The following is a 144,179-nucleotide window of genomic DNA, read 5'->3' on the forward strand; positions in this document are numbered from 1 at the left end:
AAATTGTGAACTAAGACAACCTAAAACTCCTTCGTTCGTTTACGAAGTAAAATATAAGACGACAATCCGTTTCAACCAATAAAACCAACCAACTAGTTACTATAACCCTGAAAATCGACGAGTTTCCAGTGCCGTACTCACAAATTTCTCTAGCGAAATAGATGGTATTTCATCTTGTGCTCTCTTAAGTTTGACTGCAAGTTTTACTACCTTTTCGAGTAAAACGTTTCTAATACAAAGTTCCAAAAATAGTAAGCCCTGTAGATTGTTGCAGGAAAATTAACAGACCATGTGGTCAAAAGCGTGAGATCAAGATGGAATCTTAATGCTAATTTTAAAACAGCTCCTTGCAGCACCTCACATACCTTTCGCTAGCCACCCATACTTTTGCCGAAGCCAGGAAAATGAGTTGGATGGTACCGCTACTGAAGCCAGACAAGGATGCCACTTACGCTTTCTTCGCTAGTAGCAAACTCTTGAGTTTCGCCATCATTAGACAATAACATAGTACGCAGGCTATATCAACATTCATTTGTAGAGAATTCAACCAGATCGAACTATACCATAGCACAGTGTTGGTGGCTCTTTATATATCAAAGGCTTTTGATACAGTCAACAACAAGAAAGTTGAAAGAAAGTCAGACCAAGTTTGAAACGTTAGATAATTAACTACATGTGTGGATGACAGTCGTACGTGGAATTCCGAAACAAGAAGTCCAACCTTATACCATAACCAGGGAGACTTTCAAGGTGGAGTGCTATTTCAGAAACTGTTTAAGCTCTACCTATGCGCCCTCAAGACGACGAAGAAAAAAAGAAAAGAAATCCTTATTTATGTGGCTGAGTCAACGATTATGGCGTCGGATACAATAGTTTACGACATATGCCTTGACTAGAACTCCTGTCTCACAGACTTTGCCAGAGATGAGAAAGCAGCTGAATGTACTAGTTCCGGAGTGCTATTTCCGGAACTGTTTAAGCTCTACCTGTACGAAGAAATCCTTATTTATGTGGCTGAGTGAACGATTATGGCGTCGGATCTAATCGTTTACGACATATGTCTTGACTTGTACTCCTGCCTCACAGACTTTGCCACCTTGTTCCAAGAGAGGAATACGAAAATGTTCTCAACAAAATCACTCTTTACCACATGGTCTTCAGAGATGAGAAAGCAGCTAAATGTGCTAGTCAAGGCTGGAAAAACCAGCTACTCCAAGCCCTAAAAAAAGAGAGAAAAAGAGCCATATCCAAAGAAGCAAGGGACAAAAATTCATACAGAAGCGTAATATCACCTACAGTAGACCAACTTATCAGAATGAACCCTAAACATGAGAGTAATTATCCACAGACAACTTTGAGGGAAGTCCGGTATTCATATGCGGCATACAATGGAAAGTCTTTTCACATCGGAAATGCATGAGAAATGTGGAAGTGTTTTAATCATGCTAGCCTCCCAACGACTTTCGATAGGATAGGAACAGAGCTATTTTTCCTCTGGAGGCTGGCCAAGTACGAATATTGGCTAGATCGGTACTTGACTTGCGTAACGAGTACCACTCCTAGGGCACCCTATATAGATCCACATCTTAGTAAAACCCCTACATATCGGTATATCCTAATATCCTCAATTTTGACATAAATCAATAGAATTTTCCTAAATTTGGTATTAAAACCCGTTAATAGGTACCTATCCCTCTGACAAAATAAAATTATATGACGATTTAGCCCTGACCGTCCGTCCGTCTACTGTAATCACGCTAGGTACAGAACGAATAAAATAGGATTAGCTAAAATTTTGCACAGATCGAAGATGGGCTATATCGGTCCACGATATCGTGTAGCCCCATATAACAGTATCCACAATTATTCGGAATTTTTATGACTTTAGCCACATTTTTCAATGTAAGTGTCTGAAAATCCACACAAGGAGTTCCTTCTGAGTACTTTAACCCCTGGAAGAGAATTGTCTATATAGGTCTACGATATCGTATAGCCCCCATAGCCCCCACGACACAGCGACATTTTTTACCTTAATTTTTTCAAATTTCGTATTTAAAGTTCGTAATGGGTCATACAGCCTCAGATAAAATTACTAATGCAGAACCACGTCTTCGTATAGCCACTATACAACGATTTTCCCTTAAGCGGTATTTTTCGACGGAATTTTTTTGACAATTTTTTTAAGTTCCTTCTGAGTGGTGGAGGGTATTAAAACACTTGCCCGAAACTTAACCCATTCTAAAAATTAAAAACAATTTATCATTAAAATAATTCGTTACAGCGCTCCTGCCATTGACTTAAAATTTCCAAATAATATATAAAATTGACAGTTCCAGCTCAAAATAAACCACATGAGTTATCATAAACATTAGGCACTATTTTTTTGTCTCGAAATTTTTACAATATAGGTTTGAATACTTTTATATGTCATCAATAATTCCAAATACAATTTATTTTTCTTAACTTCTAACCTTATAACCATACCAAACTTAACAATAAAATCCAACATTACACACAACAAGAACCACAAAGACAAAACAAGAATTTTTGGCTAAAAAATATTGAATCCACCACTATTTGGTTCATTTTTTTTATATTTTCGCATTAAACCAAAACATTGAGTTAACCTTGCGGTGTGAAAACGTGCCATGCATATTTGGCGGTGTGTAATTATGGTGGCACCCATGGACCTACGACAACCTCAAGCGCAAGTGACAAACAAACAAACATTAATTTTTAACTATTCTGTAAATCAAGTACAGGGAAGTCCGCTGTTTTTGGTGTAAATGTCATCGAATTGAAATTCAATTCACATTTCTTAATTGTCATTCGTTAAAAAGAGTGAAAAAGGTTATGCGATGCAGACAAGGGTCATGTGGATTTGTTTATTCGCCAATTCTTAGTTTAGTTTGCCAAATATGGAAGCGATTTTATAATGGTTATGGACATTTATTTTATAGCCAATCAATTTGGCAGTCAAAATGAAAGAATAATAAAGAAGCATTTTAGTGTTGCTTTTCGAGAAAATTCGATGAATTTTTAAATGAAAAATGTTTTGGTATAAACAAAAGTTTTATGCACTTCAACGATTTTCGAAAAATCAAATGTGATTTCTAATCGAAGTATCTGTTGGTAAAGGTTCTAAGATTTAAAACATTTAAAATATACTCTTTTGACTCTATTTTCTTTATGTTACGGAGTAAGTTCTTGCACTTTTTGGAATTTTAAATTCAAATATTGAATTTGATTTTCAATATTTGCCGAATGGAATATTGCGATATGTTCAGCTCACGAGCTATTTTTAAGTAACTGCGACGCGGGTTAAGATAAAGTCGTTTCTTTACTTTTCGAACCATTTCTGCTGATGTTGCTGTTTTCTTCCGTCCACTTCCTTGACGTCAGGCTACGCTACCAGTATCATGGTAAAGAGAGATGCTACGAGACAAAAAAAATTAACGAATAATCTTTTTTCTGAAAAATTCTCAACAGCTGTCAGACGAGTGGCAATATGAAGTTGGTTGAAGTTTTTTCATCTCACCCTGTATATCGAAGCCGACCTCAATAAAATTTGGCAGAGGTATTTTCATGCATGGCAGAGGTAGATGCCCGGTATGAAATATCATTGTTGTGGAGTGCATATTACGGATGTGAGGGATATTAACACCAAATCAGGTGAAACATATATATGGGAGCTATGGCTATATCTGAACCGGTTTTCATCAAAATTTGAAGCACTTGCTTTTAGACAAAATTCAGGCCATTTGGTGCACAAAAAAACTGAAATCAGTAAAAGATATATATGGGAGCTATATCCTAATCTTGACAAAATGTTAAACACTTATTTCTGAGCTGTATCTGATATATGGTACCAAAGATCATTCTTGTGGAGTGCATATGTCAGGTACTTAAAACCCCTCATCGGACGAAACATATATCCATATATATGTTATAGCTGAACAGAAATTTGATGTGCATGCTTTTAGACTACATTCAGTCGGATGTGCAAAAATGCAGTCCATTTGGACTGATATTGGCCATTTGGTGCACAAATAAACCGAAATCGGTTGGGAGCTATATCTAAATTTAAACAGGTTCCCACCAATTTCAATTGCCAGATCATTGTGGGAAGCGCCTTAAAATATGTTATCCAAATGCTTAACGTAAATGTTGAAAATGTAGCTTTACATATGACTTTAACATTATGTGTATACTAGCCTTTAGCAGAAATTATATATGCTGTTGCACTTTTTAGTACGTATTTTCAAAATCCACAACTTTGTCTGAACTCTTCAGACCTACAATTATTCTATGGTACAATAAGGAGTTAGAACAGCTTCGTAAAACTACAGAAATACAGCCCTGAGGCTATGCCCGCTTTCTATCAAAATTATTTAATATTATATGCAACAAGTTGTTTTCATTTATTCGATATTTTTTGTTCATTTTAAAATCAGTAAAATAGCGCGAGATAGACCCATAATTACTTTTGAGGATCTCCATAGAATCACTTTCTGAGTTGATTTATGCATGTCAGTCCGTCCGTCTGTCCATGTATTCTTGTGAACAAAATACAGATCGCATTTATTATCCGATTGAGATGAAATTTTCCAAACAATATTTGTTTAGCCCAAGGACGAACCCTATTGAAATTGGAGATAATCGGTAAAAGAATTAGATATAGCTCCCATATATATCTTCGTCCGATTTGCCTTTTATTGTGCACCAAACGTGTAATATTAGCCCGAATAGTATGGAATTTTGCACATACAACCAAATTAGGCCTGAAAATAAATATGCCAAATTTGATCGAAATCGGTTCAGATATAGCTATAGCTCCCATATATATTGTTCATCCGATTTGTTATTTTTGTCCTCCGCAGCCGTAATATGCACTCTGTAACATCAATATTTGGGGAAATATATAAAATGTAGCTCAGAAATACCTTTGCTAAATTTTATCGAGATCGGTTCAGATTTGGATATAGCTCCCATATATAACTTCGTCCGATTTAACTTTTATTGTGCACCAAACGTCTAATATTGGTCCAAATGGGATGAAATTTGGCACTTGCGACCGAATTGAGAAGAATCTAGAAGCTAGTATGCCAAATTTGGTGAAGATCGGTTCAGATATAACTTTAGCTCCCATATATATTGTTCATCCGATTTCTTGTATTTGTTACCCACAGCCATAATATGCACTTCGTAACAACGATATTCAGGGAAATATATGAAATACAGCTCCGAAATATCTTTGCAAAATTTTATCGCAATCGGTTCAGATTTGGATGTAGCTCCCATATATATCTTTATCTGATTTCAAATTAATTTTGCACCAAGTGGACAATACAAGCCGGAATTTAAAAGATACAAATGCTTCGGCACATTTAGTCCTTTGAACTTTAAATTATAATTATAATCATAGTGTGTATGATTAAATTCTCCCATAAAATATTTTAATTGTTATGTGGAGCTCTACAAAATTATCATAGTGGTGTAGGGTATCATAAAGTCGGCCCGCCCGACTTTAGGACTTTCTTTACTGGTTATTGTACCATGAGTGATTCCTATACCAATAGTCACAGATATAGATTTGGCGGACTTTTATCTAGTACAAATTGCGTCAACATTCTACAGATGTAGTCTGTTTGGAAATCTCATAGCGTGTTTGGTACATCAAATCAGCGGAAATATATATTGGGGCACATCCCAATCTAACCAGATATCAAAAATATTTAGCAAATTTATTTCTATATTTCCCAAATTTCAATGAAATTGGTGCTTCAAATATTCAAATCTGAACCGATTTCAATATAATTTGAGAAATCAATTTTTAAACCGAATTCCATCAGACATTTCAAATGTCATTAAAATTGGAGATACACAGCGTATTTAGTACATCAAAGAAATGAAATCGTCAGAAAATATATGTGGGGGCTATGTCTAAATCTGAACCGATTTCAATATAATTTGGCAAATTAATTTTGGTACTAAATTTCGTTACATATTTTAAATGTGAAGACTGTATCTGCTACCGATCAATAGATATGTGCATACAAAGTCTAATTTTTTTAGAGGTACCTCCGATTCTGATGATATATCTCCAGTAACAAGTAGAATTTGAAAAATTTATATAGCCTATTTTACTTTCAGACGATGCTGTAGTATATTTAAGTCCATAAATTACAAACAAACAATCAAACGTACAAAAATTTTCCTCTTTTATCGACATAGATTCATAAGTTCAGCTATACACTTATTGTACGAATTTTCAGATTCTTATAGCGATAATTCTTATACCGAATGTCGAAATTTTTGCTCCGTCCCTTCACATAATACCAAATGGTACAAAATGTAGTGCTTTTCGGTACATTCATAGTTCGAATTTCCAAAAAAAAACTTTGAAACATCTATCCTATTTTCACTACAGGTCCACCCTTTTATAAGGTTTTATCGACCAATTTGATGGGGGTGCCTATACTGCAGAAACCTATAACCTATAAACCTATACTGCTGTGCTTTTAGCATTTATTTTTGACGAAGGACGCTAAAAGTTCGGCGAAACAGTTTTTACTTTTTATTTCCGTCTTTCTCTTTAATCCTAGATCCAAGTTAAAAGTCCTTCTTGTGACACTTATATTAACTCATAGTATGCACCAAATTATTATGATTGGTCCAAAGACTAAAATATGAACCCACTATCCTTTTCACCACATCAAACATTCCCATTCGTCAAATACTTACGCAGGTTTGCTAAGCACATGTGAAACAATGTGACAGCTACAATTAAAAACGAACAGCAACGCTCAGCAGCAAACATTTTGGAAGAATGACACACGACACGGAAATCTGGCCACGGTCAAAGTTAAACGCAAAAATTTCGACGATGATGCCACAAAGGAAACTTAACAATTAAACAAACTTTTTTTATTGTTGCTGATGCTTAATACGATTTCTTCTTTTAATTCATTTACAAATCTATCTGCGTTGATAGGCTCATCACCGACGACCGTCCGTCCATCCGACACAGACACAATCACTCTACGAGACACAAATGCGCGATCAATGCAGCAGCCACAATTATGTTGTACGCACAATTGACGATGTTGGATTTGGTAAAGAACGGATCACCGCAACAAAGTCTCGACTCGAATAAAATAAAAATTCAACTGAAAGTGTCATTCGCACAAAGCGCTCTATTTAAGTCAGTGAGACAGGCGGTCAGTGAGGAAAGCGTAAACAAAGCTCCGAATTCGAAATTCTCACGTACGCAAATATGAGCTCGGGTTTTTTTTTGTCACATACAGAAACGTATGTGGGAGTGTGTCGATAGCATGCTAATATTATGAACATAGCTGTAAACAGCTGACATCGGTTATAAGTAAAGCTTTATTAGAGGTAAAGTTTATAAGAAGTAATCTGCTCTGTTCGATATGAAAAAATAATGAAATGGGTTTCCTGTTCTCACAAAGCAAATCATCTCAGCAAAACTTCTAATCACAAATTGGGCTACCATACCATTGTTTTAACAAGGACATAGCCCACGAAATAAGATTTTTTTTCCAGTTCCTTCCAGATATACTACGGTACAAAGAAGCCATATATTAACAAGTTAAAAAGCAGTAAGTCCGGCCGGGCCGAACTTTGAATACCCTCCACCATTTGGAACGAATCTGGAAATTTTCAAAAAATAAAATCCTTAAAAAATTCTGTTATAATTTTAAAAATACCGTATATAGCCGTTATATTGGGGTCTATACGACGTGGCATTGTTTGCCATTAGCCATTGCCATATTCAAATTCGAAACTTGAAATAAACGGTAAATAATGTAGCTAAAATCATCAACATATCGTATATAGAGAGTACCGTTATATCAGAGCTATGCGAAGACCTTTACCAGCATAGACAATTTTCTGTCACAGGCTAAAGCATCCACTACTAACGTCGAATAGGATATCTCAAACAATTTCGGTGGGTATTGTACCTAAACTCGTCAAAATACCGAATATAGGGAGGTACTGATATATGGGGCCTAGACCTAAACCTGCATAGGCAATTTTCTGTCACAGACTGTAGTTCCCATTACGAACTCTAAATACGTAATTTGAAACAATTCCAGTGAATAATGACGCTAAAATCATCAAAATACCGAATTTTGGGAGGTACCGTTACATGGAGGCTATACGAATACGTGGACCTGCACAGACAATTTTCTGTCTTAGGCTGTAGTTTTCATTGTTAACCTCAAATACCAAATTTGAAAGAATTCCGGTGAATAATGTCGCTAAAATCGTCAAAATACCAAATATCGGGAGGTACCTTTATATGTGAGCTATACGAAGATGTGGACCTGCACAGACAATCTCCTATCATAGGCTGTAGCACCCATTGAATATTGTCGCAAAAATCATCGAAATATCGAATTTTGGGCGGTACCGTTATATGGGAGCTATACCAAAACGTGGACCTACATGGCCCTTTTGCAATACCAAAAGTCCTGCAGACATATACTTTTGAGTAAAATTTTATCAATCTACTTCACTTCATCTACTAAATATGGAAACGAGTTGAATATGGAAACGTACGTCCCGAAATTCACTTCATTTGGGCTAATATTAGCCATTCTTTGCACAATAAACCTGAAATCGGATTAAGGATATATATGGGAGCTATATCCAAATCTCGATAAAATTTGGCAAAGGTATTTCCGAGCTATCGATTGCATATTACGAATGTGAGGGACTTTAACACCAAATCGGATGAGGAGCTATAGCTATGTCTGAACCGATTTTCTCCGAATTCGATGTACATGCTTCTAGACTGAATTCGGTCGGATGTACCAAAATTCAGGTCATTTGGACTGATATTGGCCATTTGGTGCACAATTAAACCGAAATCGGTTGAAGATATATATGGGACCCATATCCAAATCTGAACCGATCTCGATAACATTTGATGCATATATTTCGGAGCTGTATCTGATATTTGATACCAAAGATCATTGTTGTGGAATGCATATTACGCTTGTGAGGGACTTAAACACCAAATCGGATGAAACATATATATGGGATCTATAGCTATATCTGAATCGATTTTCACAAAATTTGATGTACTTGTACTGAATTCGGTTTGATGTGCCAATATTCAGGATAATTGGACTTATATTGGTCATTTGGCCCATATATGGGAGTTATATCTAAATCTGATCCGATTATCACCAATTTCAATAGGGTTCCTCCTTGGGCCATAAAAATGTTGTTTGGAAAATTTCATCTCAATCGTAAAATAAATGCGATCTGCATTTTGTTCACATGAATACATGGAGCGACGGATTCACATGGACGAGTGATTCTATGGAGATCCTCAAAAGTAACTATGGATCCATCTCGCTTCCTTCTTCATGTTACAACCAATGGCACAAAGACATAATACCCCTACCACTTCATGGTGTAGGTTATAAATAGAAATAACATAAAAGGTCCTAAAAGTATGCAATACATAATAAATAAATATCCTTCATTTGATTTCCTCTAAATAATCAATCAAGTTACCGTTTAAATAACCAAAAAACAACATCATTTAAATATATGAATTATTTATGTTAACATTTTCTTATTTATTGACCCAGCAATTGTTTATTTTTTATTGAATATCAAGTCAAAGTTTTATCAAATTAAAAAAAAAAAAACTGAGTGATGTGTTCCAAAAGTTTGATAATGAACCAACGAAGAAAAAAACACCGAAACGACAATCAAACATCAAATTTGAATAGTAAATTTGAAACAATCGTTTTACTTGGAGACCCAATGATGTACTTTCGCTGAATGAAATATGCAACAACAACAATAGAACAAAAAACAAATAAAATAACAAATTTCAAAAGTAACAAAAAAAACAGACACAACTCAGGCATACATACCTATCTCAAAATGTCAAGTTCTCATCAAGGTTAGTTAAAACAAAGTCCATCATGTCTTTTTGTTCCCTCACAGCAATGAAGGAAATCAAAATGGCCAAACGGCATTTCCCTTCCAAAAAAAACAAAAAAACGAAAAATCAACAACAAAATGGTTGTAAAATTCAAATTTTCCATGTGTATTTTACCAATGTCCTGGTATAGTCAGTCGCTTGGTGGCTTATCTAAATTTGTTGGCAATTGAAACTTCCATTCATTTACTAACGAACCAAACAATTGGGAGTTGAGATTATGTATGCATGGACGAGGATGCTGTGGTCTAGCAACCACCAACATTGGTTCTCAAACACCTCACCACCAGAATGGTGCCACCCTGATTGCGGTTTTAAACAATTGCCTGGCACGCCATTACATTCATCGATACCAATCATCACATGTCCATCATTTGCTATTCCTTTGTAACATCAAGGACTCAAACAGAAAAACAAAAACATTTCAAAATTATCCCAAAAAAGTTGTTGATTTTTTAAGTATGTCCACACGTCCGTGTAAATATGTTCATGGCTGGAATCAATCAAATGTCATCCAAATTTCGAGTGGCATTCACTAATTGTTTCATTTACGCTCAAATGAAATGTTCGTTTAATTATAACGTTTTCTCTGCGGATCTCCTTTTTTCAGTGTTGCGTTAAAAGGCATTGTTTTGGAGTTTTTTTTTCGTTTTGTTTTGTAACTCTACATGCAGATGACCTTTGACACCTTCAACGTTCTGCAATACACTGCACTAAATTTTTGGCGTTACTCGTTAGGGGGTCGAGGTTTCTCATTAAAATTACATTTCTTCTCCATTGTTAATATGGATGTGTTCATGGCTTTGTATCAAAATTTACGAAAGAATACCCCAAATAAATAGGGTTTTTACGTCGCTCATTTGCCCAAAAGTTCCGCATTCCAAATAAATGAGATTTTGCACCATGTCGTATGTCAAATCGTATAAATATACTGAATTTGAGTCAATTCAGTTAGACATGTGGATATACCCATATCAATATGAAACTATTCCAAAACCTCAAACCACGTCGAAACATTTTTTGGGAGGATGTTTTTGCTCATTCGGATTTCCAAAAATTTTAAATTACAACAAAAACCGGTAGAAAATATTATTGAAACCTCATAACCCCCTGATTTATTGAGTTGAATTAAAAACAAGGTAAAAAGTATTAGTCGGTTAGGCCGACAGATGTATACCCTTCGCCAATATTCGATTATTTAAAAACAGGGTGACATAAAAAAACTGCAAAAAAAGTCAAAAGCCATAATTTTTACATTTTTTTCTTTAATTGAACAGTGTTGGCTTGTTTGTTCGGAATACCGTAGTATTTTGTTGTTGAAAAATGGTCAGGCTTTATTGTTGTTTTTATAAAAATAACGTTTGTTTATTAGTGGAGAACGATGGTAATGTTTACCAGGGGGTAAGGCAGGGAATACCTAGGTTTCGGAAAGAGCCACCAATCTTCATTAGTTCCCTTGTTTTTTGTCTGGGATATTCTCCCCAGAAGTTATTTTAAAAATAACTTCTATGACAAAAAACATTTTTTACCCAAGTGACGAGATCGTAAGCTCAATAGAAGAGGAACCAAAGAATTAAATAAAACTAAAATTCTTTTGGAATGTCTTCTAAATCTCACAACCGCACTTATACATATTTACATCTTTCTCCACTTGTTATGCTTTCGCGTTAAATTTGTTATGATTTTTTTTTAAATTTTAATGAATGAAAACAAAAAATGTCGGAAATAGCATCAAATTTTAGAATAAGTTTAGATTTCTTCGAATTGGTCACCTTTGACACGAATTATGGTCTTCAAACGGCCGATGAAACCGTCGCCCGAATGTAGCTCTGCGGTATTTTGGCCCATTCCCGGCCAAGCGCTTGCTTGACGTGATCGACACTTTGGTATTTTTTAGTACCAACCTTGCTTTCCAAAATACTCCAGACATAATGGTCCAACGGATTGGTATGCGGAGATTTTGGTGGCCAATGTGCGCTGGAAATGAAGCGAGGAACCTCATTTTGTAACCATTCTTGGGTCCTTTTGAATGTCCAAGGTCTGCGGCCAAAATGTTTGCGTGCCTTTAATGCACCCTCCAGAATATTTTCGCGATAATATTCGGCATTTATTCTGATGCCACGGTCGATTAATACGAGCGGAGAGCGACCATCGGCTGTTATGGTGGCCCACACCATTAACATGGCCGGCGCTTGAGTTCTGGTGTCTGGTGTCTGGTGGCCAACCGAAGGTGCACATTTTCAGCTGACCTCTTTGGCAAGTAAACACGATCATTTTGTTTGTTTACATCGAATGTTTTCTCATCGGAAAAAACCAAATTCGGCAGTTCACCAATTTCGACCAAGGGAAACAACACTTTAGCTCTTTTGAGTCTATTTTCTTTCTGTTGCGGTGTAGGTTCTTGCACTTTTTGGAATTTCAATGGCTTTACCCCGATGTCATTTTTCAATATTTGCCGAATGGAATATTGCTATATTTTCAGCTCACGAAATATTTTTCGGCCACTGCGACGCTGGTTTCGATCAAGTCGTTTCTTTACTTTTCCAACCATTTTTGCTGATGTTGCTGTTTTCTTTCGTCCACTTCCTTGACGTCGGGCTACGCTACTAGTATCATGGAAAAGAGCGATGGTACGAGACACAAAAGATTTATTCATATTTAAACGCTGGAGTGCTCTAACGATAGCCACCTGTGGCTTACCAACCAAATATAAGGATATCACACTATCAGGCTTGAATTCCATTACGAATTTGTTTTTTCTCTGGAAAATTTTTCACCAAAATGCTTTTATACGCTTGTAAACAATATAATGAGCTGTCACTGGAATAATTTTAACAGCAGTCGGAAGAGTGGTTACTGTTGTTTTATCTCACCCTGTACATTTTGACTTCTGTTATGATTATTCAAATTATCGACTCTCTATGGAGTAGATTCCGAAATAATGGGCTAATATTGTCCACTTCGCATCAGAGCTAAATAAATATGATATAAATATTGCGACGTGTAAGGATTCATAATTGGATGTGTGAAATATGAAGAGAGCCGGATTAATACTTCCGATTTTATAATCGTTTTGGTTATTCAAAATGTTGACCCTTTGTGGGTGAGGTACCAGAAGAAATGGTCCGATCTGTACCATCTATATAGCAGATCTTGTGTTAATGGAAATATTTAGATGTACCAAGATCGAATGGAATTGGATGTTAATTTCGCGTATTATGAGCTTCATGAATATTCAAAAATTTGACCCTTTATGGGGGTGGTAACAGAAGGAGTGAATTAATATATTCCATCTTCACACCAGACCTTGTGTTTTTAAAAATATTGGGATGAGTGAAATTTGAAGACAATCGGATTCTTGCATCACGTTTTGTAAGAGTTGTAATTATTCAAAATTTTGACCCTTTGTGGGGGAAGTATCCTAAGAAATGGTCCGATCCGATCTCTTCCATCTTTATAACAGATCTTGTGTTGATGGAAATATTGAGATGTATCAAGTCTGTAATGAAATCGAATGTTGATTTCGCTTTTTATGAGCTTTATGGATATTCAAAATTTTGAACCTTTGTGTTGGAGGTACAACAAATCTTGTGTTAGTAGAAATAATGTGATGTGTGAAGTATAAAGAGAACCTTAAGCTTATTTCGCGTTTTATGAGCTTCATGGATATTCAAAATGTTGACCCTTTGTGGGGTGGTACCAGAAGGAGTGGACCGATAAATTCCACCGTCACACCAGACCTTGGACTAATAAACATATTGTGATGTGTGTAATTTGAAAACAATCGGACTCTTACGTCACATTTCATAAGATTTAAAATTATTCAAAATGTTGACCCTTTGTGGGGGAGGTACATGATGGATTGGACCACATTGACCATCTCCAAACTCAATCTAATAATATTACGATGTACCAAGTTTGGACCAAATCGGATACTCCCATCGAGAGTTATCATGCGCACCAGCCAGACGGACGGACGGACGGACATCGCTATGTCGACTCCAAATGTCCTGAAACGGATTTGGTCCAAAAAGATCGGGGGTCTAAAACCGTTATTTCGATGAGGCACGTTTTGTATCAAGAGAGAACACAATCACATATGGTTTTTTCCATAACTTCTTTTTATACCCTCCACCATACATAGTATGGAGGATATAATAATTTAGACCTAATAATTTAGACCTAAGACGATTTAGCCCTGTCTGTCCGTCCGTCTGTTGTAATCACGCTATGGTCAAAACGAATTAAGATAGGAAGCTAAGCTAAACGAATTAAGACAGAAAAGTAATTTTTGTCTGCAGGCAGGTCAAGTTCGAAGATGGGCTATATCGGTCCACGATATCGTATTGCCCCATATAACAGTACTCCCCACTATTCAATATTTTGATGATTTTAGCGACATTTTTTACCGGAATAGTTTCAAATTTCGTATTTAAAGTTCGTAGTGGGTGCTAAAGCCTGTACCAAAAATTGCGTATCCAGGTTCAAGTCTCCGCATTACCCCCATATAACGGTACATCCTAATATTCTTTTTTTCATGATTTTAGCTACATTATCACCAGAATTGTTGCAAATTTGGTATTCGAAGTTTGTGGTGGGTACTACAACTTATGCCGAAGAATTTCGTATGCAGGTCCACGTCTTCGTATAGCCCCCATTTAAAGGTTCCTCCCGATATTTGGTATTTTGATGATTTTTAGTAACATTATTCGCCGGAGTTGTTTCAAATTTCGTATTTAGAATTCTTAATGGGTACTACAGCCTATGACAAAAAATTGTAGATGCAGGCCTACGTCTTCGTATAGCTTCCATATAACAGTAACTCCCAATATTCAAAATTTTGTCGATTTGAGGTACAATATTCACCGAAATTTCGAATTTGTAGTTCCTAATAGGTACTACAGCCTGTGACAGAAAATTGTCTATGCAGGCCCAGGTGTCCGTATGGCCTCGATATAACGGTACCTTCCTATATTTGGTATTTTGACGATTTTAGCTACATTATTCACCGCATTCATTTTTTCAAGTTTGGTATTTGAATGTTGTAATGGCTTATGACAAAAGTTGTCTATGCAGGTCCACGTCTTCGTATAGACCCCAATATAACGGCTATATTCGGTGTTTTTAAGATTTTAACAGAATTTTAAACGTAATTTTTTTACGAATTCCAAATTAGTTCCAATTGGTGGAGTGTATTTAAAGTTCGACCCGTCCGAACTTAATGCTTTTTTACTTGTTTTAAATATTTTTTTCAAGGACTTGGAAACCATCAGCCTGGATTTTAAAAAAAAAATATCTTTTCAAGGGCCTCAAAACATCAACGAAGATTTTAATAAATATTTCTAAAATGACCCCAGAATCACCAATGCGGATTTTTAAAGAAAAACCAGTAAGGAAAGCTCAAAAGTCGGGCGGGGCCGACTATATGATACCCTACACCACTATGCATATTTAGTTGAGCTCTCGTAAAAAGGTTTATACAGGGCATTTCAGAGCTCTATGAGATATTTGGTACAAAATCAAAATCTATCTAATTCTATCGTTCATTTTACGAACTATAGCTATCTCTGAACCGGGTTTCTCCAAATTTGACGCTTCTAGACTGAATTCGGTCTTATGTACGAAAATTCAGGTGATTTGGGCTGATATTGACCATTTAGTGCACATTTAACCCGAAATCGGATGAAGATATATATGGGAGCTATATCTAAATCTGAACCGATTTCGATAAAATTTAAAACAGCTATTCCTGTGATCCATCTAATACCTGGTACTAAATATCACGGTTTTGGAGTGAATATTACGAATGTATGGGACTAAAACTCTAAATCGGATGAAACATATATATGGTTGCTATATCTATATCTGAACCGATTTTCACTAAATTTGATATACTTGCTTCTAGGCTGAATTTGGTCCGATGTACTAAAATTCAGTCCATTTGGACTTATATTGGCCATTTGGTGCACAATTAACCCGAAATCGGATGAAGATATATACGGGAGCTATATCCAAATCTGAACCGATTTCGATAAAATTTAAAACAGCTATTTCTGTGCTCCATCTAATACCTGGTACCAAATATCACGGTTGTGGAGTGCATAGTAGGAATGTGAGGGACTTAAAGATCAAATCGGATGAAAGATATATATGGGAGCTATAGCTATATCTGAACCGATTTTCTCCAAATTTGATATACTTGCTTCTAGGCCGAACTCGGTTGGGTGTGCCAAAATTCAGGCAATTTGGACTGATAGTGGACATTTGGTGCACATTTAACCCGAAATCGGATGAAGATATATATGGGAGCTATATCTAAATTTGATCCGATTCTCACCAATTTCAATAGGGTTCGTCCTTGGGCCAAAAAAATATTGTTTGGAAAATTTCATCTCAATCGGATAATAAATGCGACCTGCATTTTGTTCACAAGAATACATGGACAGACGGACGGACAGACGGACTGACATGCATAAATCGACTCAGAAAGTATTCTATGAAGGTTCTCAAAAGTAACTATGGGTCTATCTCGTTTCCTTCTCCATGTTACAAACAAATGCACAAAGACATAATACCCTTACCACTATGTGGTGTAGGGTATAAAAATTTCAAGAACATCTGAACCATCAACATAGATTCTTTAACGATTTTTTTACGACTTCAAAGCTATCAAGTCTGCTTCTACCATACAAAGATGCAAATTTTCAAAAATCAGGAATTCCGTATTTAAAATTTCTTAAGAATTCCATATACAATTTCGAAATCTGTAATTGAAGAGGTTTTTTATACCCTACACCACAAGGTGGTCAGGGTATTATGTCTTTGTGCATTTGTTTGTAACAGGCAAACGGAAACGAGATAGACCCATAGTTCCTTTAGATGATCTGCATAGAATCACTTTCTGAGTTGATTTATGCATGTCTGTCCGTCCGTCCGTCCGTCCGTCTGTCCGTCTGTCCATGTATTCTTGTGAACAAAATGCAGGTCGCATTTATTATCCGATTGAGATGAAACTTTGCAAACAACATTTGTTTGGCCCAAGGACGAACCCTATTGAAATTGGAGATAATCGGTAAAAATTTAGATATAGCTCCCATATATATCTTCGTCCGATTTGCCTTTTATTGTGCACCAAACGTGTAATATCAGCCCGAATAGTATGAAATTTTGCACATACAACCAAATTAGGCCTTAAAATAAGTATACCAAATTTGATCGAAATCGGTTCAGATATAGCTATAGCTCCCATATATATTGTTCATCCGATTTGTTATTTTTGTCCTCCGCAGCCGTAATATGCACTCTGTAACAACAATATTTGGGGAAATATATCAAATGCAGCTCAGAAATACCTTTGCTAAATTTTATCGAGATCGGTTCAGATTTGGATATAGCTCCCATATATAACTTCGTCCGATTTACCTTTTATTGTGCACCTAATATTTGCCCAGATGGGATGGAATTTGGCACATACGACCGAATTTAGTCTAGAAGGTAGTATGCCAAATTTGGTGAAGATCGGTTCAGATATAGTTATAGCTCCCATATATATTATTCATCCGATTTGTTATATTTGTTACCCACAACCGTAATATGCACTCCGTAACAACGATATTCAGGGAAATATATCAAATACAGCTCAGAAATATCTTTGCCAAATTTTATCGAGATCGGTTCAGATTTGGATATAGCTCCCATATATATCTTTATCCGATTTCAAATCAATTGTACAATTCCGAATTTAAAAGATACAAATGCTTCGGCATATTTAGTCCTTTGAACTTCAAATTATAATTATAATCATAGCGTGTATGATTGAATTCTTCCATAAAAACTTTTAATTGTTATGTGGAGCTCTACTTAATTAGCAAAGTGGTGTAGGGTATCATAAAGTCGGCCCGCCCGACTTTAAGACTTTCTTTACTGGTTTATTTTGTGGTGTTGTGACTTATTAGTGTAGATAGTCATAAGCTGAGGATATATACTTGTCGGCGAGTCGACTGATATTTTCTTAATTGATTTTTTCTTAATAGAATCTCGAATATTTTAAATTTTTATTTATTAAATATATATAGCAAAGGTGAAATCCTCATAATCCTGTTTAAAAATGTACAACCATAAAATTGAACATGTGTGTGATATGGAGGCCATTAAATCATGTAATTACTTTGCAGCATTCTACTTAAATTGTGTTTGGAATTACAATCGCAACCAAAATTCCTATTTGAGAGTGCAACAAAAGCAATAAAATTGCAAACTTTCTCTGAAACTCCATATCAAAAAAAAAAAAACAAAAAAAGAAAATAACCACCTAATAATAAGTCTACTCAAAATAAAAACCATTTTCATTCTAATCAAATGATGAACTCTCGTGGACCCAGTTTTTATTTTGAGTGGGGAAAAAAGTTATGGCAATAAAAATGCCAGCACGAACGCGAAACTTACTCGCGTTGCAGAGTGGATGGTGTTTGCCACATTTGACCACTAGTGCGTTGCGTGGGGGACAGTGATGCTGCATAAGACAATTGTGTGCGAACACACGTTTTTTTTTAACGCGTACGTGCACCTTGTCTCATCCTATTGGTGTGGTGCGGATGAATATTGGCCAAGTCCATCAAATTTATAATGAATTACAAGTTAGCCTTGATCGAGATGCATAAGAGCAACAATTTATACAGAGTAAAAATAAGTGTTGTATTTTTGGGGGGAGCATTACATAACCCAACAAACAATTTCAGAACAAACTCTTTCATCAGAAAAGTTAAAATAGCTTTATACGATTACCAAATAACTTGTACAAATTAAACCAGTAAGGAAAAGTCAAAAGTCGGGCGGGACCGACAATATGATAACCTATACCACTATGCACCACTAAGCCGAGTTTCACAAAATAGAAACGTGCGTCCCGAAATTCACTACATTTTGGATGATATTAGCCATTATTTGCACAATGAACCTGGAAACGGATTAAGGATATATGTGGGAGCTATATCAAATCTTAGTCGATCTCGATAAAATTTGGCAAAGGTATTTCCGAGCTCTATAAGATATCTGGTACCAAATATCATTGTATCAACAAATCGGATAAAACATATATATGGGATATATCTGAATCGATTTTGTCGAAATGTTGCTTTTAGACTAAATTCAGTCGGATATACGAAATTTCAGGACTTTGGACTGATATTGGCCATTTGGTGCACAATTAACTGAAAATCGGTTGAAGATATATATGGGAGCTATATCCAAATCTGAATCAATCTTGATCAAATTTGGCAGAGGTGTTTCTGGGCTGTATCTGATATTTGGTAGCAAAGATCAATGTTGTAGTGTGCATATTACGCATTTGGGGAACTTAAAATCCCAAATCGGATGAAACATATATATGAGAGCTATAGCTATATCTGAACCGAATTTTTGACAGATATTGGCCATTTGGTGCACAATTAACCCGAAATCATGGTGTCGAATGTATGATACGAATGTGAGGGATTTAAACACGGAATCGGATGAAACATATATATGAGAGCTATAGCTATATCTGAAACGATTTTCCCCAAATTTGATGTACTTGCTTCCAGACTGAATTCGGTCAGATGTGCCGAAATTCAGATCATTCGGACTGATATTGACCATTTGGTGTACAATTAACCCGAAATCGGTTAATGATATATATGGGAGCTATATCCTAATCTGAACCGATCTCGATAAAATTTAACAGAGATATTTTCGAGCAGTATCTGATGTCCGGTACCAAATATAATTTTTGTGGAGTGCATGTTACGAATGTGAGGCACTTAAAGTCCCAAATCGGATAAAAGATATATATGGAAGCTAGAGCTATATCCTAACCGATTTTCACTAAATTCGATGTACTTACTTCTAGACTGAATTCGGTCGAATGTACCAAAATTCAGGACTTTTAGGCTGATATTGGCCTTTTGGTGCACAATTAACCCGAAATCGGACGAAGCAAATATATATGGGAGCTATATATAATCTCATCCGATTATCATAAATTTCAATAGTGTTCGTTCTTGGGCCAAACAAATATTGTTTATAAAATTTCATCTCAATCGGATAATAAATGCGACCTGCATTTTGTTCACAAGAATAAATGGACAGACGGACTGACATTCAGGCAATCGACTCAGAAGTGATTTTATAAAGATCCTCAAAAGTTACTATGGGTCTATCTCGCTTCCTCCTCCATGTTACAAACAAATGCACAACGACATAATACCCTTACCACTATGTGGTGTAGGGTACAAATAGGAACAAGGTCCTCAAGGCGCTAGACGACAGCACTTGGGGTGCGGACAATGAGACCTTGTTGACTCTTATAATGAGATAGTTCGGTCAGCTATGCGGCACTACAGAACAGACCAGACCTGCCAGAGCTTTACCCTGACAACTACGACATAGTGCCACCTTATGATACTAGTGGATCATCTACATGAGGAGGCGAAGTTCCTTCCCGTTCGTCAGCATAACAATATGCTTTCGTTTTAGTACCTGATTGGGTGTTATCGTGGGAGTCATTTAAACCATCATATGGTGGATAAATCTTCCACAACCAGGCGTGATAGGAAGGACATACATGATCTAGAGAGGGATTTCCAATGCTATAAGAGAAAGCCTCTAGACCAAGAAGTCTATCTGGCATGCCTGAGTTGCATACACACTAATGCAGTCCCAGGTGCCATCTACAATTACAGTATGAATGCCGTCCTCGGAGCAAAACACCACGCCCCGCCCCATCCATAGCAGCTAAATAACGTCGGCTGCAAAGACAACCCTGTTTACGCAATTACGTTCAGAATGCTGCAGTCGTCTTAATTCGTATTGGCCACGAAGTGACAAAGATGTGCGTGTGATTAAGGCCGGCACAATACGCTGCACCTCTTTAATTTCCCTTCCAAATCTATCCCACTCACTCCAGAAGATCTTTTGTAACAGCCCGCCAAAACAGCCGAATTTTGGAACCTGGAGTTAGAATCAAACAAAACATTACAACACAAACAAAACTTAAAAATAATTCCGGTGAAAATGTGAGAGGTACCCCTATGGTGGCTATAGAAATTCTTTGTCCTGTATATACAATTTTCTGTTATAGGATGTAGTACCCATTGAGAACTCCAAATTCCAAATTTGAATCAGTTCCGGTGAAAAATTTGGCTAAAATTATCAAAATATCGAATACCGGGAGATACAGTTATACGAAGACGTGGACCTGTGCGGGAAGTTTTCTATCATTGAAGAGTACACCATTACGATCTCCATGTACAAGATTTGAAACCGTTCCGGTGAGAAGTTTGGCTAATATTATCAAAACACCGTACATTGGGACATACTTTTAAAAGGGGCCAATACGAAGGCGTAAATCTGTACAGGAAATTTTCTGCCATATGAAGTAGGACCCATTACGAACTCTAAACACCAATTTTGAAACGATTCCGATGAAAAATGTGACAAAAATCATCAAAATTCCGAATATCTGGAGGTACAGTTTTATGGGAACTATACAAAAACTTGAACCTATATGGACAATTCTACTGCAAATTCGGGTTAAAATTGTGAGTAAAACTAACACTTATATATGAGAGCCATACCAAAACGTGGCCCTATATGTCCCATATTCAATACCATAAATCCTGCAGACCGATAATAAACCAAACTACTTCATTTTCCACAGACGGACTGATGGACATCGCAAAATCGACGTAGTATTATGCGGATCAATAATATATATGCTTTGTGTGGTCTAAAATGTATATATTCGAAGCGTAATATACGGAATGACAAACTTAACATACCCTCCATAAAGTATGCTATAAAAATGTGAAATGTGAAAGTATATGTAGAGTATAACTGTAACATAATGTATAATCAGCCCATTAGTGCTTTTTTTATAATTATGGCTAATTTTTTTAAAATCCCACTATATCTTTGATCCGACTTGCAAAATATCGTAATTGCCTCAGGGACGAGTGGTACGATATTTGGTACCTCTTTAATACTTTTCTCATATTCTCATTCTCTACCCTCCTCCGTCCTTTTTCCCATATTTTGTGTGAATCTTACTGTGAAAAGTTTCACTTGGTTGCCTCATGTCCATTTGACCTAAAACACCCTCCCCCGAAACGACAAAGTCATAAAAATTGTGAAACAGAAATTTTTTGAAGAACAACTTACATCAAATCAAAAAAGAAAAGATTTGTGATGTGCATGATGCTGTTGTTGTTGTTGCTGTAGATGGTGGTGATGATACTTTTCTAATTAGGTTTTGTGGCAATAAAATTTAAACGTTCCTGCTCTCCCAAAACAAATGGGCAAACTTTTATTTGGAGCCAGCCAATTGTAATTTACTTTGCGTTGATTTTTGAGGTAGAATCAACCTGAATGGTGAAATATGTGTGTGCGCGCGTATGTCCATCATCGTTTACAGGTCATCATTCGTTAGCGTTTCAATGTGCATTTAATGGTTGTTCGTCTTCATCATTTCCCTTTGTTTCTTTAAAATTTTGATTATGTTTCTCAGATCTTCGGCAGGGATTCTAGATAAAGGTACACATTCATACAAACATATTTTACATTACAACACATAACTTTAATTTTATGACTTTTGCTTGGATGAATGGTGAAGTCCCTTTTACTTAGGCGGTTCTTGTATTGGACCCATAAGAAGGGTGTGTAATATCGTAATAAGAAAAAATGCATTCAAGTGGTCTTCAATTTTCGAAATTTGAAGAGAGTTGGATGCTTATTTCGCTTTCTCTGAGCGTTTACTTTTTCAAATAGCGAACTCTATGTAGAGGAGGTACCGATCTCTACCATCTTTATAACAGATCTTGTGTTGATGGAAATATTGAGTTTGAATGGAATCAGATGATTCATGAGCTTCATGGATATTCAAAATTTTGACCCTTTGGGAGGAGGGGGAGGTACCAGAAGGAGTAGACCGATACTGTCCAACTCCGAACTCAATCTAAGTTTGATAATAATATTACTATGTACCAAGTTTGGATCAAATCGGATACTCCCTTCAAGAGTTATCGTGCGCACCAGCCAACATACAGACAAACAAACGGACGGGCGGACATCGCGAGATTGACTCTAAATGTCCTGAAACGAATATTGTCCAAAGAGACCTAGGGTCTAAAACCGTTATTTCGATGAGGCACGTTTTGACCGTATCAAATGATGAGTCATATGGCTGAGGGTATAAAAAATGTGTACATCACCTAAAAGTATGCTACAGAAATGCTAAGGATAAATGAGGAAAAAGTCATTTCACATAGAAATTAAATTAATTGGAAGTTTAAGAAAAGGTTAAAACGCTGACGTTAGGTTATCGCTATTATCGTATGATTGAGGCTTCCACAAGTTTCACTTTTGCTTAGGATTTGGCACTTTCGGTGACCGCAGAATTCAGCGACCCCTTCATTTTTTCTATGGCGGTGCTGCTCTGTTCTCCTTCTGTTTCTTGCCGGGAGAGCAAGGGCTTATCGGTACTGGCTTATCCAGCAGACCCCATATCTACAATCACTTGACTTGTTGCTGCTGCTGTCGTTTATCAATTGTAAGGCCAGAGGACTGTCAGCTCCGAGTTTCCCGTCCCTGTAGTTCTACTTGAAGTTGTAAAAGAATCAGAATCATTGTCCGTTCTCGATTTAATGTTCATGTAAGAAGGAGTTTCGACATCGAGCCAGCGGCCATTCTTCAATTAGCCAGAAGACTAAAATGGCTAAGGACGACACGCTGATACACCGTGGATGCAAACCTACTAACTTCTCTACTCTTTATTCAGATTCTCGCTTTTTCACTATCCGTTATTCATTTCATTCTCTTCTCTTTATTCTATTCTCTTATCTTCTAAAATTAGGTTGTTTACCACTCCGAGTGGAGTGGTAACTTAGGGGCGCCGAAACATCGCTTCGCCACTCTAAGTATCATGGGCGCTCGGGTACCGAGGCTCTCCCCCAGGCCCACTGATTTTTCGCGACTGCTAATTACATTCACAGCTGCCCAATATATCTATAAGGACTTCTAACAATCTACAACCTTTGGACGCATCCGATAGCAATCAATTATGCTAGCGCCTAGAAGTATGCTATAAAAAAGTTAGAAAAAGTTAAAAAGGAACATTTTCAGACAACCATTTTTTAATAGTGCCAAAAAATAAAATAAGATCAATTAAAATTGTTGCATCTTTACATTTTTTGATTCACAGATTAAAAATATACAAAATACAAATTAAAATTAACAAAACAGACAGTTGTACATTTTATTTCCCCGCTTTACGACCGCGTTTAGATTTCTTCGATAGCGGTTCTAGCGGAGGTGCACACAAAACATCAGGATCTTCCTGTTGTTCTGAGTCGCGTAACGAACGCTTTTTGGCAGTTTTGGCATTGATTTTAGCCAAATTCTTCATTAGTTGTGTGCAAGAATCTCGATCGCTTTCATGTTCCAATGTTTCAGCATCATCTGGTGTGATAATTGTTATGTCACCTTCATCGTCGATTTCCATGGGTTTAGATTTTGATTTTTCTGATGTCTTTCCCTTCTTTGATGTTGCAGCTTTCTTTTCCGCATCATCCTTGGTTTCTGTGGTTTTCTTTTGCGATTTCCCCTTTTCTTTTACTTGTGATATCTTTTGGGTTTTTGTATCGGATTTCTTTTGTGATTTCCTACTTTTACCAATCACATTGGTGGGAGTTGAACTTCTGCTTCGACTCGATGAGGCTTCGGACGCCTCTTCTTCTTCCTCATTACCTTCGTTTTCTTTATCTGCCTCTCTTTGTGATGCAATGGCATCTTCCTCCAATTCTTTGAGTATTGTTTCATTATTATCTTCAACCTCATAAACAGGTACTTCAGCATCCTCATCACCACCACTTTCTGATGCCTCAATTTGACTGCTGTGTGACAATGTCCGATCAATTGCCGCTTTAAGATCCGACGTTTTTATACGAAAATCTCTTACCGTACCGAAATGTAAGTAATTGGCCAAACGATCATTGGACTTTTTGGCCAACAGTATAACATGTTTATTAAAATTCTCAATGCAAAGAATTATTTTCGGTATGAATTTAGTTTCCCTCAAGACTTTGGCCTTATCTGCTTGGGGATTGGATTTCTTTTTTGACTTATCTTCCAAAATATTGCTCTCAATGTAGGTGATTAGAGCATAAATATTTGAGGGTAGCGGCTTACCCACCACATGAAGCAATGAATCAAATCTGTAAAACAAAAACCGATGGTTAAACAAAGGAAGTATAATTTCGTAGATTAAACTTACTTTGTTCCTCGTATTGACACATTCATGCCACCGGAACAACATGACAGAAAATGTTTGGTCAGATTTTTCAAGCAGATATAATGCTGCATTATAAGCTTCATCAAACCATCCATGGAGTTGCCCAAAGGTATGCAAACATTTGTTAGATTACATAAAGTGTTTGAGATGTGCACCAGTTGCATGGATATTGATCTCTCAAGAGACTTGAGAGATGCCAAACAAAAATCTCGATCATCTTCGGGTACAATACGACACTTATAGGCCAAATTATTGGCCTTGATAATAAAGTAGTCAACATCTTCAATTTGTTTTCGTAATGTCTCGTACAAATATTGCAGACAGGACTCAGCTGTTGCATCGGTTATTGATTTTAATAGAATATTTGATTGCGTTCCGGGATCCTACAAAGAAAATTATTTATTTACAACAAATGTACATATGTATTTTACTTGTCTGCAAAAACTCACCACATGCTCCTCATCATCTTTAACATATGACCAAATTTTTCCCAAATGCTCTGGTATAACTTGAAAAAATGCTCCAGAATGGGTCTTTTGTCGTTGTTTAAACAACAACTTATGAACGACACCCAACTCTTTTTCTTTTATTTCATAGGACTTGCAAAATTTCAACAACCAATTATACGATTCTATGGTCAAACGGCTGCCGAAGGATATATTATCGTACAAAACTTCTAAACTCAGAAATAAGTTAAGGGGAATTTTACGCCCATTCGTGTCGCTCAGTAGCGATTCATTTTGATCTGTCTCCTCGGAGTATTCCTCTTTCATAAATTCATCCATTACATCTTGTAAAGTGGAAATAACATCTTTACTCTTATCAAGAGTATGGAAGTCAAATCCTCTAATGTAAATTGATTGAAATTTTGATTTATAAACTTCATTGGCCGTCTGCAAACATTGACGGAAACATTCCATAGCCAAGGAAGCTGTTTGCATATCAAAATTGCGCCATAAATCTGGTAAACGTTTTATGCAACGTTCATAGACGACTTTAGTAATATCGGTAACATATTTCAGAGTACGTTTACTGTGTGATAATTGCTTGTAAGCTGGCTCAGAACGTATTTGTGCTACTTTAGCAGCTGCTACCTCTAGTACATAACGTACTAGTGCAACATGGGAACGTAAAGGTGCAGTATTATGACGTGCAGCAAATGGAACAATATCCCTGAGGGAAGAAAACAAATAATAGATAAAGAAAAACTATAACATAACCATATTTAGAACTTACTCATGCAACAGCCGTAGCAACTTCTCAATAATATTTAAATCCCATATATTCTCAGGTTGGGATTGGATCTTTTTAACTGATACTCCATTGATGGTAACATTTGTTACATCGTTATCACCTTTATTTTTCTTGGGACCCTTTTTGTTGGATAAGGACTAGAAAAAAATCCAAATTGAGTTTGTAATCAAGTTTACTCTAAATATTAAACATACCTTAAGGCCTTCCGTTAAATGTTCATGTTGCTTGAATAAGGGTAGAAGATGTTTAACGTTATCATTGGTTTGCTTTGAAGTAAGAAGGCTGTATGTCATTAGACCTTCTATGAAATTTAATTGTTGCAATATAAGCTCATTCTTAAGATGTGTTAGAGAACCATTCTGAAAAGACAACAACATAAGTTTTAGTAATGACATTGAAAACTTGAGAAATATACCTACCATATCTTCAAACTTAATGTGCTTTCCAATAACCTTTTCCAGTAACAGTTTGATAAGACGTTTTATCTCCCGCGTATCATACTCTGTTTCGTATTTTTCAAATATAACCAAACACTGAGTGACAAATATTAAAAGTTGTCCCAAATTATCATGGATTTCGATTTCATTCTCTTGCAAATCTTTGGAAGAGACAATTTTCTCGAATTTCACGGAGAATTGATTGTCTTCATCCTCTTCAATTGGTGCAACGAAAAATGATCGGAAATGCCAATCTATAAATTGCAAAACGTGCGGTACTAATTTTGGATTCAAATCCACAGCTCGTTGTAAATCTGCAAAAGGACAAATAATGCATTATGTCTGCAGAATATATAAATCATTTGCTATTTACTTTCATATAAACATATTTTAATGTCCAACGATTGGGTAAAACAATTTCTTAACACTCCAATAATTTCCAAAGTTAACATATCGAAATGCCGCTGTGGATTAGCGCGATTGCCCAGTTGAGACATCAGCGAGAAGCCGGATATGCTATGTTGAGTACACATTCCAGAGGCATTCATTTGTGAACGTTGCGAGTTGCTATTGTTCAGCTGCTTCAAAATCATGCAAAAACCATATACAGCCATACGACGTGTCTTCATTTCGCTGTGATCGTAAAAAAATTAGAATTCATTAAAAACATCATCAATGTGCATAGATAGATAGTATTTCACCTGGAACACATTGCTTTACGTAGAACTTCTATTAAAGCATCTCTAACTAGGGCAGATATTTTTAAAATTGGTAAAATGAAAGACATCATTCGTAAAGCTTGATCTCCGGGCAACTGTAAAATACATATTTTAAGGAAAGTAATTTGAGGTGCGCAGAAGAGTTATATTTAAAACAGAAACTTGATGACTAATAACTCTTACCCACAAAAAGTAATCTAGGACATAGTTTATGGTTTTTGTGCATTCCGAAACTGTAAACGTATCGGCAACACTTAACACAGTCAAACATTCTGTAAGAATTACAAAAATGATTAGATTAAAAAAGAAAGAAATAATAATTACATGCCTGAAAATTGATTCTGATCCTGTTCAACAACCATCCATTCGGCCAGTTTTTTAATAATGCCCTGGCCAAACACAAAACGCTTTCTAATGAATTTCGTTAGGAAATTAATCGCCAATTGATTAAGAGCTGGACTATTTTTTGCTTTTAGTAAAACAAAGGCCAGGTTTACCAGACCCGGGGTGATGGTGTCTTTGCCATCTTTATTTTGATCGATGAGCACAGTAAAGATTTGTTCCAAATCGACATGTTTTCTTTGTAGACTATCACGACACCACACTGAATATTCGGACAGGACATTCTCATCGTGATTGTGTCTAATGACACTACGTAAAAAAGGCAACAACACAGAAGAAGAAAGACGCGAATCGGGCTCACGATTTGCAGAGGACACTGAGAGTATGGCACTTATAACAAAGGGTGTTAAAATTACATCCGGCATGGCCAAGAAATTCTAAATAAGAATAAATTCAAAATATTTTTAGATTCAAATTTTTCATGATCCACTTTACTTACCCTTAGTACAATGGACATTTGAATTTCACTGATTTTGTATTGGGTACAGTAATTCAAATGATGCAATATGGTTTCTTCAGCTTCACGCAATTCTCGATCGGAAAATGCATCTGAAAACAAACCAATAAGAGAGTTTAGATACAAATTCTAAACATTATACTTTTTAAAACCCACCAATACTATCAAAATCAGTGGAATTGCTGCTCATATCGTCAAATAACTTTTTATAATAAAAACGATGGAAGTATTTCTCAAGTGCCAAGATTGGTATAATTATTTGAGATGCGGTCGAGCACATAGAAAACAATTGGAAACTTAAAGCAGGCAATGCATCGGGAGACATCGATTGAAGACAACCAGAAAATTTGTTCAAAACTTTAAGAGTTTCACCCGGTGTTAAATGGAGTTCTCTGCAAAAAAAAAATACAATTAAAACGCGTTATACATTTATTCACTCCTCAACTTACTTAAACATATCGGCAATGGGTGTCATCACCTCGTTGGGCCATTTCATGGCACATAGATTTTTCACTGTGGTATCACGATATTCGGCACCGCTCATTGTTATTCCATTGACATTGAAATGAGGCATTGTGGCCAGTACATTCAATGTCTCTGGCAAAAGGTCTTTCCAACCCACACATTTTGGATCGCCCATACGCAGACCATCTATACAATGCTCCAATATTTCAACTAATTGATCGCTAGGAAAGGTATTCAAATCCTGACACAAGCGGGTAATTAAGTCATACATTTGTTTATAGGTTAGTTCCACACGTAGTAGGCCATCGAGAAAACACTTCACACAGGCAAATCTTTTTTCTCTCGAATCATGGTTGTTCGGGTTAAAGCCCTGGAGTAGATAGTTCCATAGTGTGGTACAGTCATTTCTTCCCAATTTATTCGATAGTATCGTTGTGAGCTGCAAAGAGATTTTGCATTTATATTTTGTAAATAATGTATGCTGAAACCATGTCTTGGACTGTCCAAGACTTCTTCACACACCTGTTTGGCAGAAGTTTGCTCGATTAGCAGTTGAAGTTGTGAAATGTTATGTTTTTCGCCCAAGCGTACAATTTGAGTTTCCAAAGGCAATTTACCGCTTCCCGAGGACATTGCAATGATTTGTGTTAAAACAATTTAAAATAGACACAAAATATATATAGTATTCTACAATAAATTAATACAAAACAACAATTAACAATTTCAGTTCCTGTTCCTGGCGGATAATTCAAAACAAAACATGAAATGAACAAACAACGAAGCCAAATATATTTTTTCGGCGGCAGAGCAAAGCAATTCAATCACTGAAAATGATAACTCTTTCTAATCACTGAAAAATGATAACACGATTCACTGTCACATATCTTGGTTAAATTATTAATTTCAGTAACCTTCTTGTCTATGAGATCAATATCGGAATTAAAGGTGTATTATCGGAGAATAGTCCAAAGTACACATAAAAATATCATCGACAGGTTGTTGTTTTGTTTACGAATGAGACATAGGGAAATGCAATTGATGCAATCATCTGTAGGGATATATAGATAGAATTATGACACAATAAAAAGGTGATGTTCTATCCATGGTAGAATAAATGGTAGTTTAATTTAGAAAAAAACGGACCCGCTAGAGCAATTTTAAATATAAAACTCTAATAACAATTTCATAATATCTTTTCTAAAGAAGATTTAAAAATTTTAAGCAGGCATCAGAATCGGTATATAATTCCAAAATATGCCCATAAATAAGAATGTTATTATCAATTACTATTACTGCGGCCCATATCTCGAAATGATGACTTCTTTGGGAATATAAATTAGATCGTTGGTTTTTACATTAATAATAATTCAATGTTAACTACAGAGCATTATAGTCCCAAAATCTCTGTAAATATTGATTTTCCAAAAGTAAAACCATATATTGCTCTATATAATCTGATATGTGGTCCTAGAGCTGGATTCTTGTTTTATGAAAATAAGAAGTGAAAAATATTTTCTTTATCAAATTTTTCATTTGACATTTCTACCCTTTATAAATGTTTTCATTTCACATTGATGCCCTGGATACATAAATAACAAAACTGCCGCAACCAACAACAAATGCAAAGTAACCAATCAAAACTGATAGTGTATACCCCACTTCATTTTAAGTGATCAGCTGTTGACCAATTTCGATCTTCACAAACCTTCCTAATAGTCCGGGTTTTTGTTTTCATTTCGATCTTTATCATGTTTACTGTTGTTGTTATATCTTCGGAAGCGGCGATTTTCTAACAGAAACTTTGTATTCTCGTTTCTGCCGCCGCCAGACTTATTCGACTCCGTTGTCTTTGCCAGACTGACGAATTTCAATCAATTGCTCGTTTTTATCGACCATTCCATTATTGTCTTCTCATTCGTACCACTCTGCAGTGATTTTTCTGATTAATTGATTGGAATATAGAAACGCAACCCTTTTTAATCAATTACCATGAAAACGGACTCATGTTAATAAGATACGACGACGGGAAAAGACTTGTGGACTAGCAAGTCTTTCTACGGTAAACACAACTGAACAAAATGAGCTCAAGCAATGCGGGACACAACCAGGCTCATTTATCGTCTTCATCAAATAGCAGCACTTATCATTTGTTAGAAGTAGACTCGGGCGAAAAGCCGCCAGCAGCAATGGTATCAGCAACATCATCATCGCCAACAACAATTTCCCTGAGCGGTTTCATTTCCGTAGTTTGTGGTAGACATTATCGGGTCTATAAGAGCATATTGTTGATACTTTTGTTGTTGGTACTGTTGCCTTTATTTGCTCACAGAAATCTTCTGAACGTAAGTAGCAGGGTGTTAACTCTTAAATCACATTGTGTTGTAATACGTCTTCCTTTGCAGCCCGACAGTGATGTTCCGCAATTGGATTTGCATAGACAACGGCCTCTTCTGGATGCCTATGAAGACTTTAGCTCTATGCGTGCGAGTGACTTGAAAATGAGAATAGAAGAGCTGCTCAGAATAAAGGTTAGTGGAGTAGATGATCAGTGTGACCTTTTTGAGATAACAACTTTTTTTCCTTCATAGAGCACCGTTTCCATCGAGCTGCGAGAGTTGGAAGCTCGTAGACAAAAACTTCAATCTGACATTGGTCAGTATAATCAAAAAATCGAAGAGCTCAAACAAGATTTGATGCGTGAACAAACTGAATTGGAGAGATTGAAAATATCTGTGGAACAGGCACAAGTCGCCCAAAAAGAAGCTGTGCAGAGAAACACTCCCGACTTGGCATTGCCACGCACATTATATCCAAATGCCTTACCTCGCAATATGCCTGCCACTTCGTTGCAAACGATGGTCACATGTGAAATGCACAATTGTTTTGACCACTCACGCTGTAGTCTAACCTCGGGGTTTCCCGTTTATTTGTATGACCCAGATAGCTACAGTGTTTTAAAGCCAGGCTATGAAATCGATGGCTTCTTACGTACAACCATTAAACAAACCTTGGGATACAATGCCCATATTGTCAGGGATCCCAAGCAGGCCTGTATATACTTGGTATTGATTGGTGAAGCTTTGTATGAAAGTGAATCGCTGAAAAACAATCGATATGCCGCCCAAGAGGAAGAGGAAAAGGAGAAAAGTAGTTCAGTGTATGGAGCAGAGAAATACAATGCTATTGATATGAACAAAATTTACAAGCTGCCATATTGGGGTGGAGATGGTCGCAATCATGTGCTGCTGAATTTGGCCAGAAGAAATCTCAATTCTAAATCCACAAATGCTCTACTCAATCAGAATACTATGCGTGCCATTGTGGTACAGTCATCGTTTGAGGCAATACAATTCAGACAAAACTACGATTTGATAGTACCACCTATTTTGGGCCCACCAGGCGGTGACGTTTGGCAAGAATGTGCTGCAATGGTGCCCGCTAGACGAGCCTATCTTCTTTCATTCCAAGGCGAACTGCGCCCCCTGAATCAGCCTTTACAATCGCCCCATCCCTTGGATGATTTTATATTGGACCATCTTACAGAAATGGCCAAAGGTCCCACACTAGACAAGTTCCTTCTACAGTTTAAATGTGTGCCAGCAACAGAACAACAAGATGAAAATGCTGTTGTTGATTGGGCTCTATGCGGCACTGATTCGTCGCGCAAACAGATTTTAAAGGATTCCACATTCGCTTTAATCCTACCACCCTTAGAAAGAAGAGTTAGTTCTACTCTGATGCTTGCTCGTCTTTATGAAGCTCTGCGGTCGGGAGCAATACCCGTCATTCTGGGAGCCGATGAGGTACGCCTGCCCTATAGTGAAACAATAGATTGGCGTAGAGTGGCTTTGTTGTTGCCGAAAGCCCGCATTACGGAATTACATTTTTTGTTGAGAGCCATACAGGATGGTGATTTGTTGTTAATGCGCCGGCAAGGTCGCTTGGTTTGGGAACGCTATTTAAGTTCGGTACAGGCAACAGTTGATACGGTAATAGCCAGTTTGCGTGATCGTTTGGGTATACCGCCCAGGCCAGTGCCGCCAGTAATAGCTCAAAGTGTTTTCAACAATACATTTATCCCTCTGAAATCGGATCCGCCAGTGGGTATGGATACCGAACCCGAGGAGTCACTGGGTCCCATGGAACCACCATATCCAAGTCCAGCCTTCAAGCGTAATTACACAATATTAAGAATGCAATCAAGGGAGGCCTGGAACGATTGGGTAAGATTAGAATAATAGAAATTATAAGTTTTATTAACTTTTATTTTTTTGTGGAACAGGTGGATCCATTTTATATGTATCCTCAGTTGCCTTTCGATCCTGTACTACCCTCTGAGGCCAAGTTTATGGGTTCACACATGGGTTTCCGTCCTATTGGCAAGGGAAGTGGTGGTGCTGGCAAGGAGTTCAGTGAGGCCTTGGGTGGCAACTATCCTAGAGAGCAGTTTACCATTGTGATTTTAACATATGAACGGGAACAAGTGTTAATGGATTCCTTGGGAAGACTTTACGGATTGCCTTATTTGCACAAAGTTGTGGTGGTGTGGAATTCACCTAAACCACCATTAGATGATTTACGTTGGCCAGATATAGGCGTACCTGTAGCAGTCGTTAGAGCTCCTCGCAACTCTCTGAATAATCGCTTCCTACCCTACGATGTCATCGAAACAGAGGCCGTCCTGTCCGTTGACGATGATGCCCATCTACGACATGACGAAATACTCTTTGGCTTTCGTGTGTGGCGGGAACATCGTGATCGTGTTGTTGGTTTTCCGGGACGTTTTCATGCCTGGGATTTGAATGATAATCACCATTGGAATTACAATTCGAATTATAGCTGTGAATTAAGTATGGTTTTGACTGGTGCTGCCTTCATACACAAATACTATATGTACTTGTATACATATCAATTGCCACAGGCAATCCGTGACAAAGTCGACGAGTATATGAACTGTGAAGATATTGCCATGAATTTCCTTGTATCGCACATAACTCGAAAGCCTCCTGTGAAGGTAACATCCCGTTGGACTTTCCGGTGTCCAGGATGTCCCGTATCGTTGAGTGAAGATGATACTCATTTTCAGGAACGACATAGATGTATAAATTTCTTTTCCCAGGTATGTTTAATATGGAATATTTAAATTTATATTAATTTAATGATTATTTTTTATTTCAGGTCTTTGGTTACACACCGCTATTAAATACACAATATCGAGCCGATTCGATATTATTCAAGACCCGTATACCACACGACAAACAAAAATGCTTTAAGTATATTTAAATTATATACGAGATTAACGAACTAAACAAAACTAACTCAGCTTAATATTAAGTTTTCAACAAATTGAAGAATAATTTTTATTTCGCACCAAGTGATGTGCGTTATTACAATTAAACAATATTTCGACAAAAAGATAATATTCATAACTAAGCTATACTTAAGGTGCAATAATTTTAAAATATAAATTTTACAAAAACGAAATTTTAGTTTATAAGATAAACAAAATAAAAACAAAAAAAGCTAAAACTATTCCTTAAGGCTTTTTGTAGCAATGTGTCATATTAGTTATAATTTTGAATGTATGTTAAGAATTTTAACAATTATTTTATAGGTTATTCAATCAATCATACAAATCATAGTGTAAACAAATTGAAAACATTTTTATACAATAATTTTTTATGTACATACCATATACAAACATGTATTAATTTTATAATATATATTTTACAAATCAAAAAACTTGCTATTATCACTACGTTTTTTATATATGGCAAATGAGCTTCACAAACATATACATTCTGTTATCCATTATATATTTTTTTTTTTTTTGTTTTATTTTCCTAGTTTATGGAAATTGTATTAAAAATCTTTAAGTCTACAATTAAGAGCAAAAGAAATGTCCATCCAATCAAATTTAAGAAACTAAAAAACCAAGATATTTTCCCCAATTCCAAATTGATATCAAAATTAATCATTATTTGTGAGTCATTCAACAATATCATAAAAAATAGTTTTTTTTTTTTTTGTTTTTAATTGCATGTATTTTCATTTGCTAGCTAATTATTGTATAGACAAATATTATAATTGTAATTTAATTCCATTTTTAGTGAAATATTTGTGATTATATCCATAATATGTTTATCGTTCTATATCTCTACATCTCCTGTGGCAGCTATTTCTTTTACATTGCTTTAAAACAATAACCCACCTCTTGTTTTACTTTAGCCTTAAAATAATGTCTTTATGTTACCATATTTAATAGTTTTCAATTGTTTTTACAGCAGTACTTAAAATGCCTTTCTAATTTTGTTTATAATTTAATTTGATATATTCCTTTGACAATAATTTAAGCTGAATTCAGTATCGAAATATCCTATCAACACAATTTTCCCCCAAATTTATTTGTATACTTTTAGAATTATGTATATGCACATATGATTATTATGTGGCCATTTTAATTATTATTCCAAATAAAATAAAACCTATTAAAAAATTAAAATAAAATATGGAATTTTAATATTAATTGCTTTTTCAGCACATAGTCAACGTTAATGTCGTTTGTGGAGTTACATTCCACATTTGTCTTTGCTATTTTATGGCATACTTTTAGGCGTTCCCCACAGTTTTTTGCACTACAAAGAAACGCTTTATAGTATTAATTTATTATATAGTATTATTAATATTTGTCTTAAACTTACAAATTGTTGGGGGGGGGAGCTTAAAAATGTACATAAATGGGATCGAAAGAACTATCTTCATTAAAATTCAGTCCAACTTTGAATAACAATTTCTTCCTAAGGAAATATTCTCCATTTCTTTTTTTGCTATCATAAACAACGATTTCTCTCGAAGTTTGTAAAGAAATTGGAACATTTGTAATTCTATTTGTTCTCAATCCAAATATAAAATTCGAACAGGTAAATTAACAAAATGATTATAGTGTAAAAAACTAAATCACTTTTGAATTTATTTTCGAACACATCATATAATCATTTATTAACTTTGAAAAAAATGTATACCGTATTTTTAGTTTTTTTTTTAATGAACAGTGTTTTCAATTATTTTTGCTTTATTCCAATAATTTATTGAAAAAAAAACGACCGATAAACGCTCATGAAGTTTGCCATTTAATATCGTATATTCAAACTTCTAGGTTACACACACATACATTTCAATTCTTTTGAATTCTTATGTTGTAAATATGTTTATTAATTAATAATTAAAAACAAAAGAACTTAAAATTTGAACAACATATAGGATACACTAGATGCGAAAAAGACCAATTCGCGTTGCCATCTTCACAAATTATTTCTCCTCAATTTTTCATGATTCTCGAGAAAAATGATTTAGTAAATGCGTGGATATCTGTGGAATACAAGCGCATAGGAATGAATGATAGAAAATAATTTGATCAAACGTTGCACGTTAAACGTTGTGGCTGGAGTTATACGTACAATGAGCGTTTAGAGCCTAGCTTTAATTAGTTTTCTATAAGGAAAATACATCTATGCCAATCACCATACATATTGATTTGAATTTCATTAGTTATGATATCTTTTCAAGTTTATCGATATATAATTCATTCAATAATTCTATAGAAACAATTTGCGATCATTGATAAGTTTGAAAAAGTGATCGTGAACGGCCAATTTTTTTGTGGCTTTTTTTAATATGCAAAAATATTTTGAAACATTGTATATTATAATCAGGGCAATCATGAATATCCGGATTAAATTCTATTTCCATTTTCCTCGAGAGATAATTCATCCAATCCTGAACAATAAAGTCCCCTGGGATTTCACTACAGATGAAACAGTTGACAATTGCATTTTTTAATAAATATTGAGCAACTTTGAAAAAACGTTTTTTGACGGGTTTTTTAATTAATAAAAACTTTATAGAAAAACTTTCGGTATGGACTTCTTTTCCCGTAGAAAACATTTTTCTCGGGAGATAATTCCTCCAATCATGAATAATTAAGAAGCGTCCTGGGATTTTATTACAAATAAAACAGTCGATAATAATTTGAGAATATGACAACGTTAATTGGTCTTTTTCGTAACTTGTATGTTTTGCAAATTGACGCAAATTTTGAACTGCGTTTTTTATAAATTTAAGAAATTTAAACCAAATAATAAACAATATTGGGATTCGAATACATGTACTGAACATTGATAAGTTTGTGAAAAAGTATGAAAATGCCATCATAAATGGCAAATTATTAAATTAAAACTCAAAAATAAAATAAAATTCTAAGCGGAATTCCCGTGGAAAGCATCTTTCTCGACAGATAATAGGTGTGTCTGGTTACCCTAAAATTTGTAACAATTTTTACAAATTGTTACTGGAAGTCGTCTGTTAACCCGAAAGTTCTGCAAAAGAGAGCGGTTGGAGAGAGAAATTTTGACAGTTCTTTCAGTGAGAGTTTGCAAATTCTTGCTGGACAAATTTCTTCTTGCAATCTCTTACATCATCTCATTTCATTCATCGACATTCAATCAGATGTTTTCTATTGTTTATTTATTCCTTTTTGTGCTTTTAATTTGAAAATATTGTTTTGGAATTAACAAGACTAATTGTTTTTGGAGAACAAATTTGCAAAATGTGAAAAACATAAATATTAATATGTAATAAGAAAATAAAAGACTATTTCCAACATTTTTAGACAAATGCCATTAGTAACAGGTTTAAAGAATTCCGCGAAACACATCAAATCGATCTTCCTTTTATTGCTCATATTTTAATTTTATTGTCAATTTCCTTTTTATTTATAAAACTTGTGAAATTGGTGGTGGTTCCTTTCGTTTAATTCTTTTAATGGGGGACAAATTGGTTTGTTTTGACAAATCAGCTGATTACTTGCAAGCTTCTGCAGGAATACCGTCTGTTTACTTTTCGCAATTTTTTTGCAAAAGAGAGTAAAACTACCTTACTCTCTCAGAAAGATGTTGCTGGACAATTCCTGCAGGAAAAGTAACCAGACACACCTGATGCTGGACAAATCCTGCAGGAAAAGTAACCAGACACACCTAATTCCTCCAATCATGCATGCATTTTTTGTACCCTACTTGTTGTGCAAATTGGCGCAAACTTTAAAGTGCTTTTATTTTTTTAAGTAACTAGTTTTCAAAAGTAGGATTCGAATATATGTGTTTGGATGTTGATAAGTCTGTGAAGCAAAATGGAAAATTTAAAATACGATCATGAACGGCCAACTTCTAGGTCACTTTTTATATCCTCTACAGATCACTTTTTATACCCTCACCGGAATTTTTTTAAACTTGGTATTTGGAATTCGCAATGGATACTACCTTTTGGGATTATAACAAAAACGCACACAAACCATTTGATATTTTCGTGTATGGTATTGATTTATTTCTTTCACTTTCATTATTTCTTTTTTTTTTTACTTCTCTATATAGTAAACATAACAAATTAAAATAAAGTGATAGTATAGTTATTTTAGATTTCGTCTTCTTCTTCACTGCGAAATGTTACGATCTTAATAAGAAGTCTCTGCTGTGTATGTGTATGGTTTTTTTCTTTTTGTAGTGGTACGTATATATGTGAATGTGTTCTATTTAATATGTTTAACATATATGTGTAAATTCATATACGTTTGCTACAATTAAGTATACAAAAGTATATATATTTTTTAGTGTATATAATTGGGTTTTGAATATTTTTTTTTTCTTTTTTTTAATTATAAGATCTTACATAACGATTTTAATAAACATAAATTTGCAAATAAAGACATTTTGGCATAAATTAGGTATGTTTATAAACAAAAAATATATAAATTACCAAAATTATATGTGGCAATTAATTGAAATGACTCTTTTTTGTATTAAATTAAAACATAATTATATACTTATTTTAAAAGGACACGTCTCAGAGAAGAACTCAAAAATCACAACAATTGTTGTTTGTTTTAAACAAATAACAAAACGTTAAATAAATGAAAAGCAACTTAGTGATGTTAAGTTGAATACGAAAACCCATCATCTAGTGTTCTTGTAAGCTTAATTTCAAAGCTTGCTCTATCATTTCCTGTTCGCGTTTGCGTTCCAATTCATATTGCTGCTGATCCTGCTGGCTCAGCCGCAGAGCCAGCGCCAAATCCGGATCAATGTACTTAAAGCCGCCATCATCGTCATCCGAAGCTGGAGAACTTGCCAAGTTGACTGCACACAACGATTCTTGTAGCACTCTAGGAGGAAGAAATTGAAAGCAAAAGGTTGGGGATTTTACTACTAGATAGCAATACATGATCTACAGGCGCACAATAGGTGACAAGGGGATTCATAATAAAAGCTACATCTACAAAATAAATAGATTATTTGAATATGTTTTTCATGTAGTTCATATCGTTTTTGAAATTTTGCGAATTCATATTTTGACGGTTTCTTGGTGATGTCGGAGATGATTTAGAATATTGCGATGAAGATGATGTTGGTGGTGCCAAACGTGTGGGCGTGGTTTTCTGACTGTTTGTTTTATTGATTGTCAATCTGGCATTGGTGTTGTGGAAGCAAAGCAATAATTAAAAAGATGTAAGCGTTTTAAAGAAATAATTAGTAGGCCTCTGACTGAGTAGACATGCAGTTGAAATAGAAATACAAATAGTCTAAACATTTTTAAATCATCAAAATAAAAAATCATGGCCTCACAGATTTCGAACTGTAAAGAAAGGTCAAGGCCTATTTAAGGTCGGGCAGAAAGCCCATCTGCCAACCAAGTTTGCTGTCAAAAGACATATTGTGATTTGAAAGTCTAAGAGAGTCAAGTCAGAATAGTGTAACAACTACAAAGTTTATGTCAAATTGTTGTCAAAAATAATCTTCTTGGTCGACCTTATCTAGGCCTTGGAAAATATTTTAATTTACTAATCATTCAAACACTCAAATGCAAATGATGTAGTAAAGTTAAGCTGCTTACCTTTAAGAGCAAAGGGGAAACGGGATAGCCCTTTGCTCTAAAAGGTAAGCAGCTTAACTTTACTACATCGATAAATGTCTTGATGTCATTATACCATAATCTCTTCTCTTATCAAAATATTTGAAGAAAGTAGAGTCATTTATCTTACAAAACCTATACCAACAAATAAATCCATAATCACATCCCTTCAACATTCCTCCCATTGTTCCCATTTAAACACCTTGCCATAATTTACCTTTGAAGCTGTTCATCCTCTTCATCTTCGGCCCCAACACCTTGGCCTCTAAGAGCTTCCCAAATATCTACTTTATCTGAGGATGAGGAACTTTCCAAATTATGTACACTACATGCTCCACCTGTTGTTTCAACCAGACTTTGTTCAATGGCGTATTGCAGCATATCGTCTTCGTCTAATGGCATTTGGCGCCTTACGTCTGCTCCTATCAACGAAGTGATATACAAATTAGATTAGTTATATATGTGAGCTGGACGGCTAATACTAAATCAGAACTAACCCACCTTTTTTGGTGTAGTGTAGCGGTTCATTAAAACACACATCATCCACTATACATGTAATGCGATCATCTTCATTAATTGTCGTAACATGCTCCACCGGTGTGGTCATGCCAAAGACATTGCCAAACGTGATGCACGCATTGAGAACATGAAATAAGGGTATCTCAATTTTAACTGGGAAACCGGAAGGCAGTTGCATTGTAATAAAGTCTTTTAATTTGGACACATGCGGGCTGGCCATGGTGGACATAAGATCTAAAATTGGAAGTACTTGTTCCTGTAAACGCATTGGATAATCTTCACAGAGCCAAAGATTTGCCTTAAAACGTTGTATCTGTAAAACAAAATAGTTTAGCTTATAAAGATCAATTGACTTTATCTCAAGTTATGTTACTTTGGTATTTAGTTTTTTTGGTCGTCCTATATCACGAGTCCCCAAGTCGACATCATTGGAAAAGTATTCCTGGGGGGTTATAACAGTCCTGGGTGAACTGGAACCGGAATTATTGGAACTATTGCTGTTGGAGGCCTCATCGCCGTTTTCATTATGCTCCTCAGTATGCGGCGTTGGAGTCTGCAAAGGCAATACAATGTTATTTAATATTTTTGAAATATTAATTACGAATTTTACCCTTTCCCTTAAATTGGCTAAATCTGGACTTGATATATACTCCTCTTCGGCTAATCCCAAAAAGTTATGGAAGGGCGTTCTTGATGTTTTGGCCTATTAACGGAGTGAGTTAATTATTTATAATACAAAAGGAAAACGGGCATTTTAGTTAACCTTAATTTGCTCCTCTGTCAAATGATCCATACGAGTTTTGGTTATAAATTCTACATTACTTGCACCATATACTTTGCAATTGTAGCCATTTATCACTTCTGACTTTTCACTTCGCCATCCCCATATGCCCGATTTATTTCTTTCGAAACTGATCTTCTCCATTTCAATGCTATTCGTAATGACCGGCGCATTCAGACGAGCCTTCACCCCACCAATCGGTGGTGGTATTGCTATAATGTCACCAATCTCTGAATTCATTTGTTCAATCATAACCTCACGTGTATCATGATCAACTTCTATCATTGTGGCGCTTTCATCTGCAGAAAAAATTATTGAAAATTTATATGAAATTCAATGCTTAAGAAAGATGTGTATTTATACTTACTTGACCCTTTGAAAATATAGGAGCGATTCCCTCTTTGCCACGTATTATTATCGAACCCCAGTAACGTGGTATCGATACGAACATTTGCTCCGCGTTTATATACTCGGTAAGTATCGCTTGGACAGAGTCGTGCCATCAAAGGAACTGAAATACCATTAAAGGAATTGTTATTTCAAAATAGCTAAGAGTTTTTCTTTTATAAAAACAAAATCGGATTATGTCTATTTTGGAGTAACAAGTTGATACGAAATGGAAGTATTAATTAATGACCCACATTAAAAAGTTTACATTAATAGCTTTTATTGTGGGACATTAATGCAAAGCAAATGCTTTACTAAATAATTTAACGTAAATACGTTATTAAGTATTCTAAATGTAAATATGTACATGCTTTCAAAAGCTCGCCAGCTCTGATTTTTTATAAGAATTTTCGGAACATTACGAACCCATATCATTTACATACGCTTCTAACAAATCAAATACTTGCGTTATATGAGGGACGTAACCTAATCGCTGTACAAATTTCAGCATTTCGCCGTAGTAGGTTGTGAATCATTTTGAATAATTTACACGTCATGTTTATAAACCTATCGAATTTAACACACAATACATTGTTTATTGCCGGTGAACTTACCCCACGACGTAAACTCCCATTTCATTTCGATGTAAAAGTCTGGAGCATCCAATAAATGTTGCAATAACTTGGGGACATGTGTTACCCGCTGGACATGACGTTGTAAATCGCGTACCTCTAAAATGGCAGTCAATATCTCTTCATTACCCGTACATACGGCCTCTTGGACAACTGAAAAAAAAAAAAAAAACAAAAGTTTGTCAAGTTGCTTGTTTGCATGCAGGTGTTATATTAATCATCAACACATACTTGACCATCCCTCATGCTCATAAGTAGCATTACATTTGGCGCTTAGCAGGCTTTTAACACATTGTAAATGTCCCAATTTCACCGCTAACATCAGTGGGGTTCGGCCTCTGGGATCGACTTTTTCCTTATCAATCTAAACGAAAAGATGATACAACAAAATATGAATTGCAACGAAGAAAGAAGGTAGGCAAGGGGTCGGTCATAATACGGCAAATATTTAAAGGTGGTTGTTTTGGTCATTTTACTATTGACCCGGAAACCTTAATTTACTTCAACACACAAACAACAGCACCACATCCTTTTTGATGTTGTTATTGTGCTATATATGTTCCAGCAAGACGGAATTATCTGTCCCTACCGCCCCACCACCCCAAAATCCTTACCTTTGCATTCTTCAGGATTTCTCGTAATTCCTCTACATTATTTTGCCATACATGCCAGTGCAGTGGAAACTCTTGTTTAATTTCTTCAATGGTCTTCATCGCTCCCTTTAAATATGTGCAACCAAGCCCAAGTAAATGTTGGTGATTTAATCGAATTTGTTAAATTGTTTGTCTGCTTGTCACCGCACGTTAATTTTTTTTAATTAGTGTTGATATTTGTGTGTTTCTCCTTCGCCTGCTGCGCAAACTAATGCAATTTCTTCACAATTTTTCTTTGGAATCTATTTCGATTGCTTTGCTGTTATTTCTTCCACTGTCTTTTACTTTGCGTTGCCATGAATATGACTTTTTTCCAATTTTTATCGGTGTTGAAGTTGTATTTTTGTTTTTTATTGTTTATTTTTTCAAATTACCCTGCCCTGATGAATTTTCATTGAGTTTTCTTTCGTTCTTTGCTGATTCCTTTATTTGCCGATAATTCGATTTTTCACATAATTAAAAAATCGATTAATATTGTAAGATTACATACTGTGTTTACAAGGCATAGTCAATATTCACATCAATAAAATGTCACTTTTATGCATGGTAGAAGAATATTTTTTTTTTTTTTTTTTTGATTCTCTTTCTCCTTCTTCGTCATGGTTGGCAGGTACCCGAAGTACACATATGCCAAATTACTAGGTTATTGATTACTTAATAATCGTATTCTTTGTTTTGTTTATGTTTCTGCTATCTCACAGAGAAAATTAGAGTTGAAGATTGCATTTGTGAATGAAGTTTGATAGTTCGACGAAGTTTTCTGGCGAGAAGGTTTTTAAAATTGATGGTAAGTCCTTGTACCTTTCGAAGATTTTAAATTGTTTCCTTTCGTTACAGAATTTTGGGCAAACAAAAATTTGGTGATCCTCACTTTCAGTGATTCCACAAAGTGTGCAGATGTCCGAGGCCTCGACTTTAATGCGATGTAAGTATATTTTGCCATAAGTGTGTCCAGTGAGTAAACGATTTATTAGCTTTATATTACCAGGTGACATCTTTGAGCCAGTGAACCAGTAAGATTTTGGTGGTGTGTTGAAGAATTGTGAAAAGTAAGTACCCTTAGTTTCGGATGCATCCTTGTACTTATCTACCCATTCTTTCCATAGATGATCATAAATGGCAGAGTATGCGTCTGTAATTGAAGCATTGGTGGTGATTATACAGCCAGCTGTGGCTGCGTGTTTGGCGAAATAATCTGCGAGTTCGTTTGCTGGTATACCAATATGCGAGGGAGTCCATATGAAAATAAGAGATTGTAAGTTAGAATTGTTTATTTTGTGAATTATGTCGTTTGCTAGATAATTATGGTGTGTGTTTGTCTTGAGTGTAAGACAGGCATTTTTACTGTCCGTAAGAATGACTGCTTTGAGCGTGTTTTCCTCGATCATTATATCAATTGCTTTATTTATGGCATGTAGTTCTCCCATTAGAGAAGAGGTTTTTGATGTTATTCTGAAAGCATAATTTTGTTTCATTGATATGTTGCAGACCGCACAACCTGTACTACTGTCTGTGACTGATGCATCAGTTGACCATATGGAATGACCCTGGTTTTTTAGACAGACTAGTTTTTCTTGAAGAATTGCTCTAAAAAATTCATTGGACTTGGAGTATTTTACTGCCTTAAAGAGATCATCTAAAAAGCTTATTTTCTTTGAAGGTATCCTTTTTTGATTTACCATAGTTCGGTCAAGGATGTGTTTAAATTTGTTGTAGATAAAACCCAAACTTGTTTTTACAGAGGAATCTGTGGTGATGCAGTTGTACAGCGTATTGTTATACATTTTGAATTTTATTAGTTCTTTAGCTGCAAGATACTGAGAACGTTGTTCAGGAGGAAGCATAACAGCCAGTGCATAGATGTTGTGTATTGGTGTGGAGGGGGTAAGTCCAAGGCTTCTTCTAAGCATTTGATTTTGAAAGCTAGTTAGCTTTTTGTTGAGATATTGTGGCATGTGGGCCATAGATGATATTGCGTATTCTGTCTTAGAGAACACTAGGGATTTTGTTAAATTTATTGATATGTTTGGGAGTAATCCGTTTTTGGCGTTGTTTATCATTTTTAATGCGTTTAGTGAGTTGGTACAGGAATTCATTACTTCATCATAGTGTTCCTTTAGCGATAGACTGTTTTTAATATATCTTCCCAGAAATTTTATTTTTTCAACAGAGTTTATGTTTGTATTTTGTAACTTTATATTTGGGATTTTACGGGGGCCTTTTGCTACATACATGACGAAGGTTTTATCAGGGTTGTATTTAAGATTCAAGCGGGATAAAATATGGTAAAAATGATTCGCTTTATGTTGTAGATTTTCATTTGCCATTTCAAATTCCTTGTCAGTGGATAGTAAAATAAAATCATCCGCAAATTGAAATAAATATGTGTTTTGATCTGCAATTCCATGTAGACCAAGCGTATATATATTAAAAAGTATTGGACTTAAGCAGCTGCCTTGAGGTAATCCATTATATATATCTATCATTTCATTGCCCATAACAATTGTGCGTTTTTTAAGAAAGTTTATTGTCCAATCTTTGATATCCTCCGGGCAGTTTATCTCGGACAAAATTTTATAAAGAATTAATAGATTTACGCAATCATAGGCCTTTTCAATATCTATAGACAGTAGAATTACTTTTTCTCCTTTTTCCTTATGATAATTTATTGTGTATAGTAAATGATTGATACACATGGATGAAGAGAAGTTTTTCCTGTATGCGTATGTGTTGGTCGGAAGAATATCTTGTTCCTGAAGAAATGACTGTAATCTTTCTTTGATCATAAGATTTATAATTTTGAGAAAAACTGATATTAATGATATTGGTCGAAAATTTGTGAATATTTCCAGATCTTTTCCTTTCTTTGGGATTGGAACAATTTTGATTTTTCGCCAATTTTCTCTTAGTTCACATTTTTTCCAAGCTGTATTCATTGCTTGAAAAAGATTATATTTAGATGATTCTGATAAGTTATTTATCATCTCATATGTTATGCCATCTAATCCTGCTGCTGAAGGTTTTTTCTTTCTGTTTAAGACAGATGAGAATTCTTCCATTGTGAGTTCGACGGGTGTTCTTTGCGTGTTTGGAGGGAAGGTAATATGGCTGTTGTTCAAGACTTGATCCCTTAGGTGTATTAAAAATATTTTGTTGTTATTTTCGGACCATTTCCCACCGTTATTGCATGACAAACTGTTCTTACATCCTTTTACCAGACGAAATAATGATTTTGAGTTAGGCTCCATATTTAAAGTTGTAATTTTTGATTTAAAAGATTGTCGTTTTGCATATTTTGTGGCGTTTTTAAAATTTTTAATGGCTTGGAAAAGATTAAGAGCATTAGTGTCATTGCTATGCAAATCATATTTCTTTTGCGCGGCTACTTGCAATCTGAATTGTTTTTCGACAAAAGGGTCCCACCAAGGTTTTGGATTTCTTTTGTTATCAATAACATACGTAGCTTTTTTGATTTCAGCTTGCATGGCGAAGTTGATTTCCTCGAAGTCCGGATTTAATTTTAATATTGCAAGATTTCTTATAAGCTTTTTTTTCGCTAAGAACTTTTTGCCGTTGCAAATAGTATCGCTCAATTTCAGAATTATTGGGAGATGGTGACTTCCTCCAATTATTGTTTTTTGAACTTTCCAGGATAGTGACAGAGTTGAGTTGGTAAATGATAGATCTAAAACAGATCCCGTATTGTCATTGATTCGTTTTTTAAAAGTGTAACTTCCATCATTTAAACATCGAAAGTTTGAATAGTCAAAAAATTCTTTAAGCATTTTTCCACGTTGCGAATCAAAAACATCACCAAAGGCCGAATGTCTAGCATTAAAATCGCCACAGATAAATGTATTTGGATTGGAGTTGAGGAAGGATGTTATTTTTTCAAGTTCATTTTTAATGGTTATGCTTTTTACGGAATGTGGAAAATAGACAGCAACTAAAGTGAGATTATTGTTTAAATTAGTGGTTTGACAAATTAGTATGTCAAGTGTTGATTGAAAAGAGATTCTTTTAAACTGAATATTTTTCTTTAAAACTATCGCGACGCCACCATAATTATCTTTTCTCTTTTTTGAAACTATATTATAATTTTGAAAAGTTGTTGAATTTTGTTTTTCATCTATATTGAAAATTTCACTCAGGAAGCATATATCGATGTTCAGTTTTCTTAAATGGAAGTCCAGAGAGTTTTTGTTTTTTTTAAGACTTTGTATATTGTATTGTAAGATGTTCATGGATAATTGAAAAAAAAATTATTATTATTTATTTGCAGTTATTTCAGATTGATCACACTTTATCTTTTTCAGGATGTTACTAATTGGCTTTCTTCATTGGCTTCTGATGTATATGGGCTTTGGTTGTTTGCTGATGCTGGAATGACTATTTGTTGAAATTTCTTTAAAACATCAAGACCTTCTGTGCAGTTAAGAGACGTAAGTATTGTGGACATTTGCCTTGAAAATGATGCTAATGCTCTTTCTATTTCAGTAACTTTAGAAAAATTTTGATGATCAAAAACTGCTTTGGTTGGATTTACATGAATTGGGCTTGCAATGGCATGTTGATTTTTCGTTATTGGAGCCGCAACTTTGCTATATTTAATACTTGTAATTTTTTTGTTAATTGCATCATGTATATTAATTTTTGGAGTCCTGTTTGTTAAGAGAGGCGGGAACTCATTATTAAAATCACGTTCAGAAAGAATTTGGAAACGATTTCTTGTTTCTGGGTAATTTTGGAGAATCTCCCTTCTAGATAGGTTTGTTAGGGCCATAATGCTGCTAATATTTCTTTCAGACTTCCACTTCAAACAATTTTTGGAATCTGTTGCAAGATGATCTATTTTGTTGCAAAGTATGCATCTTGGAGACATGCATAGTTCTTTACAGGTTGTTGTAGAACGACAATCTAAACATCTATTTTCCTTACTGCAATTTGTAGCACATAGAATTTCTTTTCCACAGCTTAGACACTTCTTCGTCGACCTGCAACGAAGAGCAATATGGCCTAAACGGCCGCAGTTTAAACACAGCCGAACAGGTGGTACATACAAGTCCGGTGTTATTTTTGTTCCACACATATATATTTTCGTAGGAATTCCATCAAAAATAATACCAATCTTTATAGTTTCTGTGGGTACGATTAAACCAGAATCATTTTTCCTAGTAAAGCGATAAATTGAGACTACTTCCATACATTCATTGTTTTGCATAATTTCTTCCTTTATAATATTTGCAGAAAGGCACGTAGGTACATTTTTGATAATATAAAAACGTTGAACAAATCTCTCTGGGATGTATGCCTTTAATCCAACAGTTTTTAAATTGGGATTTGTGGCAAATAAGTTGGCAGATTCAAAATTGTTGAACGTCATTCTAAAAGTGTTATATCCCACACACTTGCAAGCATAGTTAGTGAGATTGATTTGCTTTAGACGTATATACAAATGGAGTTCGCAGTTTTTTCTCCTAGAGCTGATTGGCGTTTCTGACGACACTATGACATAAAATGGCCCTGGATGGTTTGGTGTATACAGTACATTTCCATCATTTAGCGAATTGTAATTGTATTCGGTGTCCATTTTGTCCGTGGTCTGGGATGAAATTATTTTATTGGTGTTGGTGTTTTTTATTGGTTGGCCATTATTGTTTTTAAAACTTTTATTATCGTTTTCAATGTTTTTGGCTCTTCTTTTATTGGTATCCCCAATAGGTGGCGGGGGAACAGGTGGAGGAGGGGGGTCTCCGACTCCCTCCATAATTGTTTAAATAAAAAAACTTGGCAAAAATTTCGCAAAAATAGTTTTTAACCAAGATAAAAGAAAAAAAATGGAGGTTTGTTTGTGTTTTGATTTTGTGTTGATTTGTTGTTGTTGTGTTTGTTTGTAAAGAAAAAAGCGACCAGCGCGAAAAAGTCTAGTGTCAACAAAGGTTGATAAGCGACTGGAAGAATATTTTAAATAACAAAAAAATTGTTCAGAAAACATTCAATTTCGGATGTTTTCAAAATGTTTATTTCATCGTATGCATCGACAAAATCTAGAGTTTTTGTAGCGAAATAATCCTTTAGAGATATATAGAACCTGGTTTTGAAAAGAAGTGTTGACCTTTCATTCAGTTTTCGCGGTTTTCAATTATTTATTCAAAATAAATGCAACAAGTTGTTTGATTTTTTATTGTTTTGATACTAATTCTGACATTACAAGCCAAACAGGTAGACCTCTATACTTGCAATTTTTTCAAAGTTGGCCTACCTTCTCTTCATTGTACCACGCTTTTATGTATGTGTGTTGGCAACCCTGTTGTGATTAGTTCAAAAAATTGTGGTGCTCCGTGCTTTTGAAAAAAAATTAATAGTTATTGTGTTATTAAATTAATTAATCTGGTAAAAAAGTGTTTAAAAGTGTTCAATAGTGATTTGTAACTCAAAGTGATAATTGGTGTAGTGTTTTAAAATCTTGTTTTGTGTTTTAAAGTTATATCAATTTTAAAATTGTGTAGTTTTACATTTTCCTTTTATCCTCTTTCTTTTGTTACATTAGCTAATTAGTTGTTGTAACATTATCGTCTTGTTTTGTTTGTCATCTCAAAAGAGTTGCCAACATTTAAAAAAAAAAATAAATAAAAAAGAATAAATATAAATAACAAAAATTCCAGCTACAGATCTAATCTTAAATAAAATATTTGGAACTTGTGTATTAAAAAAGAAATAGTTATAATTAAAATAAAGAAAATGTCGTGCCCTTTTGAATTGTGTAATATTGTTGCTGAGGATGAATTGTGTGTTACCTGTTGGTTTTGTCTTAATCAATGGCATGCAAAATGTGCTAGGATTAATGCAAAAGTAGTAGACACAATTAGAAATAATGTTGGTGTTCATTGGTGTTGTGTGCAATGCAGGAAACTCTCTGCAGACTTTTATAATTTTGTAAAGGATTTGCAGTCGGAATTGACATCGATGAAAAAAGATTTTTCCTCATTATCACTCCGATTTGAGAATTTCTCTACATTGTTTGAGAAATACCAAGAGTTAGATGAGTTTGTGTCGTCACCGTCAGTTTCTGGACAGAAACGCAAAAGGGCTGCGAAAAAGGCACCAACTAAGGGAATGCCTAGTCGCAAAGCAATAGTTTCTGTTGAGAACACTGTTCCACAACCGGTCTCAGTTAATATCACTGATACAACTGAGAATGGACGTGAACAGTCGTATGCCAGTGTTATTACACACCCAGTTCCGGTAGATAACAGCGGTATAGGTAAAGGGGTAATTAATCCTGATGTTATGAATATTGATAGTGAGGTTTCTAAGAAAACCTCACAATCTACTCGTGACATACAGGAATTATCATTTCCTTCACTTATCACTAGTGATCGTCCCGAGACTGCTACTGGCAAAACTCAACCTGTCCAAAGATCATTATCCATGGCCCCCGCCATGAAAATGATATTTGCAACAAGGTTTGCACCAGAAACAACGGCCGATGACATAAACTATTATATAAAATCAAAAATTGAGGGAGATTACTTTTTGAAATGTTATAAGCTCCGATCTGCATTTTCTGAAAGTAGATCTTCTTTCAAAATCGTTGTGCCTGACAATATTTTTGTACAGTTGATTTTAAAAGAATTTTGGCCTGCTAGGGCATTTATTAAAGAATTTGTGGAGAGATCCGATAATTTAGCTCATTTGCCTCTTAGACCAGACTCGGTGCCAAAAAACTAAATGACTCATTTTCTATCTGCTATCAGAATGTAAGGGGGCTTAATACAAAATTAACCAGTTTATATACTGATAGCATTGGTTTCAATTATAATGTATTGGTTTTCTCCGAAACTTGGTTAAAAACATCTATATTAAATAGTGAAATATTATGTTCAAAATATCAAATATTTAGAAAAGATCGTGTTTGTAAAAAAGGTGGTGGCGTCCTTATTGCAGTTGATACCAAATATACCACTAATTTAATTGATCTAAATGATTTTCTTGATATAGAATTTGTTTGTGTTTCCATTGAATTGGGCAAATCTAAATTGTTTGTAACTTGCTCTTATATTCCCCCCTCATCTTCACTTGACATTTATAATCAGCATTTATCAGAAATAAATTTAATTACTGAAAAAATGAAAGATTCTGATCGCATTCTGATCCTTGGTGATTTTAATATGCCCTCCATTAAATGGCTTCCAATGCCAGATTCTGAAGCTTTGATTCCTTTGCCATCTGAAATGAACAGTACCCAGTATACATTTGATGTTGTACATAGTTTGTGTGACTTAAATCTTTATCAAATAAACAGTGTAAAAAATTCGCATGGCAAAATTCTTGATTTGGCGTTTGTAAATATAACACAGCATTTTGATATATTCAGAATTCCTCCAATATGCACTCCTGAAGATATATACCATCCAACTTTATATATCTCCATGACTCACAGTTATGTAATTGAAGAAAGTCAGTCCGACTCATTTAAAACTGTCCTTAATTACAAAAAAACTAATTTTCGAAAACTTAATACTCTCATTTCCTCCATAAATTGGGCTTCTGTGTGCCTGTGTAACAGCCATACAGATTTAGAATATGTAATTGATCAATTTTATGATATTTTAAATAGATTTAAACTGGAATGTGTTCCAACCACTAGAGTTAAAAATTCAAATAAATATCCATGGATAACCCCTGAGTTATCAAGTTTAAAAAATTCTAAAAATAAGCTTTTTCGTAAATATAAAAAATCAGGCTTAACAATAGACTATACTAATTACTCTGTTGCTAGATCTAAATATACTTTAGAGTCTCGACGATTGTATAATCTTTACCTAGACAAGATTAAAAATAATGTTAAATCCAATCCTAAATCTTTTTATGATTTTGTTAATCTAAAACGAAAAGTTTCCTCAAAGCCCTCAGTATTGAAATATAACAATAAAGAATTTGTCACAGGCACAGATATTGCTGAATGTTTCGCAGATTTTTTTGCCACAACCTATTCCAGTACATCTTGCCAAATTAAAGATTCGTATCCTTATAAGTTATCACAGGCTGATCAAATTTGTATGCCTTTTCTACAACGTCATGATGTGTCCAATAGTCTGCGTAGTTTAAAATCGATTAAATGTCCAGGACCGGATGGCATACCTAATATAATTCTTAAATATTGTTCAGAAACATTAGCACTTCCGTTAACTATATTGTTTAATTATTCACTTAAATTTGGTCACTTTCCTACTTTTTGGAAAAAATCTTATATTATACCTTTACATAAGTCTGGTAGTCTTACTAATGTGTCAAATTATAGAGGAATTGCAAAATTAAGTGCCATACCAAAATTGTTTGAAAAATTAATTACTGCAGTAATTTCACAGAAAATTCAATCTATATTGAGTCCATATCAGCATGGTTTTCGTAGTGGTCTTTCAACTACAACAAATCTTATAGAATTTACGTCAACAGTAATAAAAGGATTTGTTCAGCGTAAACAAACTGATACAATTTATACCGATTTTAGTAAAGCTTTTGATAGGGTTAACCATGAACTCCTAATATATAAATTAAATTATATGGGTTTCAACACAAACTTAGTCAAATGGATATCATCTTACTTACAAAATAGATCACAACTAGTTTTGTTTGAAGGGTATCTATCCAAAACGATTAACGTTCCATCGGGTGTTCCGCAAGGAAGTCACCTTGGACCGGTCCTCTTTCTTTTATTTATCAACGATTTACCTAATTCCATAAATTACTCGAAATTGTTAATGTACGCAGATGATGTTAAATTATTCATTTCCCATAATTGTGATAAACGAGCGAGTTAACTTCAAAACGATTTAGATAGCCTTTTTAAATGGTGCACGTTAAATTGTATGGAGTTAAATTTAAGCAAATGTAAGCATATGTGCTTCTCCAGATCTTCTTCTCTGATATTAAAATATAATATTGACGGTCATTCATTATCAACTGTAGATTCATTTGTTGATCTTGGCCTCTTGATGGATCCAAAATTAAATTTTAATAGCCATGTAATAACAATGGTAAATAAAGCAAATGGTGTTTTAGGTTTTGTTAAACGGTGGGCCAAAGATTTTTCTGATCCATATATAACAAAAAAGTTATTTACGTCTCTTGTTAGACCTATATTGGAATACGGTTCTGTTGTATGGGATCCTCAATATGCAATATACTCAGATAAAATAGAATCCGTGCAAAAACAATTTCTGCTATTTGCCTTACGAGGTTTACATTGGAATAGTGATTTTGTTTTGCCTTCTTATGCTAGCAGGCTAAAATTAATTAGATTGCCTACACTTAAAAGCAGACGTATTATGTTGAACTCCATGTTTGTACTAAAAATATTAAATGGTAATATACCCTCAGATTTTCTCATTTCATCTATTAGAATTAATGTTCCGTTTAGATCTAGTAGATACTACCAATTATTATATACTGATTTTCACCGCACGAATTATTCAATGGGCGAACCTCTTAGTAAAATGTGTGTTGACTTTAATTCTGTGTACTGTAATGTAGATTTTGGTATGAGTTTAGAAGTTATTAAATCTAGAATAATTTTATTTTTAAACAATTAACATACATGTTTTATTATTTGACAAACTAGCTGATGAATTAAATTCTGTAGCTGGTTTTAAATTTCCTACTGAATTCCCATTATGATGCGGATCATGATGTGTACGCGATCCCTCCGTAAAGGGAGGTCGCCCCCTCGGTCGGCAGGGGTGGGAATGTGAGGCGTGGGAACGTTCGAAAAAAAAAAAAAAAAAAAAAAAAATGCTATTTTCGAAATTACGAACAAATGAAAAGGAAAAACAAATGAATATTGTCGAAAAAAAATAAAACATCAGGTTTAACAAAGAACAATTGAGTAGAACATTACCTAAGATATATGCTCCGTTCCAGAACTTCTCTGCTTTGTCTGTTGTAATCACGCTATCTTCCGAAGGAACTGAAATTAAGTGCTTTGGGTCAGAAAATCTTACATGAAGTTCGAAGTTGGGGGTTATCGTCCAACTTTGTCGTAAAGCGACAAACCAAGTTACAGTAAAAAGGTAAGGAAGAGCGACTTCTGCAATTTTGTGTATGTATTTATTGCTTCAAAAAATGAAAACAAATTATTTTCATAATCAATGATTGGAAGATACGTACATTACAGGACGTGCTTTACAAATATTAACCAGTTGCGTCATGAAATTCAAAAATTTAAAAATTTGAATGGTTTTTTTTTTTTTTTTGAAAGAAACACTATAGAGACATTTTATTAATTGTTCGCAATTTTTAACTCATTTTAAAAATGGGGAAAACTATCAAATAAATGAAAACAACTTTTTGTATATAATTTGAATTAGTCTGACAGGAAGCGAGCATAGCATCAGGCCTGTAGTTTTACGAAGCTGTTCTACCTCCTTATTGTACCATGCGACAAACTGTACAATAAAATCAAGGCTTAATACGTCAACTTCATTTTTTATGCGTGTATTTTTTCAATAATAAATGTTTTTTTTAGAAATCTTTCAAATTCGGTTGTTTTCAAAATTTTTAATTTTCATTCAGATTTTGCTGTTTTCAATTACACCTAAGTCTGATTTTACACGGTCTTTTTGTACACGGTTTTGATATAACACGGTTTGAAAATTGAATATTTTTAAATTTTTTACACGATTTTATTCCATTTAGCACGATTTGAAATTTTATGTACTTAAATTTTTTTGTCAAATTTAATTTTTGCGAAGTATGTTTATATCACAAAGAAGTATTTATGAAAGAAAAAAGTCTGAAACCATCGATAGTATCAATAGTTTGCGAACACTAGCTTAGAGATTTAAGTGAATTCCCCTTTAGCGCGTACAAACATTTTTTACTGGTCAAAGCATAGTGAATAGCACAAGCATTATATATTTGATTTAATAAAATAGACATGAATTCTTGTTCTTAAAAATTCTTGTTTTTCACTAATTTTAATAGGTTTTAGAAATTAGGAACAAATCACCCATTAGGAACAAATCACCCATAAAATCAATGTCTTTTTTACACGGTTTTTTTTACACGGCTTCTTCTGGAACCAATCTACCGTGTAAAAACAGACTTAGGTGTATTTATTCAAAATCAATGCACCAAGTCGTTTGGTTTCTGACATTACAAGTCAAACCTTAATTGCATTACCAAAAGAAATGTCATAAATACTTATTTGGACTTTATAAATGTCATGGTGGAAGGTAAGAAAAGTTCGATCCGACCGAACTTACAATATTTTAATTGTTAATTCTACCATGGTTTATATTTATCTCACCTTTTTCTTTTTATCTTATGTCCAACATGAATAATACATTTTGCAGCTTGAAGCACTCGCATGGCATATTTTGTGACATATTATAAAGGGATGAAAGAGCCGCACTCGAACCCTGGCGCCGTTTCCCCTTCTAATTTTACATTAATATTTCTAGCCAAAGTGCAAACTGTTAATGTACCCTCAGTCATGGCACAATTACAGAAGGTAGAACAAAGCTATCTCCTAAATACAATTTTTTTTGTCAAAACATTTACACAGTTTGTATATGTTTGTGTATTGTTTTAAATAAAAAATATAAATAATTTGAAATTACTTCAAATTCAGTTGCATAATTTCCAATATAGTAATTTTGTCAAAGACAATTTTAAAATTAGTTTCTTTTTTTAAAGTTAGTTTCTTGAAGTTGATTAACCTTTCTCGTTGAGCCATGTCCTCACTCTTAAGGTGCAAGTACATACAAAGCTTGAAGTCATGGCTAGGCATATTAATAGGCAAATTATAATGAAAAACGACGGCAGGATTTAATTGCGGCTCTGTAATGAAATGTCACAAAATATGCCTAGCCATGACTTCAAGCTTCTTCTTCTTTCAGTTGCAAACAAAATGGATACGTTGAGCCATTTTACATGTCAATATGTCGATAAAACACCTACTACTGGGAGTCTTTCAACATCAATAAACCCCTCTCGCTGTGGTTGTTTCTGTATCGACAATATATGATACGTAAAATGGCTAAACGCGCTCATTCTGCTTAGTACTTTACGCCCTTGTGCTGGACCATGGCAAGTCCCATGAAAAACGTAACAAATCTACCACATCCCCGGGAAATACATGATACCCATGAAGGTGGCAACATTAACATAGCATTCATGTCATGCCACTTCACAATGTGGCAGCGCCAGAACAAGAAGAAGAAGTAATCAGCTGTAGAACTGTCAAAAGCGGTATTATATATTGTGTAAAGATTTTTCATTTTTTCAAGCAGCACGCAAGTTTTTCGTAAAGTGTGATTAAAATTACAATAAAAATAAACAATACACAAATTAATGGAAAGTTCTAATACTCTATGTAAGTATTATTGTTGAGTTTAAGCGTAAAATTCCAAAGATTTAGAACAAATTGAAAAGAAAAACATTCACGGCGACCGAGCGACCAAACTCACACGCACAATCAACTATGAATTTGCAAAACTAAGATTAAAAAATAGGAGGTGGAAAACAATTTTTAATGAAGTGATTAATATACACCTATTTTCATTGGGTTAATGCGTTACATCGAAATTCTTTCGAGTCAAGGCCAAGCATTTTCTCCCAAACTCCTATCCTTTGAGATATGAGGTAAAATCTAATTTGACTGTCCCCCTTATCGACGAGGGTGGCAAAGTGAATTCTTCACGAAAACGGTCATTTAAGTTGTGCGTTGTACAGATAAGCTTCTAGAAACATTGTAGCAACTTCAGTATGTTGAGCGTTTTTGGTTGTACACCTTACATATGAATTACAACAATGTTAATAATATATCGAAATTTGTCACAATTCCCGTCATTGTTGTTGTTGCCATTGAAGTTGCAACTTTCTCATTCATAAACAACTGTACTATACATCGCAACGTGGTATTTGTTATTGATGTTTTTCTCTGGGGTCAAACGTTTTGTTTGTATTGCTGCAATCGTGAGCTTCTAAATGTTTATTGGCCGTTCGTAATTCTCGGACCGATCAATATTAAAAGAAGAGCATTTGGGAACTTGCCTATATGTTAATGGGGGTTTTTAGTATATTTGTTGATATGTTGTTTGTACTGTCGGTGCCAAAATAAGGTACATACCTGCAGACAGTATGTCAACTAAATGTTTGCCATCAGCATGTATTTTTAATTCAAATTGAAATGCATAAACCTATTTTTCTTTAATTAAAATTCTTAATATTTGGGGCTATTCGATTTAATGGCACATCATACATGTTTGTATGTATGTTGATCATTTTATAAAGGCTTAACCTTAAAAAACTGAATTGGTTCAGAAATAAGTAGTACTTTTTGAAGTAACCTACGTATTAAACATAAACGACATAATAAAAATGCAAAAAAAGCTAGGTCCCATGGTACAATGAATTCAAGGTAGGGCAGAACTACCATATGATTTAAATTTTTTTATTTTTCTGGCTTAATATGTCAAATTCATTTGCTTATGTGTGTGTATTCTTTTCAATAATAAAAAAATGTTCAGAAAATATTCAAATTCGTGTGTTTTCAAAATGCTTATTGCAACGAATGCATCGACAAAATCTACCATTTTTGTCGCGAAATAAACCATAAGAGATATATAGAACATGATATTGAAAAGAAATTTTGACCATTCATTCAGTTTTCGCGGTTTTAAATTATTTATTCAAAATCAATGCAACAAGTTGTTTGCTTTTTTATTGTTTTGATAGTAATTCTGACATTACAAGCCAAACAGGTAGACCTCTATACTTGCAATTTTTTCAAAGTTGACCTACCTTCTCTTCATTGTACCATGCTAGGTCCTATGCTTAGCAAGTCCTTGTTATCACGAGTTCTTTAGGGAAAAGTTATATTGTCTGGAATCACTTGAACATTCCTACAAAGGAAAAAAATCCTTCTATCCCAAATCACTGTCTTGTGAAAATACTAGCAAATATTAAACACAAAAACTTCCAAACCTTTAATTTTATCTTGCTATGCAGAAAAGGTTCGGGAAATTTTCCAATATAAAATTTATATAAATTTTATATTTCAACCACATTTCAAAAATACGAAAAAACTTCAACTTTACATTGGCAGCTTTTCTCGATATAGAGGGGGCTTACAACAATGTACAACTGGAGTCGATTCACAATGCTCACAGAGCCTCTGTCACTTCCTACATTGAAAACATTGCATAGCAGAATAATTCAAGTTTGGGAGAGAGTTCAATTAGGAAATCTGTCAGCAGAGATACACCGCAGGGTACCTCCGATAATGTAGTTGTTGTTGTTGTAGCAGCTCACACTGCTGTGTTCGGTCTCACTCCTCCCAATCGGGTTCTGCCTTTAAGTTCAGTCTCGAAAAGGATGCGATCTGAACGGGTTGGGTCCACAACGAGACTGGAGTTAGGTGAGTAGGTTTGGCTGGACAGTGAAATAGGGACAGCGTGTCAAGTGGACCTGTGCCACAAGCTGGGCAGATGTTCTGCAAATCGTTGTCGGTCCTGGCCCAATACTAATTGAGGCGGCTGCACCATCCGGATCTTAACTGAGCCAAAACTACTCGGGTTTATGGGGACAGCTCTCGCTCTTCAGCTGCGATGGGAGGCGGCAAATACATGTTCGTGATCGTCTGATAATGTAATTTTGTTCACAATCGATAGCATTCTTCCAACTATTTCAGGCTTAATGCAAAGAGTACCAGTACAGCCGTCTGGGTGGGCCCTTGACATCTGTCTGGGATTAAACCCTGCAAAGACTGAACTTGTTGTATACACAAGAAACATATATACATTTTCGCTACCAGTACTGGATGGAATCTTTCTTCCAGCGCCCAATATTTCGATACGATCTTGGACCAGCGTTTTTACTGGAGCCAGGACATCGAGGAGCTTACGAAAAAGAAAATGCAAGAACGCCATAGAGAAGAGCTGGGGGTTCAGACTACAAATCGTACACTAGATGTATGTCATAGTGGTCTTTCCTATTCTGACGTATGGGCGCAAAAAAACTCAAAATAAATTTTCGCTGGAAAGAATTTAACTGAATACCTCTTCGCCAAATACTTCCAAATTATCTCGGATCAGAGTTAAAACGAGCTAGAACATCGAGAAGCGTACGAAAAAGAGTATTTAATGGTGTTTTTACCTGTTCTGAACTATTTGTGCCTAATCTGGCGGCATGCGATTAAGTTTCGGGCGCTCACGTCCAAATTTTTCACAATTCAGAGAGCTGTGCTCTTACTGACAAACGGAGCTCTCAAGAGCATTCAGTTACTGAATATTCAAGATATTCATATCAAATTCAAGCCAGTGATTATATATGTCAAAAGCCAGGCTGCCCTTAAGCTGTCAAGTGCCACCAAGTCGAGTGTCATTTTCGACAACAAGTATGCCCGTCGGTTAGTCATTGTTTTCAACCTTTGTCGATTTAGCATTTCGACCTGACCCTTGGACAGAGGAGGAGATGGTGGTGGTGATGTTGCATTTCCTAACTTATCTAAATCCTCGGAACTTTTTATTTTATTCTCACCACTGGGAGCCTCGCCACCTGGAGGTAAATGGCATTGGTAAATTGAGAAAACTTTTTTTGCCTGGTGTTGCAGCCCCGTAGTCGCGGCCGATCTCTGAATTGCATTAGCTGCTTAGTATTTTGCAACTGTGGGTCATAGAGCTGTGGGAACTGCAAATCCGCCGCTGTTATTCCATTGGTATTGGTAGCGCGTTCCGACTTTTTGGGTTTGCTTGGTGTTGTGGCAAGGCCTTGTTTTTTTTTTAGATCGGCTTCATCTGTTCCATTTGGACTGAACGGTTGTGGCATTGGAATGTTATTTAAGTCCATTGCAGTCTTTTTTACACCATCATCAGGTACCGCTGCTGATGCATTTGAAGATGAGATTATGGGTTGTTGAGCCGGTTCGGACGAACCCTCGTCACCAACTGTATTTTCATTACTGTCCATGGATGAACTGTTGTCGTTGCCCCGTTGCTATTGCTATTCTCTTCTTGCTTGTCGATGATTTCTTGTAGGGTCTTTTGACGCTTGTATTTTGACATGGCCAGCTTGGCAAAAAGGCTGGTTTCACTTATCTTGCTATAGTCATTGTGTTTCCGCTTCAAATCGCCCGGCGATCTTGACCGGCTTGGCGATACGCTACCTCCAGAATGGGGGTGAACGGCGGGAATGATGATAATGATGTGAAGCCCTAGTGAGGGAGTTTGAGGGAGATTTGGCATATCTTCAAGGTCTTGGAGACCGTGAACGCGTGGCGTAACGATCACCGACTCGTTTCGATGATTTGAAACGTCCAGGCGGATACTTGTATTTATATGTACTTTCTCGATATGTCGTTGGTGGAACGGGGGATCACGGCCTTTCCTTTGCTCGCGGGAAACTGGGACTTCCTCCTTAACGTTCGTATTTCATTGTTTTCTTACTTCGCGAACTACTTGATTTGTCATGACTCGTTCTATCGTAGTAGGACGACGAGGATGTTCGGCTGTCGTGCATTTTTCGTTTCTTATGAGTCGGCGTAGAGGGTTGTTGTGATAGTAACTATCTATCTAAATATCTATGGATCTCAAAAACACCAGATCGGGAGGGCTGTCGCTGATCATAGTGCGATCTTCCCGAGCTAGAGGATGCATCATGCCCATGGTGGTGATGATGATTCCAATGGTCGCCTTTGCCTGGGCTTAACACCTAACGAGCACTCCGATAATTTCAACTTGCCATAGAGTTAGCGCCTTAATATAGAGGTATGGGGAGAATGAGCACTTGGAAAGCGACTTTTAGTTTTTGAGTAACGTGTCGGTGTGCGATGACGAGAGCTCGAGATGCGATTAGTACCTGTTACTTGTAAATCCACAATGTTATTTGAGGTTTCCACACCGCCAACTCCCGTTGCAGCCATATGTAATAGATTTTGAATAATAATAATGAGTGCCTTCTGAACGTATGGGGAAGGTGTGTCCGTGGAACGAGAACTGCGTTGTTTTTCTGGTGTATATGTGGGACTCTTTATGGATGCAGCGCTAACGTGCCTGGATTTGGTATATCTTGAACTTGGAAAGCGACACTTGGTTCGATAAATATGGGAACTGTGCTAGTCATTTTAAAAATATTGACGCTGCTTTAAATATATACTCGAAGATTTTGAAGGATATCTTGTAAAAATTATGGGAGAAAAATTCGTATATTTCGTGGTTACATTTTTCAATAGCCAGATTTGTGAATTTTCTAAATAATTTTTAATAAATACCAGGAAAATACTTGTTAAATTAAAAAATAATAATATTGATTCCCATTATTCTCAATTTATATTCCATTTTCTTAATTTTCGAGTATTACTTTAATAACCATTTACCCCAAATATATTTTACCCTTTTTGTTTCTACAATCACCAACTCTAATATATTCTTGTTTTCTTTTTCAGATTCGTGTTCCTCTAACAGTATTTATCTAAAGACGGTGTGAAAGTCGGTGTTCCGAGAGCTTTATGTTTATTTTCATTACCACCAAGCAATCAATTTAAATTTAGGCATTTCAAAAGAAAGCCAAATACGAGGTTCTTTTATTATTTCCTTATTTCACATTAGGTAATTTCTTGTGCCACCTTTTTCTTACTTATTTAACTATATGATGAGCCAAAAAGAACAGAGAGCAAGTAACACACATAATACAAAGATAATGAAAGAGAGATAGAGACGACGACGATCTGAGAGCAAACAAAAAAGAGCAGCACAGCTTGAAAGAGAATGAATGAGGCCAAACAAAATAAAAATAATAATCAACGTATTTTATTAAACTAAAGATATATTGAAAAGGATTTTGTTTAACGAATATTGTCTAAGTGTTGGCAATTTTTATGGGAAATGTCTAGCACACATTAAACGCGATCTTTCCAGCAAAAGAAGTCCTCACTTGCTGATAAGTGACATTTATTATTCCAAAATATGCAACGTATCCTACGTGGAATGAAAAACACATCTGTATACCTATTAAGTATTCTTTTCGGTAGTTGTAGTTGTTAATTAGGAACTTAGAACTTCTTTGGCCTAGGCTTAGATTGACAAACTCATACTCTGGCATGATTAAACATTTTTTGTTTTCAATTGCTAATGACGAAATGGGAAAGCCTGGAACTGAATGATTAATATATTTTCTAATTTGCTGTGTGCCATTATGCTGACTCTCAGTTGTTTTTTGTGCCCCATTGAAAATAAAAATGAATTATCCAACCTTTTTAATACTTTAAGTATTTGGCGCATAACTTGTTTAAACATAATCAAGTAACTTTTTTATTATTTTCTCCAGCTCCAGAGGAACATATTTCTATAAATATCCTTTAAGAAAGTATATTAATACAGCTCTATAAGAAATCAAATCAAATTATAAAACCACCCCCAGCATTGTTTAATTGCGTACACCCTTCATTTATTTGAATGGATGAACATTCCTAACATGCACGCTGCTTTACTTCTACCTCAAAACTTGAAAAGGGAATGGAGTTTTATTCAAGGCTTCAAGAACGTTACAACTATTGGATTGGAATAAAACCAAATGTTAACGAATGTAGCCGGAACATTCATAATAAAGTTTTGATACGTTAAGTACTAAACAAAAAAGAGTTTCTAAAAGTCTTTTACCTTTAAAACCTTTTGTTAACAACCCAAAAACACATCCGAAATGAACTCTGCAGATGAAATTGAAGTTCCAAGCGGCAGCGACTCTAATCACAAAGAAGACAGCCAAAAGACTGCAAACAAAGGCTCTTCTAACATTGTGGAGTACTCGGATGTAAGTTCATCAGAATATTCTGATCCAGAAATTGAGAGCTGTACAAAACCGAACGAGGTGCCTTCCCAAAAACGGGATACACAAATGGATGTTTACATTAGCAGCGATGAAGAAACCTTTAGAAACAATCGAAAAGAGAGTTTTGAAAACTCAACAAAGCTTTCGCCCAATCATGTGCGACGAATTATTCTTGGATCTCCTGTAAGGACAACTACCAAAGCCAACACAGTCGACAAACACAAAATAGGCAAAGAATTGGAAAAGACCGTTGAAGAGCACATCGATCTTTGTGAAATAAGTCGTAGGAGCTCATCGGTTCTGTCCAGCCCATCAGTGGTGCATATACCCGAGAAGAATCCAGCCGAGGAATCTGATTGGGATGTCGGCTTGGAACAATATTTGTCAAGTGGCACCATTGATACTGACGAGTTGGAAGCTGAAATGAAACGACAGAAAAGAAAAAAATTGAAAAAGGACAAAAAACACAAGAGAAGTCGCAAAACAAAGAAACGAAAAAAGAAGAGAGCCAAGTCATTCTCAAGTATTGAATCAATATCTGATAATGATCTTGATGAGGTTTTGGAATCCTCAGTATCTCTGAGACACTACACGCCACCACCGGTAAGCGCTGCATCCATAAAGAGTCCCACATATACACCAGAAAAACAGCGTAGTCCTCGTTCCACGGACACACCTCCCCCAATACGTTCGGAAGGCACTCATAACTATTATTCAAAATCTGTTAATCTGGCTGCAACGGGAGTAAGCGGTGCGGGAACGTCCGCATCGAGCAGTGCAAATAACGTTGTGGGCTTACAAGTAACAGTTACTAATCGCATCTCGAGTTCACGCCATCGCACACCGACACGTTCCTCAGGAACCAAAAGTCGCTTTCCAAGTGCCCATTCTCCCCATACCCCACCTCTATATTCAGGCGCTAACTCTATGGCCAGTCGAGATTCTCGAAGTGCTCGTTATGTTTTGAGCCCGGGCAAAGACGACCATCGACATCATCATCACCATCATGAGCATGATGCCTCCATTAGCTCGGGAAGTTCGCACTATCATCAGCGACAGCCCTCCGGTTCTGGTGTTTCTGAGAGCCATAAATATAAAGACACAGATAGTTACTATCACCACCAACCCTCTACACCGCCTCATAAGAAACGAAAAATGCACGACAGCCGGACATCTTCGTCGTCTTATTACGATAGAACGAGTCATCACAAATCAAGTAGTTCGCGAAGTAGGCGAACAATGGAATACGAACGTTACGGAGGAAGGCGTTTCACAAGAAGTCCCAGTTTTCCGGGAGCAAAGGGCAGACAGTCATCGCCCGTTCCATCAACGACATATCGAGAGAGTACTTATAAATACAAGTATCCAGCATCACCATCGCCTGGACGTTCCAAATCATCGAAACGAGGCGGCGATCGTTATGCCTCGCGTTCACGGTCTCCAAGGCCTTCAAGATATGCCAAATCTCCCTCAAACTCTCCCACAAGCGCTTCACATCATTATCATCGTTCCCGCCGTTCAACGTCACGTCCATATCGGCGATCTCGTTCCAGTCATTCTGGAGGTAGCATATCACGAAGCCGATCAAGGTCACCGCGCGATTTGAAGCAGAAACGCATTGACTACAGCAAGAAGATAAGTGAAACAAGTTTGTTTGCCGAACTGGTCAAGGACAAACACAAGCGCCAAAAGGCGCTACAAGAAATCATCGAAAAGCAAGAAGAGAATAGCAACAGCAACGGGGCAATGATAGTAAACGACAATAGTTCATCCATGGACAGTAATCTAACAAAGTCAGCAGCCAATGAAAATACCGTTGGTGACGAAAGTTCTTCCAAACCGGCCCAACAACCCATAATCTCATCTTCAAATGCACCAGCCAGTGCAGCAGCGGTACCTAATGATGGTGTTAAAAAGACTGCAGTGGACATAAAGAACATTCCAATGCCACAACTATTCAGTCCGAATGGTACTGATGAAACCGATCGCGCCAAAAGCCAAACGAAACAAGAACAAGGCCTTGCCATTAAACCAAGCAAACCCAAGAGTCTGACTGCGCTGCCAATGCCACCGGGAACAACGGCGGCGGATTTGGCAGTTCCCAAAACCCCCTCACCGCCAAGTCGCCAGTTGCAAAATGCTAAGCATGCATCAGCAGCCAATGCAAATAAGAAATCGGCCGCGACTCCGGCGTCTGCAACGCCAGCCAACAAGAGCTTACTCAATTTACCAATGCCTCCCATGGTTCCCGGTGGCGAGGATCTCAGTGGTGACGATGAGATAAACAGTCCCGAAGATTTCGATAATTTAGGAAACAACAACAGCACCACCACCAACACTTCCTCCTCCGAACAACAGTCAGGTCGAAATGATAAATCCGCAAAGGTTGAAAACAATAACAAACGTAAGCGACCGGTTATACTCAACCGGCGCGACTCGCGCAACAATGTGCGGGATTGGGGTGAACGTTGCGTTGACGTTTTTGAAATGATTGCACAAATCGGAGAGGGCACCTACGGTCAGGTGTATAAGGCCCGAGATAATATCACAAAGGAGATGGTTGCACTGAAAAAAGTACGCATGGACCATGAAAAAGAAGGCTTCCCCATTACGGCGGTGCGAGAAATAAAAATTCTACGACAGCTTAATCATCCGAAAATAGTCAATTTACATGAGGTTGTAACCGATAAACAAGATGCCCTCGAATTTCGCAAAGACAAGGGATCGTTTTATTTGGTCTTTGAGTATATGGACCATGACCTAATGGGTCTCTTGGCATCGGGAATGGTCGACTTTAATGATGAGAATAATGCAAGCATAATGAAACAGCTGCTCGACGGTCTGAACTACTGTCACAAGAAGAATTTCCTACACCGGGACATTAAATGTTCCAATATTTTGATGAACAATAAAGGTCAAGTGAAACTTGCCGATTTTGGTCTTGCTCGTTTGTACAATGCCGACGATCGTGATCGGCCCTATACGAATAGGGTAATAACACTGTGGTATAGACCACCGGAACTGCTACTTGGCGAGGAACGTTATGGGCCGGCAATTGATGTGTGGTCTTGTGGTTGTATATTGGGAGAACTGTTCCTAAAGCGGCCACTGTTCCAGGGCAACTATGAAATGGTGCTGTTGGAGAATATCTCCAAGGTTTGTGGCTCTCCTGTTCCGGCTGTATGGCCAAATGTTATAAAATTACCACTGTTCAATACACTGAGACAAAAGAGAATCTATCGAAGACGTTTGCGGGAGGATTTCGAATTTATGCCCACACCAGCCCTAGATTTGTTGGATAGAATGTTGGAGCTTGATCCTGACAAGCGTATAACGGCAGAAGATGCCCTCAAATCGGAGTGGTTGAAAAATGTCAAACCTGAAGAAATGTCTGCTCCAATTTTGCCCACATGGCAGGACTGTCACGAAATGTGGAGCAAGAAACGAAGAAAACAAGAACAGCAACAACAGCTGCAGCAACAGCAACAAAGTGCTGGTGGTAAACATGTAGCTGCCTTAGCAGATGTCTGAATAGAAACATTCTTGTCATCATAACCATTTAGCTTAATGGAAGTAGAAGAAGAACCACATATAATCAAATTGATTGATTGATTCACAATCAAATTGTAAGGATATCAAAGTCGTTTTTCCCTCTAAAAAATCTTACACTCCATAACTATCGAGTATCATTGGCCTCGATTTGTTCTATTAAAGTTTTCGCTGGGAACGGTTTCTTTGTTTCAATCTAAAACTCCTGTCATTTTCGCTTTAAGTTACAAAAGACTTGCTCAACTATCGTTACCGGTTGGTTGGTCGGTTGGTTTGGAAAACAAACGTGCTGCAGAACTTTGCTGCCTCTCCCCCCAAAATAGAAACCAACCAATGACTTAGCCCCTAACCCTTGTTTCTCTTAGATAAAAATGGGCTTTTTTATGATACGTTAAGTTTGATTTACTTTATCTTAAGATAATGAACATTATCAACAATATCAAATGTCCAAATTTTTTTTATTAATAATAATAGCCTTAATCACATGTAAACCCATTAAATATCCTCCCAAAAAAACAAAAGCAAAAAAAAAAACAACTATACATATATAATAACATTAGATTAGTTTCTATTGGAAATATAAACATAATTCTTACAATGAATTGTCACCTTTAAACAAAACAAAATAATAGAATACTTTATGTATGAACGTTTTATTATATTATTATTATTATTATTATTATTATTTTAATTATCCATTAATTCATTTAGTCTTTTTGGAGAAGATTTTGTTTATTTAAAAGAAGAAAAAGAAAAAAAAACATGTTTAATATGCCTATTGTAATCGCTATTATAATTTGCCAGAGGGCTTTGAATTACAAAAATTGTAAGAATAAATATGAAAACAAAATACAAATACTTACTTACTTTCTTACTTAGATGGCTTTACAAACCTGGTGGGCCTTTTGCCGAACAGATTTTCAATAATGTTTCAATCCCTTCCACTTAGACCATGGTGTTTGGCATTTGTTATTCCCTACGTTTCTTAACGTAGTTTTCCTTCAACAATATTCTGATTTTGGATGGAATTCAAAACATATTTGTTATTTAATTTCTGGAACCTTCTTCAGTTGCTCTCAACTACTTTGCTTTATTGAATGTGGATCAAGTTTCAACTTTCTGTGATGTCCGTCCTTCATGTGGCAGCTAATTGACTGATGATGAACTGGAAATTTATTATTAATAAATATCGCCGAAAACTAAAGTTTTAAAGATTATAAAACTTAACGAAACCAACAAGGAACGTGCTTACTTTGTGCCCTCATATAATTGTATCAGCTCTGATGAATCTTCTTCATAACTCTCGACTTACACAATTGGTAATATTTGACAATAGTTACAAAATGTAAATTTTTAATGATTTATTTGTTCTTCTTTCGACAGGTTGCCTGCCATATTCCATCACCCTGAACTGTGCCTTATTTGAAAGCCCTCTTGAATTCTTCATGCTTGAAAGTCTCCATGTGAATGTGTATCTTCAAAATATAGCTTTTCTTCTTTTCGTATTTAAAGGAAAAGTGTCATGAATTTTAGGGTTCAACGGCCAAAAAATGCATTCGTTGTTTACTGGTGCATTACCCCATAATGTGTAAACGTTTGAAGATGCAACCATCATTCTTAGGCAGGTGTTTTTACAAGTTTTTCTCAAGAAAAGAAAATCGTGTGAAACGTCACATTTTGAAAAAAGCAGCCATTAATTGCAAGTTTCTTTAAAGAGTTATTAGAAGAAAAATATATGTGTTTTCTCGTAAGAAAAACTCTGAAGAGTTTTAAAGTTATACAGCAAAAATTAAAAAAGAAATATTAGATTCTTTCAGGCAAGATGTGAAACAGAACGCTATGGAGATTTCGAAAATTTTTACATATTCCCACAGGTGTGTCTATAAAGAAAGACTGTAGTATAAGAAACAGCGTACAAGAACGGAATGGAACTGTTAACAAAGCCTTTTCCGATGTGAAATGTGAAAAATGTAAGAACCTCATATCATAAATAGCCTACTTGGACGAAGATTCTCCCAGAAAAATGCAATACCACCAATTCAAAACTCAATTATTAAGGAATTACTGATGATGTGCGAACAATGGTAATGGGTGTATTTTCCTTGAAAAACATAAAGTTGAAAAGTTACGACCACTATTTTTTTTATTTATTTTTTCAATTAGAAAATGATTGTTAAAAAATCAAGATTATCCAGCTTTTAGAAAAGTTTATTTTTTTAAGTTAAAAATCCATTGTTTTTTTTTTGTTTGCAGTTCAGTGAGGATCTTATATTATATTTTGGAAGTTATCAGGAAACTCATATCAAGATGTGTGTGTGTGTCTGTGTATGTTAGTTTATAATGGAAATTCTTACAGAACACACTAGTTTCAACATAGTTTAATGATGATGCAGACAGCGGAATGTTCAATACGAAACTTAAAAACATCCAAAATTGTAAAAGATTATTTTCATAGCTCCACTAAAGCAGGTTCACATAAGTGACTAAGCTTCTCTGCTATTCACAGGGAGGAGTAGGGCAAGGAGATTTTAGGTTTGAGTTTTCCTATTGTAGAATTATGACAAATATAATTTGAAATTGAAGTGAAATTTTATATAAAAAAATAAATCTAAAGTGTAGGTTAGGTTATGTTAAAACCCGTGGGGTTGCGTTTGGTAGCCGCTACATTCGGAGACCTGCTGGTCCATTGTGTTCATACTAAATGAAGAAAGTTGAAGAAAGAAAGATTGGTGGAAAAAAGATATTATTGATAGGAAATTGAGTTATGAGGGTAATCCTGGGATAGAAATTTTGCCGTGTCGTCTTTAGCCACTTAAGTCTTCTGGTTAATTGAAGAATTACTGTAGGGTCGGTGTTAGAGAACTTGCAGTGACCTTTGATGATGTGTTCATCTCAAAAAGAAACAGATTCGGAATATAAAGAAGATGTTATTAACACTTTTAACAAACAAAACATGACACGTTAAATAGGGCATGAACTCTAGACTGTGACGCGGTCCTGTTGGCTACATGATTTTGAAGATTTCTGCCTGTGAAGCACACAATTACCGAGTTGTAGAAGTAGGCTATTCTGCTGGTTTGATTTCTTCTTACTTTTTCATCTTGATTTATATATTTACAATTTCAAGGTTCGAAGATCGGGAATTAACATATGTCAAATAATTTATGGCAAAAATGTTTAATATAACGGCAAACAGGATAAGACATTAAGACAAAAGAATATTGTAATGTATGTAACAAAGTGGGAATCGGTCCAGTTCAATTGTTTACAGAGCACTCTGGCTATTCCTGACTTAGTTTGCCTGCCTCCTCTTCTTTATTTCTTTTCTATCGCAAAGTTTGAAGAGCGTATTTAATAGACAATGGGAGTAAATAGGCATTATAATAATTTATGCAAAAACTTGAATAATACAAGTTTAAATAAGTCGAGAGTGAGCATAAGACATTAAAACATATGATAAGCACCACATTTCACTAATGCCATGACAATAAGCAAAAATAATTATGAGCATAAGACCAAAATAGAAAAAAATTCCATTTCGGATCCAACTGTATATAGACCGACAGACCAGAGGAAGATTGACGACGTAACTTTCATCTATACGAGGGAAATGATTTTTTGTGTTAAAGAAACCAAAGTCAGAAAACATTTTTGCCTGCATCCTATTGGTGTCATGTTTAAGTGTTCCATACGCCACTTAGTTCTTTTAAGAAAAATATATTCACAATTTACATTTCACAAATTACATCTTTAAGTGCTTAGAGCTGATTGTGAATTTTGTTCATATTTGCGCCTAGAATTGTTGCGAAACCTATTGAAATAAAAATGGTAGTCCTGATTTACATTAGGTGAGTTTACTTGTGAAAAAAATTATCGTTCACTTTGGAACATCCCTCATTAATTCTGATTAGGATTTTGGTATGAGTTTAGATGTTATTAAATCTAGAATAATTTTATTTTTAAACAATTAAAATACGTGTTTTATTATTTGACAAACTAACTGATGAATTAGATTCAGTAGCTAGTCTTCAATTTCCTACTAAATTCCCATTATGATGCGGATCATGATGTGTACGCGATCCCTACGTAATCCCTACGTAAGGGGTGGGAATGTGAGGCGTGGGAACGTTCGAAATAAAAGACTATCCGAAATTGAACTTCCCTCAGTCTTTTATACAAGGCAATCTTTTTTTTTAAAGATTTTCATTTTTCGTTATAGCCTTTTCTGTCATTGTTTTATATTTTTTGAATTAAAATTGTTCCAGAACCCCAAGAATGTTGATTTTTATTTTTAAAATAAAAAATTTGTATATGAAAAATTGCAAAACTAGTAGATTCTTGCACATTCTGAAACAGAATAAATAAGGACAGAATGGAGTTGTCAGCAAAATCATTTTTTTTTCTCATTTTAATTCTCACTATCCCCCACTCCTATAAACAGAGACTTGCCACAAGTAAGCTTAGCTATTGCAAATTTAGACTTTGGAATTCTTAAACTCACAGGTAAAAAATGTAGGGTGTTTATTTTCAATAATCTATCTATTGAAAAGAAACACCCTACATTTTTCCACCTGTGAGTTTATGAATTCTTAATTTTTGAATTTAAAAATTAATATTCTGATTTTTGAAATGTGTTTGTTAAATTCTTAAATTATTCATTTCACAGTCGCAAACCACTACAAATCTTTATACACTCATCATCTTTACATGGATATGAAAGCGTATACCGAATAACCTTAGAAATCATCATCACCTCAAAAAGGCAACAACGAAGTATGGAACACTTAAGCATTACATCATCGATATGAAGTAGCTCATAAGTACCGAAAGAGGAGTGCTCAGTGCAACCATTTTCACAAATTTTAAACATTTAGTGGACAATTTGAAACCAAGTCATAAACCATATTAACATATAGACATTGGACACTAGGCTAATACTAAAATGGTAATTTGTAGAAGGATTACCCATGTTGTAAAAAAATTCATTTCAGTTCCAGAAGACTTTATAAAATCTGCAACAAATTTTAATTTCGAAGAATTTATTTTTCCTTCCCAAATCTCACTATAGTGCGAAAAGTTGCCTCTCCAAAATTAATTGAATTAAAAAAAACATTATCAACTTAAGACTCTCTTGTCCCCTGTCTACCTTAGAATATTGGCCGGGGTTTTTTGTTGAATTTTCTTTACAAAGTTGTCGGGGTTCCTAAGGAGTAAATAATCTTCGGTCATACTAAAATGTTTGTTTCAGTTTAAAGTTTTTAGAATTATTCATTTTAAAATGATTTGTAACTATGGGCCTGTTTTTGTATGGCGATACGAATGTGAATTCGAAAGAAAAAAACACATGTTTAAATTAAAATCAATAATTTTAAAAATTGTGCTTTTTTCTCGAATCTTCATATCACCAAGATTTTCAACTGTCTTTAAATTCGAAAAGTATTTTTTGATTAAAAAAACCAAGTTTTACCTCGCGATAGGATACTTGATATGAGTGTTTTGTATATATATGCGATATTGATCGATGTTGATAAGTAGAAAACACTGCAAGGCATCTTAAAAAATGTAATACAATAAATTCCGAATGAAAACACATGGGAGGTTTGCACCGCCTATCCAATATTTTGCGGTTGAGGTTTCCATTAAGTCTTGCTCTAAATAAAAAAATACTTCATCATAAGGTTACAAAGTGTGCAGAAGTTGGCAGACGTAATTCCATTAATAAATTGATATAACGAGATGCATACAGGTTGAAACATAGTTGGCCGTTCCTTGTTGGTTTTTTGTAAGCTGTTTTTGGTGCTCCAGTTGCGGTCAGCGAGACGCGGCAATTAAGGCACAATAATTAAATTTATGTTTTTCTTATTATTTTTTTGTCATACAAATCATCCCGAATGAAACTTAATGGCGACATACTCTAAAAAATTGTGAAAAGAAACTAAAAATGAGGATAAAATAAACTTAACTCCCCTCAAGATTTGTACACTTTTTTATTTGAATATATGTCAAAAAAAAAAAAAAAAAAAAAAAAAAGATTTGGTGTCAATATGGGACAAAAGAGGGTTTAACTACGGGTTCAGTGATCACGTGCATAAAAAAAAGTTGTTGATAAGTTAAAAGTAAAAATAAGAGAATGAAAAAGTGGATAATTCTTCTCTCAATCAAATATTGATAAAAAGTTCGTTCGAGAAAAAAATTTAAACAAATTCCTGTTTCTTGGACAGATTTTGCTAAAAGTGTTGGTCGGTTTTAGAATACATTTGCATGTGGCCTACAACATAAGTGCTACATATCAGCAAACTTTAAATTCGACTGCATCTAAAAATGTGAAATGACTTGATACAAAGCAACATTGCCAGTGAAGTGATTAAATTGAGCACAGATTTCAATTGTTTGAAGTGCAGCATTCTTTTGGCTACAGTGTTTTTGATAATTTTAAGGCAAAAATAAAGACAAATTATTGAATAAAAAATAAAACTCTCGTGGATGACTGTTGGTCGGATTCATTTCAAAGCTACTGTGCAGTGCTCTTTATTCCAAAATGACTAAAAACTGAACATTTGAGGTGATTTTTTCTCTTTGATCAATAAATATGTCTGTGTGTGTGAAAGTCGACGTTTTAGTGTTAATTCAACAATAGAAACAAATGAAGAATATATATCACAAACTGTATAACCACTATTCTTATAAGGTATGTAGAATGTTCATCATATAGGATCTGTTCTCCCAAAAAATTTAAACTTTTACATTAGACTGATATTAAATGAATATATTCATTTTGCTTTCCTTTTGTCAGAGGTCTTCTATAGTGTCAGAGCTCAAAGTGTGGCAGAATAGGAAATGCATTAACAAAGTTCATTGGAAGATTGCATATCAAACAAAGTTAAAGATGAAGAAAGGTTCCCTGTGAATTAGTTTGAATAGAGTTAGCAGGCTGCGTAGCTTAGTTTCGAATGCCAATAAACCGAAGTTTTTAAACTATTTTATAAACAATAGACTACATATCATTAGCCCTAATCGAAAACTATAGCCTGAAAAAAATATGCAAAAAATCTTAGAAGGTTTTTCACAAATTGTCCTCGATTACTCCTGCGTTTTTTTATATTTCTTTTAATTGGTCTATGATGACATTTTGCATTAAAAAAACATTTTACATTAAAAAAAGGGAAGCTCCTAAAAAATTTAAACATTTTAGTTAATATTAAACGAAATCGAAATTCTATACAGGGTGAGATAAAAAAACGGCAAAAAGTCAAACGCCATAATTTTACATTTTTTTAAATTTTATTGAATGAATGCAAAAAATGTCGGAAATAGCATCTAATTTTAGAACAAGTTTAGATTTTTTCGAATTGGTCAACTTTGGCACGAATTATGGCTTTCAAACGGCCAATGAAACCGTCATACGCTGCTCGAACATTACCATGGCCGCCGTGTGAAAATGACGCACATTTTCAGCTGACCTCTTTGGCAAGTAAACACGATCATTTTGTTTGTTTACAAACTGCTGGACAACGAATTTTTTCTCATCGGAGAAAACCAAATTCGGCAGTTCACCACTTACGGTTAAGCGAAGTAACTCTTTAGCTCTTTTGAGTCTATTTTCTTTCAGTAGCGGTGTAAGTTCTTGCACTTTTTGGAATTTCAATGGCTTTATGAGAGATCATTTTTCAACATTTGCCGAATGGAATATTGCGATATGTTCAGCTCAGGAGCCATTTTATGGCCACTGCGACGCGGATTTCGATCAAGTCGCTTCTTTACTTTTCGAACCATTTCTGCTGATGTTGCTGTTTTCTTCCGTCCACTTCCTTGACGTCGGGCTACGCTACCAGTATCACGGTAACGAGCGATAGTACGAGACACAAAAGATTTATTCACATTTAATTGGTGAAGTGCTCTAACGATAGCCACTTGTGGTTTTCCAGCCAAATATATCAATATCACGAATATCTTTTTTTCTGGAAAATTCTCACCAAAAAGCTTTTGTACGCTTGTAAACAATGTAATGAGCTGTCACTGTAATAATTTTGACAGCTGAAGTTGGTTGCAGTTTTTTCATCTCACCCTGTATGTCCATTACTCGCTCTAAATGTTGATACGACCAAACGGATCTCACCGAAATAACGTTTAGAGACTCTAAGTCTCTTTGGACGAGATCCGTTTCAGGGATTTCGGAGGCGATCTAGCGATGTCCGATAACTATCGAAGATAACACCGATTAGGTGCATCGTTATATTATTATCAAAATTTAGATTGTGGTCGGAGATGGCCAAATTCGGTCCACTACTTCTGATACCTTACCAACAAAAGATCAACTTTTTCAAAGAAAAAATCTCTACAAATATTAATATTTATGTCTCTCAATACCGACCCACTCATTTTAGCATCTGCCCTACAAAGGGTTAAACATTTTTAATTATCATAGGGTAAGTGTACCAGTAGTCGGCACTTTTAGGATTTTCGATTTTTCAATCTTCCAACATTCTGAGTGAAATCTTTCAATTGCAGAAAAATAAAGTTATTCAGATTCCAAATTTTGTTTAATTTTCGAAATAATGAACAAACATTGATTTTTTTTTTATTAAATTGGCAAAATTTGCAATTTTACTAAAATAGTAGTTTTTTGCCAGTAGTCGGCACTATTTTCCAATGCTCGGTATGTCTATTGCCAGTAGTCGGCATATAGTATTTCAGTAAAAAAATATTATTTTGTATTTCGCAGTTTAATCCACAATTTGAAATTAATTTCGTTTTTAAATAGTGTTTTATTTAATTATCATTCTAAACCAAATATAGGTAGAAAATCAAGAATAATATGGCTACCTTCAGTAACGTATGGATTTTCAATTAATATAAAAATGAGATTGAATAAAAAAGTACCTTTCTTGTATTTGAAATTTGCGAATTGATCTTTTTCCTTTAGATAGCCAACATTTTTTTTATCAAAAATGTCACCGCTATCTAAAACGTCAAATAGGTGATTTAAAAAACCTACTTAATTTAGAAAAGTTGGTCAAAATGCACAAATAAAAGCAACTGCCGTCTAAAAACTATTTATTTATTTTAGTAGTTTTTGGATTATTTTTTAATACTTTTCTCAAGTTTTGGTGAAATTGATGAAAAATGATATTTTTCTAGTAATAGGCACCCCTGGCAAATCTTTTTTTTTCTGTTCCTAATGTCGGCATTAAATAATATAACAGAAAAATGCTTGATTTGTATGTTTTTAAAAGTGATCTTCAGACTGTTATTTACAATTATTGAATATTTCTGATTTCAAAAGTATTAAATTTAATTTACTTAAATCAATTATTATGTTGACGCCACCACAATTTTTTTCTTTACAAACAAGCACTCTCGCACGCGTTGGAAGACTCTCACTTACGAAAACCGTTATTCTCTTGTAATAAATAATCGGAGCTCACATCATGTTAACGTTTTTTTGAAATTATTTCATTTTGGTAAATTTTATTCTTAGTTATTTAAGTTTAAATTTCAAAACTGCCGACTACTGGGACATGCCAAACTTAGACGCACTTACCCTAACTCTTACCAAATGTGCAATAAAATTCCGATTGTCATAAAACTTCGCACATCTCAATATTTTTACCAACATTAGATTTGGTATAAAGACAAAATAGAACGTACAGTCTTCATTCTCACTGATCTTCATTCCGAAATCGACAGTTCTGCTTATTTACGTATCCATTTAATTAATAATTATAATAATAATAATTTTTTTCGATAAAAAAGTGGTTCTTCTGCCTACTTTCCAAGACTCTATTCGCCACAAATTCTACATTGCGGCTTCTATTCTGGCACCAGGTGTATTTTGAAAAGCTTCACACCTAAATTATTCCCAAATTTTATTTACGTTGTTGAAAAACATTTTCTTCAGTTCGAGCTTTACGCAAGTGTGTTGGTGGTTTAAAGTTCATTGGTGCAGAAATTAGTCAAAATAGCCGTATAGCCGTTCTAGTGGGTCGTTTAAACTAATTATAAAATGGAAGAGGAGCCCGAAGACCTTTCTCAACTGGCTAAGCATTTTGATAATAAAATTCAAAGATTTGCACGCCTCGTTCGTTTTGTAAGAAGGCTAAAAAGCTCGGTCAGGTCAACCTTACGCTTTTTCACTTCTTTATATATATAATAGTATATATCTGTAAATGTATAGAAAATGTATTATAATTGAAAACAAGTAAAAAAACATTAAGTCCGGCCGGGCTGAACTTTTAATACCCTCCAGCTCAGGGTAAAGGAAACATTTGACCCACAAATACCAATTTTTAGACATATTCTTGGGAAAATGTGGCAAAAATCATCAAAATACCGAATATCGGGAGGAACCGCTATATGGGTCTATACAAACCTACACATACAGAGCTATAACCCATTATGACCTACAAATACCAATTTTCAGACAAATCCGGGAAAAAATGTGGCAAAAATCATCAAAATACCGAATAGCGGAAGGTACCGTTATGGTTAAAAATTGTGCCATTTTTAGTATAAATATAAATGATGACTCGATTAAATAGAAATAAATACGTCTTTTAAAAACCCTGATCCTATATTTCAGTAAGAGGTTTTAGTTTTAGAGTTAAAACCCTAAATAATATAGCATATATATTAAAAAGTATACATTAACTTTTTATAATAGGCCCATGTAAGATGGTTCTCTACCCCCCAAAGTAGCATAAACACAGATTTTAAGTCAAATCGATTCGAAAATATAATCAAAACCCTCCAAATAGATAAAATCAGGAGGCACTTTTATATGAGCCCTACTCCGAAACATTGACATTGAAAAATTTCCGCGAAGAGGTCTTTCACCAGAAGCTAGATGCCAAATAAGGGCAAAATCAATTGAAAAATGTGACCAACACCCTTGTAATAGCTAAAATCACCGGAAACCTTCACATAAGAGTTATAATGAAGCATGTTTGTTTTTCTTTCTAAAATCTCAAATTACCAACATTTGAGGAATTTGAAAGAGGACCAATCTGATACATATTTTGTACAAATGATTCCTCATGTAACCCCTAGGACTGTATCAAATTTAAAACATTATCGTAACTTTTGCGGAGTATAGGGCAAAATATTTGCGACCTTTTGTGTATGGTTAAGTTATATAAAATGGACTCTAAAAAGTCAGATACGGGTACCCCTCTTTTGGGACTTTTATTTACCAATCGAAAAATTTCTTAACCTGACGATAGCACATAGTGCCCGTATAACGTTATCTATGATTTAAGGTTACTTTTAAGGGTTTGGAAGAATTTTCCGAGTATATGAATCCTTTTCTTACTATATTTTAAATTCACTCCACTATTTTGTAATGTCCGCATATTACAGTGCCTCTTCATATTCGGTACTTCACTGATTAAAGTCCCAATGAATTTTGCATTTTGAGTTCTCATTGGACGGGTGGTTAGTCAAGATTAGGTCGTATACTAATTGTGGAACAGATATCTTCATGATATTTGCAAATATTAGGATTTTAGATAAATCGAAAAAATGGGCGCAAAATCGGGCGTGTGGTCACCTTTTCTTTGCATAAAAACCTAAATCGGGGAAGAACGAACATTAAAAAAAAAATATCCAAATAGTTTCAGCCGGTCTCAAGGCGTGGTCTATATTTGAGGGATGTTACAAACGGAATGAAAAAGTTAATATACCCTCCTTTCCAGTCCAACGAACCTCCTAAATATTGATTTTCGAAGCAAATTTTTATGTGTATGGCGCAAATATTTCGCAGAGCAGTGTATTTTAGCAAAGAGTGATTAAAAGAAGTGATAAAAATTATTTTATGTCTGAAAAATTCCAAAATTTTATTTGGGACACTTAAGCATGCATGCAGCGATATGTAAATATCGTTCTCTATATTTTGTAAAATTATGCTCATTTATTTTGCCAGGTTTCATTGAAGCAATTTGTTGATAGCCGTGATAAGGTTAATGGTTTATAAATGGGAAGTCATTAAATCAAAATTATAAAATTTCTGAATGACGATACACATTTGCTATGTATATAGTGATTGAATTAATCATTCAATTGGAAAGATTTCCAGATACAACGAATGGAAATATTTTTGACCTAAATTTCGATTTGGATGACAGACTGGTCGATTTGGGAATAAACAGTTGGTCTTATCAACTGATTTGACTATTCGTTTTTTTTTTAATTGTGTGCTTTCTTTCTTTCATCAATGTTCTCTGGCTGGCTAAACTCCGCCTCTTAAAAATGTTCCTTTAAGATTTTAAGATTCATATAGTGGTCCATGTTTTTATTATTCTCCAGTCACTCATTTTTAATCGAAAGCTCTTCCAGTATTTATTATGGACTTAATCCACCCATAAGTAACCAAAATATTAAGTTACAGCTTATTAGATTGGAAATTGGGGATTAAACCCTCCACCATAGTATGGAGTTTGTCATTTAGTTTGTAACACCTCGAAATATACATTTTAGACCCCAAAAAGTATATATATTCTTGATCAGCATAAAATTCTTTGTCGATTTAGCGATGTCCGTTCGTCTATCCGTCTGTGGAAATCACTCTAGCTTCCGAGCGAGATGAAATAGATTGATAAAATTTTACTCAAATGTTTAATATGTCTGCAGGACTTTTGGTATTGAAAATGGGTCATGTAGGTCCACATTTTACGTTTATAGTCCCCATATAACGGTACCTCCGAGATTTTAGCGACATTATTCACCGGAATTGTTTCAAATTTGGTATTTCAAGTTAGCAATAGATGCTACGGCCTATGATAGGAGATTAGCTGTTCAGGTCCACGTCTTCGTATAGCCTCCATAAAACGGTACCTCCCGTTATTCGGTATTTTGATGATTTTAGCTACATTATTCACCGATTTTTTTATTCAAGTTTCGCATTTGAATATTGTAATGGTTTATGACAAAAGTTGCCTATACAGGTCCATGTCGTCGTATAGACCCTAATAAAACGGCTACATTCGGTATTTTTAAAATTTTAACAGAATTTTTAGCGGATTTTATTTTATGAAAATTGTCAAAATCGTTCCAAATGGTGGAGGGTATTCAAAGATCGGCCGAATTTATAGCTGTTTTACTTGTTTAACCTCAATAGATTTTGTGGAATATAAAACATCGCAATGTAACCTAAATAGAGAATCTCCCCTTTTCACATTTTTTTAAATTTTACGGATTAAGATGTCTTTAAAACCATTGATTTAGGTGTATAGTGCCTTCAGCAATATCGCAGATAATAACAAGCCAGTCAACGAAGGGGTCATTTTGTCCTTTTTATACCCTACACCTACAAGGGTATTGTGTCTTTGTTTGTAACCTGGAGAAGAAAAAGAAGTAAGATAGACCCATAGTTACTTTTTAGGATCTTCATAGAATCACTTTGTGAGTCGATTTATGCATGTCAGTCCGTTTGTTTCCTCCAACAAACAAATACTTCAAATTTGGTAAAAATCGGTTCAGACATAGCTATATAGTTCCTCCTATATTTTTCATCCCTCACATGCGTAATATGCACTCCACAACTTTAATCTTTGATACCAGATATAAGATGCAGCTCGGAAACACCTCTGCAATATTTTTATCAAGATCGGTTCAGGTTTGAATATAGCTCCCATATATATATCTTTATCCGATTGCAGATTTATTTTGCACTAAATGGCTAATATCACCCCAAATGAATTGTGGCACTTACGACCGAATTCAGCCTAGAAGCATGTAATTTAAATTTGGTGAAAATCGGTTCGTATATGGCTATAGCTCCCATATATATGTCCGATCCCATTAGGGTTTTTAGGTCCTCCACATTCGTAATATGCACTCCACAACAATAAAATTTGGTACCAGATATCAGATACAGTCCAGAAATACCTCCGCCAAATTTTAACAAGATCGATTCAGATTTGGATATAGCTCCATTTCTTCGTCCGATTTTGGGTTAATTGTGCTAATATCAGTCCAAATGACCTGAATTTTGTTAATTCCGACTGAATTCATCCTTGTTTCAAGGTACTTCCAATTTTGTGAAAATCGGTTCATATATAGCTATAGCTCCCATATATATGTTTCATCCGATTTGGCATTTTAAGTCCCCCACATTCGTAATATGCACTCCACAACAATGATATTTGGTACCAGATTTCAGATACAGCCCATAAATAACTTTGTCAAATTTTATCAAGATCGGTTCAATGATATTTGATACCGAACATCAGATACAGCTCAAAAATAATCATGCCAAATTTTATCGAGATTGGTTTAGATTTTTATATACCTTCGATATAAATCTTCATCCGATTTTACGGTTTTAGCCCACCAGATAGGTTATAATAGCCCGACTTTTGGCCTTTCCTCACTGGTTTAAAATATGTCTAAAAACTCCCTTTAAACCAACTCAAAGTATTCCAAAACATTATTTGTTAGAAAATTCTGCTATAGGTCCCAGAAGACATCAAAAGTATAAATCTTACCTTAGCGCCAGGAATGTATGAATATATATTACCATGGTCTATCAACCCTTTCCATTTTCTCAGAGCGCCTTTTATAAGACATTTAAATCCCTTAGAACTTTTCCAATCCCCAGGTCACCAAGTCGTAGTATCAAACTCAAATCGAAATAGTTCAACGCTTATTAAAAACGTGTATTTTTTTAATTTTCTCCCATAAAAATATGCATTAAAACATACGTCTGTACATAAGTATCAATTAAAGTGTCATTCTCTGTTAACACACAAAAAAATCCCCCCCATTCCATCACGTTGAGCCGAGAATTCTGTTGATACCCGACGTAGCAGTTTTTACTGCTTAGTTTATTATCTTGCATCAACAATTACTCACACCAAATGTGTTCTTCTGCGACTTTTCAAATAATATAAATTATTTCTCAGCAGTATATCGGCGACAGTGGTGATGGAATAAAACGGATTGGAGATTGTGGAAAGTGAATTTTATAGAAAATACAAATGTATGATTGAGATTTTGATATATTATTAGTTCTTAGCTTTAAAGTTGTCATTCTTGTTCTGAGTAATTTCCGCCGTCTTTTAGTGATAATAAAACGGGGATAAATTCTGTCGATATTTTTAAACAAAGGGGATATTTTTGTCTTTTTTTCAACAATTTGTTAAAAAACCCTACTATAGCGGGATCGTAACAAGTTAGAATATTTTATAAAATTATTTGTTATAAAATTCTACTACAGGTCTTAGAATACATGAAAACTCCAAATCTTACCTAAACGCCAGGAATTTTAGGGTCTAAGTCATACTTCATATGAGTTTATGCAAAATTCTCCAATAAAACCTAATTTTGACAGGACAACACCAAAGACAAATATGTGCTTCATCGAATTTCACTAAAAGTCACCAACAAAAAGAAATCTCCATTTTCATTATATTCCAGAAAATATTTGTTTCAATTTTCAACACAAAATATCTTCTATTTCTTCAATGGAATTTTCTTTGGTCGTTTTTCGACTTGAGGCATGAAAGTGATATAAAACTTCATTTAAGACACAAAGTGTCAAAAAAGGAAATATTCTACACCAAATTCCACAATGAGGCTTAGAATAAATTATTTATATACGTGCAATAGTTTTTAAGAAAATTACATTCGAAATAAATATATATAATCCTTTTTTAAGGGAGACACCCTTTGGTGACTCTTATATGAGTTTATGTCGAATTCAACGACATAACATAATTTTAGCAGGACAACGTCAAAGACAAAATTATTCTTCATCGAATTTCACAATAAGTCACCAATGAAAATAATTTTCTATTTTCATTATATATCATGAATATATTGGCATCAATGTTGCCAATAAAAAGGGCGATAATTCATGTGAGATAAAAAAACTACAACAAAGCCAAACGCCATAATTTTTAATTTTTTTTTAAATTTTATGGAATGAAAGCAAAAAATGTCGGAAATAGCATCAAATTTTAGAATATGTTTAGATTTGTTCGAATTGGTCACATTTGGCACGAATTATGGCCTTCAAACGGCCAATGAAACCGTCACACGCTGCCCGAATGTTGCCCTGCGGTATTTTGGCCCACTCCCAGCAAAGCGTTTGCTTGATGTGATCGACACTTGGTATTTTTTAGAGTCATCCTTGCTTTCCAAAATACTCCCGACACAAAAGTCCAACGGATTGGTATGCGGAGCTATTGGTGGCCATTGTACGTTGGAAATGAAGCAAGGAACCTCATTTTGTAACCATTCTTGGGTGGCGGGTGCTGATTCCTATTGGAATGACCAAGGTCTTCGGCCAAAATGTTTGCGTACCCAAGTCTTTAATACTCCCTCTAGAATATTTTCGCGATAATATTCGGCATTTATTCTGATGCCACGGTCGATTAATAAGAGCGGAGAGCGACCATCGGCTGTTATGGCGACCCATACCATCATCATGACCAGCGCTTGAGTTCTGGTGGCCAACTGAAGGTACATATTTTCAACTGACCTCTTTGGCAATTAAACACGATCATTTTGTTTGTTTACAAACTGCTGGACAACGAATGTTTTCTCATCGGAGAAAACCAAATTCGGCAGTTCAACACTTTCGGCCAAGCGAAGCAGCTCTTTAGCTCTTTTGAGTCTATTTTCTTTCTGTTGCGGTATAAGTTCTTGCACTTTTTGGAATTTCAATGGCTTCACCCCGAGCTCATTTTTCAATATTTCCCGAATGGAATATTGCGATATGTTCAGCTCACGAGTCATTTTTCGGCCACTGCGACGCGGGGTTCGATCAAGTCGCTTCTTTACTTTTCGAACCATTTCAGCTGATGTTGCTGTTTTCTTCCGCCCACTTCCTTGACGTCGGGTATCGCAAGTATCAGTAACGAGTGATGGTACGAGACACAAAATAATTATTCACATTTATATTTTTTTTTCCATTTGGTGGAACTCGGTCCGGTATAACTATTGCTCAATAAATATTTTTTAATATAATTTTTATCGGAATCATGTCGTGCACTATAAAGCAATGTTATTGGTTCAGAGATGGTATTATCTACTTCACATATATTCCCAAATAAAAACTTTTTTTGTTACGGGAGGCTCTACTAAATTCGCATAATGGTGTAGGGTATCAAATAATCGGGCCCGTCCGACTTTTGACATTTCCTTACTGGTTTTAGTTCTGTTTTTATACTCTGCTGGATTTTTCCTGTAATTATTGAAACAATTGAATTCGCACAGTGTAATTGACATTGGACAATAAATTTAATGTATATTTATTTTATAGTCAGATTTATTTGTGATTGATCAATTATCAGGGTTAACCCGGATAGAGACTTTACTTTTATCAAAAATGTAGAATTATCCACATATAGATATTCGTTTGCGGATAGCGTAATAATTTATTATCTACATTTTTGCATAACTTGTATAATTTATCCCCATATTTTTGGATAACTTGAGTAGAAGGTCATGTTTATATATACTTTCTAGAGTATCTGACAAATATTTTGAAATTTAGCGAATAACTATTCATTACATTTTCCGTATGCAAGTATTTGATTTAAGAACTTATTATTGAATGTCTACTGTAGCGTAACAACAAAACCCAACTGTTCTCAACATGTGCTCACACTCACACTCTCGCTCTCTATCTCTCATTGAACAACGTAAAAACTCCCTACACAGTAACACATGATTCCCAAGTGTCGTCATTAAGTCTTGTGCGGTCTTTGCCACAGAACAAACGTCGGTCGCCGCGGTTTTCTATTTGTAAGCGAATTAAATAAAAAATACGACTCGAAAAGAGAAAAACAAAATTGTGTGTCATTGCGAAGAAGCTCAAAATATTTATGCGGTGATATATTGTGGTGCAAATGAAATGATGAATTGAAAATTTAACGATAAAAGAAATTGTTGTGTTTGCAATTTGTTGTGTTTGTTGTTGCCCGGTTTTTGGACATTTCTTATTTTTAGTGTTCCGTCTTTGAGGTAGTTTATTGAATTTCAATTTCAATAAATAGTTGTTGGCGGCCAGCTATCACATGGGTGTCAATGGAATATTTTTTTTTTCATTTCATTCTAAACATACATACGTTATTTACTTGTTGTTTTTGCCCATTTCCGACATTTCTGCTATTGAATTACTTGTTTGCTATGTGCGCGTTGTGTTTACACTTCAAAGAGAAAACAGGGCACAAAAAAAAACTAATTTATTGTGTGATGATGAGTGAAATGAATCAAGGATAAAAAGAGAACAAAACTGTATTGAAGTGTCATTATTGCAAAACAAAACAAAACGAAGAAATACAATGTATTTGAGATGTTATGTTTGACTCTTTGTAGTAAATCTATTAATTAATTAATCAACTAAAACCAATTCTATGACTGATTGTGTGTGCTGTATTACATTGCTCTCTGTTTTTTTAGTAATTGTTTATTTTTAATCAGAATATAAATTAAAAACCAGATAAAAGTTATTGTCATATTTATGTTTTAATATTAAGAAATGTATACATACTTATAATTATACCACTTTTTCTTTATATACCGGGTAAATGTAATCGCCAAAAGTAAAAAAGTTTTTAAAGTTATGACGGAATTGTACTGGGGATCAAAGGTCATTCCGACCAAAATAGTTTTTATTTGAAGTTAGTGCTCTTCCAAGCGATAAAAACATTACTCATAGATTGTGAAATTTATGTGGTGAATGAAGTATGTGCCAAAACTAAATATTTACAAAAAAACAAAAAGTATTTTTTACTCACATAGATTTTTTGTAATTCACCGATCTTTATATTTTTATTTACACATATGTAAGTAAAGACAGTTTTGAAGAAGAAAAAAAAAACATTGTCAAAGGGGCCGATCAAAAACAAAGACTTTGAAAAAGCATATTCTAATGGTATGATTACATTACAGCTTTTTGTCGGATTATGAAAAATTATTTGACGTACAGGATGAGATAAAAAACTGCAACAAAGTCAAACGCCATAATTTTTACATTTTTTTAAAATTTTATTGAAAGAAAGCAAAAAATGTCGGAAATATTATTAAAATTAGAATAAATTTAGATTTGTTCGAATTGGTTACCTTTGGCACGAATTATGGCCTTCAAACGGCCAATGAAACCGTCACACGCTGCCCGAATGTTACTCTGCGGTATTTTGGCCCATTCCCGGCGAAGCGCTTGCTTGAGCTGATCGACACTTTGGTAGTTTTTAGTGCCAACCTTGCTTTCCAAAATACTCCAGACACAATAGTCCAACTGATTCGTATCCGGAGATTTTGGTGGCCATTGTGCGCTGGAAATGAAGCGAGGAACCTCATTTTGTAAGCATTCTTGGGTGGCGCGTGCTGATTGCCATGGTGCTGAGGCCTGTTGGAATGTCCTGGTCTGCAGCCAAAATGTTTGCGTGCCCAAGCCTTTAATACACCCTCCACAATGTTTTCGTGATAATATTCGGCATTAATTCTGGTACCACGGTCGATTAATACGAGCGGAGACCGACCATCGGCTGTTGTGAAGGCACACACCATCAGCATGGCCGGCGCTTGAGTTCTGGTGGCCAACCGAAGGTGCTCATTTTCAGCTGACCTTTCTGGCAAGTAAAAACGATCATTTTGTTTGTTTACAAACTGCTGGACAACGAATGTTTTCTCATCGGAGAAAACCAAATTCGGAAGTTCACCACTTTCGGCCAAGCGAAGCAACTCTTTAGCTCTTTTGAGTATATTTTCTTTCTGTTGCGGTGTAAGTTCTTGCACTTTTTGGAATTTCAATGTCTTTACCCCTAGCTCATTTTTTCAATATTTGCCAAATGGAATATTGCTATTAGTTCATCTCAAGAGTCATTTTTCCGCCACTGCGACTCGGGTTTCGATCAAGTCGCTTCTTTACTTTTCGTACCATTTCTGCTGATGTTGACGTCGGGCTACGCTACCAGTATCACGGTAACGAGCGATGGTACTAGACACAAAATATTTATTCATATTTAAATGGTGAAGTGCCGAATTCTGGTCAATTGTGCACTAAATGGACAATATCAGTCCAAATGACCTGAACTTTGCCACATCTGAACGAATTCAGTCTAGAAGCAAGTACATCAAATTTGGTGAAAATCGGTTCAGATATAGCTATAGCTCCCATATACATGTTTCATTCGATTTGCTGTTTAAGTCCTTCACATTCGTAATATGCATTCGACAATAATAATATTTGGTACCAGATATCTGATACAGCTCGGAAATAAGTGTTTAAAAATTTGTCGAGATGCGATTTGGATATAGCTCCCATATACATCTTTATCCGATTTCAGTTTTTTGTGCATCAAATGGCTAATATTAGTCCAAATAAATTGAATTTTGGCAATTCCGACGGAATTCATCCTAGAAACAAGTGCTTCAAATTTTGGTGAATATCGGTTCAGATATAGCTATAGTTCTCATATATATGTTTCATCCAAATTGGGGTTAAAGTCCATCACATGCGTAATATGCACTCCAAAACAATGATATTTGATACCGGACATCAGATACTGGTCGAAAATACCTCTGCCAAATTTTATCGAGATTAGTTCAGATTCATCCGGTTATTGCAAACCATATATGTAATATCAGCTCAAATTGAAAGATTTTTTCATATTCAACCGAATTTTACCATTGTGGTAATACTAGAGGCATATTTACATTTGGCGACACAAGAGGTACAAAAGCTTTCGTTGATTTTGTTAAAATTGGTTCAGAGTTGGATATAGTTCCCAAATTGTGACCACTCTAAAGCCATGATACGCATTCATATAAGGTTCATAGTTGGTATGATCTACTTCACATAAATTTTCAATACTAAATACGCATAGTGGTGTAGGGTATCATAAGGTCGGCCCCATCTGACTTTTGACTTTTCCTTACTGTTTTTTATACCCTCCACCATACTATGGAGGGTATATTAACTTTGTCATTCCGTTTGTAACTCCTCGAAATACTCATGTCAGACCCAACAAAGTATATATATTCTTGATCAGCGTAAAATTCTAAGTTGATTTAGCGATGTCCGTCTGTCTGTCCGTCTGTCTGTCTGTTGTAATAACGCTATCTTTCGAACGAATTGAGATAGAAGGCTAAAATTTGGCACACATGTTTATTTTTCCAGTAGGCAGGTTAAGTTCGTAAATGGGCCAAGTAGATCCACGTCTTCGTATAGCCCCCATATAACGGTACCTCCCGATATTCGGTATTTTGATGATTTTAGCGACACTATTCACCGGAATTGTTTCAAATTTGGTATTTGAAGTTCGAAATGGATACTACAGCCTAAGACAGAAGATTGTCTGTGCAGGTCCACGTCTTCATATAGCCCCCATATAACGGCACTTCCCGATATTCGGTATTTTGATGATTTTAGCGACATTATTAACCGGAATTGTTTCAAATTTGGTATTAAAAGTTCATGATGAATACTACATCCTATGACAGAAAATTGTCTATGCAGGTCCACGTCTTCGTATAGCCCCCATATAACGGTACCTTCCAATATTCGGTATTTGGATGATTTTATCGTCATTGTTCACCGGAATTGTTTCAAATTACGTATTTAGAATTCGTAATGGGATCTACAGTCTGTGACAGAAAATTGTCTGTGCAGGTCCAGCCTTTCGTATAGGCCTCATATATCAGTACCTCCCTATATTCGGTATTTTGACGAGTTTAGGTACAATAGCCACCGAAATTATTTGAGATGTCGTATTTGAACTTCGTAATGGACAGAAAAATATCTACGCTGGTTCAGGTCTTCGCACAGCTCTGATATAAGGGTACCTCCCTATATACGATATTTTGATGATTTTAGCTACATTATTCACCGTTTGTTTCAAGTTTTCGAATTTGAATATGGTAATGGCTTATGACAAACAATGCCTATATAGGTCCACGTCGTATAGACCCCAATAAAACATCTATATTCGGTATTTTTAAAATTTAAACAGAATTGTTTAAGGATTTTATTTTTTGAAAATTTCCAAATTCGTTCCAAATGGTGGAGGGTATTAAAAGTGAAATGAAACTTACTGGTTTTTAACTTGTTTTTCTTTGAAGTGTTATAAAGGAATGTCATACTAAACATACCCCTCATACTTAACATGGAGGTGGGGCATATAAACTCCAGTTACGACATAGATTTCTATGTTTTTAATTATTAATCGACTTTTTCATAATTGAACTGATGACCTCAATTTCAAAAAGTCTCATAATTTTTAAGGGTTTCAGCAGAACTTTAATTAGTGTCATAACGAATGTAAATATATTAATAATTTATTGTAAATATTTTTTTGGATACAGTATTATTACAAAAAAGAAAAAGTGGTATATAATTATAAGAAATTGCCTTTAATTGTTGGCTTCGAAAAATTCATCGTATTACAAAAATAAATTGTTTATAATTTCTATTGTTTTATATTTTCATATCTTATTTCTTTTCTTTTTTGTTTACATTTTCTTTTCTTTTCTAGTTATGCTTTTTACGCGTAGACGGAAATTTATCAAAAGGTGATTGTCATCATTTTAAGTGTTTTCCTTTTTTTTTTTTTGTTATTCTAACTCAATTTCGTTCATCCATGTAGAGCAGAAGAACACTGTAACATTTGTTTTCTAGATTTTCTTCCCTATGCCTTATAAAAGCTTTTTTTATTTATTATCATTATTTCCTTTCCTTTGCATATTCATTGTCTATTTGTCAATGTGCATAAACAACAACAACAGCAATAATAATAGTTATTTTAATTTCCATACATTATTCATGACAGCTGTAGACAGTAGTAGTTATCTCGTTATTCTACATAATTATTATTTTATTGTGTAATTAAATCCGAACCACAACACCCAAAACTAATGTAAATGTAAGTTTTTTTTATTTCTTTGTTTGTGATTGGATAAATTAGTCACAATTCGATAGAATGCATATTTCTAGACACACACATACACACAATGACTCTGTGCAACGAATATAAATTTGGGAAGGAATCTACTCAAGTTTGGAAGGAATCTACGCATGCGTGCGATTAAAAGGAGTTTTAAAGATCTTAAATTCAGGACAATTTAATAATTTTCTTCGAGAATCGAATTTCGAACGACAGAAATAAACCCCCAAGCTTTCAAATTAATTGAAATAGTAGCACAAAAGTTATGATATTTTTCAGTACAAAATCTAGAAAATCAAAACAGAGTGGGTGAAAAAAGAAACGTGGGTGGGTGGGAAGAGAAACGTCACTATTACAACATTTAACATACAAAAACAGGCCTAAGTTCTGTTGAATGTCTCACCGAATTTTTTACACAAGACACTCCTTGATTGCTAACATTCTTGAAAAATATCCCTCAAAATACGTTCCGTGATGATTACATTGGGGAAAAAATTCCAATTTTACAATAAGAAGAGCTAAAAAAAGAAGACACGTCTATCGGCGTTTTGAAAGTTTTCGTCACAAAATAAAACAAGTATAAAAAATTAAGTTCGGCCAGGCCCGACTTTCAATACCCTCCACCTTTGGGTAAAGAAAACATCTTTATATAAAAGTATCTGAATTCAAACATTTTCCACTTTAAACTACAAATACCAGGGAGGCCGTTTAGATAACTCTATTAAACTTTCCAAAAAATTATAAAGTGGGTGAGGCCGTTATAAGGACGCCCATATCAAAGCGGAAAACCCTCTAGACTATTTTATACTTCAAGGATTGTCATCTACCAAATCTTCTTAAATAACAAATTTGAATCAGTTTCGTGGGTAAATGTGACTAGGATTATCAAAATACCGAATATCGGTGGGTATCGTTATATGTGCGCTATAGGAAAACGTGGATATAAATTTGCAATGTTCTGACACGGGAGCTAGAAACTACAACTACAAACACCAATTTTTAGACAAATCCGTGGAAAAAGTGGAAAAATCATAAAAAATACTGAATATCCGGAGATACCGTTATAACTGTATACGATATTCCACCACCGGCGCTGAAACCCATTATGAACTACAAATGCCAATTTTTGGCATTTTGGCATGAAAACGTGGACCTACATATCTCATTTTCAATTCAAACCATCCTTGAAATTTTGAAGCTCTACGTCAAATAATGTGGGCTGTATCATGATTGCAACAGACAGACAGAGCGACATCGTTAAATCGACTTAGAATTTTATGTTGATCATGAATATACAGGGTGAGATAAAAAAACTGCCACAAAGTCAAACGCCATAATTTTTACATTTTTTTTTAATTCTATTAAATGAAAGCAAAAAAATGTCGGAAATAGCATCAAATTTTAGAATAAGTTTAGATTTGTTCGAATTGATCACTTTTGGCACGAATTATGACCTTCAAACGGCCAATGAAACCGTCACACGCTGCCCGAATGTTGGTCTGTGGTATTTTGGTCAATTCCCGATGAAGCTCTTGCTTGAGGTGATCGACACTTTGGTATTTTTTAGTGCCAATCTTGCTTTCCAAAATACTCCAGATACAATAGTCCAACGGATTGGTATCCGGAGATTTTGGTGGTCATTGTGCGCTGGAAATGAAGTGAGGAACCTTAATTTGTAACCGATTTTGGGTGGTGCGTGCTGAGTGCGATGGTGTTGAGTCCTGTTGGAATGTCCAAGGTCTGCGGCCAAAATGTTTGCGTGCCCAAGGCTTTAATACACCTTCCAAAATATTTTCGCGATAATATTTCGATTTATACGAGCGGAGAGCGACCATCGGATGTTATGGCGGCCCACACCATCACCATGGCCGGCGCTTGAGTTCTGGTGGCCAACCAAAGGTGCACATTTCAGCTAACCTCTTTGGCAAGTAAACACGATCATTTTGTTTGTTTACAAACTGCTGTACAACGAATGTTTTCTTATCGGAGAAAGCCGAATTCGGCAGTTCACCACTTTCGGCCAAGCGAAGCAGCCCTTTAGGTCTTTTGAGTGTATTTTCTTTCTGCTGCGGTATAGGTTCTTGCACTTTTTGAAATTTCGATGGCCCGAGCTCATTTTTTAATATTTACCGAATGGAATATTGCGATATGTTCAGCTCACGAGCCACTGCAACGCGGGTTTCGATCAAGTCGCTTCTTTACTTTTTGAACCATTTCTGCTGATGTTGCTGTTTTCTTCCGTCCACTTCCTTGATGTCGGTAACGTGCGATGGTACGAGATACAAAAGATTTATTCACTTTTAAATGCTGGAGTGCTCTAATGATGGCCACTTGTGGTTTTCCAGCCAAATATAAAGAAATCACACTATCACGCTCGAATTCCATCACGAATAACTTTTTTTCTGGAAAATTCTCACCAAAATGCTTTTGTACGCTTGTAAACAATATAATTAGCTGTCACTGTCACATAATTTTAACAGCTGTCGGATGAGTGGCTTAGAAATGATAGCAGTCTGAAGTTGGTTGCAGTTTTTTCATCTCATCCTGTACTTATCCCCTGAGAAAGAAATTGCTTGACAATTACTGTGGGTATAGCAACCAGACGATCTAATATAATTTTAAAAAAATGCATATTTCGATTCCTAGTCGGACGTATCTTTAGAGATTTTGTATCATCAATGTATGTCCTTATTTCAATATCCCTGATAACTTACAAATGTTTTCTATAGATATGTCGCATATCCATCCACACCATACCATATCCATAGGTTTTCTATTAATTTTGGAATTCTTAGATTGCAAAGTAAATTTTTTAACTTGAAACTCGATATATTATTCAGATGCCTATCGCTTTCATATATTCCTGTTTAATTTGGAGAAAAAATGTTTTGGCACATTTTTTGTAACCTCTCTTGAAAGACTACATGTGTATCCTTTAATCAATTTCCTTCCAAAATCCACACCTAATATTAGTAACTTAATTTTATAGCATTTATTTTTTGGCTTTCGTAACATTTATAAATTTCTATTTCTAATACATTTACTTACAAATTATAACAAATATGTTTCTTCCTTTCTCTCTTATCTTCTCTTTAATTTGTTATTTTTGTTATCTTTTGAAATGCTCTCCTTTACTTTTTTGGCAAATTGGCACCGTTTTTTACACCGTTTACAGACAATAAACAAGACTAGATAATAAATACAATTTTAAAACATTACCTGAGACGGCGCAGTATTTACAATAATAAAACAAATTCTGCTGTAACAAATAACAAACATTTTTGAAAACTAATATTAAAATGTCGATAAATGTGTACATATTTTTGTGTATTAAAAATAAAATTAATTAATTTCATGTATTTCACAATTAGAAATAATTATTGCTATAACAATTTGTCACTAAAAATCAAAAAACATATTTTGCTATAAAAACTTGGTCTGTTCCAGAACTGCAAAAATTTTAGAAACATATTTCCCTTGTGATTTCGAAAAAAATTCAAAACTAGTCAATTCTTGCCGCTTCTGGAACAGAGCAACTATTTCACATCTGTTTTCATTCATCAAATTTTTATATAATAAGTACATTTTATATAATAAAAAAATGTTTGCCATATAAAATATAGATTTGTGTAATAAAATAAATCAATTGGAATTGATGACGGGCGTTTAGTTGCTAAACCAAAATAAATATTGCTACAAAGAGTAAAACATAAACATTCATTACGAAAAAATTAAAGCTGTGCTTTAACAAAGTATATAAAAGTAAAACGAACATTTTCTATCAAAACTTGAAGTTTTGACCAAAAAGAAAACAACAAAATTCTACGCCATGTACGAAAGCTATAATTTTCTAAATTCACTTTTTCGCGCCACAATCATTCCTGGACTATTTGTTATAGTTTGGCTAACTGGGTTGTAAGTATTGCTATCTCTCTCTCACCCACTGTCTCTGTCACATCACATCAAACAACAAAATAAAACATCACCTCCAACTAGACACCTTAAACATTTGTTTATAACTCTTTTGCAAATATAATATTGCTGTAACATTTTATTTCTTTCATAATTTCATTTTTGTTTTTTTTGTGTTTGTGGTAACTTTCTTAAATAGTTTAAAAGCATCATTATATGAAGTATATGTGTGTTCATGTAAATGTTATATTAATATTTTGTATTATAAAGATATAAATTTGCTATTTGCTTTGATTAAGGTGAGAATACATGAAGTGAGTTTTTGACTGGCTTAAGTCATTGGCTGGCTTCTTCGTACCGGACTTGGTAGAAGAATACAGGTCGTCGCATCGACACATCTTTATACTTCTATGTCTCTTTATACTTCTATGTCTCTTTATACTTCTATGTCTTTGATCAAAGCAAAGACATAGAAGTATAAAGATGGGACAAAATAGAGTCAAAATATTGTCACCAGGTGTAAATACCTCACCAATGTTAATTTGTTTTAACAGCAACTGCAATTTTTATAATTGAAAACGTCAATGGAATGCAATTTTTAGTCCAAATTTTAGGTTTACAGAAAATGTTATTCTTAAAATTGTGCGGTAAATATGATTTTTATGTTAACATGTCAATGTTGTGAGCAGCGGCCCTATATATTTTTCACACTAACTATAGTTGTGTTCCAGAACCTGCAAATTAGTACTAATTAGCACTAATTCTGCTACAACGCGTTCCCGTACTCCAAAAACTAGCAAAACTTGCAGCTCTCTCGAGAAAAAAATGGCGCTGAGTGGTGCACATTTCTGCTTGTTTTAGCTACATGAATTTGGCCGAGCAGAAATTTGCATATTGTAAATTTGACATTTAATTCGCAGGGTTAACAAGGTTGAAAAATGTATTGATACATTTCAATAAAGAAAATGATCAACTTGAAAACTAAAGGAAAAACTAATATTTATCGTGCAAAAAACAAAAAGAGAAAATATGGAGCAACTGATGTATTCACTTTTGGATGATTCCAGCAGTGAAGAGGACTGGCTGAATGAGGAATCAGATCATTAATTATTATTATAAATTATTAATTTTAACTTATCGTCTTCAATACTCATTTTTTAAATGTTGGCGCTCTTTTCAGTAAGGTTTCACCAGTCCGATTTAGGCTGTTTACTTTTGGAATTTTGACATTTTGACATTTTATCGCATTTCTGCTAATTTTCCGTTCCTTTATTTTTTGAGCAAACCTAAATGAGAATGACATTTCGAATTGTTCTCTCTTCTGCTAGTTTTACTACTAAAAAAGTACTGGAACACAACTTATTTGTCCATTATGTATTTTGTCCAGTCTCTACCATTTGAGGTCTTTGATCAAAGGAGTTTTAGGTTTACTTAGTTCGATTTTGTCCCAAGCTCCTTTGTTTTTTTTTTTTTCGAAGAAACAATGAAATAAAGGTAACATCACTTCAAATTAGCATTTCCAGCTCTGTATTTTCTGTAATTTACCTTATCAAATTTCAAAGCATAAAAAACAGTTCCCATCTCTGATTTTGTGTGTATAAATTAAACATAACGTTCTTTTTCGAGTGACAAAATGAGACTAACTTTATTTTTCCTTTATTCTTAAAATTAAGTTTTGTTGGACAATGTATTTAGTGCAACTTTAGCACTTTTGATTTTATTATTTCTTAGAGTTAGGTTTCTTAAAATGTAAGCATTTGTCTGTTGTTTATACGAATGAATGACATGAATGCATTGTAAGCATTTTGCAAGCATATTTAAGTGCCATCGAACTTGCACGCGCAACAGAAACAGAAATAAAGAAGTTAACGTTAACTCCTCCCCTCTTTAAACCGAGCGTCCTCGATCGGTCAAAAATAGGGAATATGAGAAATTCTTCGTATTCCCGGCAATTCCACTACTTCCGGCATAGGAACACGATTACGTGCGTCATACGGACATGAATCTGCTATAGACGGGGTGAGTATAATTTCTTTTCCCCTTTTGCAGATCTTGGACCTTATAATGAAAACGATTATCAATATTATCGCGAAGGAGGTAAGTCCAAAATTTGTGGTTTGACCCCACTCGTATTTGCCTCCCAATAAATTTATGGCTTTTGTGTTACTAATTTGAATTTCTTTAATTGACTCTAAAGAGAGCGTCTCTTCTATACTGAGAACAGACTCCCTAGGTTGCAGAATCGCCGGTAATGGTTGAATATGGCTTATTTCAAAAAAGGAATATGATTTGTCGGAAATACTTAGTGTAGTGTTGCTATATTGGATGACATACGATCCAATAAGTCTTTGTGCAACATTATTTATTAGGATTGTTTCATTGAAATTATTTAACAGGATTACCCCTGGAGAAACTTCTTCAACTGTTGGTACTGTTTTGTTATCAGTTACCGTGCAATTCGATGTCTTGCTATTTAACAAATTAGAAATATATATAGCTATAGCTTCTAAGTTTATGCTATTACAGATACTTATATTATTGTATTTCATGCATTCACTCTTGATTCCGTATAATTTTAAATCTTGTTTGCACATTATTACATTTTCGAATTTTAATTTATTGACGAACTTCTCAAATTTTATAGGTTTCAGTAATAATCTATTACAAACTTTGTTGTCTGTCATTGGTATTCTAATAATATAAATGATAGATTGATTATTAGTTGCGATTTTTATTTGAGCAAATTCAAAGATTTCTTCTACATTAACAAACGGTATTGAATCTTTTTCAATTATATTTTTAATAATATTTATCTCGTCAGATGAAAGTATGAATGAGTTTACAATTCCTATTTTTGCCCAATGGATAGCGTATTGAATATTTACAATTTCTTGTTTTAATATTTCTATTTTAAATTTTAATTTTGAACTTAATCTATCTCTGTTTACATCACTGTTATTTATACTTTTTATTATTTCATTAGTTATTTGTGTTAACTCATTGATTTTTCTCAATGACAATTTGTTAATTACAACTTGTTTATTATTGTTTTCTAGAACTTCATTAGTTTTCTGAGTTATTATTTCAAAATCATCGTGGTCTGGATTTCCAGCAATCCATTTCCACGCTGAACCTATAAAATTCAATGATCGTTTATTTTTCACGTTTGGCTTCAAACGGTCCAAGTATCCTTGAATCTCTGTCAGCTCATGGGTTAGGAAGGGATGAAGGAAATGGTGTTTGGTTATGTTCTGGGAAAGGATGTTTTGTAGGGAATTTATTGTTTCTTGATATTTGTCGATGTCAATGATATGAATTATCCTGAAGTTACCATCTTGAATTTTTGCCAAACCGGAATCAAACGCAACAATTTGAGAGTTTGTATAGTCCAAAATCTTGACATAGGCGGTCGCCGTGGCGAATAAAAATCTGAAAATATTTGATTTCTTAATTTCTGATATTGTTTTTGTGTACGGTTTTTCCTGATTCTGTAATAACAGTTGTATTTTGGTTTTCTTTTACTATTTCTTGTCTGTATGCCTTACTTAACTTTGTCCCAAGTCTCCTATTCTCTTTTACGAATATGATTTCTCCTGGCGTATAGGTTTTTGGTTGAGTCCTTTTCTTATTGTGGTAGTTAATATCTTCTGCTTGTTTTTCTTTAAGCCTTTGGGCAATTTCGGATCTTTCTTTCTCTATATCATCCTGACTCATGTTTGCCCTTTTTCCAAGAAATGCTTCAACTGGTTTCTTTTGAATGCTTGAGTGTATTGTGTTATTATATTCGTAAATGGATCTATGTAAAAGCTCTGAGAAGGATTTGTGTAAGTTCTGTGCTTTTAGACATCGCATTATCTCTGACAGTGTAGAGTGGAACCGCTCAATTTGCCCATTTACAGTACTACTGTACGGCGGGATTTTGAACAATTTGATGTTGTACTGATTTTCTAACATGAAAACTATTGCTTTGGAATTAAAAGATCTTTCGTTGTCGATAACTATTATTTCAGGAATTCCAAAGGATATGACTAATTCCCTAAGTGGTTCTTTAATGTCTTCTGCTGATCTTGATTTCAGAATTTTTGCTTGAGCGTATTTAGAAAACTTGTCTATAGCCGTCAATACGGATGTCTTTTCGGTTATGTAAATGTCTATGTGAACAATCTGTCCAGGATTTTGTGGGATAGGTGTTTCCTGTAGGCCTATCTTATTAGGATGTCTATCGTATTTGTTTTCTTTGCAAACTTTACATTGATCGACTATTTTCTTAATTTTAGCTTGCATTCTGGGAAAGTAGTACTTTGTCAATAACTGTGCTTTATTTTCTACGCTATTTCGGTGTGCTCTATTATGTTCAGCAATAATCTTGTTTTCTTGGTCTTCATCATTTTTCAAGTCGGTTACCATTTGTCTTGAATATTTGACTTTGTATTGTGTGAAATTATCACGGAACACTTCTTGCAATACTCCCAAGATTTCGTCATTAGTCTTTAAGCAGTTTGTTACCGATGGGTTTAAATATTTCTTCAAAATGTCTCTGAGAAATTCTGGTGTAATATTTCGTTCATTTATAGTATGTCTGTGATAAGTTGGAAAGACAATTTCAAATTTATAAGATGGTTCATCATCTTCTGAAGAGATGAGAATTTGATTCTTAAATGCGTTTATCGGAGCGTCAGTGTATTGTATTAAATTATGAGATGAGCTTTCATGACTGTGTTGGGTCGAAGTCAGAGCATTTATCTCTTCTGGTTCTTTAGGAGGTCTTGATAGTGTATCGGCAACTACATTTGTACTACCGGGTTTGTATAGTAATTCGTAATTGAATTCCTCAAGGAAGGCTTTCCATCTTCTTAGCTTGAAATTAGCTGTTTTATTATTCAATGCGTATGTCAGTGGAAGGTGATCGGTATAAATTTTAAGTTTGGCAGAACCGTAAAGGTAGTTTCTGAGGGATTTGAGAGCCCAAGTAATTGCAAGCATCTCCTTTTCGTTTGTTGCATAATGTTCCTCTTCCTTTTTGAAAGTTTTAGACAAAAATACAATTGGTTTATTATCTTGTGAAAGCACTGCGCCCATTGCATAGTGCGAAGCGTCAGTAGTAAGTTCAAATTCTTTATTAAAATCGGGATATGCCAATATTACGTCTTCCGATGACAATATTCTCTTTAATTTATTAAAAGCTTCTACTGCTTCTTGATCGAGATCTATGGCCATTTTATTGGAAACGTATTTGGACGCACGTCCTGCCTCCCCCCTTAAATATATTGTCAGAGGTTTAGAAATTTTGGCATAATCTCTAATAAAGCGTCTGTAGAAATTACAAAGTCCTAAAAATGATCTTAAGTCTTTTAGTGTTAACGGAAGTGGAAATTTTTCTATTGCTTCAACCCTTTTTGGGTTTGTTTTTATACCGGAATCGGATATTATGAAACCTAGGAATTCAACTTCTTTTTTCAAAAATTCACATTTGTCGAGTTGTACCTTTATATTGGCTTTCTCTAATGTCTCGAATATGGTTGAAATATTCTTGAGATGTGAATCTTCATCCTCTGCGAATATTATTATATCATCCATATAGATGAAACATATTTTGCCAATGTGCTCCCTAAGAATGTCGTCCAAGGCTCGTTGGAATATGGACGGAGCATTTTTCAAACCAAATGGAAGTCGAGTGAATTCGTATTTTGCATTATTAATAGAAAAGGCAGTTTTTTCTCTATCACTTTCTCTAAGTAATATTTGGTGATATCCACTTTTTAAATCTAATACACTAAACAGTTTATTTTTTCCTATTTGTGGTAGGATTTCATTTATTTCTGGGATGGGATATCTATCTCGAATTGTCTCCTTATTTAATTTTCTATAATCTATCACCATTCTGTATTTCACTTTGCCTGATGCATCCGATTTTTTTGGCACGATCCAGATGGGTGAATTGTATGGTGACCGTGAAGGTCTAATTATACCTTGATCGAGGAGTTCCTTTATCTGTTTTTCTACTTCTCCTTTCAAATGCATAGGGTAGGGATAAAATTTTGAATAAACTGGTTCGACATTGGTAGTCTGAATATCGGCGACTACTGTCGTAGTGTAAGTAAGTTTTTGATTTGGTTCCCCAAAGAGTGATTTATGTCTTTGGATCACTAGATCTAATTTTTGTTTCTCTTGTGGGGTTAAATGGTCTGTCCTAAGGTCGATAGTGTTCACAGATCTAGATAATTTCTGCTTTATTTTCACTTTTATTCTATTGTCTATAAGCATGTAGTCTTTTGACGTATAAATGACAGCAGATAATTTTTTTAAGCTATCGTTTCCTAAAATTCCGTCAAAAGATTTAAGGGTTGGTAAAAGGAAGAATTGTAGAGGGCAACAATTTTTGTCAAAAAGATTAATAAAAGTGTGTTGTGTTATTGCTGTTTTTCCTCCTACTGAGTTTGCAAAAAACGGGGTTTTATTTTCTAAAGGATTTTTTATAAGTCCAGGTTGGATATAGTTTTTATTTGAACCCGTATCAATCAAGATTTTAAGAATTTGCCCTGAATTCGTCCTACATTCAAAATAAGGTAAGGACGAATTCGTTAATCTAAAAAATGAATATCTACGAATTCTTGTGTATCTTCTTTGTCATCGTTGTCAAGAACATCATATTGATTTTTTATGTAATCATTGAGATCAGATAATTGTTCTTGATTTTCATACTGCTCTAACATTGTTTCGTATTCTTCAGCGGTGGGACCTAATTCATCTGTGTCTACATGAAAATTTCTTTGTGCCTTATCAGGTCTCCTAAATTGGTCAGAATGTTCTGATGGTCTCTTTCCATAAAATCTATTATTTTGTGCTGGCCTATTCATGTAGTTAACAGCTCGGGATTGCATGGAAGCATCTATTTCCATCGGCTCAGGCTTGGGCTGAGGTTTTGGTGCTGTTGGTCTTGGTGGTTGCAAATTTTGATTTTGGGGGTAATTATGTTGATTATAATTATTACGAGGATAAATAGGAGGATTAGAATTATTTTGTCGAACACCAGAGTGTTGTGGCAAATATGCCAATTGTGGGTAAAATGGCATCTGATTCGTATTTTGAAAATGAGTTTTTGGATGGGGTGGTTTCTGAAAATTTAGTCTATTATTTTTAACTGTTGGATTGTGTGAGTTAGCAAATTGTGCTCTAGCGAATTGATTTTCCATTCTGAGACATAATTGTAGTGCTTGTGGGAGATCCGTCGGTTCTTTCATGCCAAGATGAATTGACATTTGTCCTTTTAGTCCTCTTATGAAAATGTCTAAAGCTTTATCCCTATAAGTTTGGGCTAGGATATCTAGAGCTTCTTTACCTACATCGAGACATGACAATTTGTTCATAATAAGCGTAAGGTGTGAATACACTTCTTGATAAAAATCTTGGATACTGTTGTTACCTTGTATTAAGGTTGTCATTTGATATTCTAGTGTCGTAAGATCACGCTTATCTGCGTAGTGAAGCGTTAGGCACTTTGAAATACTACTCCAATTAAGGGGTGTATTGTAAGACTCTAAGGCCGCATCGGCATTACCGATGATTTTATTCCTTATGGTGTTAAGGATGGCAAAGTATTTTGGGGTACCTTTTGTAGATTCGTATAACTTAAGGATCCTTTCGACACTCTTTTTCCAAGAGCTGAATTCCGATGCTTTTCCTGAAAATTCTCTCAAGCTTCTCACTACGTCGGGTACTTTATCTAAATCTGTCAAGTTCTCTCTATATCTGATGTCGATAGTTTCGTCTTCGCCTGCTATGTCTGAACTAGGTCTTAAAAATTGGGCTATGGCAATTTGGCATTGCTGTGCACAGATTCTGGCAATGGTTTGTTCCATGTTTGCTGAATTTATTGCGCTATTATTGTTATTATTATTCTGTCCGTTATTATTTTGTCCGTCGGATTTATTGACGTTAAGGATGGGTGGTCGGATAAGGTTATTTGGGTTGGACATTTTAAACGATCACTATTTAGTTGTTAACCTTTTAGAACACAAATTATATTTTTACAATTTTGTTTTGTTTTAACTTTTCAGAATTAATAATAGGAAAATTGTTTTATCAATGTTTTTAGTTTTTGGGTTTTTTTTTCTTAAACGCTATCACTTTTTATCTCTAAATTTACAATACAACTTTATAGAGCATGCCGTCTGTTTTGTTTTAACTTTTCAAAATTAATAATAGGGAAATTGTTTTTATCAATGTTTTTAGTTTTTTTTCTTCACTTAAACACTATCACTTTTCTTTCTAAACTTACAATAAAACTTTGTAGAGCATGCCGTCTCCTGTTGATTCTCCGTATTCCTTTTTGCTTCCGCTACTAAGGGGGTGTCTTCAATCTTTTGAGCCGGCTGGATGTCGTTGACTCTCTCGTACTCCACAAGTTTTTCCCACAGCTTTTGGGGATTTAGTGTTGATTTACAGCCTTTATAGGGTGTCTTCTTCAACAGGTTATTGATGTTTTTAGTTACCAGTACGCAGCTTTATGAGGTGCCTTCTTCCACAGGTTTTGATGTTTTTAGTTAGCAGTTTGCAGCTTATGAGGTGCCTTTATTAATTTGCAGCCGTTTGGGTGCTTTAATTTTTAGTTGACAGTTTGCAGCTTCATGAGGTGCCTTTATTAACTTTGCAGCCGTTTGGGTGCTTTTAATTTTTCGTTGGGCGCCAATTAAACATAACGTTCTTTTTCGAGTGACAAAATGAGACTAACTTTATTTTTCCTTTATTCTTAAAATTAAGTTTTGTTGGACAATGTATTTAGTGCAACTTTAGCACTTTTGATTTTATTATTTCTTAGAGTTAGGTTTCTTAAAATGTAAGCATTTGTCTGTTGTTTATACGAATGAATGACATGAATGCATTGTAAGCATTTTGCAAGCATATTTAAGTGCCATCGAACTTGCACGCGCAACAGAAACAGAAATAAAGAAGTTAACGTTAACTTATACAATGGATTTATGATCATAGATTTTGACCATAAGATGTTGTCAAATGTATAAATTTGAAAAAAAAAATGAAACATATGATTACATGACTTTACCTTCATAGTTTTACCATGCCGACGACTTATGTGGCGTTTCCACTACACTTGATTCGCTCTCTATTCTTTGTTCGACCCTTAACTATGAAAAAACTACTTAATTCTTCACACAAAATTTCCTGAGCGAACACTTATATTTGTACATTGTTCAAATCAAATCACTCTCCGAACAACGAAAAAATATGTCCCATCCCTAACAAATGAGAGCATTTATCGAAAAAATAAATTATGACATTTAAAAATTAAAACTAGAAAAATTTAATGAAATTTTAAAAATTTTTGGGAAGACTGAAAATTATGAATGAAAACTACAATGTTGAATGGCGTATGTACATTCAAACAAAAGTACATTTTGTTTTCTCTTTCATTCGAGGTACGCATTTTGTCTACGAGTTGAAATTTCCACAGAAAACTGCAAACAAAAGAGCAATATTTTCAAAATGTTTCTATAGGCAGAAAAAAAATTTTGACAAGTGTCTCTCCAGCAGAATTTCAAATTAAAAAAATACAAAAATATGTTCAAAATGTCAATATTTACACAAAAACTTGAAAACATGAATAAAAATTGTAAAATTAATGATATAATTATTCTTTGGAAGAAAAACAATAATTTCTTCTATTCATATTAGTGAGAATTTCATGTATTTTTGTATAAATTCCCATTCAAATCAACAAACAAAATTTGTGAAAAAAGGAATTATTTTACTATGAATTACGAATCGTGCCGTATTAACGGGTTAATTCGTGTACCTAATTCTGAGAGCGAACAACGTGATTGAAAGTGTAATGAGAACATAGCATTAAGCCAGTCAGAAAAGCGTTTTATGTTTTCTCACCTTTGGAACGTCATGGAAAGACAAGTTACAAAACTGAAGATGACAATGCAATCGATATTCGATAAAAAAAAACTTGTTGCAAAAAATTACAGAAAATGGGTATAGCAGTTGGATTGCATTTTTATACCCTCCACCAAACATGGTATGGAGGGTCATCGAAATCATATTTTTAGACACAACCAAGTATATATATTCTTGATCAGCGAAAAATTCTAAGACTTAAGAATTAGCCCTGTCCGTCCGTCTGACCATTGAACCACGCTAGAGTCAAAAACGAAAAAAAGATAGAAAGCTAACATTTTGTACAGATCAGTATTTTGTCTGCAGGCAGGTCAAGTTCGAAAATGTGCTATATCGGTCCATGATATCATATAACCCCCAACGGTACCTCCCGATATTCGCTATTTTTATGATATAAGCGACACTATTTACCCGAATTGTTTCAAATTTCGTATTTGAAGTTTGTAACGGGCACTACAGCCTATGCAAAAATATTCCTATGCATCTCCACATCTTTGAATATCCCCCATATAACGGCACACCCCTTTATTCGGTAATTTTATGATTATTCGCTAGAATTGTTTTACGTTTTCGTATAGCCACCGTTCTTTCGGTTCTCTTCATATTTAAGACATCCCATTTCTACTAACACAAGATCTGCTGTGAAGATGGGATATATCGGTCCACTCCTTCTGGTGCTTCCCCACAAAGGGTCAATATATTGAATATCCGTCAAACTCATAAAAAAAAAATTTACTAACACAAGATCTTCAATGAAGTTGAGATATATTGGTCATTCCAATATTTCTACTTTCTAAGGATCAGATATGGAAATGATAGCAATCGATCCCACGGTCATAGTACCTCTCCCCCAAAGTTTTATAATTTTCAATACTTATGTCTCTCAGAACCGACGAAACAAATCAGTGATTCTTTTCAAAATTGGTACATCTAAATATTTATTACAATCATAGATCTGATGTGAATATGGAATTTTTCGAGCCACTATTTCTAGAACCATGAAATTGGAATAAAATGTTCGGGTTTTTCATTCAATCAGTATAAGATGAAATGAAATGCTTTGCTGCACTATTTAGTACATAACGCTTTTCATATTTTCTCATATCCCAAATCGATTTGATACCTAGTGGACTTTATTGGCCAACTCTTTCGGACATATATATCCAATTTTATGCGGAATCATAAATTCCGATTTAAGATAAATATTTGAATATAGGAAATTGGAGAGATTGGCCGACTGGTTTCGCATGTTATAACAGATATAAGTATTGGAAATTGTAACTCTTTGTGGGTGAGGTAACAGAAGGAGTTTGCAGATGTATATCATCGTCACAACAGATCTTGTGTTATTAAAAATGTTTGTATGTGGGAAATTTGAAGAATGGATGGATATATTTGGATGCTTTATTTGCTTTTTTTGAGCGTTTTGTTTTTCAAAACCTTGAACCTTATGTGGGGGAGGTACCAAAAGAGATGGTGCGATCTCTACGATCTTTATAAAAGACCTTGTATTGATGGAAATATGGAGATGTATCAAGTCTGAATGGAATTGGACGTTATTCTCGAGTTTTATGAGTTTCATGGATACTCAAAATGTTGATCCTTTTCGGGGGAGGTCCCAGAAGGAGTGGGCCGATATATCCCATCTTCACACCAGACCTTGGGCAAATAAAAATGTTGTGATGTGTGTAATTTGAAGAGAGTTTTGGTTATTCAATTTTGTGGGGGAGGTACCTGAAGGAATGGACCGATATCTACCATCTTTATAACAAATCTTGTTTTGATAGAAATTTTGAGATGTGCGAAGTTAGAAGACAATCGGACTCTTACTTCACATGTTATAAGATTTGTAATTATTCAAAATTTTGACCGTCTGTGAAGGAGGTACTTGATGGTGGGTACCGCACCTCACCTAGCACTGATGCAAATATTACGATATGCAAAGTTGGAGCAAAATCGGATCATCCTTTCTCTTTCTGTGCAATAAATTATTTGCTTTGAAAATTTCGCCCTTTTGTGAAGAGTTAACAGAATGAGTGAATCCATTATGTCCATCTCCGAACTCGATCTAAGTTTGACAATAATATTACGATGTACCAAGTTTGAATCAAATCGGCTAGACAGCTAGACAGACAGACGGACGGACAGACATCGCTAGATCAACTTCAAATGTCCTGAAGCAGATTTGGTCCAAAGAGACCCAGGGTTTAAAACCGTTATTTCGATGAGGTACGCTTTGGCCGTATCAAATCTAACCATATGGCTAAAGGTATAAAAAATTGTAAACTCTCAGTCATGGCCCAACTATAAGGTGCCCCATCAAGACTAGCTGATTAGCAATCTTAATGTCAAAAAATAAATAAATAGTTTCAAATGTTCTGATCCAGAACTGGATGAATGTAAAACTTTTTACTACGATAACCGATTTTTCCTATATGATATCAAAAAAAGTTGAAAGACTAGAGTCGATTCTTTCGTGTTCTGGGGGACAGAGCAAAAATGTAAACAAATTTAGACATTAAATCTAATTCTCTCTACTCTCACTCTCATCAATGCAAATTTTGCCAATACCATATTTTTCGGCAAATTGAATCAATTTACCTTTAAATCAAAAACTAGAAATACATTTTTCTTCAAATTAACAATAAATATTTTCTGACCTTTTACAGTTGACTCTTTTTTTCATAACCCATGTTTGTAAAAATTACTCTATTTTATGTTGTATTGTACTGCTACTTGACCTCGGCTTTGCACCCTTTTTATGGTTTGACTGCAAATAACACATCATTGTCACTGTCATTGTTGTTATTGCTATTATTGTCGTCTGTCTGTCTGTTTGTCTGCCTGTCTCTCTGTATGTAATGTAAAACGTAAATTAGCCCTTTGTTATGATTTAATAGCAGCAAACAATTTAATTGAATAAATTTTTGATGCCAATTTGTCTCAATTTCTTCTTTCTCTCATCTTCTCTTCCCTTCGCCGCCGTCTTTCTCTTTTCTTCATTACAGAATATCTTTAGTGACCGTACAAATATGCCTATTGGCATTCTCATTAGTATTCATAGTATTTCCACTGGTATTTCGATATTCAGTAACGCTACAAAGAGGCATACTATTTTTAACATTCAGTAAGTATGGCAACTCCACTTTGGTATTGTTGTATATTGGTGCTTAAGTAAACATTCCCTCATTTTATGATGCAGTAACATATCCCAGAGATCTCGATTTAAGTAATCCAGCAAGTGTGGGCCTCTATGCCACACGGAGTTTTCATCTAAATGTACCCGATGCAGATGTGGAGGAAGATGATGCGGAAAATAAACGTTATGTACGGATTGGCTTGTGGCATGTTTTGCCAAAGCATGTGGCCAAACGATTTAGCAAGGAATTGCAGCTGAGTGAGGTAAGTAAAGGGTGAGATGAAAAAACTGCAACCAACTCCAGACTGCTGTCATTTGTGAGACACTCGTCCGACAGCTGTTAAAATTATTCGAGTTACAGCTCCTTATATTATTTACAAGCGTACAAAAGCATTTTGGTGAGAATTTCCTAGAAAAAAAGTTATTCGTGGTGGAATTCAAGCGTGATTTCTTTATATTTGACTGGAAAACCACAAGTGGCCAACGTTAGAGCGCTCCAGCATTTAAATGTGAATAAATCTTTTGTGTCTCTTACCATCGCTCGTTACCGTGTGTTACCGCGTAGACGTCCGACATCAATAAAGTGGGCGGGAAAAAACAGCAACATCAGCAGAAATGGTTCGAAAAGTAAAGAAGCGACTTGATCGAAACCGTCGCCGCAGTGGCCGAAAAATCGCATGTGAGCTGAACATATCGCAATATTCCATTCGGCAAATATTGAAAATAGAGCTCGGGGCAAAGCCATTGAAATTCCAAAAAGTGCAAGAACTTACACCGCAACAGAATGAAAATAGACTCAAAAGAGCTAAAGAGTGGCTTCGCTTGGCCGAAAGTGGTGAACTGCCCAATTTGGGTCAGCAGTTTGTAAACAAACAAAATGATCGTGTTTACTTGCCAAAGAGGTCAGCTGAAAATGTGCACCTTCGGTTGACCACCAGAACTCAAGCGCCGGCCATGGTAATGGTGCGGGCCGCCATAACAGCTCGTATTAATCGAACGTGGTATCAGAATAAATGCGTGTATTAAAGCCTTGGGCACGCAAACATTTTGGCCGCAGACCTTGGACATTCCAACAGGACTCGGCACCATCGCACTCAGGACGCGCCACCCAAGAATAATTACAAAATGAGGTTCCTCGCTTCATTTATAGCACAAAATGGCCCTCAAAATCTACGGATACCAATCCGTTGGACTATTGTGTCTGGAGTATTTGGGAAAGCAAGGTTGGCTCAAAGCTCTAAGCAAGCGCTTCGCCGGGAATGGGCTAAAATACCGCAGAGCAACATTCGGGCAGCGTGTGATGGTTTCATTGGCCGTTTAAAGGCCATAATTCGTGCCAAAGGTGACCAATTCGAACAAATCTAAACTTATTCTAAAATTTGATGCTATTTCCGACATTTCATTCAAAAAAAAAAAAACTTAAAAAATGTAAAAATTATGGCGTTTGACTTTGTTGCAGTTTTGTTGATCTCACCCTGTAATTGAAATCCAATTACGCCTTTAAAATATTAAAGAAATCTGTTTATTTTTTCCTTTCCCCCTAGGAAGCCCAAGAAGATCTGCAAAACATCACCGAGGTGTCCGATGAAAATCTGGATAAACTGGAGGGTGCCATAAAAACATCATTCCCCGTGGTAAATCCCGAAAATCAACAGCTTTTCTATGAACGCCTGCTAAAGGTTCCAGGAAATACAATTGTCTTGTATCTACATGGCAATACAGCATCGCGAGGATCGGGTCATCGTTTGGATGTTTATAAGCTACTGCGAAAGTTGGGTTACCATGTCATATCATTCGATTATCGAGGCTATGGCGATTCAGATCCCATTTCACCCACAGAAGAGGGTGTTGTGCGCGATGCAATGGCCGTGTATAATTATATACGTAATTTAACCTCAAATCCGGTATTCATATGGGGTCATTCGCTGGGCACTGGAGTTGCAACAAATATGCTATCACAGCTGAATTATCTAAACGATAAGGGTATAAAGGGTGTGATATTGGAGGCGCCATTTACAAATATTAAGGATGAAATTCGCATGCATCCATTTGCCAGGGTAAGTTTTGGAATAATGAACTTGGAAGAATAGCCATAACAAAATATTTTTGTTTTATCATTTTAGCCCTTCAAACATCTGCCATGGTTCGATCACACCATTGCCCGGCCAATGTATTTGAATTCACTGCGCTTTGAATCGGATCAACACATCAGTGAATTCCGTCAACCCATCATGATATTGCATGCCGAAGATGATTATGTTGTGCCATTTCAACTGGGCTACAAGCTGTATCGCATTGCATTGGATACGCGTGGCAAATCTTGGGGACCCGTGGAATTTCATCGTTTTGAAGGTTCACGGAAATATGGCCATAAATATATTTGCTATGCCCCGGAATTACCCGATCTTATTCAGAAATTTATCAATAACTACTACAAAGATATTTTCTAAATTATATGGCATTGCAAAAATAGGGATCTCAGCTGGCGCTGTTGCAGCACTGCTGCCGTTAAATAAATTTTGTTAAAAAAAAAAAAAAAAAAAAAAAAAAAACACTGCGACTAAAACATAGATTAAGTGTGCTTTTAAAACGTATTTATTAGGAAGCAAGGAAGAATGAAAAAAACCACAAATTTGTAGCTTTGAAATGTTTGTACTCCCTCCACAACCTTAGTGATCCTAAAGAAGAAAGAAACCTGAATTGTCATTTTAGTACCCCTACATAGCACCCTCATTAATCCAAAAATGTTTGTACTGTCCACAATTTTAGTGACCCTTAAGAAGAAAAAACCTGAATTATCATTTTAGTACCCCTACCTAGCACCCTCACTAATCCAAAAATTCCCTCCATGACCTATCATATGTAGTATTCCAAAATTTCCCCCCACCATTGTGATCTGTATTCACTGAATACTGTGTAGCAGTGTACAAGGATTATAATCTATTGTAGGTTTGCTTTTTTTCATTGCATATTATTTGAGCCGTGATTTCAATATTTTTTAAGTCATAGTATTAAACATAATTTTATTTTAAAATTATTCAATCTGCAAGTGAGTTAGATTCTACTAAAATACATATATATGTAAGTTACTATCGAGTAATGTATAACACAATGATGAAATGAAATAAATGTTTGTATTTCTCTAAAAATTGTTGTTATACTCCGTCGAATATTAAGCAGGAAATGGGAGCTTTTAAAGAGGTTTTTTGACAGCGAACAAACAAACACCTACCCTGCCTCATTTATTTATTAAACATACATTATTGCAGCTGTAATAAAATCCGAGGAGTCCAGGTTGGAAACAGCTGAATTAACTGACAAAGCCGAAACAGGGGAATGCCAATCGAGGAAGAGAATGCGACAGAGGAAGAAGAAATTGACATGACCTCACTTGATGTTGATAATCAACCTGCTTTTCTATATTAAGAAATCTTAAGTCAATTGCCACTTCTTGTCAAGGTACTACTTGCATTGTAGGCGATTTCTAAAGTCCACGTTTCCGAGCATAAAGTTCTGTTTTCCCATTTATATACATGATCAAACAAGAATATGCTATGCTTGGAATAAAAGGTCCCAAGAGGCTTTCTGAAGGTAAAAAACGTCCAGGCAAATCCAAAATTGAAATTTCTCTCGTTAAAATGATCTCACACCAAGTTGTTCGTTGGAAAGAGAAAGTCATTTTGTGTAAGCGTTGTCAGAACTGGGCGCAATACTTGAAATATCGAAAAAAATTTCGCTAGGTACTTGCCCAAAAAAAAAAACAGTAGCGAAAAGTCAAAAGTCGGACGGGCCGACTATATGATACCCTATGCATAATAAGTAAAGCTCCCATAACAAAAGAATTTATTTGAAGTAGATCATACCTCCTATCAACCTTTGGCTTTAGAACAGTTATAATTTAAAAATATATGGGAGGCATATTCAATTCTCAATCGACTTTCACTAAATTAGACAAAGACATTTTAATCTTTTATACCAAAAAATATAGCATGATATCACTTCGAGAAGGATTATATTAAAAAATATGTATCGGAGCCGAGTTCCACAAAATGGAAACGTACATCCCGAATTTCACTCCATTTGGGCTGATATTAGCCAAATAATGGCACAATGAACCTGAAATCGGATTAAGGATATATATGGAAGCTATATCTAAATTTATGTCGATCTCAATAAAATTTGGCAAAGCTCTATAAGATGTCTGGTACCAAATATTGTTGTCGAATGCATATTATGAATGTGGGGGACTTAAATACCAAATCGTATGAAACATATATGCAGGGTGAGATTAAAAAACTGCAACAAAGTTAAATACCATAATTCTTACATTTTTTTTTTTTAATTTTATTGAATGAAAGTAAAAAATCTCGGAAATAGCTTCAAATCTTAGAATAAGTTTAGATTTGTTCGAATTGGTCACCTTTGGCACGAATTATGGCCTTAGGTTAGGTTAGGTTAAAGGACGCGCAGCTGCATTTAGCAACTGCTCCACTCGGAGACCTATAGGTCCATTGTGTTCATCCTAGGAAAGAGTTAGAGCGAAAGATAGAGAAAGTATAAGAATTGACAGTAGGAAATAGATAGTACGTAGTCTACGGCTGAGTTTGCCGTGTCGTCTTTAGCCACTTGAACCTTCTGGCTAATTGAAGGATCACTGCAGGGTCCGTGGTAGAAAAAGAGGACAAATCACGTGACACTAGTTCTCCCACTAGTTTATGTCTCACGTTAATGAGCGCTGGGCAGTGGCAGAGCAAGTGTTCGATTGTCTCAATTTCTTCTTCATCTTGACAGATCCTGCAGTAATCAATATCATCGCTGTCCCATTTTGAGGTCATAGCCCTCACCTTACAGTGACCTGTGATGATGCCCACCACAAGTTTTAAATCTGGTTTAGACAATGACATCAGCGATCTTGTTCTCTTCTCTGAGAGCACAGGCCAGATTCTTTTGGAGATGGTACATCCCGTTTCATCCAGCCATTTTTGTTGTGTCTTTTCCTGGTAGTGTTTGCGAACGATCTGTAGGAAGTGGCACAGTGGTGGTTTGACCGAATTATCTATTTCTATTGTAGTTGATTCGGATCCTAGCCTGGCCAATTCATCTGCAGTTTCGTTACCTGTGATATTGTAATGGCCGGGAACCCAACAAAGCTTGATTGACAACCTAGAGTGTTCCAAGGCTTCCCTGCAGCTTAAAACAGCCCTAGACTTGATAGTAAAGGAATTTAGTGCTTTCAGTGCCGCCTGACTATCGACATATATAGTCACCGGACTTCCGACCTCTATGTTCCTCGTGACTAGCAGGTCTATGGCCTTTTTGACCGCCAGGATTTCTGCCTGAAAAACGCTACAATTGTTTCTGAGCTTGTAGGATTCACGGATATTAAGGGTGTCACAGAAGACACCTGCTCCCGTACCGCATTCCATCTTTGAGCCGTCGGTATATACAGATATGCCGCGGAAAGGTGGGCTGTTTTGGGACCAGGCTTCTCTTTCAGGTATGTGTATATCAGGTGGGCAGAAGCTTAATCGTGGTGAAATATAATCACTTGCATAGGCTATCTCTCCCACAGTCCTTACACGCCTTAGAATCGTAGAGTGACCAAATGGTTGACTACGCCATTCACCTAGTTCCCTGAGCCGAAGAGCACACCTGAATGCCAGTTCCTCTACATGTATGGCCAGCGGGCTTAAACCCAGTAGAGTATCTAGCGCAGCTTGAGGCGTGCTCCTAAAGGCACCCGTTATTAGTAAGGATGCGGCTCTTTGGACTTTGTTAATGTTGCGTGAGTAAGTTGGCTTCTTTAGAGAATGCCACCATACTAGAGATCCATAGGTTAGAATGGGGCGAACGATTGACTCATACAACCATTTAATGATGTATGGTTTGAGGCCCCAGCTTTTACCTATGGAGTTCTTGCAAGAATAGAGTGCGATAAAACCTCTTTTGGCTCGTTCCTCAATATTCCTCTTCCAACTTAATTGTCGGTCAAGGATTGTACCAAGGTATTTGGCCTCTGGTGAGAGGTTTAGAGTGACTCCATCTAGTCTTGGTAGTGTAAATAACGGATATTTACGCTTCTTAGTGAAAAGTACGAGCTCTGTTTTTGCTGGGTTCACGCCTAGCCCGTTTTGACGTGCCCACCGTGATAGAGTGACTAGAGCTCCTTGCATTAGGTCCGAGATTGTTTGCGGGAATTTCCCGGCAATTAGTAGGACGACATCATCAGCGTATGCGACTACTTTCGTCCCCGTTACCTCTAGATCTATAAGTATGTTGTTAATAACCAAAAGCCAGAGTAACGGTGATAGGACGCCCCCTTGTGGCGTGCCCCTAGTGACCGATTTCCTGACAGATGTTTCCCCAATGCTCGAGTTGATGATTCTGCTGCTAAGCATGTTATCAACCCAGTCTATGAGGAGTTGTGGCAAATTAAGTTTTGATAGTGACTCATGAATGGATTCCAACGTGACGTTGTTGAAAGCTCCCTCAATGTCGAGGAAGGCAGCCAATGTGAATAAGGAGCCATTCATGTTCTTCTCTATATACCCTACGACATCATGTTGCGCTGTCTCAACAGATTTGCCTTTCATATAGGCATGTTGAGCAGTGCTGATGGCGGTTTGGGGTATTAGAGATCTGATCTCTATGTCTATCAGCCTTTCCAAGGTTTTCAATAGGAAGGATGAGAGACTTATCGGTCTATAGTCCTTGGGAAGTGAGTGACTCGGTTTCCCCGCCTTGGGGATGTAAGTGACTGTGACTTCCCTCCATGATTCTGGGATGTAGGATAGACGCAGACAAGCTTTAAAAATCTCACTCAGTACTGGTGATATTACCGCTGAGACATTTTGGAGCATAGCAGGAATAACACCATCTGGTCCTGGAGATTTGAAAGGTTTGAATGTATCTATGGCCCACTTGATTTTGGGTAAACTTACTATTCTGTCAGCCAAGTCTTGGTCCCTAGTTGTATGATCATGATGTACTTGATCGGTTTGCCGATTGCTTGTCGCGTCAATACAGCCGGGGAAGTGCGTGTTGGCTAGCAGGTTAAGAGTCTCTAGTCCAGAGTCAGTCCATGTGCCGTCAGTCCGTTTTATACTTCCGATGGATTTAGGGTCCTTCGAAAGGACTTTACGAAATCTGGAGGCTTCGTTGACACTTTCAATCGACTCAGTAAAGCATACCCAAGATGAGCGCTTGGCCTTCTTGATCTCACTGTTGTACTTGTTGAAGGATGCTTTGTAGGCATCCCAGTCCGTACTATGTTTGGTCTTGTTGGCCCTATTGTACAGTCGTCTACTATCCCTCCTTAAATTGGCTAAATGTTTTGACCACCAAACAGGTTGACATTTCTTTCCCGGATGGGTTAGTGGACAGACTTTTTCATAACACCCAATTAAGGCACTAGTTATCGCATTTACGGAGTTGTCTATATCGAGGGTTGAGGTTAAGACCATGTTGTCGAAACGGTGAAGCCAGGGTATAGCCAGCTCCGTAAATTTGTCCCAATTTGCCTTTCTTGGGTTTCTATGAGGTTTTTGATGAATACCCTCCACCAGTATTTTGAAATTTATCTTTCGATGGTCTGAGAATGAACATTCGAGAGAAACTTTCCAATCTAGTATGAGAGATTCATCCATGTTAGTAAGGGTGAGATCAATGACCTCAGCCCTGTCTTTGACTAGAAATGTTGCATCGTTGCCCCTATTACATATTTTAAGGTTATATTTCAAAATAAAATCAAAAATCGACTCACCTCTGACGTTAGTATTCGTACTGCCCCATTGGAAGTGGTGTGCGTTGGCATCACAACCTATAATTATGTGCCCGTTGTTGACCAGATCGTCGAGCAGCTCCTCTACCTCGTGGCCGGGTGGGTCAGGTCGCTCATACGGTAGGTAGAGAGAAATGAAAAAGAGAACCCTCCCGGATTTGCATTCCATTCTCGCTACCGTGACGTCTCCTCCACTGTAGTTGCTAAGGAAGATAAGATTTAAACTCTTTTTGGCAACAATACACGTCCTTACCTTATCACCATTGGAGACCGCGTAAGTGACATACTGCCCACTCCCTAACCCAGTTACCCTATTATTGTATGTATAGGGTTCCTGGATTAGGGCTATGTCAACTTCAGATCTCGTGAGGGATAGGAGGAGTTCAGCAGCAGCTGCTTTGCAGTGATGCAGATTAATCTGCATGATATTGAGTAGCTGCTGCTTCCTTCCTCCTAATGCGTTAGCCGGAAGCGGATCCATCCGGCGCCGAAGTGCAATTTTCCCCCACGAGCTTGAAGATACTCCTGGCCATCCTTATCCATGGATACCTTGATGACCAGGCCCCCTCCCTCAGTGGTAGAACTGACAAGACGCCAGCTGTCTGTTTTGAGGTTGGGGTTTTGCTTGCCTAGTATTGTCAGGATGCGTGCCGGATCCACAGATGGTGGTGGCACCCATGCTGTCAATACTCTACGGCAGGGGATGTCCTTTAAGGATACAGCCGCCAGATCGCATCCTTGCCATAGGTCACGGAAGCCGGATACTGCGGTGACTAGGTAATCCTTAGATTCCTGGTTTTCGCAGCACATGACTTTCGCGCCTCTGTAAAGGGTGGCGCTGCCAAACTGCATCCTTCGTGGGTTACCCTCTCCCGTAAAGACAAGCTCCCTCAGTCGATCTTCGAATAGCAGCCATCGACTATCGCTGATTTTACCTTCCGGTTCAGCCCTGTCGATGATTGCTACTCGTAGATTGTCCGGGTAGATCGTCTGGGAGTACTTCCTCTTTCGTCCTGCTTGGCCTGCCGTTTGTGACTTGACCTCTCCTTTGTGGGCCTTATCAGGCTTGGAGCTTGAAGGGCCTGTTGGGGGTGGTTTGGTCACAAGCGACTTGCTGACAGACGAAGTGGAAGTTGTAGGTAAAGGCCGAGAAGCCGGGGCCTTAGATACCTTCTTGGCCTCAGGGTGTGGTTCCTCCGTAGACCGGCCCCTCTTCAACGCCGAGCGCGAAGGGGTGTCGGCCTCCGTTGGAACTGTCGAGGCTGCAGCTATCACAGGCTCCGGCTTCTTGACCTTCCTGTCCCTGCATTTTGGGGTAGATGACCCAGCAGGTCCAGCATTAGGTGTCACCGCGTGGACAACAGCCGGAGTGGCCTTGCTGTCGGTGGTGGACTTGCTGACCTCTGCAGGGTTCTCAACAGTGGGTTGAACTATGGAAGAGTTTGCCCTACTGTTGATATTAGGTGGTGGGAGAGTTAGGAGTATCTGATTAAGAGAACAACTTGGTAAGTGCGGGTGGTTCTTCTCAAACTTAGCAATTACCTTGAGGTTCATCTTGATCAGAATCCTCTCTCTCTCCGTTATGTGCGCGGGGTCTCGGCCAATAAATTTTTTGCAATAATTTATTGACCTTTTATAACCCCGCCTTGCTTTCGCCTCCTTCGGTTCGACACCATCGTGAGAGGTAGGGTTACTGGTAGATTTCCTGCCAGTACCTACAAGGATGGTATCTTGCCGATCGAGGCTTTTAGCATCGGAGGTTACCGACGATGAACCCTCCTGGATTTGGGACTCCACGCAAGTCTCGTTAGGAGTGTTCTTAGCGGTCTTTTGTGATGACTCACCACTTTGAGACGAGGAAATGACCGTTATGTCAAGTTCCTCATCAGAGAGTGGTGAGTCGTTACTAAAGCCCGAAGGAACACTTTCCTGGCTGAGTCTTAACGTTTTTGTCTTTTCCAGGAGGGCAGACAACTGTTCATTTTGTTGCTGAATACTGTCGTGGATTACGTCACTGTAATTCAGTATTGAGTCGTCCCCTCCCGATTTGGTATTCATGTCCTGTGGCCGGTCCTTGGTCGTTGCTTCCTTGGAAGCAATGGTGTCGTTGGTGGTTGTTGGGGGTTTGTTTTGTTTGTTTATTGTTTTATCTTTCTCCATATAAAAAGTCGGACTTGGAGGAAACGAGGTCCACCATGGCATAGCCTCCCTACCATGGCAAGGACTTGGCAACTAAGCCTGTTACTCACTGAGGCGCCCAGGTATCAGTGAGGCAACCGTACGAATACAGTCGGAACCCTGACTGCAAACCTAGGAACACTGATGGGCACGGTTTACATAACACCCCAGCGTTAGGGGGTCTTATTTATCGGTAGACCAACACCGATCACTGGGTATTTTGAGGCGCCAGTTGTTCGCCTCGTCGTAACCAGGGATCATGGGCACTCGGATATTTGTTCCGAGACTCTCCCCCCGGAGACCGCTGAGTTGTCCGCGACTGCTTATTTATTCGCAGCTGCCCAATATATCTATTGGGCGTCCCACTATCCGCAACCTGTGGACGCGTCCGGTAGCATCCAGCTATGCTTCCGATGATCGGCTTCCGATGATCGGCCAATGAAAACGCGAATGTTCTCTGCGGTATTTTGGCCCATTCCCGGCGAAGCGCTTGCTTGAGATGATCGACAGTTTGGTATTTTTTAGTGCCAACCTTGCTTTCCAAAAAACTCCAGGATTGGTATTCGGAGATTTTGGTGTCCATTTTGCGGAGGAAATGAAGTGAGGAACCTCATTTTGTAACCATTCTTGGGTGGCGCGTGCTGAGTGCGATGCTACTGAGTCCGTGGAATGTGCAAGATCTGCGTCCAAAATGTTTGCGTGCCCATGGTTTTAATACACGCTCCAGAATATTTTCGCAATAATATTCGGCATTTATACTGATGCCACCACGGTCGATTAATAAAAGCGGGGAGCGACCATCGGCTGTTATGACGGCCCACAACATCAACACTGCGACGCGGTTTTCGATCAAGTTGCTTCTTTACTTTTCGAACCATTTCGGCTGATGTTGCTGTTTTCTTCCGTCCACTTCCTTGACGTCGGGCTATGCTACCAGTATCACGGTAACGAGCGATAGTACGAGACAGAAAAGATTTATTCACATTTAAATGCTGGAGTGCTCTAACGATAGCCACTTGTGATTTTCTAGCCAAATATAAAGAAATCACACTATCACCCTTTCTGGAAGATTCTCACCAAAACAATAAAGAGATTCTCGCTTGTAAACAATAAAATGAGCTGTCACTGGTATAATTTTAACATCTGTCGGATGAAGGGATTAGAAATAACAGCAGTCTAAAGTTGGTTACAGATTTTTCATTTTACCCTGTATATGTTTCATCGGATTTGATGTTTAAGTCCCTCACAAGTCCCTCTCTCGCCGTATGGCCGAGGGTATAATTATTAAAACAAGTTCTTTCATTGATTTCCCACCGAAAAAATATGTTTTTGTGATTAGGATAAAAAGGCCTACCTTCGGAAAATATTTTATAATAATCAATTTGTTTCCTCTTTTCTGCGAACTAGTTTTTTGTTGTTTAAGCAAACTTTCAATTAAATAAGGCGGCGTTTATTTTCCGTTATTTTTCATCATATTCCCTCACTTTCCCATTTATTTATATTTCACTCCCTCGTGTTCCCTTATTTAACAGTACCTCAAACTCCAACCTGGCAATGTCATTCTATCATTGTTGGCAACGCCACCCAGAGATAACAATGGAACGCAACAAAGAAAGCAGAGAATGAAGGAAATCAGTTAATCGTCAATCGATCTAAGTATCCCTAACACAAATGAGAGTCGTATGAGTAAATTTATTTTGCGGCCGAAGAGTTTGTGTTTGATGTCGCGGCAGTTAACAGTAGAGGTTGATATTTTGATATTTGTCGATTTAATGAGAAAAAAGTGAAAATAGCTGCAAAAAATCCATCATTTGTAAACCGCATCAAAGAAAGTGGAATTCATGACAGCAGTATTGTTTAAAACAAAAAACAGCCAATAAGATTTAGTTCCTAAATTTCCATTATAGTTGAGCTGTTGTAAAGAAGTTCTGTGGTTTACAACTCCCTTCCGCGAACAAAAAAAAAGTGAAGTTTCAGCAAAATACCATAGAGTCAAGTGAATATTTAATCTGGAAATTAAACCTAAATTACGGAAGTTGTGTTTAGGATAACAAAAGAAAAACACAACTTTTTGATTATCATTCTAAAAAACCCATCCTTTATTTTGTGGAATAAAGAAAATTTCTTCTTTGACAAGAAGAAGCATTTATCGCAGGAAGAAGTTTTGTCAGTTCTCTATACAGCGAGAGTTTGTGTGAAGTTTTTAGTGCCCAACCGTATACGCGACACATAAAATATTTTTCCCTTATTCACCGTCGTCGCCGTTGCCGCCGCCCTACTGTTACTGCGACGCCAATTGGTGCTGCACTCGGCCGCCACATTAAACCCACAACGACAACAACAACAACAGGAAGAACAATAACAAACTGTGTGATAAACAGAGAAGCAGCAGCCAGCGCAGTGTAATAACAGCTAACACACCGACAAGAATTCGTTGAAGTGACGTTTTAGATCCCTGTGCCAGTGCGTGCGTGTGTGTGAGTGCAATTTTGTTTGTTTTTCGGTGTGACTCTCTCTCTGTCTGTACATGAAAAGCACGACGTCGCCGTCAATGTTTGTTTGTTTTTTTCTGCTGTTTATTTTTCGCATAAATGTTTGAATTTTTTGTTTAGTTCAAACATCGTCGTCTGCAGCAGCAGCCGAAGCAGAAGAATCCATTGCCCCACACTGCAGAGAGCAAAATAGTGCAAATGTTACATTTATGTGTGTGTGGTGATGAAGAAGAGTGAATGTGTATTTGTGTAGAAAAAATAAACGCCGATAAACATCCCGAAAAACGGGCCAAAAATCCCCATTGAAACAGGACCAAAAACACAGAAAATGTGTTGCATTTAAACAAACGACTGACGAGTGGAAAATATTTGGAAAATTGAGTGGACCATAAAAGTGAAGAAACAACAACAACATAAAGGTGTTTACAAATTACAATAAGAAAACGAAGTTTTTATTTCGAGAGGAAGAAAAAAAAAAAACAAAAAGCAGTTGTATTCTTCGCCCTAAATGTTTAAGGATAGATAGAAAAGGCACATAAAACAGAATAGTGAGTGACGTCCGTTGTGTGTGCACATTGAGCAAGTGAGTTGTGTCAGACCGAAAGAAGAGAGTTTTGTGTGATAAATTTGCAGAGAGAACGAGAACTAGTGAGCGCGCGAGAACATACCCCCAAAAAAACTAAACGAGGTTGCTGCTAATTTTTGTGTGTGTTGTTTGCCAGCCGTCTTCGTCGTCTTCAAATAGACAAAACAAGAAAGCCCCCCAAAAAATCAAGTTGATTATTTGTGAATTCAACCAAATTATGTGGTGAGTATCGAAAATAATTAATAAATAATTAAAAACCTATTTGCCTCCATGTTATTGTTGTTATTATTTTTTAGTTGTATCCCTTGTCTTGCATCGAAATTAGTCCAGAATGTCAACGCGCATGTTATTTGTGTGTGTGTGAGTGAGGTCCATTCTGTTTTTGCCATTATTTTCAGACATTCCAAAAAAATGGGCGAAGTATTTGGATGGCTGTGTAAGGACTACCACTGAGGAGTGTCAGTGTATCACTTTTTCCGTTCCTTTTTTGCTTCGTACTTTATTTTTATACCTATTCCGTGCCTTTTACTACTTACATCCTACATAGCTATATCATCGTTCTGGGAGCACAGCTAACACGCCCTTTTTGTTGTTGTTTTGATACAGATTTTCTTATTTATATCAGCAAAGAATTTGCCTCACAAAAGGAAAATTGGGAAAAACAATGCTGAGGATGGTGTACAGATTTCATGGGAAAATTCTATGATTTTGGATTTTTTTTTATTGAAATCTTAAATGTTAAAATGCTTTGAGTTTTCGTTCCAAGCATAGAAGCATGCTATACATAGACTCAGGACTTTACACTCGGCTAAAGCTCCACCAGATTATTGGGATTTTTGGCGGTCTGGACCAATAATGGAAATCTAAAGGTGGGAATTGGAACAACTCTAGTTTAGTAAAAACTCTTCAATTTTTTCCAAAGATAGGTATTGTACCCCGATTTTTGGAAACTTTTTTTTTTCTGGAGGACGGACCGAGAAACCCAGATTTACGACCCGAAAGTAAACTAGAGTTAAGCAGTAATTTAAATTGGGTTCTAAAGTAACATTTTTGGAATTGCTAAAAATATACAATTGGGATTGAAGATAGGTATTTTTTAAATTTTCCTATCCTAAGCTGATAATCAAATAATGTTTCGCAATTTTTCCTAGATTTCCAATTTTTTAAACAATAATTCAAATTTATGGCTTACTTCGGCATAATTTTGGAAATTTAATCCCTTGGACGTACAGAACATCCCCATTGTTTTAAAGATCTACCATGGCAATATGCTACCTTTGAGGGATCTTCATTCCGTACAGAGTAATTTCCTTTGGAAAGAAATTTAAGAATTTTACCCATTAATAGCTTTCAACGCCAAATATGCAAAAACATCCGCATTTTGAAAGAGAATTCTTCATGGGTAGACAATGTTTTAAGGATTCGTGTATGGGGAGATGGCATTATCGAAATTATCATAAATGTTATTAAGGCTCCAAGACTACTTATGGTAAAACATTAAACCTGGGACTGGATTCTTGTTCTATGAAAATATGAAATGAAAAATATTTCCTTTATAAACTTATTCATTTGACATTTCATAGAACAAGACTCCAGCCCCTTGTTAGGGCTTAAATTGAAATACATTCTTATTTTCCACTTATGAAGATTGTCCAATAAATGTGCTTTGGGACCCTCGGTTGTAATTTTTACAACCTCCACCATAGTATGGAGGGTATATTAACTTTGTCAATCCGTTTGTAATACCTCGATATATACATTTTAGACCCCACAAACAATATATATTCCTGATCAGCATAAAATTCTATGTTTGTTTAGCAATGTCTGTCCGTCTGTGGAAATCACTCTAGCATCCGAACGAAATGAAGTAGGTTGATACAATTTTACTCAAATGTGCATTATGTCGGTAGGACTTTTTGTATTGAAAATAAGAAGTTGAAGTTCGTAATGGATACTACAGCCTATGGCAAAAAATTGTCTGTGCAAGTCCACGTCTTCGTATAGCTCCCATACAATGTTACACACCGATATTCGGAATTTTGATGATTTTTGTGACATTACCAACCGGAATTGTTTCAATTTTTATAGTTGAATTTCGTAATGGGTACTACAACCTATGACCAGTGTGACCGCTGGAAATTTTCAAAAAGTATCACAAAAAGTATCATTTCTTGAAAAAAGTGGCACAGAAAGTGGCACAATTTATTTCACATTTTATTTAAAAAATAACAGTTTAGAACAAAACAACAAATTCATCTATATGTAATACTATATACTAATAATATATGTATGTACATATTGCATATTTAACCAGTAAAGAAAGCCTTAAAGTCGGGCGGGGCCGACTTTATGATACCCTACACCACTTTGCTAATTTAGTAGCGCTCCGCATTACAATTAAAATTTTTTATGGGAGTACTCAATCATACACGCTATGATTATAATTATAATTTAAAGTTCAAAGAACTATATATGCCGAAGCATTTGTATCTTTTAAATTCGGACTTGTATTGCCCATTTGGTTACAGAGTGCATATTACGGCTGCGGAGGACAAAAATAACAAATCGGATGAACAATATATATGGGAGCTATAGCTATATCTGAACCGATTTGACATACTTATTTTCAGGTTTAATTTGCCTGTAAGTGCAAAATACCATACTATTCGGGCCGATATTACGTGTTTGGTGCACAATAAAAGGCAAATCGGACGAAGATATATATGGGAGCTATATCTAAATTTTGACCGATTATCTTCAATTTCAATAGAGTTCGTCCTTGGGCCAAACAATAGATTGGTGCAAAATTTCATCCGGATAGGGTAATAAATGCGAACTGTACTTTGTTTTCAAAAATACATGCGGACTTTAAATACCCTCCACCATATGGTACAAATTTGGCAATTTTCAAAAAACTAAAATCCATTAAAAATTCTGTGAAAATCTTAAAAATACCGAATGAAGCCGGATATTAGGGTCTATACGACGACGTGGATTTGCATACGCAAATTTTTTCATAAGCCTGCACAGACAATTTTCTGGCATAGGATGTAGTATCCATTACGAACTTCAAATACAAAATTTGAAATAATTCCGATAAATAATGCAGCTAAAATCAACAAAATACTGTATATCGGGGGTATCGTAATATGGGGGCTACACGAAAACGTGGACCTGCACGAACAATTTTCTGTCACAGGCTGTAATATCCATTACGAACTTCAAATGCGAAAATTGAAACAATGCCGGTAAATAATGTCGCTACAATCGTCAAAATACCGAATATCAGGGGGTACCGTTATATGGGGGTTATACGAAGACGTGGACCTGCACAGACAATTTTCTGTCATAGGCTGTAGTAAAGTAATTAAAAATGTCTCTTAACAGTTGTTACAGAAATAAACAAACAGAACAATGTTGACAACTTTGAGCATGTGAAAACCTCTTACAAACACCTAATATAAGAGCGTTCGCTCTGAAATTTGCTATCGCAAATTGGAAATGGCAGCGTACGACGCTTTTCATTGTTTCATTTCACTTCATTGTTTTAAATACAGCGTTTAGATTAAAATATATGTAGTTTAAGAAAATGTGGCACAATGTATAAAAAAGTGGCACAAAAATTCAAAAAAGTGGCTCATTTAGTATCAAAATAAAAAAGTGGCACAAAGGTATCAAAGCCCAAAAAAGGTGGCAAAATTGATACTTTAGTGGCACAACGGTCACGCTGCCTATGACAAAAAATTGTGTATGCAAGTCCACGTTTTCGTATTTGAAGTTCGTAATGTGTAGTACCCTATGACAGAAAATTGTCTGTGCCGGTCCACGTCTTCAAACGAATTTCATTTAAGCGATATGTTTCGACGAATGTTTTTTTTTTTGAAAAATTTCCAAAACCAAACTTAGCCCCTTTTTACTTGTTATGATCTTCAACGGTTTTTATACCCTCAGCCATATGACTGAGAGGGTATACATCATTATAAATACGGTCAAAAGGTGCCTCATCGAAATAGACGAAATCCGCTTCAGGACATTTGGGGTCGATCTAGAGATATCCGTCTGTCCCCTGTCAGTCTGGCTGGTGCCCACGAAAACTCTCAAAAAGAGTATCCGATTTAATCCAAACATGGTGCACCGTAATATTATTATCAAACTTAGATCAAATATCGGTTCACTACTTCTGGTACCTCCCCCACAAAGAGTAAGCAATTTTAATATGCCTGAAGCTCATAAAACGCAAAATTAACATCCGACATTTAGACTTAGTACATCTCGTTATTTCTTTCAACACAAGATCTGTTATAAAGATGGTACAGATCGGAATATTTCTTCTGGTACCTCCCACACAAAGAGTCAGCGGTTCTCTATGTTTCACACACCACAAGGTCTGGTGTGAAATTGGAATATGTCTGTCAACCCCTTTGGTATCTCCACCACAAAGCGTCAAAATTTTGAATATCCATAACGCTTATAAAACGCTAAATTAAATTCCTATCAATTTGGTAAATCTCAATACTTCCATAAACACCAGATCTGTTATAAATGTGGTGGAGATCGGATCATTTCTTCTGGCATCTTCCCCATTATTTTTACATTTTTTTTTAATTTTATTGAATGAAAGCAAAAAATGTCGGAAATACCATCAAATTTTAGAATAAGTTTAGATTTGTTCAAATTGGTCACCTTTGGCACGAATTGTAACCTACAAACGGCCAATGAAACCGTCACACGCTGCCCGAATGTTGTTCTGTGGTATTTTGGCCAATTCCCGGCAAGCGCTTGCTTGAGGTGATCGACACTTTGGTATTTTTTAGTACTTATCTTGCTTTTCAAAATACTTCAGACACAATAGTCCAACGGATTGGTATCCGGAGATTTTAGTGGCCTTTGTGCACTGGAAATGAAGCGAAGAACCTCATTTTGAAACCATTCTTGGGAGGCGCGTGCTGGGTGCGATGGTGCAGAGTCCTATTGGCATGTCCAAGGTCTGCGGTCAAAATGTTTGTGTGCCCAAGGCTTAAATACATCCTCCAGAATATTTTCGCGATAATATCCGGCATTTACTCTGATGCCACAGTCGATTAATACGAGCGGAGAGCGACCATGGGCTGTTATGGCGGCCCACACCATGGTCGACGCTTGAGTTCTGGTGACCAACCTAAGGTGCACATTTTCAGCTGACCTCTTTGGAAAGTAAACACGATCGTATTGTTTGTTTACAAACTGCTGGACAACGACTGTTTTCTCATCGGAGAAAACCAAATTCGGCAGTTCACCACTTTTGGCCAAGCGAAGCAACTCTTTTGCTCTTTTGAGCCTATTTTCTTTCTGTAAGTTCTTGCACTTTTTTGGAATTTCAATGGTTTTAGCCCGAGTTCATTTTTCAATATTTGCCATATGGAATATTGCGATGTGTTCAGCTCACTAGCCATTTTTCGGCCAATGCGATGCGGATTTCGATCAAGTCGCTTCTTTATTTTTCGAACCATTTGTGCTGATGTTGCTGTTTTCTTCCATCCACTTCCTTGACGTTGGGATACACTACCATTATCACAGTACGAGACACAAACGATTTATTCACATTTAAATGCTGGAGTGGTCTAACCATAGCCACTTGTGGTTTCCCCGACAAATATATAAGAAATAAGAATTACACTATCACGCTTGAATTCCATCTGGAATTTCGCTTGAATTTCTGAAAAAATTCTCACACAAATGCTTTTGTACGCTTGTAAACAATATAATGAGCTGTCACTGGAATAATTTTAACAGCTGTCGGACGAGTGGATTAGAAATGACAGCAGTCTGAAGTTGGTCGCCGTTTTTTCATGTCACCCTGTATATATAAATACTCGAACATTAGCTGATGGTATACATCTGTCGGTAAAACCGACTGATATTATCGAATTTGTTTTTTTTTTCCCAAATCTAGTATTGGAAGACCTAATGAAAGAAATCATCTAGCACTCCAATACTGGATCACGGTGCCTGTAGAATATTTGTTAAAAATGCTATTTTCGAAAAAGTGGAGAGTATTAAAGTGGAGAGTATTATATCTGCAAATTATGTGTCACGACTTAAAGATCTGAAATCACCATGGATACCTCCATGTTCATTGAAACTTCATCGATTTTGCCCCAAATATCAAATTTTCCATTACAACTACCAACATTTATTTTTTTTATCGATATCTGATATGAGGTCATAAATTATATTAGTATTTAATTAATGACTTTTCAAGTAAAAGTGAAGGATGGTTGGATGGATGGATGAATAATAAAATTAGAGAGCACTCAAAAAATCATAGAAGCCAGACTAGTGTCGGGTTGGTGAGGTGTCAGTCAAATTCACCGTTGTTGTTGTTGCTGTTAGTTTTGTTTTCTTTGCACTCCAAATACGATGATACCACCACCATCATCCTCATCAGATAGATATGCTTTGCCACATAAAATGGAACATAAATAGAGGTACAAACAACAGCAGTGTAAATGTTAACAAAACAAATGAACAACAACAAGAACAACAACACTAGTTTTCTAATTCAAACAATAAGCACATTGGAACAACAACAACAATACACTTGAAAAGATAAAGATGAGCTTAAGTCACTGTTCTTATTGGGAGTATGGTTGTTGGTGTTATTGTTATTAGTGCCTCTTTGAGAATGAATAACATCAACAATCTCTTGTCTCTTTGGCACGAATCAAGTTGATGCTCTTTTACAGCAGCCCGCCAGCAGCAGAGGGACAGACATGCACAGACATAAAGCGGCACATAGCAACAACAATTGGAAACTTCATACTTTTTGGCTAGGAGAGGTAACGTAAATGGCCACAGCTGTGACTGTGAAATGGAAACGGGCCACAACATACAGTAAACAATAAAACAAAAACAGCAACAATAATAAAATTAATAAAAACCGAAAACAAAAGAATGGAAAGAGCAACAGTACTTCTCTTTTCTTTTTACAACTCAGTGTGTCGTTTGAGAGGCTGGCTGGCTGGATGGCTGCTGGCTCGATTGGTTGTATGTTGCTGGTCGTCTGTTGTTGTTTTGTCTGCTGTGCGATGTTGGTTAAATTCATCCAAAGAAAACTGGTTTTCACCACTAGCTTTTTGGCAAAGCGTAAAAAAACAGAACAGAATAGCAGCCAGCAAAAACATACCAAATAGCCACAGAGGTTTCATACGAAAAAAAAGTTATCAACAAAAAACAACAACAACAATGTTCCGAGACATGATACCCTTTAGCAACGAACGGACTCAGCTAATGACTTTTATACAATTGACAAGCTTTTGTTTTGTTGTGTCTCTTTTACTTGCTTCTGCTATTCCCTCTTTTTCTGTGGCGTCTGTTGTTCTTCCTGCTGCTGCTGGCCGACAACTGACTGTGGCAGTAAATGACAGATGTTATGGTTTCAGAATATCTACACTGTTTTACAGTTTTAAGAAATTGCTTCAAAAGCGAAACGAAATCTTAAAAACATGCCCTTCGTTAATTTGGAAACAAATCATGTATTATACCCTCAGTCATATGGCTAGAGAGGGTATATATAATTTTCTACGGCCAAAACGTGCCTCATCGAAATAACGATTTTAAAACCCAGGTCTCTTTGGACCAAATCTTTTCCAGGACATTTGGAGTCCAACCGTCCGTGTGTCTGTCTGGCTAACTGGGCACACGATAACTCTCGAAGGGAGTATCCGATTTGGTCCAAACTTAGTACATCGTAATATTATTGTCAAACTTAGATGGTGTTCGGAGATAGGCAACATCGGTCCACTCCTTCTGGTAACTCCCCACAAAAGGTCGAAATTAAAAAAAAAATACTGCACAGAAAGAGAAATAATAATCCAATTTTGGTCCAACTTTGCAAATACTAATATTTGCATCAGTGCTCGGTCAGGTGCGAAAATGGACAATATTGGCCCTCTCCATCAAGTACATCTCCAACAAAGGGTCAACTATTATAAAATGTACACCCATTAACTCAAGGTCTGGTGTGAAGATGGAATATATCGGTGCACTACCTCTGGTACCCTTCCCACACAACGGGAAAGAATTTTGTATATCCAAGAAGCTCATAAAACGCGAAATTATTATCCGATTCTGTTCAAACTTGCCACATCTCAATATTTCTATCAACACAAGGTCTGTTATAAAGATGAAGAGATCGGAACATTCCTTCTGATACCTCCCCCACAAAGGGTCAAGGTTTTGAATAATCAAAACGATTATAGTATCTGAAATAAGCATCCGGTTCTCTTCTAATTACACACATCACATAATTTTTATTTGCCCAAGGTCTGGTGTATAGATGGGATATATCGCTCCACTCCTTCTGGTACCTCCTCTATAGAGGGTCAAAATTTTGAGTATTCATGCAGCGCATAAAACGCGAAAATAACGTCCGATTCCATTCAGACTTAGTATATCTGAATATTTCCATCAAGACAAGATCTGTTATAAAGATGGTAGAGTTCGGATTATTTCTTCTGGTACTTCCCCCATATAGGGCAAAATTTTGAAAAACAAATTGCTCTACGAAATCGAAAAGACGCTTATTTCGATGGCCGTCGCTTGAGTTCTGCCATCCAAAGTTGCACATTTTCAGCTGACCTCTTTGCCAAGTAAACATGAACATTTTGTTTGTTTACAAACTGCTGGACAACGAATGTTTTCTCATCGGAGAAAACCGAATTCGGCAATTCACCACTTTCGGCCAAGCGAAGCAACTCTTTCGCTCTTTTGAGTCTATTTTCTTTCTGTTGCGGTGTAAGTTCTTGCACTTTTTGGAATTTTAATGGCTTTACCCCGAGCTCATTTTTTAATATTTGTTCAGATCACGAGCCATTTTTTGGCCACTGCGACGCGGGTTTCGATCAAGTCGCTTCTTTATTTTTCCATTTGTGCTGATGTTGCTGTTTTCTTCCGTCCACTTCCTTGACGTCGGGCTACGCTACCAGTATCACGGTAGCGAGCGATGGTACGAGACACAAAAGATGTATTCAAATTTCTATGCTGGAGTGCTCTAACGATAGCCACTTGTGTTTTCCAGCAAAATATAAAGAAATCACACTATCACGCTTGAGTTCCATCACGAATAACTTTTTTTCTAAAAAATTCTGACCAAAATACTTTTGTACGCCTGTAAACAATATAATGAGCTATCACTGAAATAATTTTAACAGCTGTCGGACGAGTGGTTTAGTAATTACAGCAGTCTGAAGCTGGTTGCAGTTTTTTTTCATTTCACCCTGTATGTCTATCAGTGTGCTAAATGGGGGATCGGAGATCTAGGAGCAATATTTCGAGGTGTTACAAACTTCGGGACCAAAACAAGCTTATGTGGGTTACTATAACCTTGTTTTGGCTCAAAAGTTTGTAACACCTCAAAATATTAAAAACCCACAGTAGGTTTTAAGAAAATACATTGATGAAATATATTTTCAATGCATTTCTGCATTCTACTCCGACCTATGATGTTTGTTGGAAAATTCGAGACGGAAAACATTATAAGTATTCCTAATTATTTCACAATCGATCATGTCTATATATAAATTAAACAGTCATATGAAAACAAAGAACCTATCTTATCAAAATTCCCTCAATACCCAATTTTTTCAATTCACTTGTTGAAAGGTAAGCTAATTTAAGCTATCAGATCAGGAAAACCAACAAAGCAAAAACAACAATAATTCCAACTGCATGCATTTAATTTTTATACCCTCAGCCATATGGCTAGAGAGGGTATATATCATTTGACACGCCCATAACGTGCCTAGTCGAAATAACGGTTTTAGATCCTAGGTCTCTTTGAACCAAATCCGTTTCAGGACATTTGGAGTCGATCTAGCGACTCCGTTTGTCTGTCTGGCTGGTGCGCACGATAACTCTCGAAGGGAGTATCTGATTTGCTCCAAACTTGGTACATCGTACTGTTTTTGTCAAACTTAGATCGAGCAATATCGGTCCACTCTTTCTGGTACCTCCCCAAAAAATTTTGGAAAAGAAAATAATTTACTGCACAGAAAGGGAACGGATTATCCGATTTTGCTCTAACTTTGCATATCCTAATATTTGCATCAGTGCTAGGTCAGGTGTAAAAATGCACAACATCGGTCCACTCTATCAAGTACCTCCCCACAAAGGGTCAAAATTTTGACTAATTACAACTCTTATAAAATGTGAAGTAATATTCCGATTGTCTTCAAATTTCACACATCCCAATAATTTTATTGTCCCAAGGTGCGGTGTGAAGATGGAATATACCGGTCCACTCCTTCTGGTACTTCTCCCACAAAAGGTCGAAATTTTGAATATCCATTTAGCTCATAAAACGCGAAATTAACGTCCGATTTCATTCAGACTTGGCACATCTGAATATTTCTATCAACACAGGATCTGTTAAAAAAAACGGTAGAGGTCGGACTTTGTTTTGAATAACCAAAACTTTTATAAAATCCGAAATAAGCATCAGGTTCTCTTTATATTTCACACATCCCATTATTTCCACTAACAAAAGATCCGTTGTGAAGATGGGATAGATCGGTCCACTCCTTCTGATACCTCCCCCAAAGGCTCAAAATCTTGAATATCCATGAAGCTCATAAAACGCGAAATTGTCATCCGATTCCATTCAGACTTGTTACATCTGAATATTTCTATCAACACAGGATCTGTTATAAAGATAGTAGATATCGGACCATTTCTTCTGGTACCTCCCCCCAACTCAATGTTATGGTAGAGGTTTGGAAAAAGATCTCAAAAACGAACTTTATTTTTTTATTTTATTTTTTCCAAAAACACAACACTTAAATCATATGAATCACTTCACATTATCACCCAGCATATTTGAGTAATGGTCAGAAACAGGAAAACTTTCCATGCATTGCTTTACACCAACAACATCGAAAAGATTCGAATCAGCATAAAAAGTGTGTCCAAAAATTGAGGAGAAGAAGGAGTCATCAAATATTTTCAAAAAAGGATCCCTCCATTCGACTCATACATTTTTCACCCGAATTTCAGATGACGACTTGAGTGCTCTCATTAGTTAATACCTTGGTATGAAGTTGGTTTAACGCGTCTTCGAGTCTTCGCGCCTTAATGCCGCCGCATGAATCACTTTCCTTTCCAGTGAATTCCACGTCACACCGGCAAATTGTAGTCATCACTTGGCCGGCTGGTATTTTTTTGTTTTTGTAAAAGTCATTCGGTTCGTCATAAAAATATACGTTACTTTTGTCTTGTTGTTCTTTTGACTAAAACTACAACTCAACCAGTTTTATCACTTTTTTTTTTGTTTACAAATATCGAACGTTAATCATACCGGCTTTTTGTGCAACGGATGGTTGGATGAATGAATGAATGACCCTTCAAACACACAAACCAAACTATGTCACCACAAAAAAATGAAACTAATGCAGTGTTTATCTAAAAAAAACAACAGCAAATGATAAGATAAGTTGGAAACACAAAATCAAACTTATGTTTATTACGTTCCTGTCGTCTACCATAAAAAATTATTATTAATTCAGCTACTCAAAATAATACTGCAGTAAATAGGTTATTACTTATTTTTAGAGTTCAATTCATTTGAAGTTTTTTATTTTTTTAATAATAAAAGTGAAATGCATGTAGTTGGAATTACTGTTGTTTTCTTTGTTGGTTTTGCTGGCCTGATAGCTTTAATTAGCTTACCTCGCAGTAATTGAATTGACAAATGGGGTATTGAGGAAATTTCGATAAGTTACGTTCTTTGTTTTCATATGACTTTATCCTTTATATATAGACATGACCCATTGTGAAATAATTAGGAATACTTATAATGTTAGAATGCAGAAATGTATAGATAATATATTTCATTAACGTAAATACTTGAAACTATTGTTAGTTTTTATTATTTTAAGGTGTTACAAACTTTTGAGCCAAATCAAGGTTATAATACCCTCCATAAGTTTGTTTTGGGCCTGAATTAAAAATAAATTGTAAATTATAGTAGCAAAACACAAATCGTATTCGTTGTACGCTGGTTCACAAAGGGTTAATTGACCAAGAGAATTTTTTTTTTAATTTTAAGTGATTTTTGTAATTATTTTAAAAAGTAGAAAAAATAACAAGTTCAAAAGTATCACTAGGTTCTACAGACGGATATATACCCTCAGTCAATATTCGATTATTTAAATATATTTGGACCTGTGCTATGATTTTTCAAATTGTTGACCCTCTATGGAGTAGGTTCCGAAGGAATGGGCCAATATTGTTCATTTCGTACCGGACCTAAATAAATATGATTTAAATATTGCGACTTGCCAGTTTTGGACTATATCGACTACTTCTTTCACTTTATATGAGATATGTGATAATTTTTAGAAAATGTTAAAATTTATGTGAGGTAACAGATATAGTCGACCGAAGTATTCCATTTTCATACTTTATGTAATACACATAAAAATATTGGTATGGGCAAAATTACAAGAAAATTGAACATTTATATCCAATTTTATGTAAATTAATAATTCCATATTCATCTCAGGTTTCTGGTTGAGATTAATATTTAATTGTAGAGAATCGCTGACTTGATTCACAAGTTATGTCTTTTAAAAGTATTGAACATTTTCACCCTTTGTGGGTGAGGTTCCAGAAGAGGTTCGCAGATATATAAGATCTTTACTACAGATCTTGCGTTCGTATGTGTGAAATTTGAAGAGAGTTGGATGCTTATTTCGCATTCTTTGAGCGTTTTGTTTTTCAATATCTTGAATCCTATGTGGGGCAGGTAGCAAAAGAAATAGTCCGATATCTACCATCTTTATAACATCTTGTGTTGATGGAAATATCGAAATGTGCCAAGTCTGAATGGAATCGGATGTTATTTACGCGTTTTACGAGCTTTATGGCTATTCAAAACATTGGCCCTTTGTGGGGGAGGTACCAGAAGGAGTGGACCGATACATCCCATCTTTACAGCATATCTTACGTTAGTAGAAATATTGGAATGTGTAAAATATGAAGAGAACCGGATGCTTATTTCGGATTTTATAATTGTTTGATTATTGAAAACTTTGACCCTTTGTGGGGGAGGTACCTGAAGAAATGGTCCGATCTCTACTATATATACAACATATCTTGTGTTGATAAAAAACCAAGTCTGAACAGAACAGCTTCATGGATATTCAAAATGTTGACGCTTTGTGGGGGAGGTACCAGAAGGAGTGGACCGATATATTCCATCTTCACAGCAGATTGATTGTGTTAGTAGAGATATTGGATGAGTGTAATTTAAAGACAATCGGACTCTTACATCACTTTTTGTAAGAGTTGTAATTACTCAAAATGTTGACCTTTTGTGGGGGAGGTACCAGAAGGAGTGGACCGATACTGTCCATTTTCTCACCCAACCTAGCACTAATGAAAATATTAGTATTTGCAAAGTTGGAGCAAAATGGGATTATCCTTTCTCTCTCAGTGCAGTAAATTATTTTTTTTGCAAATTTTGAACTTTTTTTGGGGGAGGCGCCAGAAGGAGGGGACCGATATTGCATATCTCCGAAACCGATCTAAGTTTGATAACAATATTACGATGTACCAAGTTTGGATCAGATCGGATACTACCTTCGAGTGTTATCGTGCGCACCAGCCAGACAGACGAACGGAACGACATCGCTAGATCGACTCCAAATGGATTTTGATTGAGTTTGGTCCAAAGAGACCTAGGGTTCACGTTTTTGAAGTATACCTTCCATAGCCATATGACTGAGGGTATAAAAAGAGTAAAGTAATTAAATGACTGATTGACTGACTGACTTAACGATTCAGATGAAACGGCTGAAGCAAGTATCTTGAAATTTTGGGTGAGTGTCTCTCGTGGTCTGAAGGGGTCAGATAAGGCTGAGTTTTTAGAAATACCTACTAGAACGGTATGAAAACTATTAAAACTATTGAGGAAGCCGCCTTAAATTTGGAACGAGTGTCACTGATAGAGTGTATGATAGATGTACCAAAGGAAATTCGGAAATTCGAACTGTAAGCTTTCCAAAAGTAATAAAATGTACTACATTTGGTACCATTTCGTATCATGTGAACGCGGTAAAAGCTAAAAATTCGAAATTTGGAATGGGAATCAAGTACTCAACCTTGATATGTAGGTAGTTTTGGAAACTTGTACTTATATGTACAATTTGTATTTTTGGCAATCCGACAGGGGTGGAATCCTATAAATTGAAATATGTACTATAATCGGTCGAAAAGTACTGAATGGTACTACAAAGGGCATTGGATGAAGTGGTACAGCTGAGATACCGAAATTTTATATTTAGATAACTGTTGGAATCTGATGTTGATATTTCGAGGTGGGGTTGAAAATGCACCCTATATTTGCACGAAAAGTACTAAATGGTACTAAAGTTGGTATTGGCTGAATAGTACTATATTTGTTATAACTGTGCGAATTCTAAATAGTGTTAAATTTCTATTGGGTTAAGGGATGAGGCTAGAATTCTTTAAATTGATATTGATGTTACTGTGATGTTTGCGGTTAAGAGATGCAGGTGGTTTTTGGAAATGCGTCCTATATTTGTACGAAAAGTACTTAATGGTACTAAATTTGGTATTGGGTGAAGGGACAGGGTTGAAATCCGCAAATTTGATGTTGAGATTTATGTTGGCATCTGGAATTGAGATTTGGAATTGCTTTCGGAAATGTGTACTATATTTGTACGAAAAGTACTAAATGGTACTAAATTTGTTATTGGGTAAAGGAATAGAATTTAATCCTAAAATTTGAAATAGGTGTCACTATTTTTGTCTGTAGTTGTGAGAAGAAGGTGGTTTGGGCAAATGCGTACTATATTTGGACGCAAAGTACTAAATGGTACTAAATTTGGTATTGGGTGAAGGGATGGAGCAGGAATCCTCAAATATGATATTGAGATTTCTATTGGGATCAGGAATTGAGATAAGGCGGTGTTTTTGAAAATGTGAACTATAATTGTACGAAAAGTACGAAGTGGAACTAAACTGGGCATTGGGCTGGAATCCCGAAATTTGATAGTTACTTGTCTTTATTTATCTGTTGCAATCTAAAGTTGAGATTTCGAGGTGGTTTTTGGGAATACGTCCTATATTTGTACGAAAAGTTTTAAATGGTACTAAATTTGGTATTGGCTGAAGGGATGGGGCTAGAATCCTCAAATTTTATGCCGAAGTCTCTTTTGATATCTGAAATTGAGAAATGGAGATGATTATAAAAATTGTTAGGTTCACCTTTGTGACACACCATTTTCCCACCATAACTCCCATCCCTGCTTTAATTTCTCAGATTATAGTTTACCTTTTTTTGGAGCACATAATTTATTCGTTTTTCCTAAAAAACTAAATCCCCCACACGTTAAGTGGTAAATTATAGACGTCTATTGGTTTGGTTCAGTTTCGTTTCCTTTCCTTTCGTTTGCTCGTTTTACCTGGTTCCATGCTTCATTTCAAAGACAATCGCCATGAGTTTCCCACTTTACATTGTGGTGTTGGCAAAATTTATTTCAGTCATTCACAGCCATCGTCACCCACACCACCCCTACTGCCTCCAAAATCCTCTCCAACCATTACACAAAAGATAGATTCCATAATTTGAACATCTCAATTTGGTGTTCCCACTTCATGCAGGAAATTAAAACTTGACAAAAAAACTTTGCTGCACAGAGAAGATGCAGCCGAGAAACCAGAAGAAGACGAAGCAAAAAATTGCTGAAAATTTATCACAGCGCCTTTTGTGTTGCTATTGAAGAAAATTTGCCACTCATCTATGTTTCTGTCTGTCTTTCGGTCTGTCCGTCCATACGCCTTTATGTTTTTTTCGGTGGTTTTTGCGGCTACCGCCGACAACGCCATGCGAATTATTTTCCCATTCTCAGTTTTTGTTTTTTTATTTACGCTTTTCTAGTTTCTTTGGAATCTTTTTTTTCACGCTTTTCTTTGTAAGAAAGCTGAGACATGGGATGGCAGTTGAAATGTATGCCGACTACTACTGGGTTTGCTGCTTCAGTGGCCCGGCAGTCAGTAGTCTATGTGAATGGTGTTGTTTGTATGCATTGCATAGATAGTTGGCTGGTTGACTGACTCACTGACTGACAGACGTACCGAGGCGACTGAGAATGAAAGCATATCGAGTTGTAGTCTTTTTACTGCAACGGAAATGTTTCGGAATCAGTTTCGAATTGAGTGAAAGAAATGAAAGAAAAAAAAAGTAGAAAAAAAAAGACAAGAAATTGCATGTCTCACAATTGAAAGGGAGCAATGCTGCTATTTAGTTTGTGATAGCTATCAAATTCTCAAATAAGATACCCAACAACAACATAATGGCATAGAGTAATTTATTTTTATTATATTTACAAATACATCATTATGTAGTATGATGATGATGAGTTGTGACTGTGGATGTGAGGACATTATTAAATATAAACTAATTATTTAATGATTTTGTTTGACTTGAAGATTTCCGATGGAAATAGAATGTCAGATAGCTTAGCATATGATTTTTTTTAGGTTGTAGAGCCTAAAAGTAGGCTCCACAAATTTTTTTTAGTACTTAAGGTGCACAAGAAAATCTCTTGATTTAAAAATTTCATAAAACTTAAGAAATAGTTTTACGAAATTTTTATATCAAAAGAGATTTTCTTTCTCCGGAAATAATAATGTTTACCTTTTACACCAAAAAAGTTTTCAAAATATTTTTTTTTTTTGAAGTTTAGCGAGAAGGTTATTTGTAAAATATTGCACAACGAACCCTTATCCAATTTTTGTGTCCAAGTTATTTCAAATTCTCCATATGTAAACCCTAAAAACCAACAGTGACCTCGATAACAAATTTCAGAATTTCAACTCTATTCCACACCCAACGGCACATTTTGTGGCATTTTGCACACAAACTGCGACATCTCTATCAAAATTCAGAACTTCAGTTCTATTTTTTCAACCAATGGCACATTTGGTACTATTTAGTAATTTTGTACAATTATGGTACGCATTCCCAAAACCACCTCTTAGAGACACGAAAAGAGATTTCGGAATTCCAGCTCTATCCTGCCACCCAATCCCCAATTTAGTATCACTTAGTACTTTTCGTACATATATAGTACACATGTCCAAAACAACCTCCATATCTCAATTTCTGATAACAACAGAGACCTCAATATAGAATTTTAGGATTCCAGTCTTATCCCTTCACCAAATACCAAATTTAGTACCACTTAGTACTTTTCGACAAATAAAGGACACATTCCCAAAACCAACTTGATCAATTTCAAACACCAAGAGAGACCTCAATAACTATTTCGTGTATTTCAGCTCTATTCCTTCACACAATACCACATTTAGTACATTCCGTACAAATATAAAACGTATATCCGAATCCACCATCAAATCTCCACCTCAATTACCCACAGTTACCGAAATATCAAATTTCTGGATTCCAGCCTTATCCCTTCACCCGATGGCCCATACCCGATAGTACGCATTTGCAAATACACCTTCATATCTTAACCCCAGACATCAACTGCGACATCTATATAAAATTTCGAGATTTCAGCTCTATTCCTTCACCCAATCCCACATTTAGTACCATTTTGTACTTTTCGTACAATTATAGTACATATTTCCAAAACCAACTCCATATCTCAATTCCAGATCCCAACAGAGACCTCAATATCAAATTTGAATATTCCAGTCCTTTCCCTTAATCCAATACCAAATTTAGTACCATTTACTATTTTTCGTACAATTATAGTACACATTTCCAAGCTAAATCTCAGATTCCAACAGTTATCTACATATTAAATTTCGAGGTTCCAGCTCTATCCCTTCACCCGAAGAACAGTTTAGTACCACTTGGTACTTGTCGGACAATTATAGTACAGATATAATGGTGGTAACCACAAACCAACAGTGCCATCTATATCAAATTTAAATATTTTATCCCTATTTCTTAACCCAATACGAAATTTTGTACTATTTTGTAGTTATCTAAATATCAAATTTTAGGATTCTAGCCCCATTCCCTCAGCCAATATTAAATTTAGTACCACTTACTACTTTCCTACCAAGTATAGTAAAGTTTTCCAAATCTTAACCACAGACATCAACAGTGCCATCTACATCAAATTTCTGGTTTTCAGCTCTATTCCTTCACCCACTAATTTAGTACTTTTTGTACAATTATAGTTCAAATTTCCTGAACTTCCTCCATATCTCAATTCCAGATGCCTCAAAGTGACCTCAATATCAAATTTGAGGATTCCAGCCACATCCCTTCATCCAATACCACATATAGAACCATTTAGTACTTTTCGTACAAATATAGAACGAATTTCCAAATTTAGCGCCAAATCTCAAATACAGATGTCATTACAATCATTTTTCAGAATTTTATCTCTATCCCTTCACCTAATACCAAATATAGTACCATTCAGTACTTTTCGTACAATTTTAGTACACATTTCCCACCTCCATATGTCCAGGCTGCACATGAACAGCGACCTCGATATCAAATTTAAGATTTCAAGCAATATCTTTTCACCCAATACCAAATTGTACAAAGTATAGTACAATTTAGTACTTTTTGTGCACTTGAAGTAAAAATTCCCTAAACCAACCTTTTATCACAAACCTGCCAACAAAAGGAGCCCAGATACAAAATTTTAAAATTCCACCGTTATCCGTTCACCCAAAACCAAACTGTTCCAAATTTAGTACCATTTAGTACAGTTCGTACACATAGTACACAAATCCAAAACCACCTCCATATATCAAATTTCATTTCCAACCTTGATTCTCATACCAGATTTCAAGTTTCTGGCTCTATCCGTTCACATAATACATGGCAACATTTTCGGAATTTAGCACCAATTATGAACTTTTCGTATTCTTAAAAATCGATGTTCCAAAAACCCTTTGGTACATCTATCCTGTACTCCATCAGTGACTCTCGTTCCAAATTTCAGAATTCTAGCCCATTTTGTCCTCACCCACTTGTCCAATTCTAGCCCATTTTGTCCTCCCCCACTTGTCCAATACAAAATATGCAATAAGTGCAAGGGAATCCATTTTAGTACTTTTCGTATCCTTTTAGTACGAATTTCCAAGAATCCAGCCTTATCACACGCCTACGCATCAAGACAGACCCTCGTGCAAAATTTCAAAATTGTAGCTTCAGTTTGAAAAGAATCGCTTGTTTATTTTTCATTCTGTAAGGGATGGGTTATGAGTATTCAAAATTTCGATCATTTGTGGGGGAGGTACCAGAAGGAGTGATCCGTTTTATTCCATCTCCATACTAGCCCTAGAATTGGTACAAATTTTAGGATATGCAAAATCTGAGGACAATTGGATTTCTTTAACATTTTATAAACGTTGCGAACATTGACCCTTTGTGGGGGAGGTTCTAGAGAAGGCACAAGTGATCCGATCCACATTTTCACACTACATTTTGGGTTGCTAGAAATATTGGCCTGGTGCCTGGTTTAAAAAGTATCGGATGCTCATTATTCATTTTGTTGACCCCTTTGTGGAGGAGGTACTATAAAGAGTAGGAAGATATTTAAACTTTCAGAATTTGCAAGGTTTCAACAAAATCGGACGATATTTTCTCATTCTATGTGGTAAACTACTTTCTTTGAAAATGTTGACCTTCTGTTGGGAAGGTACCAAAAGATATTGTCCAATTCCGAACTCGATCTAAGTTTGATAATAATATTACGATGTATAACGTTTGTATGAAATCGGATATTCCCCTCAAGAGTTATAGTGCGCGCCAGGCAGCCAGATGGACGACCATCCCTAAACGGACGGAAGGATACACCTAGATCGAAACAAAATATCCTGAAATTGATTTCCTCCAAAATTACCTAAGGTCTAAAACTGTTGTTTCGATGAGGCACGTTTTGGACGTATTATATGATAAATAACCTCCGCAACCATATGGGGAACACACAGGATCAAAAAGACATCTGTGTTGACATTTTTGTCCAAAATAATCCTCGTATTGTTATCATTGATATTGCCGAAGACACTATATTACTAAAATGCATGGAGTTCAACAAATCTTAATCCGAAAATGTCAAAAAAAAAAAAAAATATTGAAGAGAGGCGAACTTGCCCCCTCTTTTTGGTTACTTTGAGATGTCAACTTTCAATACTACGATGCATGCGACTGCTATTTTTGTCGCTCGATTTTCACAATCTTCCTTCAACATTTTCAAAAAATGTGGAAGAGCAGCGAACTTTTCCTCTCTATTTAGGTTACCTTCCAATGTAAGCCTTTCAAAGACGTGTCTTTTGTTTTAAGCTCTACTTTCGTAAACTACTGTTTTTTTTTTCAAATTTAATAAGTTTTTAATAAAATTCACTTGAATAGTTTTAAATGTGACCATTACTTGCCTCTATTCATTGTTTTACATGATTACGCCTAAAAGTATGCATCACACATTAGATTAGATGCTAAAAGCCTCTTTTGCATCATACCATTGTTTATCTACTTCAGAGAGTGGTTTCTCTACCCATTATGTTCTTTGTTTATTTATTTATCACTTTGCTCAATCGCCTCCTTACTTTGACGCATCTCTGCACTTAATTGGTTAATAATTGAAAATGTTTACCTGGTGCTGGGAACACTTGAAAAAGTTTTTTGTTTTTATCGATTTCATATTTACGCTCTTCAAAATGAATGAGATGTGTGTGATTCATTGCTCTTTGAGTGAAGAGTCAACTCACCTCACGACAACAGTCATCAGTCATCAATGAGTAAGTCAATTGAGCATTAAATGAGTGAGTGATGAGAGTCTCCATTTCCGTACATTGAAATGATGTGGGCAATATGTGAGTGTGGTTAAATGATAATCGATGGCTCATACCGCAACCCAGGAAGGCCAGAGTTCATAATACCAAACTTCAATCAATAAATCCCAAGCTGTCTCAAGGAAAAATAAAATTTTGAATAACCACCTTTCGTTTTTATGAATGAATATTTTTTTTTGTTTTGGAAATGGAAATGAGTTTAACTTCAGTTTTGAAAAAAAAGGGAACGGAATTTCTGTTTGTTTGAATTTTTTTATCCAAAAAAAAAAATGTGTTTTGTTAATTTTTAATTCATCTTTATTTAATTGTGATTATTTAATTTCGAATTCGTGCTGAATATTTAATCAAAACACGTCTTTGTACGCATCCGCTTTGGTGATGAAAATTTTAGCCTGCCGGCCGGCCAGTCAACCGGTCTAAATCAAGGAATGAATGAATTAATCAATGAATTTGGTATTTGGTGCGTGAGTAGAACTTGTGTTGGATGAATGAAATGAAAGGTTGGTGGTGGCTGGTTGTATGGGGGTTGTTGTACTGCTGATGCGTGTTCGACTGGCATGCGACAACCCGGCGTTTTTTCTCTCCCTCTCCCTGTTTTTTACAAACAGAATATAATATTAAAAAACTATTTTTTACCGGAAAAAATATGCTAAACATTTCCTATAAATTATTTAAAATGCAATTGAAATGGATAATAATGAAACAACAAAAACAATTCCACGTTTTCTTTGTGTTATTTTATTAATTCTCGAAAAAAACGCACACACACACAACATAATCATTAAATTGATAAACACTAAAAATTGATTGAATTGTTGTTTTTTTTTTTGTTCATAGTTTATTGAATACCGTAATAGAATTTAATTTGATGTAGTGCTGATTGAATTGCTTTGTTTAATATTTAATTTTTGTTCAGCCACCCACACTCCAAATCTCTCTTTTATTCCGCATACAAGGGTATATCCGATGAAATTAATTTAAAAAAATTGACCATTAAATATTTATTTGTTTTTCTTATTTTTTTTATTTTTTTATTTTGCACAAAAGTAAACAATAAATTAATTTTATTTACTATTTTTTCTTATTTTTCTATTTTCAGGTAAGTTTTTGTTTGCGTTCTCTTGGCTTGGCCGTGTGTGTGTATGGATAGCGAAGAGTAAGTTAAATAAACATTTAAAATTTTTGAAGAGTGTCTGGAAAGAATTCGTTTATAAACAAATGATGCTCGGTCACTATTTAAATATGTGGAACACCTTGCACATTATAGTTTTCACATGGCCTTAGCCTTATGGCTACAGAGAGTTATTACTATTTAACAAGGCCAAAATGTGGCTCATAGAAATAACGGCTTAAGATCCTTTGTGCGTAAGGATGAAATTCCTTTTAGGATATTCCGACTCGAATAAGCCATGTCCGTCCCAATCTTATTCAAAATGTGCACATTTTAATATGTTTCTCAAAATTTAGATCAAGTTCGAAGATGGATCATACGGGTAGACTCGTTTTGGTACATATCCCACAAAAGTTTTCAATTTTCAAAAAATATGTAAATAAATTTCATCTTCTAAATCTATAAAAGAGGAAAATGTTTGTATGCTTTCGCATCGCCTGAAAGTAACAAAGGCTATATATTTTATACCCTCCAAAAACTCTAAATTTGTCATTCCGTTTGTAACACCTCGAAATATACATTTTAAGCGGTGTCCGTCCCTCTATCCATCTGTCCGTCTGTGGAAATCACTCTAGCTTCAGAACGAAATGAGGTAGGTTGATAAAATTTTACTCAAATGTGTATTAGTCTGCAGGACTTTTGATATTGAAAATGGGCCATGTAGGTTCACGTCTTCGTATAGCCTCATAAAACGGTACCTCCTGATATTGGGTATTTTGATGATTTTAGAGACATTTTTCACCGGAATCGTTTCAAATTTCGCATTTGAAGCTCGTAATGGATACTACAGCCTATGACAGAAAATTGTCTGTGCGGGTCCATGTCTTCGTAAGCCCCCATATAACGGTGCAGGTCCACGTTTTATAACCCCCATGGTACCTCCCTATATTCGGTATTTTGATGATTTTAGCTACATTATAAAAAGATTTTTTTAAAGTTTCGCCTTTGAATATTATAATAGCTTGTGACAAAAGTTGCCTATGCAGGTAAACGTCCTCGTATAGACCCTAATATACGGCTACATTCGGTATTTTTAAGATTTTAACAGAATTTTTAATTTTTTAGATTGAGGTTTGGGTATAGCGCCCATATATATGTTTCGGCCGATTTCATGTATGTTATGCACCAAACACTGTTCGTATGTTCGATTCCAATGAAATTCCGAATCTGTTGCGGAATTTCTTTACAATAATAAATTTGACAAAATATTTAGAAATCGGTTAAGATTTGGATATAACTACCATATATATTCACGGCCGATTTCACATATTTGTCTCACCAAACACGGTATGTACCTCCAATTTCTATGAAATATGGAAGGTGTGACGGAATTTGGTGTAAAACTAAATTTTGTCAAATTATATTGAAATCGGTTCAGATTGGATTATGGTATTAGGCTAACAGTAAAAAACTACACAACAATGTAATTAAGGATATAATTATTACGGGGAAGTATGTTGCCACCTCGAATTCTCTAATTACAACAGAAATACCACTCAACTTCAAAGTTGGTCCACGTTTTGGTATAGCCCCCATAAAACGGTACCTCCCTGATGATTTAAGAGACATTATTCACCGGAATTGTTTCAAATTTGGTATTTGAAGTTCTTTATGGATACTACAGCCTATGGCAGAAAATTGTCTGTGCAGGTCCACGTCTTCGTATAGCCCCCATATAACGGTACCTCCCGATATTCGGTATTTTGATGATTTTATCGACATTATTCACCGGAATTGTTTCAAATTTGGTATTTTGGAAGATCGTAGTAGATACTATAGGATATGACAGAAAATTGTCTGTGCAGGTCCACGTCTTGGTATAGCCCCCATATAATGGTACCTCCCTATTTTCGGCATTTTTATGATTTTAGCGATATTATTCACCGGAATTGTTTCAAATTTGGTATTAGAAGTTCGTAATGGATACTACAGCCTAAGACAGAAAATTGTCTGTGCAGGTCCACGTCTTCGAATAGCCCCCATATAAAGGTACCTCCCGATATTTTGATGATTTTAGCTACATTATACACCGACTTTTTTTCAGGTTTCTCATCTGAATATTGTAATGGTTTATGACAAAAGTTGCCTATGCAGGTCCACGTCGTCGTATAAACTCCAATATAACGGCTGTATTCGGTATTTTTAAGATTTTAACAGAATTTTTAACGGATTTTATTTATTTATTTTTTTTTTTCAAAAATTACCAAACTGGTTCCAAATGGTGTAAGTTATTCAGAGTTCGGCCTGGACGAAATTACAGCTTTTTTACTTGTTTTAAATATATAGCGATTTGCATTATGATTATTTAAATTGTTAAATTCATATATTATCTTGGGTGCGAAAGCGGCTACTTAAAAATTTTGATTTTGGTAGCCTAAAAGTATGCACCATACATTTGAGGATGCTTTCATGTGAAGTTAAAATAACAAAGAGTTTGTCACAAACTAGCCCATATTCATGAAACAAATTCTTAAAAACTCGCCCATGAAATTTAGTCGAGATTGATTTCGTTTCGGATTTTCCTATTTGAAAAATTGTTGCTGCAAAATGGTCAGGCTTAATCCCATTATTGTTGTTTTTATAAAAACAACGTTTGTTTATTAGCGGAGAACGATGGCAATGTTTACCCCAGGAGGTAAGGCAGGGAATACCTAGGTTTCAAAAAGAGTCACCATTCCTCATCAGTTCCCTTGTTTTTTTTTTGTCTGGGATATTCTCCCCTGGAGTTATTTTAAAAATAACTCCTATGACAAAAAAATTTGTTAAACCCAAGTGAAAAATTGTTGAAAAAATATGTCGTTGTTATTGTTAAAATTGACCTACTGTTGTTAGGTGAGCTGAGGTGTTGAACTCTTTGTCGGAGTAGCAATAGAAAGACCTTACTCATCACTATACACACGTGAAGACCCGTTTACA

General features: G+C 35.6%; 7 protein-coding genes across 15 annotated transcripts in view; 3 read left to right on the forward strand and 4 right to left on the reverse strand.

Annotated features, from left to right (window-relative positions):
- LOC101892739 (protein takeout) overlaps positions 1 to 506 on the reverse strand; it is a 2,921-nt gene extending 2,415 nt beyond the window's left edge. The window contains exon 1 of the mRNA XM_059130449.1: positions 453 to 506. Within this exon, the coding sequence (XP_058986432.1) occupies positions 453 to 506 (54 nt within the window). The remainder of the gene's footprint in view (positions 1 to 452) is intronic.
- A 23,677-nt stretch (positions 507 to 24,183) lies between these two features.
- LOC101892916 (Fanconi anemia group I protein) lies at positions 24,184 to 29,994 on the reverse strand. Its single transcript, XM_011295680.3, has 14 exons — positions 29,567 to 29,994; positions 29,029 to 29,483; positions 28,736 to 28,971; positions 28,562 to 28,671; positions 28,049 to 28,499; positions 27,904 to 27,992; positions 27,703 to 27,815; positions 27,375 to 27,634; positions 26,984 to 27,315; positions 26,759 to 26,923; positions 26,547 to 26,701; positions 25,760 to 26,483; positions 25,293 to 25,693; positions 24,184 to 25,233 (listed from the first exon to the last, which is right to left on the reverse strand). The coding sequence occupies exons 1-14, from the start codon at positions 29,675 to 29,677 to the stop codon at positions 24,276 to 24,278; spliced, it is 4,560 nt and encodes a 1,519-aa protein (XP_011293982.1). The 5' UTR covers positions 29,678 to 29,994; the 3' UTR covers positions 24,184 to 24,275.
- Positions 29,995 to 30,837: 843 nt separating this feature from the next.
- On the forward strand, positions 30,838 to 35,520 carry LOC101892286 (exostosin-3). The gene is made up of 5 exons (XM_005186988.4): positions 30,838 to 31,386; positions 31,447 to 31,572; positions 31,633 to 33,267; positions 33,327 to 34,163; positions 34,223 to 35,520. The coding sequence occupies exons 1-5, from the start codon at positions 31,123 to 31,125 to the stop codon at positions 34,325 to 34,327; spliced, it is 2,967 nt and encodes a 988-aa protein (XP_005187045.1). The 5' UTR covers positions 30,838 to 31,122; the 3' UTR covers positions 34,328 to 35,520.
- Positions 35,521 to 38,398: 2,878 nt separating this feature from the next.
- LOC101892454 (ankyrin repeat domain-containing protein 13D) lies at positions 38,399 to 43,405 on the reverse strand. Its single transcript, XM_005186989.4, has 10 exons — positions 42,937 to 43,405; positions 42,554 to 42,686; positions 42,305 to 42,475; positions 41,671 to 41,814; positions 41,286 to 41,602; positions 41,133 to 41,225; positions 40,896 to 41,075; positions 40,505 to 40,835; positions 40,221 to 40,425; positions 38,399 to 39,257 (listed from the first exon to the last, which is right to left on the reverse strand). The coding sequence occupies exons 1-10, from the start codon at positions 43,033 to 43,035 to the stop codon at positions 39,053 to 39,055; spliced, it is 1,878 nt and encodes a 625-aa protein (XP_005187046.1). The 5' UTR covers positions 43,036 to 43,405; the 3' UTR covers positions 38,399 to 39,052.
- Positions 43,406 to 56,183: 12,778 nt separating this feature from the next.
- On the forward strand, positions 56,184 to 67,210 carry LOC101896554 (cyclin-dependent kinase 12). The gene is made up of 3 exons (XM_005175327.4): positions 56,184 to 56,353; positions 61,424 to 61,586; positions 62,305 to 67,210. Exon 3 carries the CDS (start codon positions 62,677 to 62,679, stop codon positions 66,334 to 66,336), a length of 3,660 nt encoding a protein of 1,219 aa, XP_005175384.1. The 5' UTR covers positions 56,184 to 56,353; positions 61,424 to 61,586; positions 62,305 to 62,676; the 3' UTR covers positions 66,337 to 67,210.
- Positions 67,211 to 83,925: 16,715 nt separating this feature from the next.
- LOC101898667 (lysophosphatidylserine lipase ABHD12) lies at positions 83,926 to 109,358 on the forward strand. Of its 7 annotated transcripts, none has more exons than XM_059130477.1 (6): positions 83,926 to 84,099; positions 88,833 to 88,869; positions 106,079 to 106,197; positions 106,273 to 106,472; positions 107,754 to 108,266; positions 108,333 to 109,358. In XM_059130477.1, the coding sequence occupies exons 2-6, from the start codon at positions 88,835 to 88,837 to the stop codon at positions 108,657 to 108,659; spliced, it is 1,194 nt and encodes a 397-aa protein (XP_058986460.1). In that variant the 5' UTR covers positions 83,926 to 84,099; positions 88,833 to 88,834; the 3' UTR covers positions 108,660 to 109,358. The 7 variants fall into 7 exon arrangements, with proteins under 7 accessions (XP_058986460.1, XP_058986458.1, XP_058986459.1 ...); XM_059130475.1 differs by having other exon boundaries at positions 84,054 to 84,184; XM_059130474.1 differs by lacking the exon at positions 83,926 to 84,099 and adding an exon at positions 84,192 to 84,318.
- Positions 109,359 to 110,643: 1,285 nt separating this feature from the next.
- On the reverse strand, positions 110,644 to 116,597 carry LOC131806397 (mucin-2-like). Of its 3 annotated transcripts, none has more exons than XM_059130459.1 (2): positions 113,972 to 116,597; positions 110,644 to 110,731 (listed from the first exon to the last, which is right to left on the reverse strand). In XM_059130459.1, the coding sequence occupies exon 1, from the start codon at positions 116,189 to 116,191 to the stop codon at positions 114,443 to 114,445; it is 1,749 nt and encodes a 582-aa protein (XP_058986442.1). In that variant the 5' UTR covers positions 116,192 to 116,597; the 3' UTR covers positions 110,644 to 110,731; positions 113,972 to 114,442. The 3 variants fall into 3 exon arrangements, with proteins under 3 accessions (XP_058986442.1, XP_058986441.1, XP_058986440.1); XM_059130458.1 differs by lacking the exon at positions 110,644 to 110,731 and having other exon boundaries at positions 113,851 to 114,183; positions 114,243 to 116,597; XM_059130457.1 differs by lacking the exon at positions 110,644 to 110,731 and having other exon boundaries at positions 113,851 to 114,192; positions 114,243 to 116,597.
- Between the last annotated feature and the right edge of the window lie 27,582 nt (positions 116,598 to 144,179).

This window comes from Musca domestica, unplaced genomic scaffold (genome assembly GCF_030504385.1).
Source record: "Musca domestica strain aabys unplaced genomic scaffold, Musca_domestica.polishedcontigs.V.1.1 75, whole genome shotgun sequence".
Lineage (NCBI taxonomy): Eukaryota > Metazoa > Arthropoda > Insecta > Diptera > Muscidae > Musca > Musca domestica.

What these genes read in the sequence shown, in the direction of transcription:
- LOC101892916 (XM_011295680.3), bottom strand. Translation starts at nt 29,677, where the DNA reads ATGTCCTCGGGAAGCGGTAAATTGCCTTTGGAAACTCAAATTGTACGC. An exon ending in ATTTAACGGAAGGCCTTAAG is followed by an intron (nt 26,702 to 26,758) that starts GTATGTTTAATA and finishes ATTTTTTTCTAG; the next exon opens with TCCTTATCCAACAAAAAGGG. An exon ending in GTGTCAATACGAGGAACAAA is followed by an intron (nt 25,234 to 25,292) that starts GTAAGTTTAATC and finishes TTTGTTTTACAG; the next exon opens with ATTTGATTCATTGCTTCATG.
- LOC101892286 (XM_005186988.4), top strand. Translation starts at nt 31,123, where the DNA reads ATGAGCTCAAGCAATGCGGGACACAACCAGGCTCATTTATCGTCTTCA. An exon ending in CTCACAGAAATCTTCTGAAC is followed by an intron (nt 31,387 to 31,446) that starts GTAAGTAGCAGG and finishes CTTCCTTTGCAG; the next exon opens with CCCGACAGTGATGTTCCGCA. An exon ending in GTATAAATTTCTTTTCCCAG is followed by an intron (nt 34,164 to 34,222) that starts GTATGTTTAATA and finishes TTTTTATTTCAG; the next exon opens with GTCTTTGGTTACACACCGCT.
- LOC101892454 (XM_005186989.4), bottom strand. Translation starts at nt 43,035, where the DNA reads ATGAAGACCATTGAAGAAATTAAACAAGAGTTTCCACTGCACTGGCAT. An exon ending in CTATATTTTCAAAGGGTCAA is followed by an intron (nt 41,603 to 41,670) that starts GTAAGTATAAAT and finishes TTTTTTCTGCAG; the next exon opens with ATGAAAGCGCCACAATGATA. An exon ending in TAGCCAATTTAAGGGAAAGG is followed by an intron (nt 41,076 to 41,132) that starts GTAAAATTCGTA and finishes TTGCCTTTGCAG; the next exon opens with ACTCCAACGCCGCATACTGA.
- LOC101896554 (XM_005175327.4), top strand. Translation starts at nt 62,677, where the DNA reads ATGAACTCTGCAGATGAAATTGAAGTTCCAAGCGGCAGCGACTCTAAT.
- LOC101898667 (XM_059130472.1), top strand. Translation starts at nt 93,070, where the DNA reads ATGTACGAAAGCTATAATTTTCTAAATTCACTTTTTCGCGCCACAATC. An exon ending in ATAGTTTGGCTAACTGGGTT is followed by an intron (nt 93,156 to 106,078) that starts GTAAGTATTGCT and finishes TCTTCATTACAG; the next exon opens with AATATCTTTAGTGACCGTAC. An exon ending in AGGAATTGCAGCTGAGTGAG is followed by an intron (nt 106,473 to 107,753) that starts GTAAGTAAAGGG and finishes CTTTCCCCCTAG; the next exon opens with GAAGCCCAAGAAGATCTGCA.
- LOC131806397 (XM_059130459.1), bottom strand. Translation starts at nt 116,191, where the DNA reads ATGCCATGGTGGACCTCGTTTCCTCCAAGTCCGACTTTTTATATGGAG.